Genomic DNA, 144,179 nt, shown 5'->3' with positions numbered 1-144,179 from the left:
GGGAAGATGCAAATAACGGTGACCGTTCATTACAGTCACCGTTATTGGCTTGGATGCCCCTTTGCGCCCTCGACTTTAACACCTGCTCAAAGCAGGCGTTAAGGGCGAAGGCGCAGAGGGAACTCGGAGTATGGCGGTAAGGGATTACCGCCACCGGTCTCGTTACCGGTGGCCGCTATCCCTTACCGCCATACTCGGAATGAGGCCCAGTGAATTGAAGTTTTCTTTCTAGAGTGTTGATTTCCTTGGGATCAATTGTGAGTGCGTTGCTGCATCATGGATATGTTTCTCTGCACTCTATGCAAGTACAGCTTCGCGTCCGCATGCCTACTGACCGTGCACATGCACTGTGTGAAGTGCACATATGTAGGACAGTTTACATAGCCATCTAATGGTCATAGCATGCACTAAGTACTTAATGTCCATTGCTGTTCCCGAAGTGTACATGTCCTGCCAATTATCCACCTCGTGCGTACGAAATAGGTATGCCATCTGCTCCATTTGCATTTTGCGTGTGTATTTTGCTCCACTCTCGGCACACAGGCTCGCAGTCCGAGCTTTTGCATTTCGCATGTGGCTTCTTTGTGGATGAGCAATCCAGTGCATTTTATACACAGACGTACACATACACATGAAGCTCCCATTTCTTTTTCCTGTTTTCATATTTGAATGCCTGCCACAGATTTTTTTATTCACATCGCCTTGTTCCTTAGACGTTCTATTATTTTCTTGACAGCCTGCTGCTGGACTTCTGGGCAGCTCATTTGTCTGTTGTTATGAATAGAAAGAACTGTTTCCACCCTAATGACTGTAATTGACAGTGTCCTTAATTGACCGTATGTATATTTTGAGAAACAGGAGCATATGGTTTCTCTCTGCCCTGGAGACAAGTGTCGAGAATGTTATATTTTTTTCCTGACTTGAATGTAGGTCGTGCTGATTTTTCTTTCTGAAAAAATTGTGAAAAGGATTTTGTCTAACCTTCACATATTGGTGCGCGTTTCGTTTGCTCTGTCTTCGAACATAGAATAGCCTTTTCATGCAAACTGATCATAGAAAGAACACTTCAATTCACTGTCTTTATTCTTAATTCGGCTCCGTCCACCAAATAGCACAATGTTTGATGTACTGCTTTTAAGTAACAGGGAAAGAATGAACATTTAAAGGGTTACAATGTGTATTAGTATCATTACAACTATGCCTGTCCGGAAACACCGGTGCCAGTAAACTTACCGGCACTGTTGTTTCTGGACTGGCATATTACAACTCTGCGGTAGGGTGCCGTCCTGCCCGACAGGTCAGACCTGGCGGGCGGAAATGCCACTCACCCGTAGAGTATTCACTGAAACACCGGCACCGTTATTAACGGTGCCGGTGCTTCCTTTGTCCCCACTGCCACAGATTCCTAAAGGACCATTTGCTGACGCCTGATTTCCTGGACCGTCAGGGTTATAATACCCCGGTGTTACCGGGTAGTTAGGTGCCAGTAAATCATTATGGGTCAGGCGGCAACCTGCAGGTAGCACCGACACAGTTACCGATGGACCCGTAATGAGGCCCAATGTGTTCTTTCTTTGCCAACATTCATTGTGATACATTGAATTTACTGCTGACATTTATTATCATATGTTCTATGACTATGAAAAGAGTCTGGAACAACATATTAAATGTCTTCCATAAACTAACTGCCATGGAGACACAGATAAGTCCAGGAAACATTGCAGGCATTAGGACCCAAAAAGGTTAGACACTGAGACGACCAGGGCCCAAGAGGACAACTTGTTAAGTGTATAGTGTGTAGCATATATATAAGCTACACCAAGGGAGACTGGGCCATGCTCAGACGCCTCTCAGACTGTTTATGATAGGGTTGCCGCATGGGCCTGGCTTAAAATCAGAACACATTGCATGGTCCTGTGACTATGTCTATGTCATGGGGAGAGGTGAGTGGGCTATTTGGTCTGTTCGCCGTTGAGGGACGTTTGAAAAAAAAACTCAAAATCTCAAAATGGGCAAATATATAAACACTTTCAGATAACCACGAGTGTGCCTTCTTCTGAAAAATATGATTCCCAAACATTGCCTTGGGTTAAACACATTTGGCAAAGGGAGACCTCATTCACTAGAAAATAATTGTGGAAGATGGACATTTTACAGATATTATTTTCTTATGTAATGGGACCGGGCTCATTTTATTTCCCTTGGAATGTGGAGTCCCCTATGACCTACCAGAATGTAAACCTTGGAGATGCGGTTCCTGCTCAGCCCTATCTCACTGACACTGACGTTTTGGAATGGGGAGGGGATGGGTGTTGTCAATAGGAACATGTACCTTGATTTATATTCCTGTCGAGCCCCTCAAGCCCCCCAACACGACCCACCTCTAGTCATTAATGGAACCCACCTCTGCGTATCAGCCACACAACATTTGGTGGAAGCACAGCAATGCCAGTAGACGGACACTCTAGAGAACACTGTGGATGCACCTGATCTTTAGTCACAGGCAGACAGGTAGGGAGGGATGCAAGGCAGTCGGAGATCATCTCTGTTGTTTGCAGGTATTGCTGGGCTGCAAGAACACAAGGGCTACATACTAGGGCAGGAAATAAGGAACTCCTGCTTGGCTAAAATGGAGTTGCTAGCAGAGCGAGAGGCAGGTGGGACTGGGCCCACAGCTGGTTTCTACAATGTAACAAACTACATGGTCCCTGTCGATGGATATTACAAAACTGGAACGTTTTGACTACATCTTAACAACTGCCAATTGATGTGAGCAACCCTTAAGACTATCGTTTTTCAGCCAGCCATGCCTTTACAGAGGGAAAAGACCATATGCAAATCAGGCTTGGTCCCACCCACAATGGGACAGTCCAGCCTGAACTGCTTTCCATGCCTGCCAAGATTTCAGTTTGCATATGTGTGTTATTTCTAGGTTTGCAATGCGTTTGTGTGTGCCATTTTCATATTTGACTATGAGTGGCACTTTATTGTTTGGCACAGCATTTAGGTGCAGATAATATTGTTATTGCCAGAAAATAACCACTTTTTACAATGTTATATAACACATTTTATTGCATTTTGTGCGATAATACAAAAACATACAATGGATCTGAGTTATAATGTCTGTTCCCATTTACCCCAGATTCTATCTGCTTTGCCCGGACTGCCTCTAGCTTGATAGACTTCGCGTTCCATTAGGATGATGGCGTCCACATCTGACATCCATTGGTCATATTTCGGGGTAACTTCTGAGCCACACAATTGCGCAATGTTCCTTTTGGCAATTCCTGTTGCTGACAAGAGAAGAAGCTTTTCAAAGCGAGACATGTATACTGCATCTTCAATACCCAAAAGGAGGAGTTTAGGGTCTGTTGGGATCGGACGGCACATTACTTTAGTGAGTCTTTCGCTACACTTATGCCAGAAGTGTTGTATACGTGTACATTGCCAGAGGACATGATAGAAGGTCCCTTCTTCCTGTTTGCAACGTTAGCATTTGGGGTCGGTCGTTTTGCCCCAGTTGCACAAAGCCACTCGGGGATAATATATCCTATGAAGAATCTTCAATTGAACGAGTCTGATTCATGCGGAGATGGCAGATTCTCTAGGATACATCAGAGTCGAGATCCAGTCTTCAGGTAATATTGGGCACACATCGCATTCCCATTTCATCTTCAGCAGCTCTTTTGTGGCAAATGAGGAGATAACGTTATACATAGTGGACGTGACCTTGTTGTGCACACTGTCTATGACTATATTCCGTTCCATAGGCGTACATTCCGGCATGTCCGCCATTTGGGCCCTATGTATGGTGAGGGCATGTTGTAATTGTCCATAGTGGAAGTGTTCAGTGTCCGGGAGACCATATGTTGCCACTAGCTCGGGGGAACTGTATAAACTGATCGTTCACAAATACCTGCTGAATGGTCAGTATGCCGGCTGTTACCCAGTTTGGCCATTTCGGGAGATTTCTGAGGCTCGAGAGGTGAGCATTGTTCCAGATGGACTGCGGTAAGTTTGTTGTCCCATCCTAAATGTTTGTGTACTTCCTTCCACCCAAGGGCTGTATGCACCACTATCATGCATTCAGGAGGGTGAGTCTGTTTACAGTAGAGGCTTTCAAGCGGGGACATGCCGTGTCGTGCAGCTAATTCAGCTTTTATGTGGGGAATGGACGGGTCTCCGTGCAATATATCATTGACTGTCGGCATCTTTGTCGCCCAGTAGTAGATCTGGATGTTTGGAAGTCCTATTCCCCCCTCCCAGACTGAGCGTTGGAGAGTTTTGAGGGCAATCCTCGGGTGTTTCCCACCCCAAAGGGGTTTACGTGTTGTTCCATCTATTCTACGGAACTCTTCGGTGGGGACATGTAGAGGGGCATTTTGAAGGATGTATTAGAACCGGGGTAGGGCCAGCATCTTATATAGCGCCGCCCTGCCTAGCAATGTCAGTGGCAGTGCTTGCCAGTGGACTACATCTTGCTCGTATCTCTTAACTAGTGGATGCAGGTTTTGTTTTACATAGCTATCCAGCCCATTGGTGATTAGAATGCCTAGGTAGGGGAACTGAGTGGTTTCTACTTGATATGGGAAGCACGATGCTGGTATGCAGTCTACCCCTTTTACCGGAAACAGCACAGATTTGGCCCAGTTTACTCTGAGTCCACTGAAGATTCAATAGTTAGTCAGTAGTTGCGTGACCACGGGGCAGGAGGTCGCTGGGTTGCCCAGATATACTAAAAGGTCATCCGCATAGAGGGATATCCTATCTTCCCAGTTCGGCCCCCATCTGAAGCCAGTCCACGTGGTGGTGTCCCGCAGAAGGACTGCCAGTGGTTCCATTATCAGTGCAAACACCATTGCCGAGAGCGAGCAACCTTGCCTGGTTCCTTTCCCTAATCGGATATTATGTGAGGGCCACCCATTTACTCTGACCTCCGCCGTTGGATTGTTGTAGAGGAGTTGCACCCATTTTATGAACGGTTCCCCAAATTGCATTTTGCGCATTATTGCCCATAAGGCCTCCCAGTAAACTGAATTGAATGCTTTTTCGAAATCTATGACCAACAATGCAAGTGATTGTTGCAAAGCAGGTGCTCTCTCCAGCGCCAGGTGCAGCCTGCGAATGTTCATTCTTGTGGACCTTTGAGGCATGAAGCCGCATTGGTCAGGATGGATCAGTGACGTAATGACCAGTTGCAGCCTGTTGGCTAGTATTTTGGCTAGTATTTTGGCTTCACTGTTAATTAGGGATATGGGTCGGTAGGAGGTGCATTCCTCCGGGGGTTTGCCCTTTTTGGGGATCACTACGATGTTGGCTTTACAGAGGTCTGGTGGGAGTTCGCCCTTGGCCAGGGAGTGTTCGAACATGTTGAGCAAGTGCGTGGGTATATCTAGATGGTTCAGCTTTTTCCACATGTCAAGTGGGAACCCATTGAGACCTGGGGTCTTGCCTGTTTGGAGTTGGGCAATGGCTGTTGATATTTCGTCAGCCGTAATTTTGTTGTCTAGAGTGGTAGTTTGTTCTGTGGTAAGTGTTGGGATGTCAATGTCGTTCAGTATGGTGCTGACTGCAGCATTGGTGGGGGGTTTGTAAAGGTCCTCGTAGAATTCTGCAAAGCGCTCTGCAATCTCAGCATCGGAGTAGACAAGATCTGTATTCAAGGTTCTGATGCACTTCACCTTCTGTTGTCCTTCGTCGCGCTTTTCCAGCCACGCAAGCATTTTGCCTGCTTTTTCTCCCGTCTCGTACAGCCGCGCTTTCATAGCAATGTGTGCCTTTTTGGCACAGTCCAAGGCTAAATTGTGGAGCATCTGCTGTGCCATTATAAGGGCTCTGTTTGTCTCCGGGGTGTCTCTGGCAATGTGATCTAATTCCTTGGACGTGATTTCGCTTTCGGCTTCGGTGATTCTCTCGCGTTGTACCTTCTTTTTTGCCGAGGTCCATGAGATGATTTCACCGTGTAAGACTGTTTTGTACGCTTCCCATAGTGTGTTGGGGTCATCAACCAAGCCTGCATTCAACTCAAAATAGTTGGAAGTAGCTGCCTCCATCTTTTCTTGAAGGTCCGGGAACCCCAAGTAGTAGGTGTTCAGCCTCCACAAGGGGGGCGGTCGTGGTCTTGCCGTTTCCAGTCGAGTACCAGTGGGCAGTGGTCAGAGATCCCCCGCGGGAGGAAGAATGCGCTGGATATTTTATGAATATTTTGGCATGGTAAGAAGAAATAGTCTATTCTGGACATCGAGGCGTGTGCCCCAGAATGAAAAGAGTACTGTCGAACCTCAGCATGCAGGTCTCTCCACGCGTCACACAGGCCCAGTGCTGACGCGAAGGAAGCCAATTAGGTGGTGGTGGCGGGATTCCTGGCTCTCAAGTGCGTGCGATTGAGGATATTGTTCATGACTTCATTGAAGTCCCCTCCTAACACCCATGTGTCTGCGGTGTTTGCTGCTAGGATGGGAGTAATTTCGGTTAGCAGGTCATTAAGCAGAAGTGGCGGGGAGTACACTGCCATGAGTGCCAGGGTTTGGCTCCATAGCGTTGCTTGGATGTGTACATAGCGGCCTCCTCTATCTTGTAGCATGTGCGTGATCACAAGTGGAAGCCTTTTGTGGATCAGTATGAGCACCCCTCTCGCACCCATGGAGAAACCAGCGTGCACTGCTGTGCGGTAGTTTGATCTTTGGAAGAATTTGCACACATTTCCTGCAAGGTGTGTTTCGGACAGAAAGACTATATCCGGTGAGTGTCTATTTAGGTGTTGCAGTACCAGTCTTCTTTTGATGCTGGATCCCAGCCCATTCATGTTCCATGACAGGAGTTTGAGCCTTCTCTGGGTTGAATTAGTCTCAGGTGCCATTGGCTGTTTGAAGCGTAGATTTGCACATGTGTTTCCTGGATTGTATACGCAGCAGTTGTACCGCGTTTGATCTGTACAGCGTACTCATCTTGCCCTTGGATGCTAAGCATTGAAAACAGAAAAAAATGTCATCTTAAACTCCCCCCACCCCATACTCCACCCCCAACTGAAGCATCTGTCGACCCAATATAAACATTCAACCAATTAAAACTAACTTTTGATTCATTGCCTTGATCGGGGGGTGGCTGTTCGGTCGGCCGCCAGCCTAGGTATGCCTTATGGTTCGATTTCCATTATGGATCGTGAGCTCCGTTGCGTTACTTGTGCGATGTTACAGGCATCTTCACTGGCTGTAATAGCTCCTTATGCGTTTTCTTGGTGCTGATTCTCAATTTGTTGTTGCTGTTGCAAGTCCATGTCGGGTGGGTGCTCAGGATGTTGTCTATTGCGTTCTCTTCTCCCCCCCCACCAGTGCCCCAGTCTCCATATATGTGCCTCTCGGCCCAACTCCACGCTTCCTTGGGATCTGTAAAATGCACCGATGTCCCCTTGTGGTAAAACTTGAGCTGGGCCGGAAAGATCAGTCCGTATTTGACACCCAGTGAGTGGAGGCGCCTCTTGAGCGGATCAAATGATTGGCGTGCCTTTTGCACCTCCTTGGTAAAGTCAGGGAAGAAGGCGATTTTTGATCCATTATACGTGATTGTCCCTTTCGATCTCGCCAACTGCAGCACTGTATCCCTATCTCTATAGTTTAGAAATCTTGCGTTAACTGTGCGCGGCGGTGTTCCCGGGGTGAACCTGCCCGTCGGAATGCGAAGGGCCTGTTCGATGGAGAACATTTTTGAGAAGGATTGCGCGGCGTATGCGTCCCCAAGCCATTCCTCGAGGAATAGTTCCATACAATCTCCCTCCGCCTTCTCGGGAAGGCCAAGTATGCGAACATTGTTTCACCTGGATCTGCCTTCGCTATCGTCCACTCTAGCCTCCAGGAGCTTGATGCGTGCCATCATGCCGGACACGTTGCGGTTTATCCCTCGTGGCGTGTCTTCGGTTTCCGAAATTCGTGCCTCCGCCTCCCCAGTGCGTGAGGTCAGTTTTTGCAGGTCATGTCTTAGTAGGGACACGTCCGCACCAATACTGTCCATCTTTTTTTCCATTGAAGTTCTGGAGCTGGCAATGGCACTCATTATATCTCTGAGGGAGATATTTTCTTCCACGCAGTCTAACTCAGATATTTGCGACCTCTCCGGGGAGCGGGTCACCGGCGTGGTAGCGTATTGTTCAATTCTTCTCTGCGTAGAGGTCTTCCTGGGTTTATCCTTCCCCATTGCCGGGTATCAGGGCGGAGCGAGAGGCGACAGTGGCGGGGCAAGAGGCTGGTAGTGCTGCTAGGCCAGGAATATTGTCGCCGAGTCCAGGCATCGCACGGGCGGAACACCCAGGGGCAGGGAACTGCGCCAGTTGTGATGTTGTTGGCCCAAGGATACTTTGTGATCAGTGCGCCCACCAGTCACTGGGTCTGTTGTGTCATGGTTCCTTTCACTGGGTGGGGCAGGGTCGGGGAAAGGATGTTAGTCAGGCAGTGGGTTCTTCCAGTCCCGGGCCCCTGTTCGCTTCGTAGATCCAGGGGGAACCCCAGGGCTTCAGCAGGGCTGTGGCAACAAGCAAAAAAGGGGGGGGTCGGGAGGGTCGACAGTGTCTTGAAGCTTGAGCCCCCGAATGATGCCGCCCCCCCTCTCCTTACCGCACATTTGTTCTTCAGAACGGAGCAGCAGGTGTCAGTGACTGCAGGGTGTAGATGACTCCGCAGGTGCTCTATGCGATGTGGAGCGCCCACGCTGTTGCAGGCAGTGTATCAGGTAGTGGCCAACCCGATGAGCAGGCCTCGACGCGTCTCAGTGTGTGATGGATGCTGTCGGGGGTGGGTAAGCGGCGCACAAATGTGTCTCCTCTGTCGCAGAAGTCGGATCAGCGCTGTGTCATCCCTCGTCTCGCAGAGCAGCCAGGGCACAGTTGGTCATGCAGTATCGCCTCAGGTGCGGGAGCGCTGGTACCACAGCACGTGCGCCGGTTCGCACAGGCCCGTCCCTCGTATTTACAGGCCCCAGGAGGTCCCCAAACACCAGGGCAGGCCTGTGTACACCTCACTGTGGCACGCCTTCAGCTGCCGCGTCTCAATCTCTCCGTCCACTGCTTACATCGGTCTCATGGCAGCCATCTTGGGAGCGCTGCCAGGCGCTGAAGCTGTGGCCACAAAACTACAATTCTACAGGATCTTACAGCACCTCCGCTCCAGTTTTCATCAGAGATCGATGCAGCATATAGTCACACAGCTGAAGGAGAATTTTAAGCCATCTGGGGTGGATAGATGCGCAGGATGGATGTATGATTCGGCTGGCGGCACAGGAGCGATGGAGGTTTACGTCTCCATCGTTCGGCAGTTAGCCACGTCCCGCCTTTTTACAATGCTGAACACCCAACATGCCTTAATATGTAAGATTTCGGTTCTACTCTTTTTTCTACTATTGTCACACCTTTCCAAGACTGCGTGTCACCATTATCCCATCTCCATCTGTCTAAAGCATTTTGTCACTTAGCTCTGGACCCTGTTGCCACTTCATCACCTTCAGATACACTCTATATCCATTGCCTTACAACTTTCTTTCTTTTGTATTATTTTCAGAGGCAGTTCTCCCTCCTTCAGCCTCTGTCTGATCTTTCTCAGGTCACTCACTCTCAGGCACACATACTTCTCTCCCCCAGGCACTAATTCCCCCTCACCCCACCTCTCATTCTTCTCTGCACCTTCATCCGTGTGTACTCCCTCGACCCTTCAGGAACTCACACCTCCTCCTACATTGTTTTTCCTTGGCTCGTTGGGTACTCTGTCTTCTCAGCCTTTGCTCTCTTTCCTGAGCCTCCTCAGGCACTCTCTTTCCTCATTCCTCTTAGGTACTCTAATCAAACCCATCAAACCCATCAAACACACTGTTTTATCCATTGCCGCTCACTCTCCCGATCCTTGATCCTTGTTCAGACACACCCTCACGCCTTCACCCCGAACCTCCTGCCCAGGCATGTTCCCTCATTGTTAACACATCTGATGCACATCCTTATGACACACTCTATCCCTTACCCTTTGGAATCGCTGATCCATCACTTTCAGATACTGTATCTCCTTTATGCAAATCGGGCACCCACAATCAACCCTCCCTCCCCAGACACTCATGACCGACTTCACCTTCATACTCTCTTAATGATCCACCACCTCCTTTGCGCTCACCCCCTCCCACACCCTCATTCATTCTTATTCAAACCCTTCATATCATTTTCATGCACATCACTTCACGTTTTGCTTTTGCTCAGGAACTGTTTATCCATACCATCCTTATTTTAGGGAATGTTTACTGCAGACGTGTCGTCATTCCATGCTGAATTCCATAGGTCACTTGATGTGCTAGTACAGCAATAGGCCAATGAGAATCCATTGCATATTTTTGAAGATGGCATAAAAACATATACATAGTATATGACGTTGTGCCAGTTTTGTAATGATTCCCACTAAAACCCCTTAGAAGCTGAATATTCCATAGTGGTTTTCACAACCGTTTGCTATGCAATGTTCTTAAACAAACCCACACATCTGAATGCCTTGTGTTTGAGGTTTTGGTTATCAGGGCTGAACTCTTCCAATACATTGCGCAAACATTTCATATGTAGTTGGGGCATAAGGTGCTAAATATATTTATTTATTTTTGAATGTATACAGCTTTGTATGTTATCTTCTGGCAACCTGAGAGCAGGGCTGTCACAAGGTGTGGTTAGGCCCAGGGCAAAAAATCTGGTGAGGCCACTTTACAATTTTTTGCACTGAGACAGCCGCGGCACCACCGCAAAGAGGAGCCGTAAGAAATCTCCCCTTGAGTTTGTTTGTGTGGAGGACCCAAATATGGTTAATTCCTATAACTGCAAATCAACTACAGCAAAGTTAGATTTCTCTGCTGTAGAAAGGTTTATGCCAGACTTACTTTTGTATCACATGCATAAATATATATAAGATGACATGACGGCATGTGGTGTGTGACGCCAGCATTAAGGAGTGCCCTGCCCCTGCATGCACATTAAAACACCCATCATACACAGTGACAGACGTGATGTGCAGTGGAGGCTGGTGAATTTACATACTGAAGAAGCTTAAATGTTTGCGCCAATTATGCAGATTGACAGAGAACAGTGAGGGAGCCCAAACCAAACAAAAGGTGGTTGAGGGGGTTTCTCACCACCAAGAACATGTTTGAAACATTGGGATAAAAAGATGCATTTTACAGCACTTTCTTTGCAAAATTGGGTAGAAAGTCATACAGTTTGCAATTGTTTTTCTATGCTAGCACATGAAAAAACCCAATAGTTGCAATCACCAACCGTGCATAGGAACATGTTCCAATACTGCTCACGCCGTCTTTGCTCACAACACATGCCAGTATAAAAATATATTCATGCTGGTTGTTCCCATGTTTGTCCATGCAAGCTGCACCAATATAAGGCAGTATTACCATATAAGGACTCCCAGCCAGTAAGAATGCCATGCCACAGAAAGTATGTCCACGCTGGCTGTGCACCATAAGTGTTATTACTGGCTAGACTGTCCTACATTCAATGTGGTCCAGTTTATCCACATAGTAACACTTATGTTTGCTTTAGCCTTGAAGCATAGTCCTGTGCATCAAGGGAAAAGCAAAACAAGCATTGGCAATGCTAACAGTTTGGGCTTTCGTGTAGGCATGGGAAAGGCACTGCTGTATTGGTATTAACTGGCCGTTGATGGTAACGAGTGCAAAATGGTTTGAGTACCTGAGCATCTAATAGCAGTGCCTGGCAAATGCCTAATACTTATGCACAAGCCAACACTGTTGGCTTGCCCAATGCTTATTTTTAACAGGACTTCAGTGCAAGACACACATGGTGCACACATTCATACACACACATTTAATTTAAACACACATGTATACACATGTAATTTAAAATGAAAAAAAACACCTTACCTCCATGCACCCTTCAAAAATACTGGCAGGAAGACCAGATGGCCCTTCCTTCACTCAGACACATAAACACGCTGCACAACTTGAACACACTGACTAATAGGAGAGGAGTCCTCTCTTGTCATTCAGCATGTCTACGCTGTCAGCTGAATAACGGGAGGCCAGAGAGCTCACTTCTGAGCCAGTGGTGAAGGCAGGTTTTGGGGCAAGAGAGGGCGGTAGGTTTCTTAGGGAGCACCGGGCAATGCCATTTCACTGCTTTGCGAAAATTGGGGACTGTACTCTGTATCGCACGTACTTGGCAGTGGGCATTATGTCTGTTTGTTGTAGCATCATATTTAGTGTGGAATAATAAATTAAACTATATGTTTTATTTTGCTTTTCTATTGTAGTAAAAACCTTTATGCTTGAAATCCAAGGGCAAACTGACAGGAAAAATCTTCAAATATATTTTTTCCATGTTACAAATTAAAATATTGTTATAAAAAAAATCAAAAGATTCACTCTGACAGACACTCCTCCCATTTAGCACTTACAACTCATTCACTTTTACTTATCACAGATTTTTTCACAATCCTCTGGTGAGGGCTGTTAATTCAACTAACCTAATGGTAGAACATTCTCACCCAAAAGGAAAAACTAGACTCTCCAATGGCAGCTGTAGCAGAGTAGTCAGGCTTAGGTTCAGAAGGGTGGACGGATGGCAGGGAGAAACAACTTTATTTTCCTGCACGACCAAACTTGGAATGACCCCCCCTATGGATTTTGAGCTCATGTACTCTATACAAAACATGACTTGTATGTGAATGCATACACAGACAAATTCATATAGTTAAATGGCAAACTGCATTTTTAACACCTTGTTTCCATTGTTGTTTATTTTAGGAGAAGTATGTTTTTCAGTGCTTTCGATTTAAATTTGCAAAACAGAAGAAGGGATCCGTTTGTGCGTTATGTAGAGAGCAGCTAAAACACCGGATTGAAGGAAAACATCATTCATTTTATAACTTGTTAAAAAACCCACACTCCTTCATTTAAATTAGAACATATTTTTTGCTAATGCCGTTTGTCCATCTGCATCCACTCTGTGTGGGTCCTGCAAAGGGCTAGCTGTCACAGTGCAGGGCCCTTACCAGAGGGGCGCAGTTGGAGAGATGAACAGATCGACAGAAAGAGAAGAGAAAAGAATTCGAAAAATTAGAGCACAAGAAGGTCCAGACTATACCATACCAGTACCAACCTCTTCCCAAAGTGGCATGCATTACTTTTTTATAGGAAATCTATGGTAGACCAGCAGGGTCATTTCTAAAGAAACGAAATCCTCATAACACACACCTTCAGTGCTTTATTTGTCTGACCCCTGGCCTAATATTCATCTAGAAAAGTCACCAGCTTTGTCTGCAGGAGACTGAGGTCCTTACGAGAAGAGGCTGCTACACTGTGTTAATGACGGCCCTGCCTGAGACTACATTTTTATTTTTCCAACAGCTAGCAGGACAGTTCACTCAGACATCAAAATGCTGTCACCATATCTAGGTATTCTAATTTTAGATGGAACTAGGGAGGACAAATGCTTCTTGAAAATCATGCCTGGTGTTAAGCTCTGGCTTGGAGCCCGTCTCTTCAGACATGCCTCTTCCCTTTTTATCCAACAACATTAACTCACAGCAGCACAATGTCAAGATTGGCCCCTGCACTGCGTGTTTTCTTTTGATGCCTGGTAGAACATGGGAGTGGGCTAAAGCTGGGACAGTGGGGGACAGAAAGAAGGACTCAAGCACTGTCCTATCTAAACCTGGACAGACAGTAGTTTGAGGCTGGAGAGACCCACAAGTAGGGATGTGCGAGTCTTAAAGTGATAGACTCGAACGCTGGCTTGAACGCTGCTGGCTTGAGCAATGCAAACATGGTTTGACTTTCCTCAAGCCACAGAAGCCTCCATAGTGATGGCTCATGAGTGGAATCGCGCAGAGTCAGTAAACGTACAATTCAAGTCATAAGTAGCTTGAGTTGGTTCAGTCCACTAAGAGCCAATAGGCCTCTATCGCATGAACTGGATTAAAGCTTTTAGCTTGAAACATGTAGCTTGAATGAGAAGAGTGAATAAAATGCTATTGAGTTTTAAATGAGATGAAAAATAAATTAACTGAAAGCAGAAAAATGCTGACTATGCACACTGTTATGAAATCAAATGTACTCTGCATGGAATAAAGGCACTGACGTGGTCAGCAGCTTGCTGACTGAGCACTGACTTAATGAACTAGGCTCTGATTTCTTTCTTTTATACTAAAATAAAGTAAAACCAAAAATAAGTCAAATTAAGCATTTTGTTTTCATAAAAGAAAAGGATTTAACGACAAATATAAAGTGAAGGTTGTCAACTAGATGGGGATTTTGCATAAGGTTGGTTTCAGAGGAAGCACATGAGGCCGAAATGTCTGCCTCTCTGTGGTCCCTTTAACAGAATGGATCCAGGTAGGAAAAAAGGACCCTATTGCATCATGTTCTAAGGTACCAGTATCCCAGAATTCAGTGTTACCGTAGTGCATTTTTCGAGCTGAGTTGAGCCAACACATGCTCATATCTATGCCATCGGCTTGAATCCCAGTTCCAATGTTTCAAGCCATATTGAGATTCAGATTGATATAGTTCAAATCATCAAGCGCATTCAAACTGTGATGGTTTGTATAGGCTGAATCTAATTAGAGCTGACTGGCCCATTTCTGCCTACAGAGCTGTGATACGTATTGCAGGAGACACTCCTAATGTGTTGCTATTTTTGTGACCAAGTAAGAAGCTGTTTGAATCGTTATGAACATTGTTATGATTTGAATTTACAGGCTTGTGATATCTTTGTGACATTGTACTTTAGAAGGCTGAAAATTAATTCTGAAATATTCTACTCCTCCTACCTCAAGACCCACATTTCATCCAATAGCACATCATGTGCATATATAAGGGCCTGCTCTAAAGGGGTGAAGGGTGCAGAGAGAGGAACAGGAAAAGAAAATTAGACTTTTACCAATGGTACCATGCAGCCATTACTTAATGAGGAAGCAAAGGATCAGGATGACAAGGTTGCCTAGCCAACAAAGGAAGGGTGACGCTTCAATGCTCTAAAACCTTGCTATGCAATCAATGGCCATACATGAGGCCCCATTCTTCTGTTCTGCCCCTACTAATCAAAAACCATAGACTTCTTTCAGGACATGAAGTATGCTTGTATAGCCTCCATATATCCCATGGCATCTAATTCCAAGGAGATCCCTTGATCTTTTCTATTTCCCCACCCAACTTTTTGAGAACACACAAACTATCCATGCCTCTGAAGCTATATCAGCTGCAGACAGGTGTAGAGGAGCAGACGTACACATTCACAGCAGATCCTACCCCACCACCTCCCCTGTATTGGAGACATGAGATTGTGCCTTGTCTAACACCAGATATTGTACCAAAACCGCAGTATTTGGAAGAAGGTATCCATTAAGACAATCATATCGAATGTACCCTTGAGTTGATGACAGCCTGCAGGAGGAGATTCATGAAGGAATATGAGAAAGACTGATGACGTCATAAGAAAGTGTGCACAAAGTCCTGAAATACTGAGTAAAGAAAATGTATGGGTCCTAGAGTAGAAATGACTAAGTAAAGAATCAAGTGAACCTTAAAAGTGTAAAAGAAGAAGATTACACATTAGAAAGTGATGCAGAAATCAGACGTTTACTGAAAGTACATACGCTGAAATGCAAGATAGATCAAGTCATTGTATAAACTACCTACAAGTAGTGAATAGAATGCAGGCGAAGCTGCACATTGATATCATGAAATAAGTAAGCCAAAGAACCATGGAGAAAATTAAAGGCTGTGTCGCAATAGAATAGCAGGTTTTTAAATTTATTTATTTTATTTATTTATTTATATAGCGCCGACCGCCCGCAGGCATTGGGGTGCTTACATGTAGACATGTACATAGCTCAAGATGGAGCCAGAATGAGGCGACGGGACAAAGACATAAAAATACCAGTTAACTGATTCAGTGGGGCCTAGACGGGAGGTTACTTGAAAAGCTCTGTATTGAGTTTTTTGCGGAAGACCAAAAGATTGGACTCCAATCTAAGGTGCTTTGGCAATTTGTTCCAGTTAGAGGCCGCTCGGCTAGGGAAGCCTCTGCCCTTGCTGAGTTCTTTCTTGTGTTTCAGGGGCGTTATGAGCCCATTCGCTTCTGATCTTAATGCCCTGGGCGGGTGGTAAAAAGTGAGTTTGGACTTCAAATAGGCTGGTGCCTTTCCATATAAGCAATTGTGAGTTAGGCACATAGACTTAAATTGTATGCGTTCCTCTATTCTCAGCCAATGAAGGTCCCGTCTAGCTTCACTGATGTGTTCACTTCTTGCTTTCTTTTGGACCATTCTGATCGCGTTATTTTGGACCAGTTGGAATTTTTGGATGCTTTGCTTACTAGCTCCTACCAGGAGGGCATTACCATAGTCCAGACGTGACAGGACGGTAGCTCTTGCTATTGTGGCACAGTTTTTCTCACTCAATAGTGGTCTGATGGCTTTAAGTAGCCGGATGTAATAGTTGCAGTTTTTACTAACATACGTAGCCTGGGCATCAGAGTTGAGGGATGCTTCCAACGTCATGCCTAATGTTTTAACCTTATCTGTCACTGGAATAAGGGTTTCTTTAATTTGGAAGACCTGATATTCAGCGGGGAGTTTGGCACGCGCCTGGATGGAGCCAAATACCATTAATTCGGTTTTATTGCCGTTTAGGGACATCCAGTTATTGTCCATCCAATCTTCGATGTTTCCGTAGAGTGTATTTAGTATCATACTATCCTTAGCGTAATCCCCACTCAGTTCCAGGATCAGCTGAGTATCGTCAGCATAATTGGTAAAGAATATCTGGAGTTGTTGAAGTAGCTCACATAGGAATTGGATGTACAAATTGAAGAGCAAAGGGGACAGACTAGCTCCCTGTGGTACCCCGTAAAAGATGTTAAATCCAGAGGACAATTTGTCACCCCAGTGTACTCTGGATATTCTGTTTTCTAAGAAGGATGATAACCAACTTATTGATTCCTTGGAACAATTAGCGACCTTCTCAAGTGCTTGCTGCAAGAGCTGGTGGTCAAGCAGGTCGAAGGCGGCGCTCAGATCTAACAAGATCAGTAAGCCAGCCTTTCCCTTGTCCATAATTTCCAACATTCTGGACTGTAAGTCCAGCATGGCGGTCTCTGTGGTATGAGCGGCTCTAAAGCCAGATTGTTGAGGATGTAAGATCTCATCGCTTTCCACATATTCTTGAAATTGGGCTGTTGCTATTTTGTCCAGTACTTTAAGCGTGAAATTATAGTGTGTAATAAGTCTTAAGTTGTTGGGGTCACGAGGGTCCAGGGTAGGTTTTTTTACTAGGGGTGTGATGGTAACCTTTTTTATATTGTTGGGCACTACTTGGTCCTGAAATGAGGTGTTGATGATTTTAGTAAAGAATGGTGCAAAAATTTCGGGATATTGTAGGATGATCTTGGGAGGGAGTAAGAGGATGGTTTCATAGATGCTAACGTTTTTAAAATAGTTTCTGGAGAGATGGATTGAAATTGAAACTTCTCCTTTCCAATTGTTGTTGGTTGTTCTTCAGGGAGGCTACGTTGAGGTTTGTTAGCTTGTGTTAGTGCAATATGTTCTCTGGCTTTAGATATTTTGTTCGCAAATGCTACCTGGGTGTTTTCGCATTCAGATTGTGATAGTACAATTTCAGGGGCCAACACCTTAGGTTTATCTAAGGATTTGAGAATGTCGAATAGCTTGCTGGCAGAATTGGATGATGCTTCGATTTGGCTGTTGAAATAGGTCTTTTTAGCCTCATTGATCTTAGTTTTGTAGGATTTTTCCAATGACTTCCAGCTTGTTTTGTGGTCCTTTGTTTGGTTTTTAAGCCATTCTACTTCATTACGTTTTTTTTCTTTCTTAAGAGAGATAAGTTCAGGTGTGAACCATTTTTGATGGTTAAGGTTGGGCCTAACAGTTTTTTCTCGATTAGGTGCTTCCTGGTTGATTAACGTAAGCATCTGCTGATCATATTTTTTGTTAATAGTGTCACATGAGTCTTTTTCGTTAATCTCAGCTAAAATGCTGTTGATGCAGAGTTGTAGGTCTGCTCTTTCAATATTTTTAAAGTTTCTGGAAAGAAATTTACTTGCCTTATTTGCTGTTTTTTTTTGCTGGAATGGGTAGGTGCATGTCAAAAACTATTTTATAATGGTCTGACCATATGCAAGGGGTGGTAACATAGTTATTGGTCTCTATGTTGTTGGTGATGACCCAAACCAATTGGTGGCCATTTGCCATGGTAGGATTGTGATTCATAACATTGAAGTGCATTTTTTTCAATGTTTTTTCAAGGGAAATGGCTTCCTTATCTTTTGGGTCTCCACGCCACCGATTTAAATCGCCAAGGATGATCGTGGATTTATTTAGGCCTGTAAGAGAATCAGCAAGGATAGCAAGTTCATCGTTGAACTCTGGTTGTTGGAGCTTTGTTGGGAGGCTGTCTGGCCTGAAGTCAAGAACAGAGAAGTCGAGGTCAACTATCTATGCTGAAGAGTAACATGTGTCCAGAGGATGAATCCTCTCACGTTAAGGTGCAAGAAGGAACACAAAGGATGCCAAGTCTTATTCATTTAAAACATTTAAAAGCTTGCAGAATCATGGTCTCTTGTCACATGAGTTGAGGCTGGTAATCGGGCTTCAACTTGGAGTTCCAGGCACTATAGCGAGTACCCTCATTCCCGTTGCATTCCGACAACAAGAATACTCTGCAAGGCAAAGTACAAAGAGAATTTCATTGCAGAAGGCATGGGTGATGAGAGATGTTGGGCTAATTGGTTGGTAGGACAGCTTCATGTCCTATCTACCTGCGCCTGGATCTTGGCTTACATGCTGCTAATTGAACCGAATGTTCCAGTCATGGCACAAGCATGCCAAAACAATTGTATTCGTCCATATAACAAAGGACCTTATAGCTTGAGAAACCAATGAAAAACTGTGTAACTGATTTTTCTTAAAAGTACATGTTTAAAGAGGTAGTCATGAGTTATCCAGCTGATATCGGACAGCCAATAACAAACCTAGCTCCTATATGATTGTATATCTAGATGTGTCCCTTAACCAATTCCGAACCTTTACAGGGTTTTCACTATTTCCATGTAGCGTGATGTAATTCTGATGCACTTAGAGAGCATATTATTGTTTTTCATGTGGAAATCGCTGAGAACGAGTGTACGTCTGTTGATGTTCATTGTAACTCCCTGTTTTAGATAATTGCTAATAAAACAGCAATTTGCCATCTTCTTGAGTTTGTCCAGGAATTTTTAATGGTAATTAATGGTAATCATTCTGGTGTAATCCCATCCAGTAACAGATGCACATTTGAAGGGCCATCAGCTCACAGGGCTAAGACTGCTAACTCAACTTCTACAAGTAACACTCAAGTCTCTTGTTCTAAATGGTACCTGCCACCTTCAAGACTATGTCATTGAAGAAGCATAAGGAAAGTGTAAACTCTGTACCCATTGGTATACTTTCTATCTAGTGTGGGACACAGAGGCAAGACGCCTGCATTTTTCCTCCATTCTGATGATTAGCTGACCCCACTGGTCTGGCATTCAAAATGCTACAGGAAACGAAAGGAAGAAGTCTCGATCTTGTGACTTACTAAAAGGGCCTCTAAAGTCGTGTGTGAGAGGTGGAAGACTGGTGAAGAGAAGCAAAGCTCAGTGCCACACAATCTTGCTGCCAAAAGTTGGAAGCTGGCAAAGCACTGCCAGAGGCCCAAAGTCCCAGGCTATGTCAGGCACCAAAAGCATCTCTGGCAGGAACAAGGGAAGGAGAAACTTCAACACCATCAGGAAGACGTGTCAGGAGCTCCCTGACAATAGACAAAGGTTGCCAGAAGAGAAGCAGAACCATGAGGAGCAGGCAAAAAAGATTCAAATGTTACCATTAGATGGGGAACATTTCAGAACGAAGTGGACTAAGAGGAGCAGAACTGGTGTAAGTGCTACACAAGCTCATAGGGGCAGCTTGCAGACCCTCAAATACCTACAGGGGAATGGAGACAGCGCAGATCCAATAGGAGGTTTTGAGATAAGATTAATTCTAAAACTTTCAGCTATCACCTTTTTGTTTTGCCGTAGTCACCCTTAATGTGATGGGTAATGCCCAGACATGGATCCGTGCCTGCTCGCCCTATAGACCCAAGCTACTCCTCGCTGATGAGTTCCAATGTGGTTGAAAACATGTTTCGAGGTGCTTGTGGTCTTGTGCAACAGGGATGTGACCAAGCAGTTCAGGCTGGACTGCCCCTTTTGGCGTGGGACCAGGCCTGACTTGCATATGGTCTTTCCCCTTTTGTAATGGCATGGTAGTCAAAGAACAATGGTCTGGATGGTTGCTCAGAGCAATGCCATAGGTTGGGATTCATTCTAAACCTTCCAGCCATCACTTCTTTTGTTTTTCTGTAGTCACCCTGAGTGGGACGGGTATGCCCAGAGGTGGGTCTCGTGCCTGCTTGGCCTAGAGACCTGAGCTACTCTGATATGGCTCAACAAGGCCGAAACCTGTTTGTGGATGCTTGTGGTCTCGTGCAGAAGTGATATGACCAAGCAGCTCAGGCTGGAATGCCCCTTTTGGGATGGGACCAAGCCCGATTTGCATATGGTCTTTCCCCTTCTCTAATGGCTTGGCAGGTGAAGAATGATAGTCTGGATGGTTGTCCAGAGCAATGCCAGGGGTTAAGATTAATTCTAAACATTCTAGCCATCGCCTCTTTTTATTTTGCTGTAGTCTGAGGAGATGCTACATGCTGACAAAGTTTATTTGACAGATGAATTAATCAGCCAACATAACATTTGGTGAGTTACCATCCAATTCATAATTTATTGTTTGAGCCGTTTTTTAATAGCTCCAAACATGGGACCACAGGGAGATTTTGTAACGTTGAAGGCATGATTATAAATTTGGTGGCGGCTTTGAAGACCATAGGTAGTGCTGAGGGACAAAGGAATTGCCTGTGTTTGGATGACTGCACAGCACCCGTTCAATCATCTTCTTTTACTGCATACCAAGAGATACTTGGAATGATTGCTGTAAGAGTTACGGCTGCTGTGATAGCTTCTGGACAGAATGGCATTAGAGCAAGGCTGCACTATCATTTCAAAAATTATAAAAAATACTTTTTTTGAAGCAATTTAAGGGTAGGGATAACATGGTCAAATTAATCCTGACTTGTCTTCAGGTGTGTAGTGTCTTGTTGTAATGGTTTTATGAGTGGCCAGGTGCATGCAGGAACGCCGACACAAAGAGAATTGCATCCTTCTAGGTAAGAGAGAACTAACGCTTGCACAGCTGTTTTGAAGTCAGACTAGGATGAATAGCTTGATTTTGAGAAAGAGAGGTATCTGGCACCAGCCTGTCTGCATTATGTCATTGGGCCTCATTATGAGGTTGGAGGTAGCCCCAAACTCGCATCCGGTACATGCACCCACAAATGGGCAATTGCTAGGGTTTTCTGGCCCCGCCGGTCCAGGTAATTGCCCTTTTGCGGGTGCCGGATCTGGTACATCCCCATTCCCATTTGAGCCCCTTAGGGCTCAAATGGGAATGGGGATGACGGATGCACCAGCACCGTTTACAACGGTGCCGGTGCATCTGACCTGCTGGGCTCACGGGTGCCGCTCTGCCCACCAGGTCAGACCTGGCGGGCTGACAGGCACCCACGAGCACAGCTCGTATTATGGCGGTATGGTAGCAAGGGTGCTGGTAGCACTACCAGCAATACTGTTACCTTACCGCCATACTTATAATGAGGCCCATTGTGTGCCTTTACGGACAGGTCACTGTTGTGAATTACAGAGATTTCAAACAAGGTGTCAGTCAGTGTGAGAATCCCTCAAGTCCCTTTTCTGACAGCTATTGCAGCATTATGACCAGCTTGGTGGAGGTTCCCAGCATGCTGAACACAGCTTTAATTGGGTTCAGCTTCAGAGAGGCACTCAAAGTCAATATCAAGGACTCCACACAGCTCTTACTACTAGGTGACTTCAATCTGGGCTTTAATGATGCAGAGGGCAAAAAAGCTTGATCCATTGAATCCATCTTAGTTGAACATGGCCTGACCCAAAAAGTCCTTGCTCCCACGCACATAAAAGGGCACACACTAGACTGGGTAGCTAATCTAAACTTCTCCATCACCATCTCAAAAATAAGCCCTCAAGATTGGACTGTACACCATCTCATTAGCTTCTCGTCCACTGTTGAGCTCCGAAAGCTGACAAACCTTGAAACAGTACCTCCACTCCCAACCAGAAGTAAAAAAGAAATTACGGTTGAAAAATGACTTCCTCTCCTCTTACCAGCCCTGTCAGTCAACACCAACTTCTCGGACCCTAACGCGCTAGTTGAGACCTTCAACAACACCATGTCCATGGCCTTGGATGTCATTGCCCCAATCAAACTGCGCAAAAGTAAACAAAAGTCCCATCTCAATACGTGGTTCACTCCCCACCTCAAAGAACTACATCTACAAAAAAGGAAACTCCAAGCTATCTGGCGACACTCACCCATGGATGATAATAAAACATTCCTATCTAATCTCGCCAACAAATACAAGAAAGAAATAATCCAGACCAAAAAGAACTCATTTAATGACAGAATCACTAAGGCCAATTCCAAATGGAAAATCCGACTGTACCATCAGATAATGTCTGAAAGATCAACAATGGTGTACAAGCATCCAAAAGGCCTTACCAATAAAATAGTTACTCTGCAGACTAAAATAGCAAACAAAAAAATGTCCTTGCGCCTCACAGAGACGCCCACTACCCCCTTGCTCAATATACAACGTACCGACAAACCCTTTAGATTCACTAATATCTCCATACTGGAAACAGAAAAGGTTATCCTATCTCTGAAACCTTCCAACTGCCAGGGTGACAGCTGCCCCGCACAAATTATAAAGGACGCAGCTAGAGACCTAGCACCCTTTATCTCAAAGCTTATTAATGCTTCCTTTAAATCGAGTACGGTCCCTATGATATGAACCTCAAAGAATCCTGGGTGCTACCACTCCTCAAAAAAACAGACTTTACACCCAGCTATACCCACTAACTATAAACCCATCACTACAGTCCCATTCCTCCTCAAAATTATCGACAGAGTAGCCTATCTCTAAATCCAAAAGCATTTGGAGGCAAACCAACTTCTGGGATCTCGCCAATCCGGTTTCAGACCACAACACGGCACTGAAACAGCTTTAATTGACCTCAAAACACAAATCGACGAGTTGAAGGATAAAGGTAAAACAGCTATTCTACTCCTCCTTGACCTATCAGCAGTTTTTGACCTGGTGGACCATGCAGTATTATGCAAACACCTAGCATCAGCTGCCTATTTCTCAAGTGAAGCTATAGCCTGGGTTCAATCCTTCCTAGCGAACCGTACGATGAGGGTGTTCTCCTCCTCAGCCTCAGCAGACCCTATCCATATCACCTGTGGAGTTCCACAAGGCTCCTGTGTTTCTCCAACCATGTATAACATTTTTACTAAGCCACTCTTCGACAAACTTGATAGGCTAGGTGTCACATTTACAAATTACGCTGATGACACCCAGATCCTTATACCCCTTTCGGGCAACTTTGTTGAGGACACAGCCCTAGCAAATAAGATATACCTCCTCATTCAGGCATGGATGGCCTCACAAGGTCTCTGCCTAAATGACGACAAAACGGAGATCCTGATCCTGGGTTCTGACTCCAACATCAAAAAACTCAGCCCCAGCTACGCTGCCTTTAACATTGATGGTAATGTTATCAAAGTAGTCACTGAGTAAAAACAAGTCAGCTCCATGGCCTCCCCTACAGCTTATACCTGTAAATTGATTTGGGCCTGCAGACTCTTTTTATCCAAAACTAATTGTATTATGCTTGCTAATGCACTTATAATTTCTAAGCTCGATTACTGTAACGCCCTCTATGCAGGCGCTAACAATAATATCTTAAATACAATGCAAATACTGCAAAACAATGCCCTAAGAGCAGCTCTCAACATACCCCACCGAGAGCATATCTCCAATATCAGGAAAGATAACCACTGGCTAAAAATCAGTGACAGAATATTCCTTAAAACAGTATCCCTTACATTCAAAGGACTTAACAATGCTGTGCCTCCCTATATCATTGCCAGATTTACCAAAAGAACATCTACTCACTACACTGGAGCCTCTAACGACCTATGCCTAGAAGTCCCCAGTTTCAAACTGTCCAAAGCTGGAGGAGCAAGCTTCCTGGTCAAAGCTGCTATCGTCTGGAATGCACTTCCCATGGCCTTGAGAGAGGACAGCTATCGAATTAATGAGCCAAGGGATGTTACTAACAGGTGACAGTTATGCAGGGCAGACACTGCCCCAAATTCTTTGTTGGGGATATGCCTCTTGCATTAGTTTGGCAATACAATCATTTGAGTGTTCCCTTCACATATTCTCTGTCATGACATGCAAAGCTAATGAATGTCCCCAAGAAATAACCCAATTTTGAGGACAAATATAGAGATTTGCCAAAACACAGAGTGAAAAGAATGCATATTTTACCTTAATATGCTATATCAGTGCATGCAGACCTCGCCTATTGGTTTCTCTGGCTCGCAATCATTAGTATTTAGAAGAAAATTCAAGCAAAGTTCTTGGAATAAATTCTAGAGCTCTCAAAAATGGCAGACCCCAAATTTCTGTATTAGGAATTGAATCTTGATAACATCCATGTTCTTTGTAAAGTAGATCCATTAGTCCACTGGTTTTCTGCGTGGTCAAAGATATTCCGTCACATTGCTCAGCAAAATATATATATTTTCTAACATAGACACATTTCTAGGGCACGTGAACCCTGTAAAAAATCACATATTAAATCAGAAAAGGATAACTGCAACGTTTTCTTTTCTTCTGGAAAACCAATGTTTATTATAGAAACCCATTCATATCACTCTCTTAGATCTTTCAATAGCCCTAATTTGTTTTTTTTTATGGTTAAAAGAAAATTCAACCTTTCAATATAAAACAGACAGTTCATTTCCAATTTGTTTACACATAAAAAGGAAAGATTTAAGGAAAACATACAATCAATCTTAACAATTCATGTTCTACATTTTATAGAACATAACATATCTCATCGTCATCATATATTGATATTTTCAATTCAGCATCTAAACTTAGTGCCAATCTACTTAAATCCAATACAAAAGTAAATTGCTTTCTTTCTTTCAGAGTGTTCATGTTTCTTAATCCTTACATTCTGGATCCTCTTCCTGATTCAGCTCAGTTATAAAACTTACTATCGCATTTTGCACCATCAGATATTTAGAGTGATACAATTTCTGACATAGCGATTCCACTGTTAGTGTCCTGTAATCTTTAAAATATGGCCATAAAAATCTAATTTGCATCTTTTCAGCCCATTGCATTCTATTAATGAATGAGATATAGTACTCTAACATTGATTTAAGCAATACCTACAAAAACAGCTTTTTTTGAGATTTCACCACTTTTTACTCAGATCTCTCTAGTATGACATTTAAGTCCACCTCAGGCAGGCATGTACCTTACTACAGTGAAGAAGTTCAGCTCCTGCCAAATGATCTGGAATAGACTTTGTTTTCATGCCACCCCCTTAGCAGATTCCCCAAAATATTTATTGAGCAGGGATTGATGGGTGCCTGTTTAGAAAACAGTTTCACTCAACAATGCTCTTGGTGTGATACTATTGCATTCTAAAGGTAAGGTTTGTATTGCTCCAGATTAAGAGGTTCTCCTTTTGTACCACACTTCCCCTATGACTTCCCTTAAAAATGTCTGTGTAAACTTGAATGTATGGTGTCAATTAAAAAAAAGTGTGCATATGCCATAGAATGTCTTCTTGGTGCCTTAGACAATTAGACCAGGCAGCCAAAAAGTACTTAGGAACAAGCAGATGAGAAAAGCCAACTCATCAAAGAGAAGTGGAAGGAGAAGTATGTATGTATGGCCCACACAGATGGAGATATCACATTTGAAAGAATCGGTGCTTCTCCTTTCTAGCAGGACAGAAATGGGGAACTGCCCCCAAGCATTTCACCAACTTTCTAAAGGAGCAACTTCAGTGATTCAAGTGCTAGTATAGAAATCTGCAACCTCTTCCATAGAAACGGCTATGAACCTAAACTGAACGTGTGGTTTAACAGGAAGCCAGTGATGTGAGAACATTGAGAAAAGAAGTCATGCAATCCTAGATAGACTGACTTGTCATAAAGCAAATGAGCCTGGACAAGGTCATCTGTTTCAGGAGAGGCACCTGAAAAAAAGCACAACTAGAAAACATTATTGATATGGGGAATGATAGTGAGGTTCTGGTCTAATATAAACCCATATATCTTAACATTTGTGACAGGTGATGGGCAAAGTCCCATAGAAGAGTGCCGGAAATTGGGCCCACAGAGCTCAGTCCTGTCACCCATCAGCGCATGCAGTCATTCTTATTGCTGTTCAATGTAAGGTTGTTGAAAAACATCCAGCCAGAAATTGCTGATCAACCTTATCCAGGTCCTATAAAAATGTATGAGGATGTCATCTGTCATGTGTTCATAAAATCTGGAGGAATACCTAGAGGGGCCAAAAATTAAGTTTGTAAAGAAGGGGAGACAAAGAGAAGATCTTGGTAATGCAACAGAGAAGACGGTGTGGCTTTGAATTGTATAGTTAAGAAAGAGGTGATCAAGGCTAATTCTGTAGCGCAAATGTGTGCAGACAATTGACAAGGAAAGCATGGTCAATGGGGTCAAAGGTGGCAGAATTATCTAACATCACCAAAGCTCCAAGACAGCTGACATCAGCCACCCAATGAAGATTATTAACAGTTGACCCGAGCAAAGACTCAGTGCCCCAGTCAGTATAGAATCTGGTTTCAGAGGATGAAACAAAGAGCTATGCTCAACAAAGTTGCAGAGATGATATTACATGGGCTTCACACATATTGTGCTTAAGATTTACATAGAGAACTATGGTGAAATTTAGCAGACGGGTCTATTGAGTGTTTGTTCAGAAAATTATTCGGTTTTTCAGATTTGAAGGGTACTTGGACTTTGCCATAGAGAGGGAAGTGTTGAGGAGTTGAAAAAGAACAGTGCATGCAGCATCAGGACAGAGCTTTAACTTCCAGAGGAGAACAAGATTTAGTCAACAAAGGGAGTTAAGACATTTTGTGTAGTTTGATAAGATGAACATTACAAAGAAAATAGGTTTCACGTGGTTGCATAGTGGAAGGCAAGTTGAAAGCAGGCATTGTGAATACCTTGAAGTATACTATTGAAAAAGCATGAAAACTGGTTAGGGAGGCCCCGAAATGCAGAAACGCATGAAGCAGCTGCTGCAGGGAAAGAAATGTCCTTCAGAATAATGACAAGCTATTTTTGTTTGTTAGACATAGCACTATACAGAAGGAGACATATTTATGTTATTCTTCCAACAGGGAATGGGTCCCAGCATGGTACAGAAAGCAACAATTCCTGATCATGTAAGCAACAGATTTTGGTGGAAGGATTAAGCCCACTCCAGATAAGTACCAGTCTTATTAAAGTAAAACAGTAATGGGCACTGCCGACACACCTGCTATCTTTTGGGGGCTGATTTCTGGGACCTTCTTAGAGGGACACACTAGCATCAAAAACCTGCAGACTAATTTTCCTGGGAAACAAGGAGACACATGATAATCTAGAGCATACAGGCTATATGGGAAGGTATACTTCAAGAAGTGGTGAAAGATCATCCCTTTCTGACTGCTCCTTCATTGAAGCTTTGTAAATTACAAGGTACATCACACTGTATCAATGTAAAGTGCCCTGTATTCTGGGAAAATAGGTTTAGGGAATAACACCACGGATGAAGAAATGAGGACCCTGTGAGGGATGTATGATTATGTCACAAATCAGAGATCGGAAGAAAAAAAAAAGAATGTTTTGTTGCTCACTGTTTCCCAGAACAGCCTTACTTGTAGAGGAAGCCCCAGATAAAAATCCCTGGATGGATGAGCAAGGCGCAGGCCACATATCCCCAAGAGCAATAAGCCCTAGAAGGAGACTAGACCAGGGTAGACGTTCAAACCGGGGCAACACCGGATGTCAAGTGGCTGCTCTAAAGAAGCTACCTGACTTTCAGAAGGAGAGGGTGACATCAGAATGGAGCAGAAGTATAGCTTCCAGAAAATGTCTGCCACCGACCCAAGACCATGGATGACTAGAGATTCCATGGAGTACGTGCGTTAACATGGGATTCAGGGACACGTATCTCAGGTCGGCCAACATTTGGGTGAATAGTTAGGAGTAGGTGGATGTGACCAAATGAGGAGGTTCTCGAATGTCTGATCATGGGGCCAATAAGAAGGATGCTGCCTTTACCTACGTAGAAGTAGGATTTTTAAGTAAGAAGCTGTCGACAGCAATGACATTCCAATGCTGAGATCGGAGGTGAACCGAAAGGTAAATCGCATGCAGAACCTGTCAGCTCTGAGGGGAGGAGAGATGAGGTGAGAGGAGAGGTTGTAGAGTGGTTGAAGAAAGGGGGGTAGAGGCTTTGCTGGCAAAGGCAGAATAATGATGACAGTGGCACAGAAAGATGAGAGGTGAAAAAGGAAGAGAGATGAGGTGAGAGGAAAGAATAGTGAGTGCCCAAATAAAGGGAGGAAAGAAGACCTGAATGGGAATCCTGGGTCACTGACAAGAGAGAGCCAGAGGTGGAGGTGGAAAGAGAAGATGCAACAGGGGAGTGTCAGAGCCAAAAGTTGTGAAGTTAGTAAAATAGTTGGTAAAATAGTTGCAAGAGACAAAACATGGGGTCGGAAATGGAGGAGGAGGATTAGGAGCAGGAGAATTGTGGAGGGAAAAGAAGGATAAGAAGAGGCCTAGAATGCAAAAGAGAAAGGAAGATGCTGTGTCACATAGTGCTGCAAAGAGTTTTGGCAAAGATCAATAGGAGAGAATGAATTGACCAGAGGTGAGGAGGGAAAGGAAAAACCTGGGGGAAACATCATAAGTGATGAAGAGAGAAATCCCAGGATGGTTGAGGCCATGGGAAGAAAAGCAGAAATACAAAAAAGAAGCAAAGGCAAAAAGAAGATAGTGTGAACTGAGGAGAGAAGAGTGGGATATCAACCAAAAGCAATGAAGGGGAAGAAGAGAAGAAAGAAATGAGTAAAACAAGACTGGGAAGTTTAAGGGAGAAAGAGTTCCAAATGGAGGTATACAAGAGAAATTTGTGAGCAAGGGGGTGGCAAGAAAAGAAGCAAGCCGACACTGGTGACCAGGAATGACCCTTTGAGAGGCAAAAAACAAACAGAATATAGAAGTTGGAGAAGAAGATCCTGGGAACTTAAGAACAGGGAGGGGCCCTGAAGAGGAACCAACTAGAAACACAGGAAATCTAAAAAAGGCATAAAGGGGCAAAGAGCAGGTAAGGAGACCAAAGAATTAGAAACAGTTTGCCCTAAGAACCTTGCCCTGCATTCATTGAAAGGCAGGGGATCTTGAACTTAGTAGAAAGGTTGAAAAGCCTTCGTCATCAGGCAAGAGAACCATAAAGAGGTTACTTAAAGTTACTTTCATTTCTAACGGATGGTGGCCCTAGACAAGAGAAAGGGATTCAGGCATTCAATTCAAAGCCATTGCCAGAATTGTTGCCTCAGTCCCTGATGTGTGGTCTCTATTTAAAATAGAGACAGATGATGGAAGACATCTAATGAAGGCGATTCCTACAGTCATTGCATCAGTACACCCAGTAGGGCAAGGGCACCAGGCTCCAGGTGGGCTCATACAATACAAAGCACTTACTACAGTGGGACCTTCACTATGCCAAGGAGGGCATTTGCAACCAGTGCCACAAAGGATGCACACTTCTATGTTTCACCAGCAGCAAGAGGGGATCAACAGCCACAAAGTAATAATAATTCTTGGGCCAAAGAGCGGTCCCTCACTCTCTCTCGTCTTATTTGGCACCTTCTGTCTTAACCAGGTTAGTATCAAAAATTGCCCAAGATTTCTTTTTTTCTTCGGGGCAATGCGGAAAACACTGATTTCAGTGAAGTGCCATGTGCCTCTGTGTAGTTCCATTGTTACTGCCAGAGGGAAGCCTACAGCAGATACGGTCTACTGATTAGACTGCCATTAAAATATTAGAAGGCCAGAAGGGGGCATGGTCTGATTAGCTCTCTGCCTGTCTCTGTGGAGAGAGGGGCGCTGATACACCTCACTCCAGTCAGGAACTGTAAAATCCCACTTTGTGTTGAACACATGTCTGCGAAAACCTGTCCCCATATAAGCGGCTGGAAAGATGTGTTGCTCTTGTAACCTCCTGGATCATATTGCCTTGCTGACACCTCCTGGATCATATCTCTTTGCTGACACATCCTGGATTGTCTTGCTGTCACTTGTGCCCAGCCCTGCACACTCAGACCAGCATACCTTTTAAGGCAAGTTCAGGCTATGTCGGCATGCCGCACAGATGGGTGGGTGTCATTTTTTGGTTTTGGCACACTTGAAGATGCCAGTTCAGTGGGTTAGCAGCCTGCTACGGGTCTCTCCAGTAGCCACTGGCCTTGTGACTATTATTTGTTTTATTTAGTCAACAATGTGCGCCTGGTTACTGAGCAAATAGGAGAGGTGGCACACTGGGTATTTGCTTCTTCTAATGGGTACAGAGAATGTGACTTGAAGACGAGATCTTGCAGGGGAAGGTACTGGGACTGAATTTGAAGGACAAAGTTAGTGGCATGCTTTTTCTAAGTTTAGGTAGTGTTCTTTTGTAATTGTTCCAAGAGGCTGCTCTGGCATTGAGCAATACACTGCCAAATCAAGACTAATGAAGATTATGCGCGGGAGCACAAGATTTTAGACTGAGTAACAACTTCATCAGTAAATGGAAAGACTTCAAGCTGAATCGCTGAGAATGTGTCTTCAAAAACCTACCTAAGGATAAATGAGCCACCCAAAATTTAAAAGTGGGCTGTGCCAAATGTTCCTTATGGAAACACTGACGTGTTTTAAACAAAAGCTTGACGAGGAAAAGGATGTGCCACATGAATTTGCACGCACCTTAGTGCAGGCTAGAACCAGCATGCACTAGGCAGATAGTCCAATTGGTAAACCTTTCCACAGATGGGTGCCAGCAGCCACGACGTTGCCCAAGTCCACCTAAATGTACGATAAACACCTTCCTGAGGTTCATATGGCAGACATTGGCCACATCACAGAGTTAGTCCAGGTGATGTAAACATTTCAATCACTGTCGATAATACCAGAGACGCATGGTTATCCAGAAGTGGTAGCCGTCTTCACTTTTTGTGAGCCAAAAAGTGGATTGGGGCTCCGTACTATAATGGGAGATTTTAAGGTGGTTGAAACTTGCAATTCAGTTGAATTCAGTTAAGTTGTAGCTTTACTCCAGAAAGTCCTGAGCAAGTTGGGGAAGGATTGGAGTGATTCTGCAAGTTATATAAAAAGTTATGTGATGATCTATCTAAGGGAAATGCCGATTTCAAGGCCTTCCCCAGGCAAGTCCCTTGGCATTTACTTGATAGAGTTTTGAAAACAGCTTTAAAGTCCTCAGATTTGATTAGGAATGCAGTTGACTTTGTGGTCCATTGTGGAGCACTATTTAGATTTCCACATGAACTGAAATGCATATACCTAACATTTTGCACTATGTGTGGCATCAAAGAAAAGGTTATTTGACTGTCTCCTTTAGCCGGTGGTTCTCTGTATTAGAGGCTGTGAACGCCATACTATTGATGTGGGGACCTTTTACTGATTTTCTCCTTAGTAATGAAGCATCAGGCAAGAAATGTGAGGCTCTGATAGTGAGGTGAGGAAAAGTACAGTGTATTGTGTTCTTAGATTTTTGCGAGAGAACATGATGGCTGTAGTTGATATAATGAAGAGGATGGAATCTGTAAACACATAATAATAATAATAATAATAATAATAATAATAATAATAATAATAATAATAATAATAATAATAATAATTTAGCATTTATATAGTGCTACAAACCCCCAGGCATCTGAGCGCTGCTTATTATTACCCATAGTGTGTGGTGCTCATTTATTGACTTTGGAAGGATGAAAGGCTGAGTTTGGCCATGCCAAGATTCAGACCTACGTCAGCAGGCTCAGCACAGACGTCAAAGCAAGCGCTTTACTCGCTGTGCTGTCGGAACGGCTTATATTTGCCAAGTGTACAATGCTGTTGGTGTGCAGGTCAAATTATTATTTGAAAGGCATCTGGGTGACATTTTCAGTGATTTTGGCCCTGCAACATGTGCACTACTGGAATGTGTGGCGTTTGGCAAACAAAGCACTGTTGAAGAGATGTTTTGTATATTCTACTCCACAATTCATGACAAATGGCAAGCAATGCTGTGTAGAAACATCCCATCAGCCCCCATGACATTCTAAGTGAGTGAAGCCTCTTTGTGGTATGCCGTGCAAGTACTTGATCCCTTCTGCAAAAAATAATTTTGTCCAGACTTTGAAAGGTATGTGTTTATTTTTCACCATTTTAATGACTGTGTGTACTCAGGTCAATGCCTATTTGACAGAGCCTGTACCATAGAAGCTGAATCTCCAGATACATGAGTATTGGGTGGGCAAGCGCCAACAGTGGGCAGATTTACCAGTATGTGTATTGCATATATTGGCCTTGCCTGTATACAGTGCCAATGTGGAAACATCATTTTCACAAAGCATAGTCTTCATGGGAAGAAAAGAAAGGGCAAGTATATGATATGATAGGTTATAGTATGGGCAAAGAGTCCCTGAAAAAGTATTGCATGATTTACTACAAACATTTTGACTTGTAGAAATGTTAAATATTACTGGATTAACACATTCATCTTTATTGTCCAGAAAGTGTGCATACCACCTTGCTGTGAGTGATATTACCGTACTTATGCACACAATTTAACAATAAAAGAATATTTGTGTGTTTACACTGGAAAACACAGATATCTGCAATTTTTTTGAAGGTGGCAAATGGGAAAACATTGATAAACACAGATCCTAAACATTTATGAAAACACTGGAAAAACAACACTGGAAGTGAAAAAATAAACAATGAAAACAGGAAACCCTATATATACAGCAGGTGGACTCTGACTGCCTTGTACTTGGATTCAGTCCCCCTTCTATCATGCTCAGTCGTACCTCTCTCTTCTTCTGCTCTTCCTTCCCTCTACCCACTTCTCCTTCCTCCTCCCGCCAATCTTCTCTCCCTCTGATGTTGTCTACTCTTTCTAAGTGTTAAGGATTTCAATCAAACGACACGCACACCTTGGTCTCGGCCTAGTATGTAGCGCCTAACTGAGGTGCTTTTCTCCTTATTTATAAAGATTCCATTTTGGGATGATACACCACTCATATCACTCCCACTTTTCAAATACCACAGGCCACAATGGACCATGAACCAGATTGGTTGGTCAAATGCAAGATGTATTAATTTATTTAAAATTTAAAAGAAATCACAGACTTTTTATATAGGGCAGCAAACGCCAATGGAGTGATAGTTACAATTAGAATGTGAGCAATGCACTGGGTTTGACTTTTCAGTGGAGCATATACACAGCACAGCAGAATAGGAGCACTTCTGATTTAGGACAGATAGCACCCAAGTTAGAATTTCCCCATGCAATGTTCCCTCAACCCACCAATAATCAATTCTGAGTATATACAAAGAGGCAGTAGGTACTCAGGAATAAGAAACTGAAAACGGAATCTAAATCTGACCTTGCGTCCCCAAATAAGAGAGAAAACGTATATTAAACCCCTTGTAATGTGGCGAAATGACACTCAGAAATGGATAAATCAATAATGAATGTGCGTTAAAAACCTTCAAGTAAATACGATTCTTTACTAAAGCAACAATGCAAAGATCCTAACTATCACAAAGAATGGATTGCCAAAAGCATACAGTTCAGAAATGAGTGGAAAGTTTAAAACAGATTACAGTCAAATAACACGTTTAAGATTTACACTTTTGCAATTCCTGCCTAGAATTACCCAAACAGCTTCTTTTTTTTTCCAACACTGTTTTTATTGTTTTGGTAAAACAAGTCATACAGATTCTTTGAGTGTTACATACTTTGCAAACTTGTTAAAACATTTAATGGAAGATAACGGTTCTTTATATGGCTAAGACTTAGTGAAACATGCGTTCTCTTCAAAAATAAAACTGTTAAATCATAACTGAAGAGGGGGGATGGAGATGGGGGACAAGGAGCTGTGCACACATTAGGGGTAGAAGACTGTCTGTTTTCAACAAAGGAATAGTTCAAGGGTTCGGTGCGTCTCTTTGACTGGGTTTAGGATGAGGTCCTCGACACAGGTCCTTCAAGGTTGGGGAGCTTGTCCTGGTGGTTCCTGACGGCACAGGAGCGAAGAGGAGCCCCGTCGCTTTTCTGGCCTGGTTCCTGCTTAGTTCTTTTCAGTTTTGAGTTTCCAACCAGCGTAGGGATGGGGGCTGCCTCGCCACTCCGGGGAATCGCTGCACATAGTCCAAAAAGGGGGCCCATATGCGATCGGATTTGGGTTTATTGCCTAGTCTGATGGCTGTAACTTTTTCGGTTGCAACAATGTCCCAGCATTTGGACCACCACATCTGCGTGGACGGACCCTCTGGATTTTTCCAGAGTCTGGCGATGGTAATTTTGGCGGCTGTAAGGAGATGGGAGCAGAGGTCCGCCAGACAACCTGCTAGGGGGAATTGGCTGTCTCCTGTCGCCCCCAGCAGCGCAATACCTTGGTCCCAGGGGATGGTGAGTCCAGCGATTCCATTAATTTGTTCCAAGATATTCTTCCAGAATAGGGAGGCTTTCGGCCAGACCAGAACAGGTGGAACAGGGTTCCTCGGTCTGAGCACCCCCTCCAGCATTGAGCAGGGATCGCTGAGTTACATTTATTTAGGATTGCAGGAGTTATATACCATCTGTAGCAAACTTTAAACGCACTTTCTTTGTTCGTTACGCATTTTGAGCTTTTCTGGGCGCGGGACCAGATGTGGTGCCATTCCTCTGGTTCAATCTGTCTTCCGATGTCTTCTTCCCATTCAGCATATATGGTTCTTTTTGGGCGGGGTCTGTTCTGTCCAGGATCTTGTACAGTGCAGAGATTTTCCCTCTCGGAGGGTTTGCTGAGAGGGTAAGTTCTAATGCCGTTAGCTCTCTGCTGCCCTGTTTTCTGACCTGTGGATTTGACAGCCAGTGTCTCAGTTGCGCGTAGCGAAACCTTTCAGTTTCCGGGATCTTAAATTTACACTCCTCGAAGTTTAAGCGGAGGCCGTTTTCGAAGAAATCTGATATGGTTTCCAAGCCCCCGGCCCTCCACTCCATGAACTGGTTTGGTGAGACTCTGGGGGAAAAGTCGGGGTTGTCCCAAACTGGCGTGAGGGGACCCATTGCGCCTCTGCAATTCCACCGGCGGGCCACCATTTTCCAGCTGGCGACCGTGTTTCTTGTTGCTGCTAGGGGGCCCGGGTCTTGGATTCTTTTGGGCTCTTTGGAGTGAGGCAGAGATTCAAGTGGGGTCTTGCTCCAATCTTCCTCCAGTTTTAACCACCGGGGACGGTTGGCACTGAGCTTCCAGGCGAAGGCCGGGACTAGCTGGGCTGCGAGACAGTACCTTGCAACATCTGGGACCCCTGGGCCACCCAGAGCGGTGCTTCGGAGCATGATGCGTTTCGGGATACAGGACTTCTTTCCTTCCCAGACCAGGTTCAAGATCTCTCTTTGCAGCTTTCTTAGGGCTTTCTCCTGAATCCTCACTGGCAGAGCTTGAGCGTAGTATAGCAGCCGTGGAGTTAGGTTCATTTTTATCGCAGTAATCCGGCCGAACCAGGAGTTTTCTTGTTTTTTCCATCGGTTGATGTCGTTTTTCAGGTCCCTGAAGAGTGCCGGAAAAGTTGTTTTATACAGCTTTTCAGTTTTGTTGGGTATCTGAACTCCCAGATAGCTGATGTCATCTCTTGCCCAGGGGATCCGGAACTCCGCTTCGAGGTTGGCTTTGGACTTTCCTGGGATATTGATGCCCAGTGCTACTGATTTGGAGATATTTATTGTGAACCCTGAGCCTGTGCGGAATTCTTCAAGCGTTTACCATAGTGCTCTTATTGATTCTGCTGGCCGGGTGAGTGTAAGGCGCACATCATCCGCGTATAGGGTGATTTTGTAGGATTCTTTTTTGATCGTGAGGCCATGTATTGATGGATTTCGGCAGATCCTGCCCGCGAATGGTTCCACTGGTAGGGCAAAGATAAGTGGGGAGAGTGGGCAGCCTTGCCTCGTGCCTCTGGTTATGTTTATCTTACTGGATTTGGCCCCGTTGAGGCGCAGTTTTGTGGAGGGGCTTTAGTAGATGGCTAGGATCCATTTTACGAAATTCGGGCCGAAGCCAAAGTGTCTAAGGAGTTCCTCCACATAGCCCCAGTCGAGCATATCGAAAGCCTTATGCACATCTAAGGAGAGGACTGCTAGCTTTGAGCCCAACCTGTTCGGTTAATCAATGATGTTGATGGTTCTGCGGATGTTGTCTTATGATGCGCATTGCGTTCGGTCTTTCCCTGGTTTAGGGATCAGTACTGTTATCAACTCATTCATGGATGCGGTTGTGGAGCCGGTGGAGAGGAATGAATTGAATAGGTTTGCCAGTTGTGGTGCTAGCGGGTGGGCAAACTTTTTGTAAAATTTTGAGGAAAACCCGTCTGGCCCGGGCGTTTTTCAGGTGGCGGATTGTTTCGCTGACTTCCTCCGCTGAGATCGGAGCCTCCAGGTCAGATAGTGACGGATTTGGCTTTGTTTTTGGGATTGGGGCCAAAAATTGGGTGATAGCTGGCGTTAATGTCGGAGGTCCTGCCATGATTTCCTTGTGGTGCTGCACCATTATCTCAAGTTTTTCGGGGTCCAGATGGTGCAAGGAGCCGTTTTTGCCCACCAAGGCTTGGATTTGGTTCCTGGTTTGGAGCTTTTTCAGTTTGTGTGCTAGGAGCCGGTTCGCTTTGTTACTGTTCAGGTAGTAATACTGTTTAGTATAGATTAGTGCTTTGGTGGCTCGGTCTGCTAGGTGGATTTCAAACTCTATTTTAGCTCCTTTTAGTTCACAGTGCCTTGTTTTCGTGTAACAGTGTTTGAGCTTATTTTCTAGTTCTGTGAGTCTTTCCTCAAGCTTTTGTTGCTTCAGCAGGTTTTGGCGCTTGAGTCTAGCTGTTGAGTCCATCGCCACCCCTCGGATCACTGGTTTCATGGCGTCTCATACTGTTGCCATTGAGGAGTCTGGGGTTGTGTTCTCCGTGAAGTAATTCTGAATCGCCTCTGTGAGGTCAGAGCTGGCCGCTAAATCAGTAAGGATATAATCTTGCAGCTTCCATTGCCTCTGGCTGGGTTCCGGGACTCCATGGAGAAGCAGCGTCATCGTGACTGGCGCCTGATCCGAGATTGCGATAGGTTCGATTTGGATGTTATCCATGCAGTGGGCCAAGTTGTTGGCGGTTAACAAGAGGTCAATACGCGTGTAGCCTCTGTGTACATGTGAGAAGAAGGTGTAGTCCCTTTCTCCCTGGTTGCGTAGTCTCCATATGTCGATCGTCTCGGTTTCCCGCAGGAATTCTGCCAGGGCCAGGGATTTGCCAAAGTCTTCCCTCAAGGCTGGGAGCGACTTATCCACCTTCGGATCTGGGGGGATGTTGAAGTCTCCGCCGATTAGCAAGTGGCCTACAGAGAAGGCCGTGATGGTTGGGAGGAGATTATGGAGGAATTGGTCTTGCTCTTTGTTTGGTGCGTAGATGGCCACCAGAGTGATCGGTAGTTCGACTAGGAGGGCCTTCAGGAGTAGGAATCTGCCCTGCGGATCTTTTTTGGTGGTGATCTGCGTTAGTGGGAGGTCTTGACCTAGCAATTAAGCGACTCCTCTCTTTTTCTGTGTAGCAGAAGCGAAGTAGCATTTCGGGTAGTGTCGAAACCGAAGTCGTTTTTCGTCTTCCGTGATCAGGTGGGTTTCCTGCATGAAGACAATGTCCGTGGCTAATTGGTCCAGTTTGTACCCGACTGACTTCCGCTTTCTTGGTGCATTAAGCCCCTGCACATTCCAGGTCGTGATAGTTAGGGTTTTGTCTAGTGAACCCATCCTTTGAGTTCTAAGTGGGTCGGATCGGAGTCTTCCTTGAAGATTTCTTGTTCCTTGTCTTCCAGTGCTGAGTTCATCCTTCTTCCCTAATTGTGAGGTTCTCCTCTCCTTCTCGTGCACCCCTACCTCCCCTCCCCCCCAAACAACAACAAGGTTTCCGGACCAGCCTTCGACCAACGGGGCATACGGCCGGACCGGTGTGGTAACTCTGCTTGGAGGCAAACATTGCCTCTTCTGTTGGCCAGTAAACATTCAGGTTGAGGTTAGAGAGTCCATTTCATAGGTACCAGTTGAGACTCTTCGGTGCCCCCTCACGGGCGGTGAGCAATCAGGCCAGGGGACCCAGGAGGTCTGGGCCGCCCATTCAGCGGTTTTTGTCCCGTTTTGGCTTGCCCGGAGTGCCTCGGGGTCTGCGGCGCCCGATATCTTGGTCCAGGCTCTGGTGGGGTCTCCATGGGATCTCTTCGGGGCCTCCGTGGCTTTGGGGAGGGACCTCTCTTCACTCCCCGGGTTCATGAATCGCTCGGCGTCTCTGGGGGAAGGGATTGCCCAGGACTTGCCCTCCCAATTGAAGATTAGAGAAGTGGGGAAGCCCCAATGATAGGCTGTTTTCCTCTCACGCAACTATTCGGCGAGCGGCTTGAGGTCCGCCATCCACCCTCGCATTGGCGTCCCGGAAGCTAATACGGGCCGAGCTTCTAGCTTCTTGCATAATTTCTTCCTTGACTTTGTAGAAGTGAATTCTTGCTAGAACATCTGGTGTAACATTTGCGTTTTGTCTGGCTCTAACCCTATCCAGTTCCAGGGGGGCTCCGTCTGGGGGCGTTAGAATGAAGCGAAATAGGTCGTTGACATAGGGGTTGAGTTCTTCGTTAGGGACAGAGCACGGAATTGCCCTCAGGCGGATATTGTTGCACCTGGACCTGTTTTCAGCTTCTTCTTGTTTGTTCTCGAGGGCTTCACACCTGGCCTACAGCGCGGAGAGTCTATCAGCCCCTTCTCCAATCTCGGAATTTTGCTCGAACAGGGTGTTTTCAATTTCTTCTGTTCTGGTTTCGACTTCCCCCACCCTCTTGTCCAGGGAGGAGATTTTGCCCTTTAGCTCTTCTGTCCCTTTTTGGTACTCCTTGGTTATGGCAGAAAGGAGCTCTAGGGTCGCAATCTCGGTTTGTTTGGATGATTTCCGGTTTCTGGACATTACGCTTGTGCCTTGAGCGGGAACTTGGCCACCCCCCACCCGGGATGGGTTGTTGTGAGACGCCTGGGACCTCTTTTTGACCACGTTTCCCTGACTGGGCAGATCCGTGTGGAGTATTTGCTATGGCGTGGGCCAAGTAGTCGCCTGCTGTGTTCTCCCAGTGTCTTGGGGTTCCGGCGGTGGCTGTGGTGGTGTTGGTGGTGGTGGAGGACAATAGGGCTCTGGGCCGCCCACACGAGCGTCTCCTCTCTGGAGGCCGAGCAGTGCCTCTGGGGGAAAGACCCCCGGGGTACTGGGACTCAGTGCTGGAGGAGGGATCCGGGCTCCCCCTCCAGTTTGTATCTATGTTGTCCACCCGGAGGAGTCCTTGTCTGGGTGGCCACCTCGCCACTCGCCAGGGAGCCGGAACGGGGAAGGGGAGCTACGGGCCCAGGGAGCGCTTATATGATGCGGCAGGTGCCGCCCTACCTTCCTTCCGGACTTTCGGGTGTCGCTGGTGGCAGCCTGTTGCGGAGTGGGCCCTCACACCCCCAGCACCAGCCGATATGCCGGAGGCCCCCGGCCACCCGCGGTCTCCGTAGCTGCAGGGGCTGGAAAGCTGGTGGAGCCGGTGAAGGGGGAGGGTAGAGCCCCACGCCACACTTCCCCGTGGCAGGGCCCACCTCACTGCTGCTGCCGGCCCCCTCACGCCCGTGTGGGAAGGGGGTGGGTCTCCGAGCTCTGTCGGGGGAACTGTGGTGCTTGCTGTGCACCCTCTGACGGGACTGCTGCTTTCCCACAGGCAGCAGTGGGAGGGAGGTCTGTGAGTCCGGGGCGGCAGGCTTTTCTTTTTTTTATTTTTTTTCCCCTCAAAGCGTCGCTGCAGGTAGCTGGCGGATTTGGCGGGCCTTATCATGAGGCAGTGCCCCCTAGTTTCGGAGACGGGCACTGCTATTGCCTGAGCTGCGGACACGGCAGCCGTTGCTTGTGCTCCCCCAGGCTGCGGGCGGTAAAGAGGTCTTGAGCTCGAGGAGGGCGGGAGGAGCACACTTGCGCTGCCGCCCTGCGTAGCGGGCTTCGCCCCGTTGCCACTGCTGGCTTTCAGTCTCGTGCCTCAGCCCTCCCACCCCGAGACAGGGGGGATTCCCAGGCCTCCGTCTGGGAGAGGGGCCCATTCCCTTCGAAATCGGATGCTGCACCATGTGCGTCTCGAGTCGGAGATGCAGGAGGGCTCCGGAGCTTGCTGCCTCAGGGCATCAGATCAGGATCGGCTCTGCGTTGGACTTCCAATGTTCCCGCACGGCTCGGACGCTGGTAAGGAGGGTGGGTTACTCCGTTCTGCTGACCGCCATCTTGGGTTGCCCCTCTCCCGCAGGGGGGATTGCAGCTCAAACTCAGTCCCCCTCGGATTCAGTGCGGCGAGGACGAGGCATGGGCAGCCCCAGCCTTACGGCTCTGCGATGTGCTGATTTTGTTCACGAAAACCTTTGTTTACTGGGGAATTACTGGTAAAAACACGGTCACGGCCGGGAGCTCTCACCGGACCTGACTGTTCACCATGGCGCCAAGCCACGCCCCCACCCAAACAGCTTTTAATAAAAACGGGTGAAATACACTGATTTATTATGTTGGGGGATAGATATATATCACAAGTTCAAAATGGAATTGAAAGTAAGTCTCCAGCCGGTAAATTGAAAGAGTTATGCAATATAGAAGGAGGCGCGCTTTCAGTAAAATGAAGGGTGAAATTGGAAAGGAAATCAGTTTGGGAAAAGAACAGTTTTACTTTAAACTAGATTTCATGACTAAGAAAAGAGGAACACCACCCATGAATTCTCTAAGCTACGCTGCAGATGTAACCCTTCACGCAGTGTACCCCTTTTCTTTAAGGAAAATTACTTTATTTAATCAAAATATCGCTAATGACATATGATCTATGCAAGACAGAAATGAAGAGAAAAGAAGTGTTGATGCTTGGAGATTAATGACAAAATGCACAGAGAATTCTGACAGTGGGACAAGTTATCAGGATAAGGATAGGATGATTTATAGAGTGGGATGAAGACATTGCAAGACAGGTATACCAGGGATTTCTATGGGGTGATGAAATACTCACAATCCACTTTTTAGTTTTGGGCTTTTTGGACAGTCAACCGGGTCTGGTCACTACATGGCAGTGCACCTGGAAGATCTGTGCGGTTCTGGTCACCGGCTGGCAAGGACTGGACAGGCAATTCTGGTCACTGGATACTACAGGTCATCAGGATAGCAGGATGGCAGCAGCATGCAATTAGTGGCAGCAAGCCAGGCTGGATCAGAATGCAAAAGGTACCACAACTTTCTGCTTGTTAATGGGAAATTTAGTGGGTTTTTAGATTTGAGGCCTTGCTGGGAATGGGATCAGCACTGCTTCGGTTTTGCAGTGAGCCCCGGAGTAGGGTCAGCATTGCTTGGCCTTGTAGTTGGAGTCTGGATCTGGAAGATGACGGGAACAGGAACGCAGCACAGGACATCAGGAAGAGTGTGTGTGTCTAGAGTCTTGTCAGGGACCCTTATTTATAATGCATAATGACATCATCAAAGTATAGGAGGGCAGGGTTAACTAAGCACGCCTCTAAACTACTTGGATTGGACAAGGGTGCTAGTCTCCGCCTTGCTCTCAACTGGTTGGATTTCCAAGGGAATGATGTCAGATTTATAAGGTGAGTTTTATAATGTCCAAAAACTCCCACAATTACTTTACTTAAAATCCGATTTTGCCAAAAACATACATTTATACAATTGCAATCTCTTAGCAAATTATATACACCGATTACATATTTTGTGCAGCACATTCAGTCCAATCCTCCAGTCTGTGGGACCTTGATTTGCCCTTCTGATACATTTTGGTAATTTTGAGCATGAAAGATTCAGCCTAAAATTCCATAACTTTATACACAGATGCGAATTATCGTAAGGGATGTATGCACAAAAATGCATGTTTGCAACATTGATACTTTTCTATTTATCCTCAATACTTTGCCCTTTCTGTCCCCAAGGTGTCAGTGAATTCTACCATGTCTCAAAAGAAAGCACAAAAATCACTTTTAAACTGCAAATGTTCACATTTATTCAAAGTCTTGCTGCAAGGATAGAAGTCTTAAAAGTTTATTCCTGAAATAATCTTTGGGAACAAATGGCAGTCCCTTTGTCCCTAGGTCCGTTTTTTTCTTTCCTTCAACTGCTGCCAACTGTCATTTCCTTCAGAGCATGGTTTCTCCCTTGATTGAAGTTGTATTGCCCCTTCACACTTCAGACTTCCTTCCCTGGGAGCTTCATTGTCAGGGTCCCAGCAGAGACGAAAGTCTGTTCAACCCCGTAATTATCGGGGGGTTGTCAGTATCTGCCGAGCGAGCCCTCAGCAGAGGACCCTTGACCCCTGATGACATCACAGGAAGTGATGTCATTTGACCCCACCCCGAAGTGTTATCGCGGGAAGCAATGGGACACAACTTTTCACGTGTCTACAAAACAGGAAGTGGCATCATATAGCACTGTACACTATGAAAAATATGGTTACAACATCACTATAATGTGATGTACATTTCATACAAGAATGGATCGTCACATGTATCGTTAAGATCAACGTGTATAGGCCCAAATTACTGTGAATGCAAGCAGACATCCATAACCAAATGATAATGATGTGTTATTATATGGCACTTACGCTTAAGAGCTTTATATAGAAAAAAATATATACCCAATATCACCCAACCTGTGTTGGCACTCATTTATCATCGACCTCAGAAGGATGAAAGGCTGTGTTGAGGAGTTTAAGAACAGACTTATTCAGTGACTCACCCCCTGAAGTGTGCCTGAAATAAACGTTTAATGAGTCTAGCAATTATTGCATGGAATTCCAGAAAGACACATTATTTGGTATTCCTATTCTTTCTTATTTAGGGGTCAGTGCTGAAAGTGTTAGACTTGTGCACTCCTGTTCTTATTTTTCTTCTTTATTTAAGGGGCCTGAACAAGAAAGCCAGCCACTCCAGATGTAAAGGGCCAAATGGTGCTGGCCACAGCCCAGGAGCTTGCATTACAAAAAATAATTAAAAAAATAATAATCTTTCTGTTTTCCCCGTTTATTTTAGAAGTCGCAAGGGAAATCACAGAGGACACAATTGGCTTCCATTTTGTGTGTCTTCGATTCCATCTTTGGACCAGGCCTCACTTCGATAGTACGAAAAGGCTACTCCCCCCTTTGCAGCGCCGCGCACAGCGCGCTCACAGGCCCCACAGTTTCTCCTCTGTCTGAGAGCTTCACAAATCCCTTTCTCACGGATGCACCGGGGATATTTGAAACAAATTACAGAATGTATCATATCACCCTTCCTCTGTGATCACTGTCCTGTGTGTGAACCGGCTCGAACCATGCCTTGTAGCTCATCCATCTCCACAAACCTGCCCCTGCTCCCTTTCCCCCAGTGTTGGAAAATGACTGCCAATGTAACCCTGTGCCCTCCTAAGGTATTCTCTTGATGTACCAGAAGTGTGACCCTGCTGTGCGGCCCACCCCACAGTGCCCCCAATAAACCCAGACCTCTGTCACAGTATATTGTGCCCTAAAAACTAACATATGTCATTACACTCCCCACTTGCCTTGAGGTGCTAAGAACCACCCAATGGCCCAGGTTATCACAGAGAACAAGCCCTCTATGTCATGTACCCCATAAAAGTCACAATGAAGGATGGTGTAATCGCATGCATGCAATTTATAGGTTTTCTAGATTTATTCAAGGATATGCTATTGATTGTTGTTTATTATCGATCGAATGCTAGTGTCTCATGCCAGCTTAGTTAGTGTCAATTCTATCTCTCCGTGACCTAACCCGCACCCCTCCCAGACACATGCAGCTGGACCTTGTGACGCTCACCCTCCCGCCAACTGGGCAGCCTATCCAGGAGAAGCAGCGCCTACAACGATATATGTGCCTCCACCTTCTAGCCATCCTGCACTGTTGTAGTACCCTTTGTTAGTTATGTCATTTATGATGCTGTTTTCCTTTATAATTCTTTGTAACTGTATTGTTTGCTAGAGCGCTCTCGAGGCAGCAGAATTCTCTGGATGCCAAATTTATATAAACGTACTAAATCTTGCAACCTGTTCTCCTAGTCTCATTCCCCACTGCAGTGTATTGCATTTTATTATTCTGCATTGGTAAAACGGGGAGTGAGCCTTTACAAGTTCCTTGTTGATTTTTTTTTTAGAGTTGGTTTAACAGGGATTGTCAATTCAGAATCATGCCTGGTTTTCTTGAGGCACATTGAGACACACCGGGCTTGGTAGGGCTTATTAATTACAGTGGCTTTAAGGAACAGAGGGAATTAGTGTCAAAGCTGCATTTTTTAAACGTGAAAAAGGGTTTCTTTTCAATGGAGACTTTGCCTTTTGTGCCACAGAAATGCTGCTTTTTCCACTTTCTTCCTTTTGTTTATGTCGGAACACACTGGCAATCTCCTTCAATGTGCCCCATGGTTCCAGCCTGCCTGATGTGTGCTTGTCAGGACGGTGCAGCCATTTATGTTGTTTTTGCAAAACGCAGTTTTGAGCCATGGGACTCACAGGAGCTAGCGCAACCATGTTGTGGTTTCTGCGCAACTGCAGCTTGGTGATGTGGGGAAATGCTGTTGAGTGGGTCAATATATCCCACATAAGTCTTGTCTCTACCCTTTGATGTTACTCCTTCATCTACTACTACTCACCTCCACACTACTACTCTCTCTACCACTCTACTACTCCACTCTTTCACTCAATACCATACACTTCACAGTTACTCCTTACACTGTCTACCCTAAACCCACTTGTCACACTAGAAAACACATAAACATTCACACTCCACGTGGACTCACTACCCAATAACTTACATTCCCCAGAAGTTGCATCCACAATCTGCTGTTCCTTCCTTCATCCTGCTGGTCTCTTGGTCAAAACACCTCCATCTGCTCTGACATCACCCAAACAACTTGCACATCCTGCTTCATGTGGACTCCTTTCATACCCCTTCCCCTTTCTTGGTTGACTCCCTGTCTCTGGGGTGTTATGTCATCATTTTGCCTTTTGTTGGACGCCCAACCTAAAGACATTGTTTTTCAGCCAATTTTAGGCAGCCTACAAAAAGTTAAAAACAACATTCCCTCGCAATCCCACCCCCCAGCCACACCAGCACCACCCTGACCCCAACCAGCCCCCTTCTCAGGCACGATTCATTCAAAACCAAGGGGCTGTTTCTGCCGCAAACCCCATCTTCCTCAGCCCCCCAGCCTCCCTCCCCACCAAAATCTCTCCCAACCGAAACATACAACATACACACAAAAACACACTTACCCTGTCACCCTCGATGGTGCTTCCGGGTCCTGGTATGGAATTTCCTCTCAAAAAAAGTTCTCTTGACCTAATACTCTCTGGCCAATCTGTCCATGTCTTCCGCACCCAGGGTGAGTTGTATGCCTCCAAGATTACAAATAGGGGGCTAAGCCCTGCTCACTTCTTCCTTGTGGGTCGGCCGTTGAACAACAATGGAGGCCTGAAAGGCTAGGTTTTCGAGTACATGTTTTTGGGCATTAGACATGCTACCCAACAGAATACCTACAAGTGATGATTGTGAAATGAAAATCTGCATTTCATTCTCCTGATATCACAGGTTGACTTCCGCCATGTGCAGCGCAGCAGGACAGTTGCACATATGAATGCAACTCTTTCTGAGGAATGGGTGTAGGATTAGAATGAGAGTTATGCCTGTGGCAACACCTAGATGCACACAGGCATATGTGATCAAAGGTCCCCATCCATCAGAACTGAAGGGCCCACTGAAACAAATGACCTTCCAGCCTTTACAACAAAACCTTCACAATGGAAATCGGCCTTTTAAGCATGGCTGTGGGGTTTCTCCACATTTAAGGACATGTGGCCTAAATTGTCAATGTGCATGTAAGATGGGCAGTGTACGTAAGGTTGCCCACTGTGTCAATGATTAAAACACAAAACAAGTGACGAAGGCAAAGGGACTCACAAAAACTCACAAATGAAAAAAGGGTTCTTGGAACACACAAACAGTGGGAAAGGTGACACAGCAACGGGGGACAGGTAAAGAAAGGTATTAGGTTTTAAAACATGTTGGTGTAACACAAAGGGGAAAAGCAGCAGCGAAAAGCACAAGAGAGGCTTTTTTTAAACATAGGAATACGTTTAAAAAGGGATGATTAAAGAAGGGACCTAAAAACACACACAGGAAACAGAGAAACGGGTACGCGGCGAGGATCAAGAAACAGCAACATCAACACAAATACAAATAGACAAAGAGGGTTAAAATAGGAATTCGCAAGCACCACCAACAGCACAAACGAATGAACTGCTCCAAAACTTATCAAAAGCATGCCAAATCTCCAAAACCACGAATTTGAACTTCTCCTGTAAACTCCTATCTAGACAGTCAAGCAAAACCAACAATCGAAGCAGGAAGCAAGCTGGGCCTTTTAACGGCCCTCAAACCTGGTTTAAAAATGCCACAGGTCCCCTGATTGGCTGGCCAAAAACCTCTCGAGTCTGGAGCCTACAAATCGGACGTGCATATTTTGTGAAGTTTAATCACGTGAAAGCACCAAGCCATCACTTATGTGGGCATTCAGAAGTATTTTCAGATTCATTGCACACCTTTATCTGCACTGGTGGATTTATGTGCTTTGGTCGACCCCCAACTGGTCGATTTATTTTCTAATTTATTTTACTGTTTCTCTCCACCGGAAGGTAGATGGCAGGTTGGGGTCCGGCAATATTGAGTGGTTTGGCGGGGGGTAGAAACAGGAGGAGGGGGCAAAGAGTTTCCTCAGCATTTGGTGGTAAAACATGTGTTTTTTTTTTATATAATGTGCCCATCTAAACTTCCATCAAAACACGTAGATCGGCACTACTAACTTAAAAAAAACACCAATGCATTTCCCACTGGCAGCATGAGTGCAGGTTGTGGCAACAGTCACGAGAAGCGTGGCCACAACCATGAAGAAAAGGGGATGCAAAAGGTGGAACTTTTCACATCTTTTTGACAGAGCCATAGATTCTGTTTGTGTCGCTTATAGTGCGTCCAAGTGCATTACATTGTTTCGGCACATATATATTTCCCTTTTGAATGCTGACATTGGGGGTCATTAAAAGTTGGGCGGTAAGGGATACCGGGTACCGGTAAGGAGACAGGTGCAGGGAATCCCTTACCGCCCAATTCCGAGGTCCCTTAGCGGGAACCGGAAAGGACGTGTGGTCTGACCACAAGTCCTTTACGGGTCCCGCTTAGGGACCAGGGCGCTAATAACGGACCTGCTATTCGCGAGCCCGTTACTAGCGACCTCCCCATTCCCATTGAGCCCTACGGGGGCTTAAATGGGAATGGGGAATGGTTGGTTCAATGGGGACTTCTGGTTCCTTCAGGGTCGGAATGCACCGGTAAGTCCCCACTGAACCAGACCGGTGCCGGACCCGGTATTGGAGGCAGCCATAGCGCAAATAGCGCAATGGCTACCTCCAATCTCGGAATGAGGCCCATTGACACAAGTGATATCATGCCAAAATGATGCTTACTTCAGACCTGTTTTCGATACCATGTCCTTTTGTAATTCACAACCACTTCATGGCCTAGTTTAAGCATGCTAGACTTCACATTTGTGAATCGACACCTACATATTGTATCGTGGGTATGCACTGTACCCATCCTTAACACACAGCAAAACCTTTTTGGCAAAAGTTAAATATGAAAAAACACACTTGTGAAAGGCTGGGACAAATTGTAACCCCTCTGACAAAATGGGAAGATGTATAACGGGGCTCTTTCCTCCTTCATCACTGTGCACTTTAGGTTCGTTTCAGCATAAACCCATGGACCACAACCCTAACGTCAAACACTACACAGCAACGCATTCATCCCTGTATTCATTAAACGGGCGCTGCAGAGGTCATTGCCTCGTGTATACGCATTTCATCCGGTTTCCTTGGTGTGCTGGCAGCGCCCATTGGCCACGTGGCCTAAAAGTAGGTCCTTTTCAACCCTGCTTTCTTCCTTTACCTGCTCCCCTTTCTGCCATACTCGGAATCTGTGCAAACGACACACATTTTGTGCTCAGGTCCACAAATCAACACGTTGGCATTGTGTCAGAAATGCGCTGCTTGCATCTGTCCCTTCTGATAGGCTTTTGAGGGGCGCATTTGCCTTCACACTGGAACACGTCTGCCCACGACAGCTGCACTCCACTGGGTAGCTAGAACCTGGCCAGAATGAAATAATAAAAAGAAGTGTAGGCAGGCATCTGAGGCTAGAGGGTGCTGCGACGGGGGCTGTTTTTTTTCTTCCTTCAGTCTGGGCTGCATTCTCTTTCAAAGAATTACTTCTGCCTCCCGCAGCAGGTGAGAAGCAGGAATGTGAAGCGGGGCGATCATATTTCCCCAGTAAAAGTAGGTAAGTGTTAGAAAGAGCTCTTACATTAATCCTTTTGTTCTGATGCATTTTATTTGAAGTCAGCAGGTGGTCAGAGAGTGGCCAATTGGTGAAAAACTGGGTAATCTGCTCTTTCCCTTAGTGGGCCTCCAGCAGGGTACCCACACTAAGCCTCGCCAAGGCAATACACAACGTCCACTTCAGGAACAGTTTATATGTTAAGGTTTTGCAAAAAATCAAGGCACCGTGTTGTATAAATGTAGCTCTAAAGATTGTGGAAACACATCTTGCAAGACAAAATATGGCCAGCAGCCCGATAGCGAGGAAAACACCCAGGGGAGACGAAATACAACCATACCCAGGTGTGCCATACACCCCAAAGCACTGCTGGGAATCAGACCGTGTTTATTATTAATAGTGACAATTAGGATAAACAGAGTTCCTTATACAGGAGATATATCAAATTAGAGTAATAGGGAGGAAAGGGCATCATCACACACAGTTAAAACAAACCATTCAATGTGCTCTCCCCTAATTAGCGCACAGTTTACGTTAAAGACCACTTCTCGGCCAATTAGAATGCTCGGGAATGCAGTCTATAATCTCTGGTATAGACCTTGTTCTAAACACACTGATTTGAGCAGTAGCCTGACAAGCAGAACAGGAGCAATTGCTCAACCACGCAAATGCAAAGTCCCTCAAACAAACCATAATGAAACACTTGTTTGTTACTCGTGTGTGCTCATTTGTTTTTACCACAAAATAAAAACACTTTTCTTTTTAGTTGCACTTCTTCGTGGGTTAATAGCTTTATAGACCTGGCAAGGGTTGACCCACCGCTGACATATAACCCTCAGCTTTGCCTCAAGCAATCACTAGGGTGGGTCATTGCCCCTTCGATCATGACCCCTCCCTTCGTCTGGCATATGTGCCAGAGTTGCTATATAAGAATACACTAATGTTTGCTCTGGCTCTTCCAATATATGTCAGTATCCCCACATTATAACATACCCATTTTGGCTTTGCCTTTAAAAATGCAATGCAACAATAAGAAAACATGTACAAACTGGCTGCACAATGTAGTCCAGTCTAGACATGTAACAATCATGTTTGCTTTATCCTCAATGCTGAGTAAAAAATACCATGCCACAGTAAGAAATAGCTAAACTGGTTGCAACGACATGCTAGTCTAGCCATTTGATAATACTTTTCATACTTACTTTATCACAGATGCCCAGAATAAAATGCCATGCCCCTTAGGAAATAGCGAGACTGGCTCCACCAAAATGCCAGTCTACCCACATAATAATACGTAGAATGCGTGCTTTATGATAGATGCCCAGAATAAAATACAATGCCACAGTAAAAAAGGGCTAGACTGGCTGCCCCAAACTACCAGTCTAGCCACATAATAACACATACCATGCTTGGTTTATCATAGATGCCCAGTAATATGCCACAGTAAGAAATGGCTAGACTGGCTACACCAAAATGCCAGTTTAGTCACGCAATATTACATATCATGCTTGGTTTATTAGAAATGCCCAGTAAAAAAAATGTCATGCTACAGTAAGAAAGTGCTGGACTGGCTAACCAAAAGGCCAGCCCAGACATATAATAACATTTAACATGCTTGCTTTATTATAGATATGTAGTAAAAATGTCGTGCCACAACAAGAAATGGCTAGACTGGCTGCCCAAAAGGTGCCGCAACCACGGTTTCCTGCCCCAGCCCTAGTGCACCAGTATCAAGGTAGACACACAATCAAGGGGTTCCAAAATACTCTTAATAAGAGGCAGGCAGACATGGGTTAATGGGATTCTTCTATACACACTCAATGGCAGCCATTTCCTGCTACCATTTTTGGCCCCTTTAGTATGGAAGCATCGGATTTCTGCAGGCCAGTCTTTTGGGGTGTGGCTGGTTGTGACTATTTAAAGCCCCACCCAAGCCCAGATCCTTGGTTTGCGTCATTCTGCGCTCCTGAAAGAAGAACAGAACAGCTGACGAGATGCTACACGAACCATGGACCCTGCATCCCCAGCAACACTCACCTGATCTTTGCGTTCAGCGTTCGGTTCTTCACGACAGTAGCTTCCAGGAACCTCCATCTCCACGCGGCTTCACTCCGCCAGACAGCTGACTCCAGGCATCTGCACATCGCATTCCTCCACTTCGACCGCATAACTCCGCTACTCAAGTGGTCCAAAAGAGAGGTTCAACGTTAGGATTAATAGGGGTACTACCCTCCACTTATTTAGCTTATCAAGACATCTTTCAGAAGGAAATGGCAGAAACACTACCTCCGCACAGAGCATGTGATTGTCAAATTGACCTCATTCCACATGCCCAAATTCCTTGCAGCGTATTTATGCGTTAACTGAACAGGAAAACAAGCACCTAAAAAAATACCTCGACCAATATTTGGCAAATGGATTAATCCGGCCATCTAAATCTCCAGCTGCCTCGCCCCTCTTGTTTATCCCTAAGAAGGAGGGGGACCATAGAGCCTGCATTGATTACAGGTCCTAGAACCAGATAAGGCAACGTTTCCCAGGTGAATGGAGAAAAGCTAGCCTGCCTTCATGGTCCAATCACTGCTCTTGAACTGTCATGACCACTGTGAGGGGGCACAAGTTGTGCCCCAAGCAGGCTCCCACGAGAACCCTGAGGTCCTTAAAACCACTGCAAAGGGGCTCCTGGTGCCAGTCCTGGCACCTTTGGCACCAGGCTTATATGTAGGAAGGAAGGGCTGTTCAAACTAGGTCCCATTTATGTACATGGGTCTTTAAACCCAACATGGAAGCACCCACACCGTCTAGTTCTAAGAGCCAAGCCATGCTGTCTAGTGTTTTGGGTGTGGCAGGCCTGGAACTACTTTCCCTGGTACTACTTTACCTGGGCTATATAAACCACACCCTGACTGCAGAACACGCTTCGTGTTATTCTGCAACCAGCAGCATGACGCTCACCGTGTCCAGCTCCTGGTCTTCAGCATCTTCCTGTAATCCTGCAAGAACAAGAACACAATTATTCTGTCTTACCTGAGAAAACACCATCCAGCACTCAGCATCTCAACTGGGCTGCAATCAGTGGAAACCGAGAGAAGAAGAAACATCACTCACCTGTGAGTACTAGCGTAAGGACTTCCGGTGAACCGCTCCCACAGCTGCTGGTCGAACATTGCGACCTGCAATAACGAGAAAGCGAAAAACAATATTAGAACACGCGCTTCCAAAACGTCGAATTTTATCAGTCTTACCTGAATTCCATCGCGCTATGCCACACTTCCATCCGGAGCACCACAGCAACATCTGCAAAGGAAAAGAGTCATATTCAGGTTCACTTTCAATATTAAAGAACTGCACAGCGCTGTACTTACCTTAACGGATTCCGAGGGCCTGTTTTTCATTGCTCTCTCATCCACTCGCAGCACCACAGCGGCCTCTGAGGAGAAGAAGAAGAAAACACAGGTTAGCTTTAAAAGCCAATAAAGTCTCTGCGCTGCGCGCTTTTTCTCACCTAGAAACATGCCTCTCCATCTGGCATGCCAGCATCAAGACCTTCGCACCTGGAAAGAAGGAGATAAAGACATTAACGAATTTCCACCATAAACAGAACAAAGACTTACAATTAACAAACCTACCTGCCTACCAGCAGATTTGGGGTCACAGCAGGCCTGGGCCCAAGGAAGGCATACTGCACCAGTGAAGCAACCCGGGCATCTCGCCAACAAACGTCAAGCGTCAAGCGCCCCTGCACAAGAAACACAGGACGGATAGCTCACCCTACAAATAACTAAGGTGAGAAAAGAACCCAGTGGGAAGGGAATCGGTCAGAGGGAGGCGGGAGATTCACCCATTAGAGACAGTTATCACAAATCCTCCCTTCTGTAATTGCAGATTAATTATTCAGCACTGGGCAACTACGCATCCAGGGTTCCAGATCTCAGAGCCTTCCAGACGCCCCCGGGGATATCAGGTGAGCGTAACATGAACGGAGTGGACTTTGCCCTTCTGATGTCGAACCCAAAGTGATTTGCTGTAGAGGAAGTGAAGTGCACAGGAAAGGGAAAGAGGAACAGAGAGAAACAAAATGGTGGAAGTCTCCTTCTATTGACCAGATCACTCCTGCCTACTCTAATCCCGCACCCTCACCTTCTCACTAAAAACAAAGGTCTTTAGATATGAAGCACACTGGTGTGAGGCTACTCCTTTTGAATGGATGTGCCCCTTTGATGCTGGGCCCAGGACAGCTGCCTCCTGCCCGGCTGCCTCTGGCGCAGTGTGTTACCTGCCCTCACAAAGAGATCAAAGAAATGGCCCGGTCCTCCAGGTTCCCGTCCTGCCATTTGGCAGTCTTCAACTGACTGAGCAGAACACACATCACCGTCCACACCAGATCTGGCTCATAGGAGCTGACACATGTGCAATATCAATTGGGATGTGGTGGCCATGATCATAAGTAGAGCTGTGCACTATACCTATCAGATATGACAAGAAGTGGTGAGGTTCTTACAATGGGGTGAGTTTGATAGACATTCTGACCATGTTGTGGAGGGGAGAAAATAGAAAAGTTATTGGGGACAATACATAAGTGAACATCCATAAATGAAGGACACCAAACATTGGACATTTTTAAATGCAGCTGTTCATGGCACTTTACGTTCATAGGTATGAATCTGTGTTGACCTCATAAAGATTGGGTTCAGCTTTAAAAACATGCACGTTGAAGTTCTTGTGCGACAAATGTACATCCGCCCTGCAGGAATACAAGGATGAGCAGAGACTAAAGCACCTACTTGTTAAGGATTTCAATCAGGCACACACCCAGGTCTCACCTAGCATGTAGTGTGCAATGAAATACTTATTTATTTGTGTCTATAAGTTCAATATCCTGAATGATATACCACTCATATCACATCCGTCTCAAAATACCCCCAGGTTACAGTGGACCAGGAATCAGGCTAGTTTGTACTAGTTTGTAAAGGTATATATATATATATATATTCATATGAGAACAGCAGATATGCCAATGTAGTGCTCTGCCTACATGTAGCTGGTGCTAGGGAAAGAAATCGTGGCCAGATTTCTAAATATACAAAAAACACATGTGTTTAGGTAGGTTGTAGCAGTTAAAAAAAAAAACAACAACAACATGTAACACAAAATCCCTGCACACACGACCAAACCACTTTCTCAAAAAAGCATTTTATTCAATTAGAAAAAATCTTGTGCAACCAACACTGCCTAATGGCTTAAAAAGGGTATGCATCTCTCCCACGCCTCCCTTATTGGCATACAGGTTATAAAAACACTCACCCCACCAGGGTGGAAACCGCCACGCGTTCCGCTTATATTCCAAGCTTCCTCAGGCTTTTTTTCTCTCCATATACGTGAAAACACCTTCATTTTATTCAAACAGGAAGAGAACCGGCATCGGTATAGGCTCCTCCCCTTACCTCTCATATTTTCTGATCATGTGATCGCGAGTGGCTGCTCAAGCTAACGTGCGAAACAGCAGCCATCAATGAATGATTTCATATTACAATGGATCAAAGTCAATACTATCCCCTCCACTGCTCAATTCAGTGTCGGATGGATTTATGAGGCACCGGGGAGAAGCTACCTACTTCATGCAGGATCCTACGACCTCTCACCATATTTAAAATAAATCATGTGTTTGTGTGCGCAAGTGCGCAAAATTCATTAAATATTTCGGTTTCATCCTACATGATGAAACAACAAACCATTTCACCCCATGGCTCGGAGTGCTTTAGAAAAGCCAGGGTTAAGCGCAGCACACCTCCCTTGGAATACAAGCGGAACGCGTGGCGGTTTCCACCCTGGTGGGGTGAGTGTTTTTATAAGTAAAGCAATTGAATACACTTATAATAATGCAGAATGTAAAACACAAGGAAAAATAACAGTTTTGGTTTGTGAACAGATAGCGCTTTGGTTAATATTTCCCCAGCAAAGTTCTTAAGGTACAAATGAGCAATCCTACACAGATGTAATTATTCAGCAGGTATTCAGGAATAAAAGACAATGGGCCTCATCACGACTTGGGCGGTAACGCCGGTGGTATTACCCTACCGCCGAACTAATAGCACCGGATCACGAGTTTGGCGGTAAAGTAAATCCCCATTCCCCATTGAGCCCATTCGGGAATGCCCCATTCCCCTTTGGGCTCAATGGGGAAAATTTGCGCTCTTTCCGCTGGCGGATTTCCCGCCAGCGGTAATAGCGTGGATTTTCGGCGGATTTCCTCCTAGCTCAGAGCTGGGGCGAAATCCGCCGAAGTCCTGATTTGGCGGACCCTTAAATCCGACGGTAATAGCGCTACCGCCGGATTTAAGGGTTACCGCCAAAGTCGTGATGAGGCCCAATGTCTAGAGTTTAAATGCAATTTTCCCTCCCCAAACAAGAGAGAAAACCATTTTTGGAAATTGACACTTTTAAAATGACAGGTGAAAATGGCTTTGTAAAACAATGCAAAGTGAGCAAAAATGCTTAAATGGATAAAATTCTTAGGAAAGCAACACTAAGGTCCTAACACACATGAGCTACTATATAAACAACAGTACACATTTTAGATCAGGATGGGAGAGAAGAAACCCTTTGAATGGTAAAAAGACATGTGTAAACTTTTGAAAACTGCAAATTTGTGGCAAAATTTCACTATGTGATTTCTGATAAAAACAGGTCAAATTCACTGTTCCGGTTTTTGATTGTGGAGGTAGCAAAGGGTCTTAGGTATCAGTGAGAGTTGAAAATTCGTTTCTATCTATAAAATTGAAGAAGTTATCAAGGTTTTAGTGAGAGGCGTTTTTGAAAAACAGGCGCGAAAATGAAAACAGAAACTCTGTTTTAAAAATGACAGATTGGTTTGATTACACTATTTTTATGACTATGAAAAAGAGAATGCCATCCGGGAATCTTCACAGTTAAGTGGCCACTGTAACCCTTCACGTGGTGGTTACTCTATTTCTTTCTGGGATTTACTTTAGTTACTCAAAATCATTAATGACTTATGGTTTTGTAAAACAAAGGAGAAAATCAGCGCAAGAATGGTTCTGACAATACTAGGGTTCTGAAGTTAAAGATGGGATGGGTTGAGATTGGGATATGACAATGCAAATATACTGTGGGTCACTGTTCTTCCTATTGATACTTACAGTCCCTTGTACTTAAAAGTGGACCGTCAGAGTTCTGGTCATTGGATCGGGTCAGGTCTACCGGCAGCAGGGTACCTCTGGAGGGATTGGATCATCAGTGCGGTTCTGGTCAATTGTGGACTGCACCTCAGACTGGATTTGGATGGGCCTTTCTGGTCACTGGACACGATAGATAGCAGGATGCAAGTTTCAGCAGGCAAGCCTTAATGGCAGCAAGCCAGACTGAATCAGAATTAAATTCCCTCCGGTTTGGGATGGTTGAATTTGGATCTAGCTAGAAAGAGTTCTGCAATGCTAAAGTCTGGATTTTGCAAGAAATCTGGAGTCAGCTGCAAGATCAAGAGTTCTGGAACAATGTGAAGAAGTCAGGAACAAAGCGCGGTGCGGAAATCTGGATGTGTTCAGAAAGCAGAGTGTGCTATGTGTGGTGAAGTTCCTATATTTATCATACCAAGTGACATCACACAGTTTTATGGTGTGGGAAGAATTCCAAAACACACCCTCACGGCTGTGAGTGGCCACAGGCACTTGGCTTGTTCTGGTTGACAGTTAGAAAAGAGCTGTCATCTTTATGATGGGATTTAGGAACTCCCACATTAATTTTTACCAAAACTTAACTTTTGCACAAATGAACATTTCTAAAATTATGACCCCTAATAAAATCGGCACATACATTGTATATTTGATGGGCTATGTTCTCATGCAATACTCGTTTCTTTGAGAGTTGTATTTGTCATTCTATAGAATGTTATCAATTTTAATCATAACAGTCTGGACTAATAATTCCTAATTCAGTACAGATCTGGGCGATTATCACTGGAACAAGAATATACAATCTTAGACTTGTAGCATCAATAATAGTTTTGCTACAATTAGGTTTTTCCTGTAACTTTGGTTCCTTAGGTGTTAGAGGGTTCATTATTGTCTTCAAAGCAAAAGCCTAAAATTAGGTTAACTTCTACCAATTTTTAGATGTATCCACCTTCAGGTTGCACAGTTAAAGAGTTTCCAATTTAATCACAAATACAGATTTAAACATCAAAAAGTTCCAGCAGTTTTTTTCCCTTTGTAACTCCCCTTCATAGGCAACAGCTATCACAGTCCTTTGATCAGGGAGGTGTGTCTTCTTCCTGGAAGGGAAGCTTCCCTGTAGAGATTGGTAGGCAGCTTCCCATTGTTCTTGGCTCAGCCAAAGACAAATTTCTAATGAGTCCATTGTGCTCCTTGTGGTCAATATGCGGGAACCATTAAGGCTTCCTGAAGCAAGAGAGTGTCAATTTTGAAGTTTCAATCTTTCCCAGGCTGCCACTGTCAGGTCAGAATTAAGTATTTACTTAACTCCAATACTGGGTTGCTTTAAATTCACTTTACAGTCTTTTCATTTCACACATATAAAATTAAGCACAGTTTACAAGGGATTTGACCATTTAAAAGAATTAAACCCTTCACAAACATGATTTAAATAGGCGAATTTTGCAATTTCTTCAGGGAAAAAAACATATTTAAACTAGGTTTTTGCTGGATTAGTGTTTCAGAAAAAGTCACTTCTTAACTGCTGTAGTCAGTGAGGCCCGATTTTCTCTGAGCCACCTGGAGAATCTGTGATTTCAGCCCACTTTTCCTTTCAATAGTTCATTGGGACAATGACTGAGTTTAGCACCAAAACAGCACTTTGAAGGTTGCAATTGATTAGGAAAGCTGTATTCTAAAGGCATTTTCGTATTTTAGCCCTTCTGTGGCCTTGCTTCATGTGACAGGTGACAGCACCCACTGACATTCAGAGAGTCCTGTTTTTCCACCAACTTTGACTGTGTGTGGCAGGTGTGCAGCCTTTTGTGATTTATGACCCATGCCCAGTTTTGCAGATTTGGAGTGCACAGGGTTTAGCACATCCATTTTTTGCTGTTTTCTTTCCCCCATTGGCAAAGGGGTGTAGGGCGGCATGCACTGGCATGGGTAAAAATATCCCACACATCCCCCCTGACTTCAGCGTGACTTCCAGTCATGGAGGAGTCGGGCACGTGGGATTTGTTTTCCCTTCGGTCCATGGGAAGAAATCTGGTTGCTTCTCCCATAAGCGATGGATGCGACACACTCTCTTTGCTGGTTCTGGTTGGAAGTGTGGAGCAACACTCCGGATCTCTTGGGTTTTTCCTCCCGGTGCCCGAGGAGGTCCTCCTTGGTGATTAGGTGGATTTAGTTCCAATACTAGAAAACAGAACATAGCACGGTTATGGAAATTCTTCTCACTACTGTTCCCCTGGGAACTTCAGTAGTGGGACAGATGCATGCATTTAATAACAATTGACAATATTCCCACATATATTCTATGATAATTTAATAATTTTTCAGATATCCGGATTTTTCCCCTCTGGGTTTCCGGTAGGCTCTTTTATTTGCTGCAAAGTATGCCTGGGATGGCAACTCTTTGGCTGGTTTATGTGGACCCACTTGTCTTCCCCTTCTGTCAATTTTCCCTTTGGGATGCAGATTCTGTAGGTGACTGGTGAGATTTTGTCCACAATTTCAAAAGGACCCCGCCAACTTTGGAGAAATTTGCGCTCCTTGGCTTGGTTCCTTTGGAAATTGTAGAAGTAAACCCTTTTTCCTACTTGATATTCCTTTTTAGTTGTCTTAAGGTCATCGTGGGTCTTCATACTGTCTGCAGATCTTTCTAGATTCCACTGAGCATACGCAAAAGCATGTTGAGGGTGTTTTCTCAGATTCTCAACATACTCATGAGTTGTGGAGGCATTTATCAAGGTCAGCTCTTGGGTTCTGTAGAGCAGAGGCTGGGGTAGCACCATCCTTCATCCAGTCATCAGCTCAAGTGGAGACATTTTTGTAGCAGAAGAAGGGGTAGATCTGATGGCCATCAGGACAAGGGGTAGTCGAATATCGCAACTTGGCCCAGAGTCTGCCACAAACCTTTTTAATATGCTCATAAAAGTTTTATTGAACCTCTCACTCACCACTAGAGGACTGGCAGTATGCAATGTGTAATTTCCTTTGTACCCCAAGTATCTCCCACATCTTTGTCATCACTTCCCTGGTGAAGTGACTACCTCGGTCTGACTCAATACTTTGGGGTAGTCCAAATGCAAGAAGATGTGACTGATCATCAGGGCAGCTGATGTTTCTGCCTTGCAATTTGGGGCCAGGAGACATTCCACCCATTTAGTAAACAAGCATGTTCCCCCTAGAGGAGTGAATCATGGGCCTGATGAAATCGACTTGCAAATCTGACCAAGGCAGTGTCATCCCCCTTTTTTGGAGGGGAGCACGGTGTGTGAGTGATGTTGGCTGAAATTGTGCACACACAAGACACCCATTCAAGTATTGGTCGCGGTCCAGCCCCATGTGTGGCCAGTATGCAACCTCTTGCAAGATATCTAATGTCATATGAAACCCCCGATGACTGGCTGTGGCCGCATCAAGGGCGTGACTTAGCATCACAGCCAGATATGAATCTCCTCACCAACAAAACGTCTTGGATTCAGAATATTTTTGAACATTTCATCAACACTCTGAGGTCCTCTTTCCCAATGCAATCAGTGTCCATCAGGGGAAAGTTCTCAAGGTCCTCAATGTGTTGATAAAACTTACCAAATATTGGATCCCCTTTTTGAGCCATAATCAAATCAGCATCTGGGGTCTCCTTACTCTACTGGGCAGTTGAGAGTTCATTGTGAGCATTTGTCTGGGACCTAGTGATAGCAGTGACCTGGATTTCCCCCAACAGGGACTCGATCTCAAGTAGATCCCCTTGGATGGCTCTGGTTTTGGCCAGCTGACCAGCTAAGTCATTTCCAGTTTTGTCTGGTCTCTCTACTTTAGAATGACCCTTGATCTTTTTCCAGTAGATGGTCATCCCACTCGAGGTGACCAGATCATCAATATTTTGTATTAATTTTCCATGTTTTAGTGGGTTATTGTTAGCAAATAGCATGCGTCTGGTTTTCAATTAACCAGGTGCTCTACGAACCCGTTCCGGACATAATCTGAATCAGTGATTATGACCAGTTGGTAGAGTTGGTGTTGGACAGCAGTGAGGATGGCTTGATGCACAGCCATCAGCTCTGCCACTTGACTACTACGGGACCGATTTTGTACCCAGCAGAGGGTTCTGGGGCATCATTCACCCAGGCATTCCCCCACGCCGGCCACTAGTTCCTTTACCACGATGTTGTCAACATGGTAAGAGCACCCGTCCACATAGACGGTGGGCATTCCCTCACACTTGTCTTCTTCATAGACTTTGTGTGGGGAATTAAGGTACGACTCCATGTTGTCCTTGATTTTAAGACTTTCATCCTCGAGACAGTTTTCTTTGGCACAATCATGCAAGTCAGCCAGACCTTGCGCAAGGCGACTCTTCTTGTTTTGGCCATATCTGACCTCCACAGGAAAGCCTTGCATTGACAGAATCCAGGAAGTAATTTGGGAATTACTCATATTTCCAGCCCGGATTCTGTCACTTTGAAGATATTGTAGAGGCTGGTGTGGAGTCTCCACTATGATGTGTTCCCCCTGATGAACGGGAGGTAATTCTTCAATGCCCATACCGTTGCCAGGAGTGCCTTTTCACAATCGTTGAATTTTTCCTCCACAGAGGATAAAGTCTTACTCGCATAGGAGATAACTTTATTGACCTTGTCATGCTTTTGGTATAATTCTGCAGTCAAGCATGTATTTGAGAACCCTGTCTCCAAGAAGAACTCCTTGTTTCTGAAAGGGTAAGCTAGGCAAGACGCTTGTGAGAGGCTTCTTTTGAGTTGCCTCGGCTTGTTTTGGACCCCACTCCCACTTGACCCCACCCTTCAACAGATGGATCAGGTGTCTTGTGATCTCTGCGTAATCCTCAATAAACTTTCTACTGTAATTATTCAGTCCAAGGAGGCTCCTTAGCTCACACAGAGTTGTGGGGTCTTTTAATTTCTGGAGTGCTTCTACTTTCTTTTCCTGGGGACAGAGACCCTCAGGAGTTATCTCATGCCCCAAGAAATTGACACAGGTTCTTCACCACTGTGCCTTTTGAAAAGATAGTTTTGCTCTGGCAGCCCCCAACTGTGTCAGAACATAACGGATCTCCGCTATGTGTTCCTCCACAGTTGAGCTTTTGCTCAGAACATCATCTACATAGGCCAGGTTTCCCCTTTCATCCAAGTCGGGTATGGCCTTATGCAAGAAGATATTAAATTAATTGCCGAAGTTGATGTCTCCAAACGGAGTCCGGGTCCATGTGTACTGCTGCCCCCCGAAGGTAAAGGCCAGCTTGTATTGGTCCTACCTACTGACAGGTACGGTCCAGTACCCATTAGTCAGGTCAATGACAGTGTAAACCTTTGACCCCTTGGTCAATGTAGGGAAGAGGCCATCGGGAAGTGTGGACCCGTTTGTTTAGCTCTCTCAGGTCAGCACAGAGTCTCTACTGGCCGTTTGGTTTCAAAATCCCCAGCACCGGATTATTGAAGGTGCTGCGGACTGGACGCAGTATCCCACTGGACTCAAGGTTTTTAATTATTTCTGTGAGGGACTCCATGGATGCCAGAGGAAAGCAGCATTTCTTCACGAACACTGGAGTCATACCAGGGTCCGTGGGAATTGTTGCATGGATTTCGGTGCGACCAGAGTCATATGAGTCCACCCCAAAGAGATCTTGAAAATCTAAGAAAACTTGTTTCAATTTTTGATTTTGCTCCACAGTCTCACAGGCATCAGCTAGGTTGACTCTCTCTTTAACCATATGCCTGAAGCCCGGAAAGACTTCTGGTTTGGCTATCTCAGTGGCCTCCTCCAGCTGGGTGGAGATATCCCTGGTTAAAGTATTGACTTGGACTGATGGCTTCTGTCGGGGTGATTATCCCGGGGGCCGTCAGAGCCGTCTGCGGACCTCCGGGCTGGGGAGGCCCCAACTCCTCCCGCGTTCCAGAAGGAGTATGACACACGCACAGTACGAGCAAGACAATGACTGCTGTTCATTAGAGTAACGGCAGGGATACGCTTAGTCTGTATGCATCCGGAGAAGCTCCCATCGTTAGTGGGGCTCGCAGGCCCTTTTTACAGCAGTATGACGCGCTACTTGCGTCACCTGGGAAAAATCATCACAAAACCTATCGCCACTTCGGATTGGTTCCCTGAGTGGTAGGGTTAGTATATGTCCCCTATAGGGAGAGATATTAGTGGTGGAGGACAGGTCAGGTGGTATACTTGGGCTGTCCCTAACAGTTCCCAGCCCGCAGTGTACCTGACATTAGCAACAATGTGCAACTATGTGTTAGTGCGGACAATGGACATGTCTGCTTATGGGCTGGTGAGCAGATCTTTCCCATCGCTCTAGGTGTCCATCTTTGCCGCTTTGTTGTTGCAACCTGTGTCCCAGACGTGGGACCCTGGCGGCTTCTCGTCTCGTAAGCTTGGCATCTTGTCAGTTCGGCTTTGTCACGTGTGGGGAGACCGTAGCTGGAGCAGAATTATGAGCATTAGATTTTGTATTCTGTCTCAGAGGGCTTGGCACCTGCAGGTGTAACCTTGGCGCTGGACGTGTGGTGTGCAGGTTGCAACATCGTAGCCTTGGCTGTGGGCTCCCGTTAGGACTCTTTCTGCATGGTCAGCACTTGTTTTTCACTCTGGGAGGGTTTTCGTTTGCGAGGCTCCTGCCTGGGGACTCTTGCTTGCGGCCTACTTGGGCCTAATTCCTGGGTGGCGGTACATAATCCATAGTATGGAGGTCGCGGGGCGACAGAGTGTCACAGGCAGCGTTAGATATACATGGTGGTGTCCTCATAGGGATGGGTGGCGAGAAAAGCGTCAGCAAGCATGTACATAAGCTCTTCAGGCATCTTGCGTTTCTGCGGTGCTGTAGAAGGCCTATGTGAAAAATAACAATGATGCATGTCTGTGGGTGTGACAGTCCGCTGTGTCGTAGCACTGAGTATGTTCTTCGTGTGGGTTGGTGTGTGAGTGACCAGTGTGCATGGTGGCATGTGTGTTCTTGTCTGTTGGCTATGTCGTCATGGCATCTCTAACGATGTGAATACTCATGGCTGTTGTTTTAGTCGAGCTGATCCATGTCGCAGGCGTTGGTTTGAGCATGGCGTGCTGGTGGGCATAGTCCTCGTATGTGTAGGTTTTTGAACCAGGGTACTTTGACATCTGGTAAGTAGATGAACTCCCCTCGTGGGGGATGTCTGGGCTGTGATCCCCTAGGCCATGGTCTGGATGAGATTGGGAGCAGGGCGTTATCCCATTCTCCCACTTCAGTCCCCCCTCTGGTCGACTTGTTGACCACAAAATCATCCTTTTCCTTATCTCCTTTCACTCTCCATACTTTAGTTATTCTGGTCAGGTGCCCATAGTGGTTGACATGATCTTCAAATGACCAGTACATGTTAACGCAGCCGCCACCAGGTTTGCACTATACCCATCTTCGAACATAGCTTCTTGGGTTCCTTGGGTTCTCCACCTTCACGGATGGCAGATCTATGTGATTATCAAGTATCTGTTTGCGCAACCTGTCCTTTTCCTGTATGATCATGCCTGTGTGCTTGTCATCAACAGCTGGCAGTAAGGCGTGCATGCCGACCATCTCCATCATTTCGTCCATTGTACGAGTTCTTCTTCCTTTCTATAATCTCACCCCAATCAATGTAGCCACTGGCAATATAATGCATCCTTCTATTAACTTCAGGCCATCTGATAGCCATGAAGGCATCCATGACCACAAAAGAGAAAGCCAGCTACCGCCTCCCTTTACTCCTGTACTTTCGTCAACCATTTTCGAGTGCATCAGGGCAAGTTTTGAAACTGCTTCTGTAAGTGTTCCATTGTCAGCTTCATTGGCAGGGCTAAATGTGCAACTTGATTGTCCAATTTTCGCAAAAACTCCTCCTTCCATCGCCGCGAGAAGGTCCAGCACATACCTGTTTTGTAGTACCACCATTCTTACTGCCCTCAATTCTTCTTTTATTGCATTGAATCCATTGACGGTTGAATTAATTGTCATCATTAGCTCTCAGCGGGTAATCTGGAGCCATTTTGCATTTGCATATGCCTGCAGTCCTGGGTGTATTATTGATGAGAAGAACATTGCTGCTCTGCTAAATAGTCTGCTGAATAGTCTGTGTTCTGGTGGGATGAAAGTGAGCGCTGTTTCCGATCTTCCCCATAGGTAATTTCCGGTCAGAGGCTCTCCTTGTTTTTTCACTCTCGACGGAATGGTTTTGCCGTGCTCCTCGTCACCTTCTTCAACTTGCACAGATCTTTTCCTCCTTTTATTACCTTCGTCCATCTTGGGGAAGTTGTCCATGTTGACATGTCTCTGAGGCACAACCAGAGATGGTACATTAATGTGTACCATAGTGCATATCCCATTCCATGATGGAGGTAACATGTGATATGCCTTATCGCCTCAGGGATCAATATTATACTTCTGCAGTTGTGGTTATTTCCAACATCAACATCGCCAATGTGTTGATAGCACAGTGTGGGTGCAGTTAGCGGTAGTATAGTTATTGGGTCTTCGTCTTTCTCCAGCCATGTTAACAGCGGTACATTTTTTACCCACTCCATCCAACACTTATGGTCTGTGTCGTTGATTGAGTGCGCATTTTCGTTTGTCACCATGTTGCTCCCCACCACTCCATCTGTCCATCCTATATTAGTGTATATCTTCTCATATATGACAATGAGTGCTCTTGCCCAACAAGCTTGTTCACCTCTAATTTCACTTGCATACCAGTCACATGGCAGGTATTCTAATGTTACTTTATTTGTTCCTCCTTTATCAGGGCCATCTGTTATGTATCTAAATCCTTCTGTGTGTAGGTGGTAGCTATTGTACATCCTAAGCATTTTTATGAAGTTATTTTCATATGGGTATGAGTCTCTTGTCTTCCATTGTAATGCTACCACTGTCCCTTTGAATCGTCCTCTTGTTTGGAAGAGGCCCATATATATCAGGCACTCTACTGTACTCGCTGTTACTTCAGTAGCTACAAACCTCCTCGATGCGCTCATGGCGTATGGGATCAACGAGCACACATAGAAGTTGTCCTTAGTTGTCTGCTTACCAATTTTGGACATGTTCAGATACCACATGTCATTTGTGACATGTGCTGAATCTGTTATATATGTGTCAATCCCATCATTATCTCCATATTTACTACGTTTCACACTATTCCCATCACCTCTTGTGTTACTTGTACCACCTGACACGTACCTGTTGCAACAGAGGGAGGGGGTATGTTAATTTTGGGTGCAGCCACAATTCGAGAAGCATAGCGTGACTGCCAGACAGAGGCAGCAATTAGACCAGTGATGACCAACAATCCTACTATCTTTATTACAATACCTAATATCACTGGCACTTTGTTCTTACCTTTGCTGCGGTCCTGCAGCTTATTCTTTATGAAGTTAAAGATGCCCGCCTAAAAATTCTGAAAACATGCGTTAATTTGTTAGTTTTCTTTAATCAAGCTCTCCCTATCAGATAGTCATTTAGTGCCCGGGCGAAAAGCTGTTCCCATGCTAATCTCAGTGACCTATCTCTCAGAGCTGGTAAGTGCATGTGGAGATGTGGGAATGAATGTTCTATGGCCAAAATGAACGTGTTGTAATACGGACGTACCCTTATCTTTTTTAAATATTTTGGTCTCTTTATATGTTATACAAATTGTGACAGCGCCTCGGGGTATTGTCATCTGATCTGTGGGTAGCATTTACCCCTGGGAAAAACACGACATTAGTAACTTCACTTCCTTTACAACACAGTAATATGTGGTACCTGCATGTGTGAGACAAAAAAGAGAAAGAGAACATGCATGTGTTTATATGTGTGGTGCAGTATTCATTTTTGTTAGACAATGTTCTTTATTGGGTAGTGGCAGGGACGGGGCTGGGCGGGGCAGCGGTTTATTTGCTCTCAGATCGTGTGACCATGGGGTGGGCTATTAGTGATTGTCCAAAGTCTATCGGTGTGTCTGTGGCTGCGGAGGGGTCAGGGGCAGTGTCACATTTGTCTTTTGTTGTAGATGCTGCGTTTTTTCCTGTTGTTGGTGTTGCTGATGCTGTTGTTGTTGCGGTGGCCCTGTCGTTAACGCGAGGGCGGGTCTGACCTTTCTAGGGCTTGACGTCATGCAGGTGATGCCATATCTTTTTATTGCTCAGTTTTACTGCTCTGGGAGATACTGCTTCCACCAGGTGGGGCCCTGTAAAGCAAGGGCTGTTTCACCGGAGAATGAGGTTGCGGAGGAGAATGTGGTCTCCTTCCGCTATTGTCCAGTTTTTTTGTTGTACTTGTTCCTCGTTTGTTCCTTCTTGCTCAGTAGTCTTCGACCCGCCCCGCGTGCGCTCGAGCTGTTGAGAGATAAAGGCGACACTAGTAATCAAGGAAGACACATATTCATATATCTCGTCACCAAAAGCATTTGCAGAACTTTCATAATCGGTCATTGCTCTTGAGGGTGGAGTTAGCGGAAGGTTCGTCTGACGTCCAGTCACCACCTCATGAGGAGTGTGGTGGTGATCAGACCCTAGCCTATTTCTTAACTCAAATAGTGCCAAGTTTGCATGTGCAAACATGCACATGCTAACTTGTGTTTGATGCCAAGCATTGCAGTTATGTGATTGAACATCTCATTTGCAAAGTGTGGGCCATTGTCTGACCGCAGCACTTCGCAAACTCCCCACCTTGGGAAGACTTCCCTCACCAGAAATTCTGCGGCTCTGAATGAGTCCGCATGAGACCAGGGCCCCGCCTCAACCCATCTTGAAAATGGACATACTACTACAATCATGTATCTTTATCCTTGACATACATTTATCATGTCAATGTAGTCAATGTGTAGGTTCAGAAATGGTCCTTCTGGCCGGGGTATAGTACCTTTTATCACTTGCAGCGTGTGACAATTTAACTCGGGGCAGAACCAGTCCTCTTTTATACATGCTGCAATCACTTCCTTTCCTGTATGTGTTGGATGGTGTAGCTGAGTCAGTGCTGTTTTCAATAGAGCCAGGGGCATCACTACCTTTCCTGTATTATTCTGACGCCACAATGCATCTGTTGGTGACATTGTGCATCCCCTTTTGACCCATAGCTCTGTTTCTGCCATAGGTGCTGCTGCCTGTATTTCCATTATCTGTGTGTCAGGGATGTGTGTGTACCCATCCTTGATCAGCATTTGTCTTGCTCCCATCCTCCCCCTATCTTTCCCTTTTTCTGGGGGTGTCCAAACTTCTCCAAAGTATGCAGCATGCTTGGCATGTGCATCTGCTGTTTTGTTACCTTTCGAGATAGGGTCATCTCCGTTGGTGTGGGCCTGACATTTTACCAGTACTATTTCCCTTGGGTCATCAATTACTTCAATTAGTTCTGCAAGTAGTAGGGCATTTTGTACTGGGGTACCATCTGCTCTTCTGAACCCGCTCCTTTGCCATTTTATTAATCCTGAGTGTACCGTTGATGTTACATATGCACTGTCGGAATATATTGTTACTCTTTTATCATAGCTCTCTTTTAATGCCAAAATTAGGGCCACTAGTTCTGCCTGAGCCGAGTAATGTTGTGGCAGTTGGACACATTTCACTGGGACATACATCCAATCTTTTGTTAGTTTTACCACTGCTGCTCCTGTCCTTCTTACCCCATCGCTCTGGTCAATTGTTGAGGACCCATCAATGTACATTATCCCCCCTCCAGGGCATTTTCCTCAACCTTTCTCGCGCTGGAGTATAGTTCAATGGCCTGTGTGCAATCATGAGCGTAGTCACCATCTTCGACCACCTCTGCTATGAACCTCGCTGGGTTTACATTGCTGCATCTTACAATTGTCAATTCTGGTCTGGAAAGTATTATCTCATATCCTGACGCCCTCTGTATGGTCAATGTGGATTTGTGTTTGTTCAAAATGGCAAAGAGTGCATGTTCCACGAATAGTGTGGTAGGGCACCCCATTGTTATTCATGTTGACTTCTCCACCGCGAATGCTGCGGCGGCGAGGCTCTGTTCACAAGGGAAGTGACCCAACATTACAGGATACCAGTGCCCGCTGTAAAAAGCTACTGGTTTCTGTCCCATGCTCATTTTCTGAGTCAGTTCTGCCTTCATTACTGCTGAGTTGCAATGTGAAAAGATAAAACATTGATGTTCATAGTTTGGAGTGGCCAATACTGGTGCTGTTGAGATGGCATGTTTTAATTCTTCAAATGCCTCTTTCATTTCCCTTGTCCACCCCAACTTTTTGTCCCCCTTCTGTGCTTCTCTGAGGGCCTCAAGTTGGGGTCCTATGTATGAGCTATAGTCAAAAACCCACGCCCTGCAGTAGTTGCATAGGCCCAGAAATTGCTGTAGTTCTCTCACTGTTTGTGGGTGTGGTGTGTTTGTTATGGCCTGTGCCCTTTGTGGTGCAATGTTCCTTCCATGCTGTGAAATGAGCTGACCAATGTAGAGCACCTGTTCCTGATAGTACTGCAGTTTTTCCTTATCCACTTTGTACCCCTTCTCAGCCAACACGGTGAGCATTTTTACTGAGTCCTTCCTTCACCTTTCTTCGGTGGTGCTGCAAATGATCATGTCATTGACATATTGCAGCACCATACTCTCCATCTCAATGTTTCCCAAATCCATTTGTATCACTCTGTTGAAGATGGATGGGGACTCACAGTACCCGTGGGGCAACCTTGTGTGCTTCCATTTTGTGTTGCGGTATGTGAAGCTAGTTAGATCTTGTGAGTCAGCGTGCAGAGGTATCGAGAAGAATGAGTTTTTGAGGTCAATCATGGTGAACGGTGATGCTTCTGTTGGCATTCCACATAGTATGGTGGCTGGGTTAGCGGCTATGGGGTACTCTGCCTCTACAATGTAATTTAAGGGCCAAAGGTCCTGGATGAAACGCCAAGATCCTCCTTTTGCTTTGCGTACAGGGTACACAGCAGTGTTGCAAGGTGATTCGGATGGAACTAGTATACCATTGTTCATCAGGGCCGTTATTGTTTCATATATGCCCTCATCCGCCTCTTTTGATAGCGGGTATTGTTTCACCCTCGGTAGTATGGCTCCTTTTTTCAATTTTATTTTCACTCCTCCAATGCTTTTGATGCAGCCAACATCATATTGACTGGTAGTCCACAGAGATGCTGGTACTGCTACCATGTCTTCCTCATAAAATGGTACAGGTGTAGGTGCAGGTGACTCTAGTGCCATTGCCATTTTTAGTGCCACTTGCTTGTATGTTACCATCAGCCAAATGTTAATGCTCATCCCAAACACCATCTCTCCCTCTCCATTATCATCTGAGAAGAGCTCCTCATCAGATACCTGTGTAAGCCTGCACCCCTCTGCCAGTGCTATTACAGATCTCCAGGCCCTCCCCTCCCTATCCTGGGCATGTACATGTAATCTGCAGTTGCCATAATGCTCTCAATGCTTACTGAAATCATTTTCCCTTCGTTTTCATTTGCTGGTGTTTCAGGTCTGAATAGGTAATCTGCTGGCCTTCTCCAAATGTTCCCCTCAATTCCAGGCAACCATGCTATTGCCATGTCTGTCCCATATTGGAAGAGGTCCCTGTCAATTGGCTCAGCCTGGGCCATTGTTTGGCCGCAGTAAGCCTGCAGTATTTGTCGTGCTGTGAGCATGTTGATGCCTGGTGTGGAGCAAATTATGCCCTTCTCCGTGAAGGAGATGGTCATATTCAGTCTGCTCATTATATCCCTTCCAAGTATGTTTACTGGTGACCGTTTCGAGCACAGAAGTGGAAGAGACATGTCGTGATCTCCTACAGATAAGGAGATTGTATCAGTAAAGGGAACCAACCCTCGAGCCCCAGAGAATCCTTGAGTGTGCATGGCTTCGCCTGACAGTTAAAAATTACCCTCCCTTATGCATAATTTAGTGGCCCCTGTGTCAACCAGGAAGGAAAAATCTTTGTCACCTATCGCTACCTGTATGCGTGGTTCCTCCACACTATTAGGTGTTACCGATAGGATGGGACACATCAAAGACATCTGTGGGCTGTCCTATTGTGGCTATAGTGACTGACCGCTTCCTGTGTAAGGGTTGTAACCCAATATCGTCACCTTCCCCAGCTGTGTATGTTGTAGTTGTTCATTGGTTGTTGATACTGCATTGTCCTGTACTTGTGTGAGTTGTTGGACCGGTTGCACTTGATGGTGTTGTGTTGCAATTGTCTGTTGCTGTGGTGGTGTTTGCTGTAATGGTGCTTGATGTTGTGGTAGGCATTGCTGTATTCCCTGTTGTTGTTTGCAAATCTGTTGTTCTCCCATAAGTCCTTGTTCCCCCCAGGCTGGTTGGGCGGGCCACATCCTACATGTTTCCCACCATCCCACAGATCCAACATATTGTTGGTTCTCTAGCCTGCCATGGAAAACTCCCTGTACTGAACCCTCCCCCTTGCTGCTGTACAGGTTGGCCATATCCTCTCCCTCTCATCATGCCGCCCCCCACCATGTAGTTGTTATAGTATCCATTTCCCACTGACATGTATCCTCCTTCTGCTGGAGCCGTCTATGGTGGGGGTGGTGGCATCTGCTGTGTTATAATTTGGGTTGGCTGCTGGAATTGTGCTACTTGTGGTTGTGTTGAGTCCTGTGCAACTGCTACTTGTGTGGGGGTTGGTGCTGCAACCACAGGCGTTGTTATGAGTGCTCCTTGTGTATTTAGATAGCTTTTTCTGCACCAATCTTGCTTCCTCTGCCTTTCTATCGTCTTCCTTTTGTTTCATCTTTTCTTGCCACATCCTGCAGTGGTGTATTATTGTTAGTTGTATTTCCAGCCATGCCTTAGCTTGCATACCCACTATTTTCTTCATCTGCCTTTGTACTGGTTCTGGGAGCCCTTGCACAAGTATGTGGTAAAAAATTGCTGGTGTTTTATCCTACTGCTCCCGAGTTTCCAGGCGCCACTTCTCCTTAATCTCCTGGATGTAATCAACTGGATCTTCATTCTCACGCATCTTGCGTGACGTAATTGCTCCTATGTCTGACATGTCTGGGTACTGAACCCTCAATGCCTGCCACAGTGCATGTCTGCAGTTAGAAAATGGTGCTCCATCATGTGACGTGTCTGTTATTGTAACCACTGGGAAGCCCGCCCTCTTCCAAATGTCATCTGCAGCATCCCCCAATATTGATATTAAGAGTCCTTTCATGTCCCCCACCGCTAGTTTTTGCCCCACAGTGTGCTTCTCCATCTCATATATCCACTTCCCTGCTCCTCCACTTAGTGATGGGAGTCTACATTTTATGTTCTCTTCGTCGGCATGTTTCCAGGGGACATATTGTGGTCTGGCCCCTCCCCTTTCCAACAGTGGCATTAAATTTTAACCCCTCATTTCCCCCAGTGCCCGTGGGGTAATGTCAGTGTATTTGTCCTCTTCCTCTGTGTCAGGTAATTCTGTTATCATATCAAGGTTACAGTGGTTTGTCCTATCTTTTCCAGTATCCTTCCGCCCTCGCCTACTTCCCTCTTGCTTCACCGCGGGCGTGTTTGCCCTCTCTTCCGGCCTACGTACCGGAAGGTCTCTGAGTCTGACATATGGTGTGTGCGCAGGGGTTGGTGTTAGTGGGCGATGTGGGCTTGGTGTTGGTGTTATTGTTTGTGGCGTTCCCCTTCCTTCTTCACTTACCTGCTCTGCACCTTCCTTATCTTCGTCCCTTTTCCTGCACGACCATGGTGACTCGCGATTAGTGCGTGTTATGCACATTTTGTCTAAGCTCTCCCTTCTTTCATCTATCCCACTTTTCCCCAAACATTCTTTTTCCTCACTGCAAAATCCATCAAGAAAAGACAAACCCCACTCTGTGCATTTTCCACCCACTGTCACCGTCCTTAAATCTATTAAGTCCGCTTCCCGGTGCTCTTATTCTTTTGCAGTTGCCCCTTTAGTTGACGTTGTGGCCGCCTCCGGGTCCTGGCATGTGTATGTTCTTACCCCATGTTCCACCCTCCTATCTCCACTCTCTTCATCCTTTTCCCCCATTATTTCACCACCTATTTCCGCTCTCTTCCTCTTCAATTCTTCCATCACCTCACTACTTACCTTTGCTAATATTCTTCGTTCCTCCTCCTTCCTTTCCCATTTTTTCCTTTCCCTTTTTAATATGCTCTCTATTACTTTACCTTCTTCGTATTTCCTGGCGCTTTCAGATAGTATTTTCTTTTTCCACAGTTCCATTTCCCTTTCTTTCTCTTCCTCCCTCCGTTTCATGTTTAATTGCTCTGCACGGGATACCCTCTCTGCTATTGCCTTCATCCTTTCTGCTTCCCTCTCCCTATCTTCCATTCGCTCCTTCATCCTTTCCTGCTCGTCCCTATTCTCCTTTCTCTCCTTCTTCCTTCCCCATGTTTCTTGCTCGAGCTGTCTGATCAGTGCACTTTGCGCATTCCTTAATTCAACCAACCTTTCCTCCAGCATTTCTTCCTCTACCAGTAACAGTTGGCCTTCTCTTGTGTTACTCACCTCGGTCCCTGTCTGTATGTTACCCATGTCTTCCTTAGTGATCCTCCTTACTGTGTCCTCTTCTTCCCCTGTTAATGTCCCTAGCAATTTCAGGAGCACCTGGGCTGCTATCCATTCGTCTTGTCCTATGTTTGCAATTAGTTCCTCACTTTTCTTCCCTCCTTTCACACCTGCCCACGTTATGCTTGAACCTACAGTGCTCGTTACCTCCTCCCCCCTCTGGCAGCTATCTGTAGCGGCATATGGTGTAGGGCTGTATGCAGGGTTTGAGTACCCCTCAGCAGCCGTCAGTTGTTGTCTGGCAGCTTCTCTTACCCACCTTCCTCTTTCCTCACTACTTTTGCCAGAGGCATGTCTTCTGACCCTTCCTTGTTCACCTTCTCGTCTGATATTGTACCTGATCCCTCTTCCTCCTTCTTGCCCGCTTCTGTGCATAGTTCATCACTGCTTACTGTGCCCATGCCCTCTTCGTTGTCTTTCTCCTCTTTCACTCCCTTTGTTTCTTTGCTCCCTTTCTCTTCTGCCGCTCCTCCCATGTTAAACATCCCCATTGCTACTGGCTTGGTTCCCTGAAATATCTTCCAAAAGTTAAACATCTCTATATGATGAGCTAATTCCTTTCCCTTGTACGTGTTGTGTATGTATGTCAATAGCGAGTGTTGGGTGTATGGATCAAAGCTACCGTTAGGCGGCCATGGTGTCAGTATTTTGTTGTCTGTTCCTTGTGTCCAGTCGATACTATACTTGATCATTTTCTCCTTGTATGGTGAAAGTGTCGTGCAAATGTGTTGGAGGGGTGTAGTTAAAGCGTTTTCCCACACCCCAGACCCTGACCCGTAAGATGTGGCCATGTTACACTTTACTTTTCTCCAATAGTAACGTTCTTTACCTGGCCCCGTAAATGGGGGACTTCTGACCGCCCGCTGAAAAGTAATACAATTGCAAATGTACAGTCCTTTTCCTGTATTATGTGTCTCCCTTGATGTCACTAGTATGGCCCCCTACGGCCGCAGCGCACGATGCCCCCTGCGGCTGCGTGCCCTGTGTGACGTGCTTGTACAGCTGGCCCACCTTTCCCTCTTTTTTTTTCCAAACCTCTCCCTCCCCTTTTCAACCACCTTGCTCAAGGTGACCAGCGTTCTGCGTGTGTGGTCACCTCTCCCCTTCTCGCCCCTCCCTTATTGAGAGTTGCCGGCGTTTTCCGTGCGCGGCCTTCTCACCTCTTCTATGCCGCCCTTTCCATACTTCCTATCCCCCCGGCCACCCCTTTATCAACACGAGATGGCCGCGGTGTCCTATAGAATCCCTACGGGTGACGTCACCAACTTCTTCTTCAAACTACTACCGGTAAGAACCTTTATAAGATGAAAGAGCGCGCAATATGTTTTAACTCTTTTGTCCCTCGTAAACCCCACAGCTGTCCTCTCGCTACAACTGGAGCAAGGAAAACCACAATAAACTCTTATAATCAGACTGCGCACGCTGCGTCGCCTCGCTTGTGATACGCCCCTCACCAGGGGGGCTTAACCAGCCAACTATCTTCCGCACTTGGAAACAAACTAGCTACCTCCTGCGGGGAAACTTCATCTACATAACGAGCTTCAACACTCAATTAGTAGGGATCCTCATCTACTCATTAATCTAAAACGCCAATTCATAGGAAAGCCACACTCCTTCCCTACAGGTGCCCGCGATCTGAACAAATCAGTGCCTTCTAACAACCACACGTGGTGCCTCTCAGCTCCACTCAATTCACTCCGTGACGCGGTAGAAGATGGCCCTCGTGCCTGTCCTGCCACCACTCACTTGTCTATCGTCACTTATTTATCAAATCTTTTAAAACACACTGTAAACAGCTCCTGCCACCCTTTTCACAACTCCTCCCCTCTCCCGCACAATATAACGTTGCTTGTTGGGTGTGTCATACTCACCAAGATCTCTTGAGGCGGGCCGCTCGGCTGCGTGCACCCTTCCAAAGCGGCTCACCACCTCCCCTCATCTGGACCACGTCTGGACACTCGCCAACCGTGAGCGTGATACTTCTCAAGCAGCTTCCGAGGGCCAATATCCAGATTGCGCTGTCTGGTCTCCTGTAGTCCTCAAAAGGGGGCAACGGCAGAGGGGGCCGCATTGCCGGGTCACCTCGTAGCAAGAGGCCTTGCAATAATGCTCTCAGGGAAACAGACCTCAAAAAGATGTCAGCAGTGCCTCCAACTTGTCGGGGTGATTATCCCGGGGCCGGCAAAGCCGTCCGCGGACCTCCGGGCTGGGGAGGCCCCAACTCCTCCCGCATCCCAGTAGGAGTATGACACACGCACCCAAGGAGCAAGGCAATGACTGCTGTTTATTAGAGTAACGGCAGGGATACGCTTAGTCCGTATGCATCCGGGGAAGCTCTCATCGTTAGTGGGGCTCGCAGGCCCTTTTTACAGCAGTATGACGTGCTACTTGCATCACCTGGGAAAAATCATCACAAAACCTATCGGCACTTCGGATTGGTTCCCCGAGTGGTAGGGTTAGTATATGTCCCCTATAGGGAGAGATATTAGTGGTGAAGGACAGGTCAGGTGGTATACTTGGGTTGTCCCTAACAGTTGCTACTTTGGAATTGTTACAAGGGGACCCTTGGTGATTGGCTAGGAGTAATGGCATCAGTAACAAGCCCCCTGTATTCTGATTGGGTCTCCCGCGAGCCCCCAAGCGTGGGACCATCGCTGTTCCCAGCCCGCGGTGTACCTGACATTAGCAACAATGTGCAACTATGTGTTAGGGCGGACAATGGACAGGTCTGCTTATGGGCTGGTTAGCAGGTCTTTCCCATCGCTGTAGGTGTCCATCTTTGCCTCTTCGTTGTTGAAACCTGTGTCCCAGACGTGGGACCCTGGCGGCTTCTCGTCTTGTAAGCTTGGCATCTTGTCAGTTTGGCTTGGTCACGTGTGGGGAGACCGTAGCTGGAGTAGAATTATGGGCATTAGATTTTGTATTCTGTCTCAGAGGGCCTGGCATCTGCAGGTGTAACCTTGGCACTGGTCGCGCGGCGTGCGGGTTGCAACATCGTGGCCTTGTCTGTGGGCTCTCCTTAGGGCTCGTTCTGCATGGTCAGCACTTGTATTTCGCTCTGGGAGCGTTTTCGGTTGCGAGGCTCCTGCCTGGGGACTCTTGCTTGCGGCCTACTTAGGCCTAGTTCCTGGGTGGCGGTACATAATCCATAGTATGGAGGTCGCGGGGCGACAGAGTGTCACAGGCAGTGTTAGGTATACATGGTGGTGTCCTCATAGGGACGGGTGGCGAGAAAAGCGTCAGCAAGCATGTACACAAGCTCTTCAGGCATCTTGCGTTTCTGCGGTGCTGTAGAAGGCCTATGTGAAAAATAACAACCATGCATGTCTGTGGGTGTGACAGTCCGCTGCGTCATAGCACTGAGTATGTTCTTCGTGTGGGTTGTTGTTTGAGTGACCAGTGTGCATGGTGGCACGTGTGTTCTTGTCTATTGGCTATGTCGCCATGGCATCTCTAACGATGTGAATACTCATGGCTGTTGTTTTAGTCGAGCTGATCCATGTCGCACGCGTTGGTTTGAGCATGGCGTGCTGGTGGTCATAGTCCTCATATGTGTAGGTTTTTGAACCAGGGTACTTTGTCATCTGGTAAGTAGATGAACTCCGCTCGTGTCTGGGCCGTGATCCCCTAGGCCATGGTCTGGATGAGATTTGGGGGAGGGTGTTATCCCATTCGCCCACTTCACTTCAGGTGGGGGAAGGCAGTCCTGGTGGACTTGAAAGATCACCTCATCCCTCCTGAATTCACAGGTCACCTCTTCCTTATCATAAGGGCAGGAAGAGTACACCAGAAAATTCCCCCCGTGCCGGGTGAAGATCCTGTCTGGTGTTGTTTCATTGTCGCTATCACTGTCAAAACAGTAATTGGGGATTGGTCCTATCAGTTCATTACCTAAATTTATGGAAAAATGTCGGTCATCACCCGCCATTCCAATAATGGTGCCTGCGACCAGAGTAATACTCCTAAGGTCGCTGTTCACCACCATTATTGGAATGGTGTTGTGTTCTGTATTGACTAGTGGTGTTGAATTTAACCCCTACCCTTGCTGTTGGAAATGGGCATTGAGGTGACCATATGCATGAGGATTTTGCAGTTTCTGTCCTCTTTTAATTTTTACTTCAAGTGGGAATTGTCGGGTCCATTCTGGGATGGTGACTTCCTCTCCACTTTGAACTTCAACTGCATATGGCAGCAGTTGAGCTGACCGAAATGCTTACTCTGGATCATCAAAGTCCAGGGGATTACCCGCTAATCGGGACCAGGCTTTGAAGTTTATTAGGTCCAAACAAATGGCAAAGCGATTGAGAATGTCACTACCAAAATAAAATGCAGCAGGGCCATCTTGCCCGACCCAACAGTTATGGACTATGCACTTGTTGCCTATGGAAATTTTGAGCATACACCTGCAAGGCAGGAGATGTTTGGAATTGGGAGTTTCCAGGTCCATTTCCCATTTATCTATCAATTTAAAGGTGGCAATGGCTGGATTTTTGGGAGTTTTCGGAACATCGCTTCGGTGATGACGCTCTTATCGTTCATGCACACTCGGGCGAGAACAGAGTCCTTCCCCTCATTTAACTGAATAGGGATGAACAAATGTTCTCCAATCTTCTGAGTGTCAGCCAAGCTTTGAGCTGATTTATCATCATTTTGGACTATGGAAGTGGGATTTTCTGATTGTGAATTGCTATAGAATTTCCTTCCAGTGTGGAATGGGACTTTAGAGTGGAAGGAAGGTTGATTTTCAGAAATAGAGAGGACTTCCCATCACTCGTTTGTTATCCTACTGCAATTACTGTCACGTCAGGGATTTTGTTGTTTTGAAAATGGAATTCAATGTGATCCTGTTTTTGTTCAACCATGTGGCATGTGCCATTTAGACTAACATGGTTGACGCTATGTTTTAATTGTATTGGTCGGTTAGTCTGGGTCCAGAGGACCTTGTTTACACAATCTATTAGCGGAGACAATCTATGCAGGATGTCATTCCCCAGTAAACATGGTGTGCCCTCTGGAGTCACAACTATGACCGGGTGTTTCACCTTTTGTCGCCCAATTTTAATTTCCAAATCCGCAGTCCCCTCGACAGGAATTTCATTCCCATTGAAGTTCTGAAGTTGTCCATGAAGAGGGGTGAGAGGGATCTGGTATCTCTCCCCCCTTCCTGTATTCAGCTGATCAAAGCCTATTTTTGACAGACGGGTGGCTTGGGATCCAGTGTCCACTAGTGCCAAAAATGTACATTGCCCTTGTATTTGGACCGGGGCATAAAATCTTCCCTCCTTTTCCTCAAGGGGCAAAGATAATATGCATTTTGGGCCAGCTGGTGGGTTAATCTCTTGACTCTTGATTCTGACACAGGGGTATTTTGGGCAGGATTCGGAATCTGTAAGAAAAATGTGGCAGTTGGATATTGGGGGAGGTTCAGGCTCCCCTGGTTCTGATTCTGGGCCGCCCCGCCCCCCTTTTTGGAGGCAGTTTCCAGAATATGTTTAGGCAGGTTGGCTTTCTGGCTTGTCATTCTGGGATTCAATGATGGGCGGTTTTAACTCAGTCACCACATTTACCCAGTCTTGATTAGGATCTCTTGGGACCCATATTTCTTTGGGAGGTGTTCCCCCATCCATGAAGGAGAAGATCGTTTTCCCAGAGTCCTCTGCAGATACATCGTCTTCAAATTGGAAGACACTAACCTCCTCGACAAAATGGGTCTTTTTAGGCCCTTTATTTCTCCTACCCGCCCTCTGTTCCTTGGGTTGCAGACTTTCGGGGGCAGGAGATTCTGGTTCTGGTTCCTGGGTTTCCAGGGGCTTCTCACATGTGGGGAAGGAGGCTTCCTCTAAGACTTCACACCCCCCTTGCCCCTGTGCCTCCTCCTTTGGAACCAGTGGGTTATCAGGGTTCTCTCTGCGTCATCGCTCTGGAGTAGCAGGCCCGTGGTTGGTGGAGTTCTGAACCGTCATTTTCACCTGAGGATTCTGCTGAGCCCTCAACATGCGACCCAGATCCTGTGACAAGTTTGGACCTGGTGCTCCAGTTGGGACACCCGCTCTGGCTGGTATGGGGGTCTCTGGTCCATCCTAGGTGGATCACGGGAAGCGTAACTGTCCCTTCTCCCATAATACCCTTGGTTGGGATAATTCTGGTAACCCTCCACCCTGGAAGGTTGGGAACGAAAGGAGGGTTGTTTTGTGGGTTGAAGTTTGGCTGGTACCGGGAAAAGAAGCTCAACTCAGCATTTGGGGGATTACTGCCCTCCTGGGGAAAGTTAGGAGGGAAGTTTCCTGGGTTGGTAGCTACCTGGTTGGATCCCCCCCGTGGGCTGGGGGAGTCCACAGATACCCCAGGATGGGTTTGTTGCCCTTGTAACGGGGGCTGATATAATCAGGGGGGTTAAGGGGCCCATTTGTTGGATTACCTCCCTCGCTACCTGTTTGGGATATGCCCGAGGGCCTTCTGATTCTTTGGTTAGAAGATGGATTATGTACAGGAATATTTTTAGGCTCCCCCCATCTCCAGATCTAAAATGGGAGCAACCTTCACCTCTGCCACCTTAGCAGCAGCAGGGATGTTGGCTGGTTTGGGGTTTTTATTTGTATTTTTATTCTCCACCGGTTTCTGCACTTCATAAATACGGGTCGCCTGTTCAATCACCCAGTCTAGTGATCTCTTCTCGTGAAAGTCCCTCACCAGCTGGGTCATGATGTATTTAGGGAGTGCATGAAAGAAGGTATTAATGAACTCCCTACTGTCGGTGCGCACCCTCCTCGCGGTCTGCGAAAAGGCACGTTTTAGTTCTTGCAAAAATTCTTGTGGGGCCTGGTCTTCCCCACACTGCATATTGTAGGCCGCCTTGCGGGAATCTTGGGGGTTCCTATGCACAGAATCTTTTTTTAAGATGGCCGCCCTGTAGGTGGACCATCTTGAGTGGTTCTGATCCTCCAGCCCCGCAAAGAAGCTGGAGTACTCTGGGGAAAATGTCCATTTGACATATTGGATGCAACTCTGGCTATCTTTCAGATGGAAAGTATCCATCATTTGCTCGTATAACTCAAGGTGCTCCCAGACTGAATACTTGGCATTTTTGTGATAGGGAGTTATGCCTCTCCTAATGGCCTTGATCTGGTTCAGGGGATCTTTTAATAGAGCCCTCTTAATTCTTTTGGCCTTTTTAGTCTTACTCACCCGAGTCCACTCATCCTCTGACTCAGAGGCACTGCTACAGGAGGTGGCTATCTGATCCTCTAGGCTCTCCCTGATTCTGCGAGCTTGAGAATGGCTGGCAGAATGTGGGGGCCTAGTTTCCTGATGCCTGTGGTGCTCAGAAGAGTCTTCTGACTCTCCCCTGCTCCCGGGATCGGCTGAGTACTCCCCCCCCACTGCCCTAGCTGGGAAGAGGTCTTTAAGATACTCGTTGTGGGCCCGCTTTCATGGAGTTCCCCATCAAATTTGCTAGACTGCTCCTTTGGTAGTTGGTATTTTTGAGGATCCAATTCCCTGATTCTCCCCTCACAGGAGAATCAGGGGCCTAGCTTCTGTCTCTGATTCTTGGCTCTTCTGGAGCCTTTGCTCTGCAGAGTCCAGATTAGTTTGGATTTTCTGTAGTGTTTCCACTTGCTTCTTTGTCAGGACTATGTTTTCTGCATGCTTTTCCTGTATTATTCCTATGTGGAGGTACAGGTAGGCTGCTATTTTGGCAATTTTACACTGCTCCTCTTTCACTTTTGGGGCCATGTACAGTTCACTAAGCGCTTGGTGCAATGGGCCCTTGTCCTGCCATATATCTAGGTCTATGGCAGTGACCTGTTCTATGATTTCTTGTAGCCAGAACTGCTCATTCTGTTCTGGCCACTCACCCCTGACGAACAGTTTGTGCAGGAGATATTCCCTAGCAATATTAATTTCTACTGGAATCACCATTTTTGAAATATCAATTTCCTTCTGACTTATTTCAGGGTTAATTTATTTTTACAAACATGACCGATTTTTGAGAGGTGCTTGTACAGTGTAGCACAGTACACCAACCCAGCAAGGTGTCTGTACCCTGCAGGCTAGTATGCTGTGTTAGACTGTCACGGGTTGTATCTCAAATTCAGAATCATGGCACGAGCCCCCAAAATCTGTTAAGGATTTCAATCAGGCACACACCCAGGTCTTGCCTAGTATGTAGTGCGCAACAAAATACTTATTATTTGTGTCTGGCATTTTCGGATTTTAGCCCTTCTGTGGCCTAGCTTCATGTGACAGGTGACAGCACCCACTGACATTCAGAGAGTCCTGTTTTTCCACCAACTTTGACTGTGTGTGCAGGGTGTGCAGCCTATTGTGATTTATGAACCATGCGCAGTTTTGCAGATTTGGCACGCGCAGGGTTTAGCACATCCATTTGTGGCTGTTTTCTTTCCCCCATTGGCAAAGGGGTGTAGTGGGGCGCGCACTGGCATGGGTAAAAATATCCCACATAGTGTTAGGGAGAATTCTCCAGAATGGCTAATTACCCTTACCTACTGAGTTCCTAAGCAGCTTTGCTGGATTTCTAGGGTTAATTTTATTCACCTGCTAAGAGTGTGAGCCTTTTTTCCCACTCTTAAATGAGTTTTCCTGTGTGTTTTACATGTTTGTGTCCATAGACTGTGGAGTCTCTCCTACTCCATAGGTATCATCTTTTTACTGTGTGTCACACAGCACCTTTAGTGCAGTGACACAGGGTTATCCTTTTCAGACCTCCCACTTTAAACTCCATTTTCTGGGACTGACTACTGTCTCCCAGAACATGTAAAGTTGCCATTGACTTTATTAGTCTTTTTAAATTCACAGACCCAGTACAAACTATCTTCCATAGAGTACTGGAAAGGGTTAACAGTTAACCCTTTTTGTCTTTCTCTCATCGAACATTGTTTCGTTCCCCTATCTTTAAGATTTGGCTGGTGGCAGTGATATCTACCATTTTTTACGTTCTGCGGACCATGAAAATAGACTTGGTACTGTTTTAGGCTATGTTAGTAGCCTCAAACTTTAATCCGCTGGACCCCTTTTAATTGTATTTGGTTCTGGCTGGGTTTATTCACCATTTCTTTTTGTGAAGGTCTTTCTCGTGTTTTACTCTGCATGTCAAACCAGGTTTGGTTCCTTTGTTCGCCGTCCTTTGGCGGGCTTCTGCACAGAAGCCCTCCATAGGCGCCTGAGAGTCTAGGTAGACAGGATGTGAGGGAGGGGTTTTAGGCCCCCTGCATAGGGTCTCCTTGGAGACCCAAGTCATACTGTTGTTTGATTGGCTAGGTGACTGTCCTGCCAGGACAGTCGCCCTGCTGTGTGATTGACAGCCAGGCAGTGTGAATGGGAGCAAACTGCATAAAAAGCAGGCCTCTGGGACTTGGAAGGCAGAGTCGCCACTGGATCGAGAGAACCGAAGAGAAGTTGAAGTAAGAGGACTACTGCAACTACTGAACCTCCCGGTGAAGCCCTGCTGTGGATCCGAATCTCCTAAATTTCGATGACAGAGAAGATCTAAAAGGAATCTTCTTCCCTTGAGCTGGTGGTACCAACCAGTTTGCCAAACACCAAGCAAGGCCTCCCTCCCCTGGTAGAATTTGTTATGCACCGCTACAGTGAACCGGATAGCCAGGAGGACCGGACCCTGTTTGGGTTTTAAGGAGCACACCTTTTATTTGTCGCTTTGCTCTGCTGCTGGTTTCTTCCATGGGCAGTGCAGGAGCCTCCAGTCTTCCTCCTTCTTGTCACTCCGACAGTCGCTTCAGGAACCGTGAGCCTGCAGGACCTGCCAGGAACTTCTGCCTCAGCCACAGCATTCTTCTTCTACTGAGGCACTGCTCAAATCCGGTCGTTCGTTCCGTCCGACCGCGGTGAAAGTGTTTGAAATCTTTTGCTAAACTGAGGGCTTGTCCTTCTCTACTCTTTTAAGTAACTTTTCTTCAAACCAACTTCGTTTCGAACTCTTGGCAAAGACTTAACCGCGAACTACTCTGAAATGTGTGATCCTCTGCAAAGACTCTGAACCATTAACATTGGCCCAGGCCTATTGATTTGAATCCTAGTTGTAGCAAGCCTTTTCTAGATTGCCCTGCCTTGTTACTTGGTGCTGCTTGATTTTGAATAACCTTGTCTTTCCCTCCCTTTTTAAATTGCTGGAGTGCCATTTTGCTCACACTTCATTTTAAGCTTAACTGTCCAGAATTCATTGGGTGGTGTGTAGTGTATCAAGATTGTGATTTCCTGCTGCTTTATATTACTGAACTGTTTTACAACTGATGGTGTAAATAAATGTATATTCTATAAACCTTGAGTCAGTGTTTGTTTGAATCATAGCAATTGCTGTCCTTTGTGTAGCTTCTGATACTGCTCACTTTACTCTTCAGATAAGACTGGCTGCTCAGCCATTGCTACCACTTTATTGTGTAGTATAGGCTTGTACCAAAGGTGAATTTGTACTTACACTTGTAGTCTTAATTGTGTGTGGTGTTCCCAAGGGGTACTGCATATGATTCTGCCTAACACCTACTCAGCCCGCAAACCTCTACAAACCAAGAGCCAAACAAATCATAGAGATAAAACAGGCACAGTTAAGAGATAATGCATACATTTTCAGCATCCTCCAGAATCTCTAGAAAAATTGACAAATTGAAATAATTTCAACTGTTTTTTAAATAACTATACAATTGAAGGTTTTAATCAAACGAGTGGAGTCAAAAAAATGTAGTCAAAAGCGATGCATCCAGGTAACACTACTTTGATATATTTCCCTTACCGCATCTTGGTTTGGGCTCCAGTTAATCAGTAGCTCTGCATCTTTTTACCCGTAGGCTTAATAATTAAGGTATGGAGCACATTTCTTGGCAATTGACAAACACTATATAAGTGATTATGGATTTATTATTTTTGTAATGACCACCATCAAAAGTTCATCCTGGAATTCTGTTTTTTCTATGTTTCTTTATATCCGACTCAATGAAAATTGGTGTGTATGTATTAATTTACTTTCTTATCATGTAACTTTCATGTACAATTTATTGCTCAGCCCTGAAGATGGAGCTAGGCTTCGAAATGCATTGGCTATGGGCCGCATTCCGCTAAGGAAGCTGTCTGTCCTTACAATTTTCTATGTTTTTGACTCAACTTTTTTGACTCAACTGGTTTGATTAAAACCTTCAATTGTATAATTATTTAAAAACAGTGGACATTATTTCAATTTGTCAATTCTTCTACACATTGTGGAGAATGCTGAACATATGTGCAATACATTTTGAAACTAATGTTTGAAGATATACTGCAGCTTTTGACTTGAAAAGCAGTTTGTGAGCATCTGGCATTACTGGGTAGTTTCACCTGGTTTTTCGTTTGTCAATATCTCTGGATCCCGGTCTCATAGGATCAGTTTATTCCAGATAGCTCCTGCAAATTAAACAAAGGATTATTACAATAGGAAATGATTTGAACTTAATAAAGTAATGAGGTGCCTGCCTTTTCCCATTGCAAACAGTTAAGAGCTATACCTCTGTTGCCTTTTGTGGCAATGTGGGCCAAGGGAAGGCTAATTTCTCAAGAGGGGTGTGAATGTTGTTCACTAACAACCCAAACAGCAAAGTACAATCGTTCAAAATAAAGGAATGTCCATTCAATTTTCTACAAAAATATAGACAACACTACAGAAACCCCTCCCTGTTGAAAGAACACAGAGTATTCAAGATATCAAGTTGCAGCACTCTGTGTAATGAAACAGGGGGAGAAAAGGCAATAAAAAACACAATGCTCAAAAATGCCATGTGATTGAGTTTCAAAAGGTATCAATGTGACCTACCCAGTATCTAGGGCCCAAAATGGTGCAGAGGATACAGCTAGCAGGCAGTAATATCTTTTGCAGTGTTGTAGAAGTTCGCCAATGCCGAACTAGGCTTCTTAGCACTGTTAGGTAGTCTGAGTCAGTTTTAGATGTAGCAGTCCTGGTCGTCCAACGGCAAGCAGATGTCGAGAACGGTTGAACTGAAGCAGGCTGCCATTCCAAGCGTTACTCCAGCACTGTGGATTGTGGAGGTCACCAGGTTTGGTTTGGCAGTCGAGGTTCGATGGAAGTCGAGCAGATGACAGGCTGTCTTGGCTCTCAGGAGCTATGAGTCCCATTCCAGGGTCTCAAGGACAAGATGAGTCATTTTTTCAGGCTCCCAAACAGGGGAGAGGCTAGCACACACCTTCAGGGGTCCTGCAGCACTGTGAGGTTCTGGGCAGTAGTGAGGTGGCAGTGATGCAGGTCTTGATCCAGCGGTATATTCACCCCCAATGGTCCCTGGGGATGGTTAGGGGACAGAGGTTGCCTTTGACTTGCAACACCCACCTTCACCACACAAATGGTTCACTTTGGAAAGGACTGCTCTCCCAACAGGGTCCTAAAAAACCTCCTTGAAGGCTTGAAGTCCAGAAATAATTCAAAGAAGTTGTGGTAGACCCTGTCTTTTAAAGGCAAAAATCCACAGGTGATTGGTCAAAAGAAAGCCTGCCTTAAGGTTCCACTCCCTGTCCTTGGAACAAGTGGACTTTGCCTTCTGACATCACATCAAAGTGCTGTGTGCTACAGGAAGCAGAGGGGACAGGAAGGAAAAAAGGAGGAAGAGAGAAACAAGATGGTGGAACCTTACCCCAGCCGTAAAGATATCCCTCTGTCTGCACTAACCCTGCCCCTTCCCTTCTCAATAGACTCAAAGGGCCCTTTGGTATGCAGCACTCTGGTGGGAGGCTACTCCTTTTGTGAATGGGTGTGCCCTTTGATTCCTCTTCTTGGGGCAGTTTGCTCTGGAGTATCTGTCTCTCTGGGGAGGGTGTTACCTGCCCTCGCAAAAGAACAAAGAGAGGAAACCCACAGGGCTACAGACTTGTTAGGGTCATCAAGGATGATCCTGTCTGGGGAAATATCCACATAACCCTTCCACAGCTGAACTAGGCTTACAGGGCTGATACATGTGTGATATAAAATTGATGTGGCTTACATAACTATGAGAGATGTAGCTACTATACGCTAAATTAAGTATGGCTTATATGTACATCTTAGTGTGCCACCGGGACATCCTTTTCATAGTTATGCAGTTTTTGGAACAGAGGTGCATATCTTAATGGAGCCCCTGCGCTGCAGAGACATGGCTGTCACTGCAGCTATCAAGAGGGCACCTGCAAAAACCCTGAACCTGCTCTCTGTCACTAGTAGAGTATGCACTGCAGACCAGCCTACTCTTACAGCAAGGCACATGTGAACACTATGCTTTTGGCATGCAGCTTTGGAAAATGGGCTTCCACAACCATGCCAGATGACAATTCCACACAGCTGGTCATAATATAACAATTATTAGTGGAAGCATGGACACGCTGAGTTGCATGGCAGACTTTGATATGAGTGGATGTCTATTTTATGCTTGTTGGAAGAGGAGCACTATCATTGGTGGAGAGGTTGAGGTGTGGCCCAGTTTAAGAACTTCCTGCAGCTTTGTGTGAGTTAAGTGTGGACAAGTGCAGTTGTGTGGTAGACTTTGATACGAGCTGACATCTATTGAATTCTTTTTGGAAAAGGAACACTATCATTGGGCGAGAGAGGCAGTATGGCCTGGTTTAAAACTGCGTGCAGTTTTGCGCCGCCAAAGCATGGAGAAGCGCAGTTGTGTGGCAGGTGAGGTGCAGGAGAAGGCAGTGGTGCAGCGGAATACTGGCCTTGACATGAGTGAGTGTTCTTTTTGACTTTTGGCATCATGTATAACCTAAGAATAAGGAGGGCCCGTGTATACGGGCCTAGTGGCATCTGGAGAAGACCTTTCAGCTCGGAAATTGAACGTCTTTGTGCGCCACATGACCAGCTGCCTCCTGCTCGATCATTCTCCTCTTTATGTACTACTACCTCTACCCCCACTATTATTGGTTGTAATTCTCCTGCTCCCGCTACGTCGGGCTTCCCTCAGCTTGATTATACGCTCACTTCCAACAACATCAAAAAGAAAATGATTAACTTTTTTCCACATGGGCGTAGTTTGAGTGAGGGAAATGTTTTCCAGGCGGTCCACTCAGGCTCGCACATTCTGCCTGAAAGAAGGAGTATTGCTGGGAACTTTGCCCCACCCTCTTTGTTAAATTCGAAGATCATCTCTGCAAAGGCTCCCCTCCCACTAGCTGTTGTTGAACACCCATCGCCGGATGCCCCTTCACCTCCTATGTCTTGACAGTCGCAGACAGCTACCCCCGATTTGTTCACAATGGCCAATGATGATAAGAAAAAAACATCTGATTCCTCGTAAAGTTCCAGTTCTACTGAATATACGCAACATCCTTCATCTGATCAGCCGACCATTACATTTTGTTTTAAACTTTCTGGACAGGGTCTTTGAATTATTAAGAAACGAAGTTAAAGGCCACACAGTACAACTGATGCAACTGCTTAATAATCTCTCCCTGATGGCAATGCAAAGTGCGGATTTGATTGATATTTCATTGAAGTTGTCAGATATCAAGACCTTATTGACTTCAATGACTTTCAAAGGCAGGGGATAAGAGATGACTTTAAACAACTTGCAGACATAAAGACAAATTTGACATGCATCATATGGCAAAGTCAGGGCCGTCAATTATTGTCTGCCAACATGCTTAGCCCATAAGTGACAGATCAACCCAAGGCGCCCCCGTGTCTGATTCCTTACTCTATATTGATATGCCACCTTCATTGCTTTTTCTCGAAGAATTTGAGTGGTCAGGTGCAACTGAATGTGCCAGGGACATCTCCGCTCAATCTATAAGTTGTAACACTGGCACAGAAGATGAAGCTACCTCCTTTTTACACTTAGCCACTAATTCAAAGGAGACTGAGTTGCTAATCCCTTCTAGTTTGGAATAGGATAGCTAACAGGGGTTGGGTGTAATAAGGTGTCGTACAAACGCCCATAGTGGGCTCACATCGCTCCCAAAACTAATTGAAGAACCAAAGATTAAGCAAAAAGAGGCAAGGTTCCTCTCAGAAATGTTTGTGCTCAATTGCTGTCGTAGGCAATCTGGAAAAAGATTCAGTCACCAATATTCCCGTTAGGAAGATACTTCTTGCCCCATTTATTTTTCGAAATGGCTCACCTCAATGCAAAAAATCCTGTCACTCAATATTTGTAAATGGATCAATGTAACGCCTTAGTAATCGAAGTTGAAGATTCTGTTAGTGGTACCTTGGGTTTGATTCCGATCATGACAACACAAGCTTCTCAGATGGATCTTTGACGAGAGAAATACAGTGCCTTAGGAGGGGGTCTTCTTCATAACTCCCTATCAGGAAGTGATCACGATAGATGCCAGAAAGATCTTTCTCCTGGGAGCATTATTCTTCGCTGGAATTAAATAAAAAAAACGAGTACCTGTTTGCCTATTGATCAAAGAAAAGACGAGACCTCGTTGGAACTTAAAGAAGATCTAATGTGTTACATCCTAGAGGAGATGTTTCCGATGGAGGACAATATCTGTTTAAATCGTCACACTATATTGTCTGTATTTCGCAATATTCCCTCGTTAAACATTTCAAATTCGAGCGACATTCCCCTACTAGATTTTTTCAATGATACAAAGGAAGATATAGTGGCCTTGACTATTTGGTCATGGCTGGTTAGAGAGTTGGTTCTAGCCTCAGTAGATGATCCTAGATTGTGAAGATTTGTTTTATATGCAAAAAATGCATACTGAAACGGACTAAGAGTCTATGTCCATTGACTATCTCCTGTTCTACAGCGCATAATGTCTCTAGAACCGTTTCCATTCCCACTACTGTAAATAAGGTGTCTCCTAATTCTGAAGATTGGTCCTCGTTGGCTGGGAGTTTAGCTGATCACGGCACGACATTAGGCTTAAAACAACCTGGATTTTAGCATTTGCTTGGCGAATTTGCTCAAGCTTTAAATCATATATTCAGTGATAAGTGGATCTGGGCCTCATTGAGTGAACATAATGTAATTCTTTTACAGGAAACCTTTCTCTTAGATGGTTTCATTTGATTATGAGCCCTGTTTAATGTCGCTCGATTGGAGTGACCTTGGGCTTTCCCAATGAATGTTGTTGTTTCTAATGGCAAAAATAAGCTATCATGGGGCTCTATAATGACATGGGCGGTGTCCCGGAACTAAGTGCGTCAGGATACTGCCAACGCAATTTGCATCACTGCAACTCAGTCCAGCGCAATTTGGGTTGGATCCCGAGTTGCAGGGCAACAGTAAATCCCCATTCCCCATTGGGTCTGCAGGACCCAATGGGTTTGGTGGCGATATTACCACCAGCGGTAATTTGCGCCGTCGGTAATACAGCCGAAAACAGACGAAAATGGCCGGTAAGTGGACATTTCTACCTCCAGCAAAAACCTGGAGGTAAAACTCCAACTTGCCGCCCAACTTGTGATTGGGCCAACCCTTAAATGCAACAGTAATAGTGTTACCACTGTATTTAAGGGCTGAAGCGCAACTCATGATGAGGCCCATGGTGTTTAAACACATCAAGAAATGTAATTTTTCTATTCTAAATTTGATCGATCCATTTGAGGAAAATCTCATGTTAGAGCTTTGTACGCCTGCAGTGTTCCCGAAATGTATAAAAGATCATTTGTAGTCCAAAATTCTCAGTGGGAAAAGTAAGACCTCTAAAACGCTGTGCTTTTAGCTATGATACTCAGGAGTCAAAAAAAGTTTACACACGTAGATGCAGAAAATGTTAAACGCCGAAGAAATGAGGCTCAACGTATACGTCGGACAAATATGACTGAACAACAAAGGGGAAGTCAATGTGAAAACAATAATGCAAGCAAGTGAAAAAATAGGGCCAAGATGACAGCTCGGGAAACAGCTCTCCATGAGACATGCAATGAACACATTTTTAGGCTCACTGGCTTTTGCACTCGTTATGGTTATTTTTCCAATATCTTGGAAGTTATGGATGGATTTATATCAGTTTTGTACAGTTTTTAATTGTAGTTTAATTTTATTGATCATTTCTGGTGCTATAGCTATTGATAATTATGGATACTTATCTTTTTGGATTTCAGCATTGTTGTCATTTTATCTGTATTCATGAAATCATGGAATTGTATGTCTAAATGTCTGCAGTAGTTGGTTTTGTCCAAGGTTTCATTTTGCAAACTAAATGCACAATGAACATTTTAAAAAATAAAAATGATTTGTTGAGCTTTTGTAGTAACCAGAGAAGATAGCTGGCTGCCCAAGCACAGAGCAATTGTGAGCCTCTAAGTTAAAACAAAAGTCCTGGTCCTTTCATTATACATCTGTGTACAATAATGATATGGGCTCCAGTTACCTTTAAGCTATATACAGGAGAGATCGCTCATCAGCCATCCACATACCGTCCTGCTCAGATCGCCACGTGGCACATTCAGAACACTCACACTAGGAGCAATCATCAACATTCTCCTAAACTGTTAGTCACATAAATGCACCTGCATTCTATTAGAATTCATAGCTGGCCAGCAGGACACAACAACATTCAGCCAGGAACAACTGCAGTCAGCCTCTTTTAGCTGATTAAATACTTCTGACATTTTAAATAAGCAGTTGCAGCATGAAGCCTACAGCTTACACAGTCAGCTATGAAGGCCAATTAAATGTGTTAAGCTCTGTATCACCCACCATGATAACATCAATGTAACAACACACCTTTATGGCCAAATTACATGCATGTAAACAATGTACAACAGAACAATGTATCCCTAACTACCCATTTGCAACAGTATCAAAATATCGGCCTGTACAACTCAGAAAGCAAATAGAGCCAGGCATGATACATGAGGCCATGTGTAGGAAGGCATCTAATGTGTCATTGTTTTTGGCATGATGAGAATATTATACTGCACAAAGGGCCAGCACCAGTTTACCATGCACCTTCCAGGTGGGAGTAATATGTGATTAGCCCATTTCATGTGGTGAGGCCAGACCACAATCGCTTGACAGAACAGTGTGAGGAATTGGAATCTGGAATGGATGTAGATGCCCTGTTTTTTATTTTTATTAATTAATACGATGATGTGAGCAATTCTATTTCATAAATGGTGGTCTGCCAACCAGACCCCCCTTTCCAGAAGCTCCATGTAAAAGCATAGCGACTCATTTGCCCTGCTTTATCAGTCTCTGGATCTGCCACCCCTGCTCTACAGTGGAATAGAGCTGGTTCAAAGTTTACAACCAAGTAATTTCAGCACACAGGCTGCATTTAGAAATCGACACCTCTGTTTCAAAACTACATAATTATGATGAACCATCACACTGGTGGCAGTTTAATCTCTAAACATAAACTATACCCGAGTAGGGGTATGGCAGCTGGTAATTCAAATAATAATGAAGACCACATTTGATCTGTATGATATATATGTCAACTCTGTAAACCCAGACCAGCCATGGATAGGCTGGGTATATTCTCTTTAGATTGGCTATCTCTGCTGCCTGTCTTTTGACCTTTTGTGAGGTTGGGTAAAACCTTTCTCAAGCAGGACAGCTCTTAGAAGGACCTGTCCTGGGAAACAGGAATCAAAGGGCACACCTTAAACAAAAGGACACATCGCTTGAATGCTGCGTTCGTACTGCTCTGAACTACCGCTTCAAACCTACTTGATGCCTGCTCACCGCTTGACTCTACATGACTTGCCGCATATGAACCTGGTTTGACCCACTCATACAACGATAAGTATCCTATTTTGATGCTGTCAAACTGCCAAGAACTGAATAAAGTACTCTTGCAAGGCTGGTGTACTTGTTGGGATGCTAGAGACTGGTTAATCCCCATTTTGCACCTTTTCTCTATGAGACATATCCTTTTTGAATTTTTTGTTAAATCTTTTGCCTGTTATTTCTCCCTGCTAAGAATCCAGATTGCCTGAATTATTACAGTGTGCATTTCCCTGTCTTCTTTTAACGGGGTGGATTTTGTGCAATTATAGTACAGATTTGTATTGAACCTTGATTGAAGCGTCAGGTGAGTTCTCATGGTAATGAATCAGCCTCCATGAGCCCAGGTGTTGCGTAAGTGCAGGATCCAATCCGTGAGTAGCGTGGACCACGGTGTCTTCTGGTATACCCTGTAATCTTTGAGTATGGGTGGTGATTTATTTTGGGGCTTGCTGTGGAATTTGAGTGCGGATTTGTGTTTGACTGGGCATTAGAGTAAATGCCTGACTCTTGATGTAATGATTTCGCACCCATGGGCCCAAGTCACATGGTGAGCCTAGGATCCTATCCTTTAGTAGTGCAGCCACCGGTGTCTTCGGGTGTGCACTGCAGTGTTTCAGTGTGGTTTTGTCGCCGACCAACGGGGTTGAGAAGTATTTGATTCAACCCCCTCAGGTTCTGGCCACGTTGTCAGACCAGGATCTCCCATGCCATTAGCAGTAAATTGGTAGCCTTTTGCACATAATGTATTGGTAGCTCACCCTAACCAATAAAAATAGTCTGTGGAAAACTAATAATGCAAACACATTTTTTGGTACATTCTGGTCAATAAGAAGACATGTGAAGTGTAAACCGATTGGTAGCAAGAAAGGCACAAATTGGCATAGAGACCCCGCCTGTATAATATGACCCTGCGACGAAGAAAAGAAGCAGGAAGCCGTTTGCTATATTCTAATCAACATATTACAGACACCACCTTTGACGTGGAAGTGTGGTATCAGAAGAGACTTACCTCAAGAGTAAAGTGAGCAGTAGAACAAGTTACACAAAGGGCCAACAACTACAGTGATTCAAACAAACACTTAAGGTTTCTTGGTAAAAGAATATACATTTAGTTACACAGTCAGTTTGAAAACATTACACTAGCAAGAGCAGCTCAATATCACACAATAATAAACCACAATTACACAACCGGTAAGTAAATGAACAAGTTCAGCTCCCCTGAAGTGGGAGCAAAATGGCACTTGAGATACTTTAAAAAGGGGTAAATAGACAAAGTTATAAGAATAGACAGCACAAATACTTGCATACACAGGGCAAAGGGTTTCAGTAAACTACAATCAGCAATTCAGTTCTTAGGCCTGGGCCAAAGTCAATGGTTCAGATTCTTTGTATAGGATAGCCCAGTTCTGGTAGTAAACAGTTAATTCTTTGCCACAGAGTTTAGAAGGATTTGGCTAGGTGAAAAGTTTGACAAATGTTTAGGGAAGGACAAGCCTTCGGAGTTGAGAAAGTTTCTATGAACTTTTGCGATGGCCGAAAAGATTTCCAGGCCGCGGTTGCACAGTACCTTTGTATTGAAGAAGAGCTGTAGCTGAGGCAGTTGTTCCTGGCAGTTCGAGCAGATCTCGCTGTTCCTGAGCTTCAATTGTGAGGACAAGAAGGAGGACGTTGGGAGGTTCCTGCACTGCTCAGGGAAAGACGTCGGTATAAGGTGTGAGTGCCTTAAAATCCACAAGCTGGTTTCCTTCCCTCTGGCTATCCGGTTTTCAACAGCACTCTGATGAAAATTCGACCAGATGAGGACGGTGTCCAGGTGGCTTGAGAATTGGTTGTTCCCACCAAACTTAAGGGAAGAAGTTAACCTTGAAGGGCTTCTCTGTCGATGGAGTTTCAGGCAATTCGGACCTGCAGCAGGGCTTCACCATTCGCCAGGGGTTGCAGCAGTCCTCTTCCTTCAGCTCATGTTCGGTTCTTTCTTTCCATTGGTCGACTATGCTTTCCAAGTTCCAGAGACCTGCTTTTAAAAAGTTTTCCCCCATTCATTCCAGCCTGGCTGTCACTCACACAGCAGGGTGGCGGTCCTTGCCGGACAGCCAGCCGGCCAGTCACGCCAGAGCGCCTTCAGGTCTCCTAGGAGACTAAGCACCGTGAGTTTTGGGCACCTCCCTCACATCCTGCCCACCCCAGACACTCAGGCGCCAGAGGAGGGCTTCAGCACTGAAGCCTGCCAAAGGCCAACGAACAAACGGACCACACCTGGTTTGGCACGCAGAGACAAACACAAGAAGGATCTTTCCTAAAAGAAATGGCGAAAATAGTTGACCGGAGTCGGTTTTTACAGATAGGTTTGGGGTGCCATATTGAAAAACATGGCCGACCCGATTTTTAGCTACCATTGTTCACGTCGGGAAAAATCACAGTAGTTTGATCTAAACCACTGCCACCAGCCATTTAAAGTAGGAAAGGGTAACATTTCACTGTTACATGAGTGTTGTGACTCAGGGGAAGCTAGGCAACCCCTCCAGTACTCTATAGGAAGATAGTGTGGGCTGGTCTAGTAAATAAATTTAACTTTACATGCTCTGGGAGAAGTAGTCATTCCAGAGAAGGTATTTAAACCTTGGGAAGTCGGAAAGACATCCCTGTGCCACTGCACTGAAGGTGCTATGTGAAACACAGAAAAAGATGATGCCCCATAAAGCAAAAGAGCTGGAGGGCTCTAAGGTAGAGGGAATTTAGCACTTGTGTGAGAACTCTCCCTGACAGGGAGCAAACAGGAAAATAAATATAGGGTTGATGGAGAAAGGGGGCACCCTGAGTAGGCAGCACCTCCAGACGAAAAATGTCATGAAATCCACAAACATTATTGTCAATGACAGGCAAGTGGAACATGTGCCAAGGAACATGGAAAGTGAGATTCCTGCTGTCCGACTGACTTTAAGAAGACGTGCCATGCATGGCAAATTGGCAGCCCCAGAGAAAGGCTTGCATTGCAACACTGTATGCCAGGGCAAGGGCAAGCAGGTACATGTAAAGGTGAAGGACGCATGCATAGGTGCAGTAGTTGAGTCATCGGTCATTAGATGCATGCTGTTGGGAGAAGGCGGGTCAGGTGGCATGTTCGTAGGAGTGACAGAATTTGTTGGACACAAACAATTTGTAAAAGGATCATGCGTAGAAAATAGCCATGGGTAAAGTAACAGCAGCAAACATTTGTAGATTAGAAGAAGACATGTCACGTGGGACACATTGATCAGCTAAGAGAATAGCAAGCATTTCTAAACCACCCTCGCCAAGTAGCAAACAGGTAAACTTGATGTCGAAGGAGCCATAGGGCAACTCATGTTCACTAAAGTCACCCACTGGAAAGGGGTCCTGAAGCCCAAATGCATAAACAGCCAGTGAATGGAATGCTTTGGCCTATTTCAAGATGGTTTTGTAATGTTGTAATCAGAGAACAGTAAGGAAACCTATAACTCATGAGTGAAGTGCTAGTCTCATACATGGTGTCAGCCTGCACTTTGAAAGTCCGAATTCTATAGCAGGGCCTGCTGATCCCTTCATACATTGAGTACCCTGACATTTGGTAATAAGAAGATCTTTCCTTGCAGAGCTTAGACGTTGGAGGAATTTGGACCGAAGCACTATTTAAGTGCACACATTATTAATGTTATTATTTTCTATTTGATCCATTTCGTATCATGCTGAAATGAGCAGACTGGTTAGAGAGAGAAGGAGGCAGTGAGAGAGGGGGGAGAGAGAGAAAGAGAGAGAGGGAGGGAGAGAGAGAGAGAGAGAGAAAGATAGAGAGAGAGAAAGAGAGAGAGAGAGAGACAGAGAGAGAGACAGTTGGAGCCATCCTGCATTTGGCCCCCAGGTGCACATTTATCGCAGCTCCAGGAAGAATCAGGGCACGCATGCGCACTGAGTGCACCCATATCCTGGCTTCAGCCTCAGACAAACTCATATCCTGCGGACTGTCACAGAGCCACTGTGCATGCTTAGAGTAATGGCTGCTGCCCTGCATATGAAACATCGGCAAGACATACTATAGTACCATGGAGTGTACAGGTGAGAGACCTACAATGGGGTCAGGTATAATGTTGAACCGGGACAGCAGACCCAGCCCTTTAAGACGAGGTAGCAATACTTTGAGATGAATGGGGATGCAGAAGATACTCAAACATCAATAATCAAAACGACTCAGAAAGTTGGCAAAGATTACTGTTTTAATGTCAATTATCTAAAACAGGGAGTACAACGGACATCAACGGACGTCTCAGAGCATGATCTCAACGAAGTTCATAAAAAACATGAGTTATATAGTAAAAACTTGTAATTACCGACGTCAACCTACGTGTTTGCCAATGTCATCCTATGTGGCAAACTACAAAAAACGAATGGCAAATGTAATAGGCTTAAAAGGAACATCTAGGTATACGTTCAATCCTAGTCTAGGAAAGTGATAGGGTCTCTAGCATCAGGTGGGGCAACTAAACCCTCCCCTCAAACAGCTCACTATGAACGTCACTAAATACACAACGTCCCATTGGTTATACAAACTGTAGGGCTCTTAACTACGCGGCCCCTATAACCATAGCTTCCCACCAATTTGCATATCATCTATCCTTACCTCAGTGGTCTGCACGTCAATTAAGGCTTTTCACTTGGCCTTGGAAATGTTCTTTGCTCTGGAGAATATGAGGGAGTGGATGCACGCTCTGTCTCCTTGCGTAGGTGTGGTACGTCATGATTGTCAATTTTAATGCCTCCACATGACTGAAGACCACAAATTTGAGCTCTGGTTCATTTAAAATACTATTATTTAATGAACCTCTGACGTTTTCCTTGTTTTCGTGCATGTCTTCTGAACAGGAGTGTTGTTCTTTCACACAATTGTAACTAATGTCTGTTCATCCCAGCCTGACACTGCCTTGGCTTCTTGGGGATGGTCCACCCTCGCCCTTCTGAGATTCACTCTTGTAATTCAATTGCTTTCTCAACTGCGACAGACTGGGAAAGGCCATCCTTTTCCTAGTCCAGCTCTGCTATAATGTGTAATGGAATCGTCCATAGTTCACTCACTCCTATAGACATACATTGGTGCTTGTGGCAATCTATTCACTACATAGCTAGCCTCAAGAATACTTAATCTGCTTGTGTTTCTTTGCATATTTACTTGTGTAAAATAACTTGATATCTTCATCATTTTTGCAGCATAAGCCTCTTTATCCCGAGCACGGGATGTCACTTATCTTTCATACTTTCTTGATGCCTCTTCTGGGTGTGTCAGTCTTACTTCATGTGAAGTCACCAATCTGCTCTTTTGCTCATTTCTGACTCTTCTTATGGGATTTCATTCAAATGACCATCAAACTGTCTTGTATGCAGGTATGGCTTTCTTAATGGGAACCTTGCTTCCAGGATTCTCCTTCGTATGATATGATAGTTCATTAAAATAGCACCTATACACAATGTGTTTCACATATTCACAATGTGGAATTGGTATTGTCATTGGTACTGCACATACTTCACACTCTGTTCCCAACATAAAGGCAATATGGGCGAGATGCTTGAGGTGGGGGTACTTGGTTCGTTCTCTACACTCCCCCCTCTGGGAGATTCATGGACCACTCTGCCATCATTCTTCACATCTAGACATCCTGGTCTGAAGAAATGCTTTTTCGGGACCCATATCTTGATTACTCCTTTCAGACATCCAGCTGATTTCACATGCTTATTCCAAGCCATGAGCATGCACTGTCCACTTGGACTACAATAGATCCATTTCCCACGTACTTCTTATGGTTCTTTGGATACAGGAAATGTGTTCCCTCAGGTGCAAGGATCCTGGCTTTCAGTTACCTCTTTGGTTTTGCATCCTGATTCAACATCAATCAAGATCTTCATCCCTATGGCTTTCTTGCATTGTGAGATGGCTAATCTGATTACACAGAATCCAAGCAAGATCATCACCACAGAGCTCCAAGGAATTTGAAGAGATCTGCCATCCATTGTGGAACCCATGAAAAGAGTGATCCAAACAACTGTCATCAGCAATGTCTTCCACTTCGTCCACCATCTAGACCTGTAGCTTAGTCAACATCTCTATGCCCTCTGTCAATATGCCATTCTCGTTGTTATGAGAAGGTATAAATGTGCAACATGATTCTCCAATTTTGGCAGGAACACCCCCATCTATAGCTGTAATCATGTCTAGGACATATCAATTCTGAAGAGTCATCAGTCGTATGGCTCTCAGCTCTTCCCTGATAGTATTGAATCCCTTTATGGTAGTGGTGATTGTCTACAACAACTCCCATGTGGTTATCTGTAACCACTTAGTATTTGCTGCTTGTCCTGGGCATAAAGATTATTGTGAATATCGATGAAGTCTGATTCAACAGTCTGTGCTCATATGGGGTGGAGTCAAAAGCTTCTATTGGCTGAGAAATAATTCACTCTCTTCATTCGATTTATCAGCTCCACAGATCTCTTCTTCCTCAAATGAGAATCTGCTTTTGGAAAGCTTCCAATGTTCAAATCACTTTTAGGAATCACCAACCCTGGAACATGAACGTTTACTATGGAACATCATCCTCCCCAGTCCTTGGGCAGCTTCATGTAAGCTCTGGATCCACCAGCCAGTAGTGATCCATTATCACTGCTGTTCCAATATTCATTCCTGGTACATCAAAGATTCAACCACAATTCTGGTTCTCTCCAATTTTTCTTGTGCCATTATTTCTGAAGCACATCTTTGCACTTTCCAAAGGCACTATCTGCAAAGGTCCTCCTTTATCTTCGACCCATGTCAGTAGTTTAACAAGTCTCGGCCATAAAGGTTTGCATCCATTTTGTCACGTGGACGACACCCAGATTCTGATCCGTTTAGATATGGGTCAGGCTGAGGTGTCGTTGTTCCTGTGGCAGTGCCTGGCAGCCGTTGGAGAGTGGATGGACCAGAATTGGCTCAAACTGAATGGCGACAAAACAGGGGTTATGGTGGTAGGCTGTCCCACTAATCCAACACTCTGGGTGTCCTCCTTTTGGCCTTCTTCATTAGGCCCCCTCCCCACTCCGGTGGATAAGGTGAAAAATCTGGGGATAGTGCTGTCTGACTCCCTGTCTATGGAGAATCAAGTTACGGCTGTGTGCCAAGCTGGTCATTTCCATCTGAAAACATTAAAGAAGGTGATGCCGATGATCCCTGCTCATTTAAGCCCCCCTGTGGTGACAGCCATGGTGATTTTGCGGGTCGTCTATTGTAACTCCCTTTACTTGACGCAACTTAAGGGAGTGACTCGCCGGCTCCAACGCCTCCAGAACCTGGCCGCTCGTGTGGCCACTGGTTTCCCTTATGGAGCCCATATATCTCCTGTTCATGCTCAGATTGGAGGGCGAGCCTTTTCGGTGGCAGCTGCAGAGTTGTGGATTAAACTCCCTCTGACCATCAAGAACATTTCTAATCATCAACCTTTTAGAAAAGCTGTCAAAACCTTTATTTTTTAGACTTCTGGCCTTGAGTATGTCCTCCGCCTTCTAGCGCCATGATGCCCTCGGGTGACCGTGCGCTCTATAAGTGTACCTAACATAACATAACAAACATTCTGTACAATGTCAATGGTTGGCTGATAGAAACCAATGACAACTCATGCTCTGCAAAAGACCACTCCTTCTTCCCATCCATCTGGCGAAAGCACTGATCCCCAAATCTGCATCTGGCCTCTTTTCTTCCATCTGCATATTTTCCTGGACTTTCAAGCCTTCTGTTTACTTCCCATTTGATTTCAGCTCCTTTTACTCCAGGCTTTTCATATCTGATAACGTGATTCTTGGTATGAGCTCATAGCCTTGTCTTTGTATCTTGGACATAATCATCTTCATCTGGATCTGTCCATTCAGTTGCCCATTTGAGGTAGGATGTTAGCCAAATGAACTTACCGTTTCTACGGCAGAGTGCTATGTGAGATAGACAATGTGCTGTCTGGACATCTATTTCAATAGCTATGAAGAACTTAGACTTCCCCATGCTATGAGGCAGGAGGGCACATACAAAGCATTCCTCCTTTGAGGTACTCCTTCCCACTTCTTTCATAAGATGATACCATATGTTATTTCCCAAATGTGCTGTACTATCCAGGTAATCGTTCAACTCCTGATCATTCTCCCCAGTACTTCTCTTAGGTCTCCTTATTTTCTCATGAGCTTCTATAATCATCTCATGAAGTATGTCAGCATAATTCCTCCTTTCTGGGCCAATAATAACAACATTTGTCAGTGGAAATGTTGTTTTTACATGTGCTACTTGTGTAGGAGAAAGCTCTAGAAGCCTCATCCCACTGACATAATATGAAGGTATCAGAGAGTCCCGTATAACTTCCATATGTGACATGCCGCCAAAAGGAAGCCTAGATTTATCTATAATAGGACTAGGTGCCTTTGAATGTATCTCTGGAGTAGGGACAATCACATAACGTTCAGCTGCCTTGTAGTTGCCAAGTCTGTACCCTCCTTCTACATAGGAAGATACACAGGTACCTTTACTTTATTTGGATCCAGATAGTAGGCAGTATGTACTGTAAGTGGGAGAAGGATCATAATAAACAAGTTGCATGTATAGATAACATATATTTAGGCCCGTTTGACGCATCAGTAACTCCTTGCTCATCATGGTGGCCTCTTGTTGTTAGCAACATTTTTGTTGCTATCTATGTTACCCATTCTCAATCTTAATTAAGGAAGAAAAAAAGCAAATTTTATTTGGGTAACATCATGCAATACTCTAGCAGCATCTGGATCTGCTCCAAAAGCTCTTCAAACAGCTGGCTGATTGCAGGACGACTAACAGGATTCCTAATGTACACAAAAGAGTCATCCTTTCGCTAGACAAAATGCGGGTGCGTATCCAGCAAGAAGTAAAAGACTACAGACAATACATTCTGGATCTCTTCCATTGAAAGTCTCATTCAGGACGTTCTCAGTGTTCTCTCAGAATATAGATGGACCTGTTTGATGATCTCACATAACAATTTGTTAAGTGCCGCTGTGTTCCTTAGATCTCAGAGGAAAGCATGAACATCAGTTTGTCTTCCAACAAGATGCAAGCATTCCTCAATCAGGTAGTGAAAGACCATGCTAACTAGTCGATGAGCGTTATCATCAGATAGGGGCATTTGTGTTCTCCAAACTGTACTCAGGAAGCTGGAGTACTTGCTCTATTATAGCTGCGAGCAATCTCCTCACAATTGGACAATTTCTAGGATCTTGTAGGAACAGATGAATGCTAGTAGTTCTCCCCACAAGTGCAGGGTTGCACAAAGAATGAAGAGAAAAATAGTAAGAACGATCCGGCAAATGTGACCATTAGACACTACCATGGGTGCCTCAAAAAAAATAACTCAGTGAGAAAGGAATCGGGGAACTGTTCCCTTTTCCAGTCGTCGAAAAGTAACTCCAGATCTGGCATCTTTCCTTCTCGAGTAAGACTTAAATGTGTCTCAATCCAATGTTGATAAGCTCCTGTGGCTCAAGAACAAATAAGTTTCTTTTGCTTCTTTTTTAGCAGTTAAAAAGAGTGTCCCGAAAGAACCACAGTCCAATGTACTCTATCTGTCTATTTTGACAGTCTATGCATCCTTGTTCCTCGTCATGGATCTAGACTGCATATGCTGAGGTTCTTCCCTGATGCTTGCTTCCGACTGGGGTGGGAGTGAAGGGGATTCTCCAGCGTAGATTTTCACATTTCCGAGAAATATCCACATGCGTCTTCCTAGCAGATTCACGGTTGACGGCATTACATCCGCCATTAAAATGGACCGTTAAATCGTGACTCGTGCCACTTTCTCGTAAAGTTCCTAATTAGGATCTCATCTCCGGGAAAAAGTTTGGGAAGACATAATTCTTCAAATCCAGTTGTGGTATGGTCTCCATCTATGTTCTGAGCACCGCACCCCTTCCGCTAGAGCTGATTTGAAATGACAGAGATACTTGAAGTCATACATGTTAAGTAAGCATGTAACTCCTTTCATAACAATTCTTCTGTTGTATGGGCATCACTTCTAGTTGTAGATGGAGGAGTAAGGGGCGTCCTCATTTGCCTTCCTATCACTATTCCATGGGGCATAAGATGATGGTCAGAGCCTGGTTGATATCTCAATGCATATAATGCCAGTGGCAGGCAATGTAACCATACTTTCTCCAAGGCAACCTTCAATTTGGCTATCCTTTCTTTAAGCAGGCCATTGAGTCTCTCACAGATTCCAATCGTCTGCGGGTGATAAGCAGATGAAAACTTGTGCTTTATACTAAGCAACAAGGTTATTTGCTCAAAGACTTCATTGACAAAATGAGGGCCACTATCAGATCTCAATACTTCACATATTCCCCATCTAGGAAACACTTCTCATACTAAAATATTTGCTGTGTAGGTGGAATCCGGATGTGTACATGGCCCAGCTTCAATCCACCTAGAAAAGGGACATACCACCACTATCATATATCTGTATCCATTACAGACCTGCAGCATATCGACATAGTCAATGCGTAAACACTGAAATGGACCATTAGGTCTCAGGATTACTCTTCTAACTGTGCGCAGTGTGTGCGCAGCTGTACATTTTTGACATACAATGCAGTTTACTACATAAAATGCAACATGTTCTAAAAGATTCTGAACAAACCAGTCCTCTGCAATAGCTGCTGCGAGGCTTTGTCTAGTGACATGCGCAGGGTAGTGCAGCTGTTCCAACGCTACCCTTAAAAAGGCTATAGACATCACCTGTGTACCAGTGCTTTCCTGTCGCCACAATGCTTCAGCAGGGGATAAAGAACACCCCCTCCGCGTCCACAGGTCTTTCTCATCCTGCAGTGATTCCCCTTCAATTTCCATTAGCTGAGTCTTAGGCAAACAATTAAACTATCAGGCACACTCATCATCACCACCATGTTTTCATTCACATCATGTGTATCCAAACGCATTATAATTTCAGAACATGCAACTTGTTTCGCTTCCTCACCCGTGGCTTGATTTCCGTGTGAGATAAAGTCTGCTCTCTTAGTATGAGCTGTGCATTTAGCGACTGCGATGGCTACTGAGAGTTGAAGTGCTCTAATAAGTCTGTCCAATAAGGCAGAATGTTGCACTGGAATGCCGTCCGGCCGGAGGTAGCCCCTCCTTCTCCAATGTGCTAACCCTGCATGTACTCTCGACGTCACATAGGCAGAGTCACTGTACATGGTTACTTCCTGGTCTTCATATTTTGTCAAGCGCGACAATCAGCACCACTAGCTCTGCAGCCTATGCTGAAAATTGGGACATAGTCGTGCACTTACCAATACTTCAAACTCCCCATTAGCCCTGTGTTTTATCACAGCGGCACCTGTATACCTTTGTCCATCATTCTGATCAATTCTAGACGAACCGTCAATAAAAAGAATTTCCCCAGCTGCCAAGGCATTTTCCTTCACCCTCGGGATCTCATCATAGAACTCCTCATAATTTGAGCAATCATCTACATGCTCGTCTTCTGTGTTCCGCTACAAACATGGCATACCCCTAGGTTTTTCCAAAATGGCAAACTAAGTATGTTCAACACATAACGTCATGCAACATCCCATTACTTTTTTTTTTTTACTATGCTGGCAGCCTTCTCAATGGCGAACATGGCGGCTCTCAAAGAAAATTCGAAAGGAAAGTTACCTCTCATTACTGGGTCCAGAATCCCACTATAATATGCTAGAGGCTTGTACCCCAATGTAGTTGTCTGTGTGAGTACTGCTATCATAACTGCTATCATAACTGTGACATTTGTGTGTGAAAATAAGAATTCCTCAACATAATTGGAAATTCCTAGAACTGGAAATGTGCAAATTGCTTTTTTCAGCTCGTCAAACCTTTCCTCCATTTCCTCAGTCCAGGCAATGTTTTCCTGTGTTGCCTTTGCCTTTTTCAGAGCCTGCAACAAGGGCTTATATATGAACTATAATCGAAGACCCATGCTCTAACATAATTGCATAGCCCCAAAAACCTTTGCATGTGCTTTATTGTGTGTGGCTTTGCTGTTTTCAAAATAGCCTCAGCCCTTTCAGGAGTAACTTTCTTTCCCTCATGCGAGATTAACTGACCTATGTATAACATCTCTTCTTGGCAATACTGCAATTTTTCCTTGTCCACTTTATATCCTTTCTCTGCGAGGATAATCATTAGCTGAACTGAGTCGCATCTGCACTCTTCCTCTGAGGTACTACAGACTAATATGTTGTATACGTATTGCAACACAGCACTCTGTAAATCCGGATTGCTCAAGTCCATCTGCAGGACTGTAATGGAAATCGATGGAGGCTCACAGTGCCCATGGGGTAATCTTGTGCTTTTTAACTTAGTCTTTCTGAGCGTAAATGACGTCAATCACAGTGAAATATCGCGCCTCAACAGGGATACTACATAAGATCGTTGACTCATTAGGAACTAGAGGAAACCCGGCCTCTACAATCTGACTAATTGGCCTCATATCTTGCACTAAACGCCACGACCCCCCCTGCACTTTTTTCACAGGGTACACTGCGGTATTACATGGTGACTCTGAAGTCACTAAGCTATCTTGCTCCATCATGGAGGATATCATTTTGAAAAAACCTTCATCTGCCCTTGAGACATGGGATACTTTCGTACTCTAGGCAAAATTGCTCCTGGTTTCAGTTTAATCTTAACTTCTCCAACCCCCTTTAATAGGCCTATTCTATAGGGGCCTGATGTCCATAATGAAACTGGCACTTTCGCCATGTCGTCATCGAAAAATTCAGGACGCTTCCGTGATAACATTTTCTGTGGAGCCTCATGTCTTATTGCTCTCACCCAATAAGTAATACTCATTTCAAATACTACTTCGTCATCTGACGGATGGTCTCTAAACATATCCTCGTCAGTGACATCTGTCAATCTATAACCCTCTCCAATGTCAATTACTGTACACCATCGTCTGCCTTCATAATCAACTCCGTCAAGCATAGCTAACTCTCCTCACACTATAGCTGCTTTTAATTCCAAGGGAAAGACTTGTCCTTCTTCATCCATAGGTATCCTTGGCCTAAATAAAAACTCATCAGGTATCCTCACAGTCTTGCCCACTAATCCTGGTAGCCATGTTAACAAAATGTGTACCCCATAGTGAAAGACCTCTGGTTCTAACGGTACTCCTCGTATGGCCTTTTGCCCTGTAAATGCCATGATAAATTCACTCACGCATTCATGGCATTCCCAGATAATGTAATGTAAATTTCGCCTCTCGTAGACACAAGCCTGTTCCCACCGTGTCTACTAAAAAAGAAAAAGATTTGCCCCCTATAGTGACGTCAACCCTCGGTTCCTCTTGAGGATTGGGAGTCACCGATAGTACTGAACACAACAAGTCTCCGAGTGATCTGTCTTATTGTGGGTACATACTTATTCCTGTGCCTGCGAAAGGATTTGCTCCCTCGATAGTGACACTCCCTATCCTAGGAGTCATTAACTGTCCTGTGCTTGGGCCTTGCTGTATCCGACTGCCCTTGTGGTGGATTCATTGTCATCTGCTGCACTGTCTTGGTGCTTGTGTCTGCTGCATTGTCTGATTTTGGGCAAACCCCTCTCCACATTGTTGAGTGTATGCAGGCAGTTTTGTGGTCCCCCCTCTTGAGAACTGCCCATTATGCACAAATCCTTGGCTTCCACACATGCGTATGATGTGTCCTGTCATACCACATGTCCAACATATAGGAGGTCTTCTAATTTGTCCTCCCTTGACTATCAGCTGTCCAGTCATTTGGTCGAAAAACATTTGGTCGAAAGCCAAATGGTCGACGGAATTTGGTCAAAAGCCAAATGGTCGAATTTTTATTTTTATTTATATATATATTTTTTAGGTTTCGTTTAGGGAAAAAAAGGTTTTTTTTAGAAAAAAAGGGGGTGGGGGGAACCCCCCCAAAAAAACAAAAAAAAAAGTGAAAATACAAAAAAAAATTATTCAACCATTTGTCTTTCGACCAAATGGTGTCGACCATTTGTCCTGTCGACCTTTTTTTTCGACCAAATGACTGGTAACCGACTATCATTCTTTGTGTTTTGAAACCCACTCTGATTATTCTGGAAATGTCCCTGATTATTCTGGAAGTCTCTACCTCGGAAGCCTCCCCTACCACTGTGGTATGAATCCATTATTGCCTTGGTCAAACTGCCTTGGGTTATTCACCTCTGGCATGCTTGCAGGTTTCTGCGAACCTGACCCTTCTCCGTTAGTCAACATGGCCCCTTCTATGGTGTATTTTGACAATTTCTTTTGCACTCCTTTTGCTACCCTTCCTAACCTCATCTTTCTTTCAATTCTTTTCCTACAATAGTGTGCAATAATGCGCACTGGTCAGCTGTATTTCTGACCATGGTGTCGCCTTCATACCCGCCAGTTTCTTGAGCTGCTTCTGCACTGGGTCTGACAACCCCTGACATAATATATGGTAGAACACAGGTATAGATTTTCCCCACGGCTCGTGTGTTTCCAAAGACCACTGTTATTGGAAATGTTTAATGTAAACAAGACGATCCTCCCCTTCCGGCATCTTCCTTGCCCTTATAGCTCCTAAATCTGACGTGTCTGGATACTGCACCCGCAGCGCTTTTCAGACTGCCCCTCTACAGTTATTAAACATCACTCTGTAATGAGTGGTGCCTGCGCAGTGACACTTGAGTATCCTGCTCTCATCTGCTCTCATCCCAAGAATAGCGGCTAGAAGACTCTTAATGTCTCCTATAGCTAACGTGTTTCCTCATGTCATTTTGAATAATTCATGTATCCATTTCCCAGCGCCAGAAGTTAAACTCTGAAGTTTACACCTTAAATTGTCCTTATTCATTTGTGGCCATGGTATATACTGTGGTCTGGCTCCTCCTTTCTCTAACAAAATAAACTGTGAGAACTCACATTCATCCCCCATCGTCTGTCTGTCCATAGCAGGTACAATGGTGCTGCACGGCCTTCTTCCTGGTAGCGCCTTAACCTATTTATAAGGGAGCGAGTCCCCCAAAAGGGATCGCCTTTTGGGTTGATCTTGTCACGCCAGAGATTCTGATGTCCGTGATTTGGGTAGATTTAGATCTGACCATCTAACTTCTGTGTCCATCGGAGAGCATCCTTCAGGACCACATGCCTCAACTCCCTCCTCTCCACGGAAGGTTTCTCAGTCCTCATCTGACATGTCCTGCCCCAACTTGTATGGCTTCCCTCTTTTTCGCCTCTTTTCCTAGTTAGCCTGTCTAAAGGCAACTCTTTATGCTCGAAATTATATGAGCCTTTCTCTTTGTCGTACAACTGCATACTTTCGAGTCGATTGTTTTTACCCTTTCCTTTCGGTTCTTTCTTAGTCCTCATATCGTGATAGACCTTATCGATCGCGTCCCCAATGCTTCTAGAGTCAGACTCATCCTTTAGATTTACTCTAGACGAACCTAGCATTGGTTCATGTATCAGGAAGAATTCTTGTATGTCCTCCCATGATACTACTGGATTAGGTTCCATTGTAGCATGCTCTCTGCCTTCTCTTACGTTCTATTTCATCGTTATCTCTCTTTGCTTTCTTGCTTCTTCTCTCATCATTTCCTCTTCATGTATTTTCATCTCTCTTTTCTCATTTGCCGTAAGTGTTAATTCATCTCTTCGGCTTTGTATTCTTTTATCCCTTAATTTCTCTGCTTCCTCGTCCTCTCTCTTTCTTTCTAGTTTGTCTCGTTCTTCAATTCTCCCGCCTGTTATTATGCTTTCTTTGCCCTTCTGCCCTTTCTTGCTTTTTTAGCTGCTCATCTTGATACAGCTGTTTTCGTCTCTGTCTATCCTTCCTTCTAGCCCCATCTCCTTTCAGTTGTTCCTCTCGTTGTCTATCTTTTTTATCTGGTTAGTCTTGATCTTCCCTTTGCCTGACTTCCTCAATGCTCTTTTCATCAAGTTTGAGCAAAATCTGACCACCCACCCATTTGTTCTGTATCAGCGCTACCTCATCAGATTTATCTTTCTCTCCTTCCATCTCTTTATTTCTCGTCCTATATCTAAGGATGTACTTGGTCAATCACTTCTCTCCTTATCTCATGAGATTTTAGAGATCACATATTTTTCTGGAGTCTTCGCTGGACTCTCGTTGCTGCTATGCACAGGCAACTCACATGCCGGATTGTCATACCCTATTGCTGATTTAAGTTCTCATAATGGTTACACTCCGTCATCCTTCGTACTATCGCCTTTCATTTCAGGCGCGGCTGGGGAGGAAAAGGCTCCTCATCCCCCTCTTAGCATGTTTTAGGTATCCAGTCTTCTGGCGGGGGCTCTTCCCTTTCCTCCTGGTACATTTTCCAGAGCTCTAAACTTGCTAGCCTTTTGTCTAACTTTTTTCCTGTGTATGCAAGTATGTTGTCATATGTTGCAAAACTGCCTATGATAGTGATCCACTTGTGGCCATGGCATGAACATCTTATCTGCTGTGCCATTAACCCATTCCACACTGTACTGCTTAAGCTTGGGTGCATGTTTTGGCAATAGATGTATAAGCAGAGTAATATCCTCCATTTTGATTAGTCACTCTTGACTGCCAATACTCACCTTTACGCTTTACACTTTATAAATATGTTTCAGAAAAGTAACACAATATGAGCATGCGCTAATCATCGCAGCTCCAAGCCTATTATATCACGTTTCAGTTTCAATCTACATATTCACTGAGCATCATCAGTTCAATTAAATAAACAAATAATCAAATTTCAAAATTCCATGCTTTCCTTTTTACGTCTTTTAAATTATTTTATATTTTTTCACCACATATTCATGTTCAACACATAAAACAAACAGACAAATTGACAGACTTAACCAGCCCACACATATCACAGTCTATGCTCCTCAAGACTATTCCTTTATTCACGTTCTTTGTGACAATCCTTGCCCCTAAAAAAATACTCCTACAGAGTTTGAGTCATTCCCTTTAGACAGTCTTTAAATGTGTCTGTAGTCTATGTCATCTGCTATTGGGACTCTGTATATGTCACCTTCTGATACGTGCTATGACGCAGGACACTGGGTTTAATCTACTGTGACGCTCTTTGTCTCACAGTGTTCTCAATTGCTTGATGATCCTCGTCTCAAGTAAATTACTTAATAACTCCTTAATGATCATCGTCTCGAGTTGTTTTACCCAAACCTCCCTCTGTTACTTATTTCCGCTTATCACTCTCTCCACTTGCTTCCCATTCACAGTTTGCCACCTCACTCAGTTCTACTCACCATTTGCTTTTTTGACTTCCGGCTCTCGGGATCGTCGCCTCTTCAACCAGCCTTTTTAACCTTCCGTCCGTACAGCTTCCTGTAGAAATCGGGAGGGGATTCTGCTGGGACAAACAAGGGACTCGTCTCACCTGCGCTTGCAAGCTTTGTTTTTTAAGGTATTTTCTGGTATCTACAGGGAGCTTCACTTCCTTTCAGCTGAATGGCAGAGGATATCCAATATTGCCGGGACCCCAAAGCTTACTATGTCGACAGTTCTTTAACCATCATCTCTCTGCTACCACGTGAACTGGGACAGCCGAACTAGATCTTTAAGACGAGGTAGCAATACTTTGAGATGAAAGGGGATGCAAAGATACTCAAACATCAATAATCAAAACGACTCTGAAATTTGGCAAAGTTTACTGTTTTAATGTCAATTATCTAAAACAGGGTGTACAACGGACATCAACGGACATCACAGAACAGGATCTCAACGAAGTTCATAAAAAACATTAGTTATATAGTAAAAATTTGTCATTACAAACATCAACCTATGTGATTGCTAACGTCATCCTACGTGGCAAACTACAAAAACCTAGTGGCAAATGTGATAGGCTTAGAGGGAACCTCTAAGTATATGTTCCATACTAGTCTAGGAAAGTGATAGGTACTCTAGCATCAGGCGGGCCAACTAAACCCTCCCCTCGAACAAGTCACTACAAACATCACTAAATACATTTGTTACACAAACCATAGGGCTCTTAACTACGTGGCCCCCTATAACTGGTTGGCACTCTTACATCCATCAGTACTTTTCCACCTAGGCTAGCAGCACTCAGGCTGGTCTCCAGGTGCTGGTGGGCGGGTCATAACTATAGCTTCCCACCAAATAGCATATCATCTATTATCGCCTCAGTGGTCTGCTCATCAATTAAGGCCTTGAACTTGGCCTTGGAAATGTTCTTTGTTCTGAAAAATATGAGGGAGTGGAGGCACGCTCTGTCTCCTTGCGTAGGTGTGGTTCGTCATGATTGTCCATTCTCACCCCTCCATATGACTGAAGACCACAAATTTAAGCTCTGTTGCATTTAAAATACTATTATTTAATGAACCTCTGACGTCTTCCTTGTTTTCGTGCATGTCTTCTGAACAGGAGTTTTGTTCTTTCACACAGTTGTAACTAATGTCTGTTCATCCAAGCGTGGCATTCCTTGGCTTCTTGGGGCTGGTTCAGCCTCGCCCTTCTGAAATTCACTCTTGTAAATCAATTGGTTTCTGAACTGCGACACACTGGAAATGGCCTTCCTTTTCCTAGTCCAGCTCTGCTATAATGCGCAGTGGAATCATCCATAGTTCACTCACTCCTATATATATATAGGTTGGCGCTTGCCACAATCTATTCACTACATGGCTAGACTCAAGAATACTTCATCTGCTTGCGTTTCTTTGCATCTGTACACATGTAAAATAACTTGATATCTTCATCATTTCTGCAGCATAAGCCTCTTCATATCGAGCCCTAGATGACACTTATCTTTGATACTTTCTTGATGCCTATAGTATGTCTATGTTGTCTTGTCTCTGCATCTCTACTGGGTGTGTCAGTCTTACCAATTTGCTCTTTTTCTGGGATTTTATTCAAATGACCATCATACTGTCTTGTATGCAGGTATGGCTTTCTTAATGGGACCTTGCTTCCAGGATTCTCCTTGGTATTGGTATTTTCACTGGTACTGCACGTACTTCACACTCTGGTTCCCAACATATAGGCAATATGGGAGAGACCCTTGAGGTGGGGGTACTTGACTCCTTCTCTACACTGTGTATCAATGATTTTCTTGCTTTCAGAAAACATCATGGGTGCTAGTACCTTCTTTACAAATAACCATATGCGCAACTCCCCACCCCACATTCAAAACAAAACTACAGTCAAACACATTTGACATCATTCCCTGCGATAAAGAAACCTACACTGGCAAAGCTCACCTCTCTACACATATGTTCCAACTACATTAAGCCAGTGCTTCATTCGTAAGAAAATAAGTGGCAGGGCCCAAACATTTTCAAGCACTGCGGGCATGCCGTACCAGACCATTGCTGCCACAACCCACAGCTGCTTCCCACAGTGTTGACACGTTTAGGGTTAAACTGCAGCTCGCACCTGCTCATTGGGGTAGATGGATGCTCTGGATATCAACACTTCATAATCAATCTGAGCCTGAGACAATAAGTGCCAGGGCTTAGCCCTGGCAAACAAGTCCACAAATGAAGCACTGTATAAGCATGATCCCGTTATACTCAGCTGAAGTGCAAACATACACTGACATGCCCAGCACGCTGGCGAGCTTCTGGAAGGAAGGCGGTAGGTATCCTGAGGATGGCGGAAGGTATGGACACACACTGTGCGGTTCACATCTGGTACCACGTGTGGGTGGACAGGCAGTTGCTGTTTAGGTAACTCCACAACCAGAGAAAGTAATCATAGTGGCACAATTACCAGATTAGCAGCACAACAGCCATCAGCAGAGAATCCTTGGTTCATGGCAAGTATCTCTAATGTATCCCTCATGCAATGCCTTCCAGCACATGGGCACAGACTGTCCACAGGATTTATGTGTCATTAATGTCTCATTATTTGTTATAATGGCCCTTTAACCCTTAATTGCTAAGGACGAGTATGCTCGTCCCTTTTGCATAGACTTGATTAAAGCTCAGCAGTTAAGACACACTTTGTAGTTACCAAAATGGAAGCTATATATTGTTTTATTTGAAACTCTGATCTGAAAAAAAGGTTGGTGATATACGTTGCTCCTAAATATCGGGTCTTGAGCAGAAACTGTTACAGTGCTGGGCAGTCCTGCGGTCACCTGCCTTGCATAAGATTTCAGAAGGAATGCATAGCAGTGGTCTGCAACCTTTGGTTCTACAGGCGTTTTGGACTACAACACCCATGATCCCTCTTCATTGACAGTGCTGTGTAGGGCTGATGGGAATTGTAGTCTAAAACATCTAAAGAGACAAAGGTTGCAGAAAACTTGCATAGTGGGTACCTGACGAGGAAGTGCTGAGGTTCGAGCATTAGGCAGACTGGGAAGTACAGATTATATACTCTGATGTTCTGAGAAAGATGATTGTGGGGTGGGGGGTGACAGTAAGTGCAGTAATAAGCAGATGTTGTCCAAACGATAATCACTATCTCGCAGGGTCGGACTGGGCCATAAAATTGTCTTGGGCATCAATGAAAAAGTGGCCCACAGTTGCAAATGGATACTCATTCCTTCTAGGACACTGTTTGAGTAGTACGCAAGGGGGGAGTTTTTTGATAACATGTGATGTATATTGTACATTTTAATTAATATTTATTCAGCAACACTGGTCAAAACTACTCGCCGCATAGTGAAGTTACTCATCAAACTGGCCCACCTTGGCCAGAAAAGTGGCCCACTTTGACCCACAAAACTGGGCCATACCATCTTTTTGCGTTTTTGGTTCGCCCATGGTCCTAATGCCCTATTGGCCAGTCAGAGCCTGCTAACTAGTCTATGTTTGTGCACGTGATGCAGTGGAGTAGCTTTGCTGAAAATGTTGGGGGGACATGACTTCTGAAGAAAAGGTGCCCCAGCCAAATGAATGGGGACAAAATGGTGCCATGAAAGTTGGGGGGGACAAACACCCCTGCCCCCTCCCCATAAAATTACACCCATGACGTGATGGAACTTCTGTTCCTATCCAGGCAGCTCTATAAGCGGGATGGATACTTACTTGTATTTCCCAGGAGTGGGTTCTGAGAGAAGACTGCAACGCCAAGGATACTTTGAAGGATCTCTGAGGATGCCTCTGTGCAGTCCCCGTGACCAGAGTGTTGTGGACGCTTTGCCACAGCAAGAATCAATGCATTATCAGATTCTAACTCCCCCCCACCCCCTTCAAACCCCCCAAGACACCCCTCAGCCTTACAGGTGGATTCCTTAGAGAATGGTCCTGAGAGACGGCTCCGTTCTAATGAGTCAGTAATCACAAAAGGCGTTCCTCGGGCTTGAACGGGTTCACTTCAACCCCTTCCATGCATTCCCAAACAACGTGCCGTCCCAGGGGCTGCAAGGAGCTGCGTAAGTATTCGGATTTGTGCTTGAAAGAGTTCCTGCTCTTCCAGATCTGATTCTTCTAGGATGAAGTACTATTCCCCACAGAGCCCAGCCATGTCATGGCTGGAGGAATCCCAGCTCAGCCTGCCAGTTGCCCAGGATCAAACCGCTTGTCTTTGTGCCAGAAGCTGTAGATTCATGATACTCATCTCCCACTGCGTCCAGCTAAGTGAGTCCAAATTGGCAAAGAAAATATCTCTTATCAAATCACCAAGGACCGCAACATTTTTCCGAAACCGCGCGTTCTCCTAGACGTAGGTTCACAGACAGGGCTGCTTTACTGATGAGACACATGACTTTTTGTTCTTTTCTGACCTTCATGTGGGACACAAGGATACACGTTTTCTAAAGGAAAAGAAAGCAATGGTTGTCTTTTAAAAGGACACTGCAAAATTGCATGTCCATTACTGCACGTGTTCAAAGGTGTTGTGGTTGCTATATTGCTCTGCTTAAGCTGCCTTAACAAGTACATCAGGGGACCCCTCCACTGCCCCCCAGTTGCCTGCCTCCTTCCACATTGTGGGTGTCCAGTAGCATCATGGTCTCAGATGTCAGGGCCGTTGGGGGATTACATCTACTGATGTGTCTTGTCTTGCTGACCGAGAGTGAATGCAGCAATACATGTTCAGGTGAGTGGAATGTTGTGTGTCTGCTAGGAAAGAGTGCTCTGTGTGCGATGGCGGGGCCTGTAGCTGTGTGATAGGAGGACAGCTTATGGGTGTCTTCGTGTAACATCTGTTTTGAGTAAATGCTACTGCAACTGATAAATAAAGGAGCCATATCCTTTTGTTTTATTTTATTAATGTATGTGCATGGAGGAAGCATGCTCTTCTCATCACCAAAGAACGTATTGAGACATAACCTAGACCACTCGTCCACCTACCTTGAACTGGTTTAGCTACAACTCCCAGAGTTTTCCCTGTCACTATACTAGGGTGGTATTCCCTACATCTGTCCACCAGGCCAGAGTATAGAAAATCAGTAGTAACTGCTGGTGAGACCAAAGAGGATGCTGACACAGCAGTCCAGTTCAGAGAAGACAGGAATGGTTAAGAGATGCTTGGCAGTGTTTAAAGAAAGGAGGTGACTGATTTCATAATATTAAGAAGGTTGAGACGAGTCACCCTTGCAGTTTTGGAGATCAAAGTACACAAGGTGTGAGGAGGGTCATAGATGATGCTGAGGTTTCTAGCAGAAGAAGAGTAGAGGAGAATGTCAGGTGGGAACTGGATTGTGAGGGTAAGAGATGAGAGAAAGTATTTGGCAGAGAAGAAGAGCACCTGAGTTTTGGTACAGTGTAACATCAGAGAGTGCAAAGCCATCCAATATTTAATGGCAGAGAGATTGATGAGAGTGCAGGAAAAGAGAGAAAGATTTGAGTGCCCTCAATGAAGAGTTGGTACGAAAACCCAAAGGTGGAGGTTAGTACCCAAAAGCAGAGGTGTAGAGTGTAAAGAGGAGCAGACCCAAGACAGAGCCTTGTGGAACACCAAAAGTTAGAGGAGTGAGTTGAGAGGTGTTGTTACTCCATTAGACAGAGAATTGGCGAGGTGTCAAGAAGGATACAATCAGGGCAAGGGCTTGGTCATGAATTCCAAGATGAAATACAGTATTAAGGAGATCAGCGTGATTGACAGTGTCAAAGGCAGTGGACAGTTCAAGGAGAAGTAGGATAGGTGATAGGTTGGAGTGCTTAGCGGGGGCGATGAAGTGGGAGACATTCATGAGACCAGTTTCCATGGAGTGACAGCAGCGGAAACCTGCTTGTAGGGGGTCTCAAAGGTTGCAGATGTCTAAGAAATTGATAAGACGGATTAACAAACCCTTTCAAGCATGTTAGAGTAGTGCGGAAGGAGAGACACTGGGAGAATCTTAACCAGTAAATCCGGGTCAATCCCTTTTTAGGAGAGGGATGACCAGGCCATTTTGAAAATAGAAGGAAAGCAATCAGAGGCCAAGGACAGATTGATGCATTCAGTAAGGTGAGTGGTCACTAAAGGGGAAATCAGCTTGACTAGCTGAGGAGCAAGAGTGTCTGGTGAGGCACAAGCGGGGTTAGCCTTCATCAGTAGTGGTGCATGTGTGGTCTATGACACAGACCAACATTGGCAATAGCCATAGCAATGAGTTCTCAAAGAACCTGCACATGCTGTATTGGGGGGAGTAACAAAGAAGAGGAAACACCCTGTGCTCCCAACAGACCCATAATAAAGGTAACTGCTGTGTGGATACATTGTGCGCTGTCTATTTCTGTCTCAGGTTCAGAAATCAGATGACCAGGTCTGCCTAGGATTCTCCAAAAGGAATGTCATTGTCTCACGCTGTGGTTCACAAAGCCAATCAATCCCATAAATCATTCCACTCGAAGGGGGTCATCAGGTTTTTGCCAGTAAAATATGCACAGATATCAGATGCTTGATCAAACAAAGGGAGATTCAGGGATATCAACCACAAGCATACCCTTGAGTTAAAGGGATTAACCCTTAATACTTTGAAACACAAAGCTTGTGATTAGAAAATGCTACCTTATATAGGTGAATTCTATTCAAAGACCTTATTCACCTATGGTACTAAATGAAACATTGCATAACAGCAAGTTTATAGAAAAATATACATATTTTCTCTCTCAAATGCATGCAAATATTAAAAACTCACAATGTTAAAGTGCCTATTCTATCTTCTACAAAGGAAATAAAGAAGACACGTTCACTAACATCTATGCATGTGCTACCACCTTTCAACAGGTAAGTATGTTAATTTGAATCCTTGTCCATTAAATTGTCTTGTGCCGTGCTAATATTCACACTGTGCCATACCTCATTAAACACAACTCACTCAGTCTCATTCCATTCATTCTTTCTCCATTCACTTTTATCATCTCATTTCACAACCACAAAATGTGCCCGACATGTTTCTTTCCACTCTTGGTGTCTCGTATCTAATACCCGGAAATTCTTCAGGGGCTTGTGTTAGGGGATTAGTTTAGACATGCATCACATATCAGTACAATTCAATATCTAAAACAGAAAAGGTTTTCCAATAAGGATCATTTCCTTTACAGAGTTCTTGTGGGAGTTGCAGTAGTTTTCTTACTCCACAGGGTTTTTTATTTCCCTTTAGGTCATCCGACCCGGAAAAAGAATCTCCACCGTTTAGTATAACGGTGATCAAGTGCTTCGTGTGAGCAGGATCTCTGTGTTGTATCACGGTGATCAGAGATGAGAAAAACTGTTTTGCATCTCACAGGGAAGGAAATCCCTGTTGGCCGATCGTTTGCACTTGTTTCCAAACGACTGACACAACAGCGTCACTTTCCACTTTCTTTAATCTTGGGATCTCGTTTTTCTCTTGCCAGGTCTTAATTAGAGCCCATGAGTCCATTTCTAATTCTGTCTCTTGTCATACCCGGCATGGGCAGATGATTCTGTGACTCAGATGGACGGACCGCGTCAGGTGTTTAGACGAGTTCCCACTAGTTCTAAAAGTGCCTGTCCTGCTGCTCCCGGTTGTAGAAAACACTGGAGTGCTCTCTCGTTCGTGTGGGGATCACGGCTCCACTTCCTACTGTTGTCTAGCTGCTCTCGCTCCTTTCAGCACGAATCACTTCCCGGGTGTCCTCGGATATCAGATGCGCCAGCTATGGTTATCACATTGGGACATTGGAGGCACAGCCCGTGATTCACCCTTTACTGGCATGTATGAGTGTGTTAACAGTAATAACTGCATGCAATAAATCAAGTTTACCTTGCAAGCATAACAGAAAAACATCACAGAATATAGAAATACTGTAACTGTATGTGGAAATATGCTTTATAGACGTAGTCAGTGTTTCGTACAGGGAGTTATGGGCCCTGAAGGCTGAGTTAAAAGCCTGAGCCCAGTGAGGGCTTTTAACAAGGTTTTCAGTGTCCATAATTTCCCATACGGCCCAAGTGCATGGTCTGTAAAGCTATTGCGTCCTGGTTTAAAGGCGGGTAAAAAATAAAAAACAAGAAAAAAGGGAAATCTGCCCGAATGTGTTGCTGGGAACTGGCTAGATCCCAGCATCTATGTATGATGTAATGAGGGAGGAAGGGGAGGGCCTTAAATCCCAGCCAGGTTGGTGTGGTCTTGCAAGGCAAGCTAGTGGCAGGAAAATAAGAAGCCTGCCGCATCTACCAGATGCGGCCCGGCAAAGCTTAAGGGGGTGGATGACTCTGCCCCCTGTTGGATTACGGTAAAGAGTGGGTAGTGGGTCAGAGGATTCAGAGTGTCCCGTTCGCATCTGCCAGGTGCAGCATGAGCAATGTGAGGAGCACGGCACCAGCGCCATGACACTCGCTCAGAGAGTCATGCAGCATGGGCAGCAGGGCTCTTGGTGTGGCACTACCTCTCATCAATGGATCACCGTAGTGTCAGCCATGTCGCTGCTCTAGCTGCAGGAATCTCTGCACAGTGCTCCCTCTCATCATGGATGCACCGTGCCACAAGCCCGGCAGCCAGCCCAGCGACACTTGGGTAATGACATGGTTTCCACATAATTGACCAATTTCCGGCCATATGACATTTTTGAGCCATACGAGCTTGTATGGCCTGGAAATTGGCCATGGGGCAGTGCCACTCAACTCTCCCAGGACATAATGTGGAATATAATCCATGCTGTATCACTGCTCTGGACTGCCATCTGACAAAAACGACAACCAATCACGAAGCTGTGGACAATGTTGGTGAACCAAAGAATAACGTATAATGCACACCCTATTATGATCTAGAAAAGTTTGGTTCAAAGAAGAAACTCAAATGAAACATTAAGTATGGTTATATATCTTAAGGTGCACGGAGAGAAGACCCACTCTGACACATGAGTATGTAGTACCAGAATAAAGAAAATAGTTCCCAAAAGATAGGGAACTCGCACCCCCTGCACAGTATCACAAGCCGTGTGTAATACAGCTAAACATTTGAATCATAATGTAATTAATCTAATGTGTTTAATCTTGTTACAATTTTATACATCGATTTATCTGAAAAGTCTAGATGACAAAATAATTGCACAAATTGTAACCAAATAGTAGTGGAACATAACATATCTTTAATCATGTGACCCAACGCGTTTCGAGAATGTTTCTCTTCATCAGGGGCAATGTTTTCAATAGTTTCTAAAACATAATAAAAAATACGGAAATAACTACGTGTACATTTCTCCAAGTAGTAAGACATATCGTTAGTATTAAATTAATCTCAATAAGTTATACGTTTAAATGAGAATACCTTCTATGTCCAGGATTGGACATATGTCTAAAGCTGTGGAGTTCCATTCAGGCACTACTAATAATAGAATCTCTTTTCCAAAATTAGATTCTGTGCTAAAAACAAATAATCAACTAAGAGGCTGAAGTCTCACAAAAACGAAACATTTGAAACCAAATCACAATAGATGTCCAGTAAAGTCAATTCTACGTAAGCATAACAACTCACCCAACTTGGAGACGTTCTAAAATAGCCAAAGGGGCAAACATGCTGTCTATGTGAATGCTCGTGGCGTGGTACCCTTTGTGCCTAAGAATAAGATGAGAACACAATCTATATAATTTGATCCTCAGTGATCATATAGAAGAAGCCTAAAAAAAAGATTTGCTTTCCTCTAACTTCATGGTAGGGACACTCACCTATATGTGCTCTTCTGATGATATATAAGCACGTCAGGAAAAGGGGTTATGATTAGAGAGCCACTCTGTTAGATACAACATGAAGCGTCCACTTCTAGGCAAGAATAATACCAATTAGGGGAAACCCCAGGGGAGACTATAAAGTACTGATGGGAACCAGTTCCTGATTTACAGCATGGCATTACCAGAAAACACGTATCGTTTGATCTAGGAATGTTCGAGCATGTTCAGTAGTGCCACAAAGCAGCCGCAAAATGGCCACTATAAGTAATGGCGTCCTGTATTGATGTGATGACATCATCGTGTAATGAGGCCAATTGAGTCATAATGTAAATAAACAAACAGGAGAGCTTGTGTGCGGCAAGGATCCTCCCGAGGTGCAGAGTGGGTACCGTTCTGTAATATATATCTAAATGTCAAAAACTAGCTCCGTTAGCTAAAAAATAAATTATGGCAATTAGCATGTCAACAATAATCAATATAAACAATGTAAGATCTGATCAGACCGAAATACGGTCTAATGTTTGTAACAACCTATGTTCTGAATGGCCAAGAGAGAAAGTAAGAACAACGGACACCGCTCAACATGGCTAATCAGTTCTGAATCATGAAGAACACTAACCTATTACCATATGTAGCTCCAGAGAGTACTCAGTCTGTTGCACCTGCCAAGGAGTATATCATTAAGTAGAACACTGTTATCACGTCATCTGAATGGGCAGACATTCTACTGATGTGTACTTTCCTATCAAAACTGTCTCAAGAGAGTTCACAATCTAAAGATAAGTGACCATTATCCTCAAAAATGGACAGTGTCATCTGTCAGGCTAGTAAGCATATGGACTATGAGCATGCGATGATGCATTTTAAGACATTAATATATACGGGGTAATTCATAGATTTCAGCGCAGAGGCAGCGCATGCGAGCAGCGCAGAGAGGTAGCGTGCGCCAGTGTGTGCCAGCCGTGTGCGCTAAACAGCATTCTGGCGCACCGCGTATTCATGGAATATCAAAGCCATTTTGAGCGCTGGCGCAGAGAACATCCTGCAGCGCCAGTTACGCCCCCAAGAACGCCGCTTGTGCAAGGATAAGGCATTGAAATCCCCAATGCAGCGCAAACGGCTGCGCTAACTCTGCACCAGTTCACAGGGTCGGTACAGTGTATTTGGGGGGTGCGCGGGAAGTTGTACATGCGATAGGCCATGTGCGAGCGGGGTACGTGTATCTTGGGGGTGCGCCGGAAGTTGAACACGCGATAGGCCTCGTGCGAGCAGGGTACGTGTATCTTGTGGGTGTGCGCGGGAAGTTCAACACGCGATAGGCCTTGGGCGAGTGGGGTAAATGTATCTTGGGGGTGCACGGGAAGTTCAACACGCGATAGGCCTTGTGCGAGCGGGGTACATGTATCTTGTGGGTGTGCGGGACGTTTCACAGACGATAGGCCTTGTGCGAGCGGGGTACGTGTATTCAGAGGGGTGCACGGGGAGTATCACATGCGATAGGCCTTGGCCGAGCGGGGTGCGTGTATATTGAGGGGTGTGCGGGGAGTTTCACATGCGATTTCGCTGGGCGAACGGGGTACGTGTATTCCTGGGGTGCAGCAATGCAAATTGGCAGTGTGTGTCCTCCCAGGTGTGCCCTCTCCCCCCTCCCCAGGCCCTGCAGGCAGCCCACAACACAGGGGACTACCCTGCACCCCTGTCCATGCCCCCCAGCCAGCCCACATGTCACCATGCACAAGTGAGCACTGACACATATTCCCCTGCACACCCACCCACCCAGCAGTGACAGGCACCTGCCAGCAGGTCCCGACTCATGTCCCCCCACCCACTCACCCAGCCAGCAGTGATGGGCACCTGCCAGCAGGCCCCGACTCATGTCCCCCCACTCACTCACCCACCCAGCAGTGACAGGCACCTGCCAGCAGGCCCGACTCATGTCCCCCCACCCACTTACCCACCCAGCAGTGACAGGCACCTGCCAGCAGGCCCGACTCATGTCCACCCACCCACTCACCCACCCAGCAGTGATGGGCACCTGCCAGCAGGCCCTGACTCATGTCCCCCCTCCCACTCACCCACCCAGCAGTGATGGGCACCTGCCAGCAGGCCCTGACTCATGTCCCTCCACCCACTCACTCACCCAGTAGTGTCAGGCACGTGCCAGCAGGCCCCGACTCAGGTCCCCCCACCCACTCACCCACCCATCAGTGATGGGCACCTGCCAGCAGACCCCGACTCATGCCCCCCCCAACACGTCATCATGATCCACACTCATGGCCCTCAAGGCCACCCAAATTCCACCCCACGCCACCCCAGTCCAAACACCCAAACAAGTATTCCATCCACTCCACATTGAAATCACCATGTGATGATAGAGCCCAAATAAGAAGTATACACATCAATACATGTCCGTCAGACGCACACAATGGGGGCAAGTGAATGTGAAAACCCACATCGGGACATGCACAAAACAAATGAGAGAATACCACACAAATGAAGTATGAAATCAAAATGTATTAAATACAAAATCAACGGAATGAAAGAAAATCACACAAGAAAAAATGTAAATTAAAAAAAGGCTGGATGTCCAAAATGAATAAAAAAATATGAATGCAGAATCCAAATCAATCCAAATGAAAATGGCTCCAAAGGGTACGTCCATCAAACCAAATCCAAAGGTAAAAAAAAATAAAAAACATTGCTCCATGGTCGGGTGAAGACCCAGCACATGGAGGAAACCAATGCTGGTGACCTGTCCCAGTAGGTTGAGGCGGTCAATGAGGATTTCGAAATGACTTGCATTCTCCTCACGAGAAGCTTGCAAGTCATCCCGTAATCCACGTTGACGTAACGCCACCCCAGCTAGGACAGGCTCAACCCGGTCATGGATTGCCACGTCCGCAGGGAGAGGAAGGCCAGTTGTTGTTTGCGGATCCCCTCCTTGAGAACGGGTCTGGACGTAGGCATCCCTGGTGGTGCGGGATGATGCAGTCACAGGATTGGGGACAGGATTACACACAGGCACCTCCGCGGTGGCCTGTGCTGCCTCCTGTCCCTGCCCCTGGACTGCACCACTAGCACCACTGGAATCCCCACCTCCAGGCCCAGTGCATGGGCCTTCCATGGCCTCCTCCTCAACCAAACCATCCACCAACCTGGATGACTGACTGCCATCTACCTCCATAGCCCCCTGGGGCGACTCAGCTGCCCCTTCTGCTGCTGAGGAGTCCACCTCCGACCTCCCCCTCTTGAACCTCCCCTTGGCAGCTGCGGCCGCAGATGCAGCACCAGACTCCTCACTCTCCACAGAGATGACAACCTGGGAGGGAGCTGGGCCTTGCGTTTCTGGCTGGCGGTGGGATCCCTGCCGCTTTGCTCCACAGCACCGCCTCCGCCCTCTTCATCAGTTGATGCTGCAGACAGGGAGAGACAAAACACAGGCATCAGGGCACTGTACAATGGTCCGATACACAAATGACATTTGCACATGTGTGGCAGTGTCAAACTACACAGATGGCATCACACTCACCAACACACATCATTTCAACCCACACATATGCGCAAATTAACAGGACTGTTGCATCTGGCAGCAGCATCCATACACATACAACAGCGTGAGCATCCAAAGGTTAACCTGACGTCACATGCAACACGGGGAGTGCCAAACACATGCACAAACGCTACCAGACATACATGCATATGTACATCTCCGCCACCTGTCGCAGTGAAATCATTGCCATCCATGTCACATCTGCCAATCAGCCTCCTACATGTCGGTGTCACATGCATCCATGGTGTATCACAGTGGCAGACATGTCAAATACACACACACGCACATGTACATTGTGCACATATATGAAGGTGGAACCAGCTTCCATGTGTTACACGACAACCATGCCACAGTGCATACACATAATTCAAAGCATGTGTGTACCAACACATGTATTTGGCCACCATGCATTTCAACAAATGCACCATTGATGTGCCTCACACATGACTGGACTCACATGCGGCAGGCACATGTCCCTGTACATACACATCCATACATGGCCCTTCCAAGACGTATGTCCAACCTGCACACTCCTGCCACACCTCAACATGCACTGCGTCCAATCAGTACACATGTACGCTTACCGCTCGACTCGGGACGAGTCTGCTTCTGAAGGATCTGGCAGTGGAGCGCTGGGTGTATGCGTTCCAGGACCATCATCTGGATGTTGCTCAGGCGGACCCGGCACCCCTCTGTTTTCAAGAGACGCCGGGCCTTGCTGAGGGTCTTGGACCTGAAATCCTCCCAGCGCTTCCGGATGTGTTGCATGTCGCGGGCTGCCACCCCCTCCACATTGATGGCAGCCACAATGTCCTTCCAGATCCCCTTCCGTCCTTCATAGTCGGCACATGAATTTCCAAAGAAGGCATCATATTGCCCCAGGACTTTCTCCACCAGGATGTCAACTTCTTTGGCACTGAAGCTGGAAGCCCTCTGCCTCTCGAGGCAGGTGTGGGTGGGCAACTGGGTCCTGGGGCTGGGCTGTGGAGCGATGGTTTACCAGTCGGGAGTCTTCTGTTCCAGCAGAGGTGGTCACAGCAACTGGACCCCTGCAGATGGCTGACGTGCAGGCACCAGATAGCAGGGCACGTGGCCAGCAGGCAGGCAGCAGCAGATGGCAGGTGGGAGTGTGCTCGGGGGGGCAGGAAAATGGCCTTCAGGGTAGGAGCATGTCTTCCGTGTGTTGTCACGTGGCCAGCTTGATACGGAGTGACTTGCCACGTGAAAAGAGTGCACGTCAGCGTGTTTTTGGAGGAAAGGCCCTTAGCGTGTAAGTGCATTTGTGACATTACGCGCGCAGGCGTTTCCCTCATGACGGGTGCATAGTGAATCAGCACGTGAAGAAACAGCACGTACGCGTCTTAATGCATGTAATTAAGGAAAGTCCCTTAGCGCGTACACGCGTATGTGATGTTGCACGTGTGGGCTGTTTTAAAAGGTACGCGTAGGACGCCATTTTCTTGTACGTGCTTTTTGTGGAGAGTGAGCGGGTGATTCTTGTACCTCTTGTCGGTTCACACGCGATTACTTCACAACGGTTCCAGTTCGTACTCCTTGTATACTCAGACAGAGTTCTATTCTTCTTTTGGCGGGGGTGTTGCCAACGCACACACGCACGCATTTTTCACGTTCTTTTTCCAGGCAGACGGTGAGTCGCGCTCTTATTTTCCAACTGTGGTTGCCCCTGTGTGTCGCATACCCATTCAGAGGTAATTGTTGCCTGTGTGTACCACGTGTACACTTAATTTTGGGTTTCTGGGTGCCACAGCATAGTGCGGGTTCTTTATTCCACACACGTGGTCTACCAGGGGTCGCCAGCACGTTAAATTTTGTTTTTGCGGTGCCTGTGCATTGCGTGACCCGTCATCTTCCCCCAGGGGTCACAGACAGCCTTGCTAGGGCACTAGGGTACGTATTCCATCTAGTACCCTACCCCTTTCACCCCAATTGCCTAGGACAATTGTTTACTGCAACTCCCATTCGCACAACAACATCAGTGCCATGGTTGGGAGGCAACCAAGTGGTAAGGGAGGCAAAGCTGGCCGACCTGCAAGAGGTGCACGTGGTAGGGGACGTGGCCAGGATGTGCAGGGTGGTCCACATTGGTGGAGGACCAATCAGGGACACCTATGCCCCCCAATGGGTCAGGGAGATGCAGCTGACACCATCCCAGCTCAGGCCTTGTTATCCCCCCTCCCCATATTGTCAACTGAACCGGCACAGGATGATTCCCAGGCTGACTTCTGTGTCACCAAGTCAAAGCCACGTGTGGTGGTGAAAGTTGCTGTCAACAGGCCCCGTGGATCTGGGGCAGCAATGTCATCTGCTGCCCCAAGTGGGCAGGGTGAGGAGGCTGCAGGGGCAGCTGCAGCTCAATCCAACCCAGCTCCGAGTCTCCCAGCCCGGACAGTGTTCGTCCAAGTCCATCACACCGAGGTTGGTCCTGCCCACATCACCCAGAAGCCAATGCCTGCAGTGAGACCTTTGGTCATCGTGCCTTTGGCTCCTTCCAGTGCCCAGTCCACCTGCGCTTCAGCCCCTACCAACCAGAGTTGCGTAAGCCACTCAGGGTCCGCACCACCTTCCAAGAGGAAGAAGGGTGCTCTTGCGGTAGAGGCTGGGACCCCAGACATGGCTACCCACTCCGGCACATCAAGGAAGCCTAGTTTCAATGATGCAGAACTAGACGCACTTGTGGGCTACGTGTCGGCCAATGGCCGCGAAATGGTGGTGACTGCAGGGTGCAAGACTACGCCTGCTCAACGTAGGGCCCACTGACAGACCATCGCGGACCACATTAGTTCCCTTGGAATTGTGAGGGGTACAGCTGATGATTGCTCTAAGCGGTGGAATGACCTGAAATGCAGAGCAAAGAACAAGCTGGCTTACAATCATGCCTCTACTGTGGTGACTGGTGGTGGGTATCCACCAGAGGAGGGACAACTCACTGCACATGAGTCTATCGCTGGAGCCTTCATCACAGAGGATCACATCTAAGGCGTGGGAGACCTATCAAATCTTGAAGCAATGTCCGGTGAGTGCCCATGAATGTGTGTGCAATCCATGTGTATGTTGCTTGGGTGATGTGTTCTGATTGAGTGCCAGGTGAGGCTGTGTAGTCATGACTGCTATGGGTCACCCATATGGTCCCTCCAAACCATTCTACGGCCTTGGGTTTGGCTTTCAATATATCCCTTCTGACCGCAGTTGACAATTTGCACCTGATTACTGTCATCTTGACACAACATTGTTCATACTGTTTTCCTGTTCATTCTGTCTGATTGATGAAATCCTTAGCATTTTTACCACACATTTTTGTGCCATACTGCCCCAAATGTAACATATGTCAGTCATAGATTACACCCCACAATGGGCCACATTTCTTACCTTATTATGGGAATGATTTCACCAATCAGGCTGATTGAGTAATAGGCACCTACACACGGCCTGCACACAATCATTTTGAGGCCCTATTTGAATTTTGATCATGACAATTGTCTTCTGTCATGTCGAAGTGAACAACCATTGATGTATCCATGTGCCTGACATCACTGCATCAGTGAACACTGGCTTTGTTGCAGCGTGTGGTACATGCGTGTTTTGTCACAATATTTTTCATGTTTTATTTCATGATGTCCATCTCACGTGTATGGGTGGCAGTACTGATTTGCTACCATCAGGGTGTCCTTGTGAAATCTGCCATGGCTATGCTACATGCCATCTGTGTGCTGGCATGTGTCATGTATGTGTATTGGCCATGCCACTCACAGGCTAATGTGTGCTGCCAGTGCTATCCAGCATGCAGCACATGTGTTGGTTTTCCATATTGGTGTCCTCAGTGTCTGCTTTTTGCCTCCCCTTCCAACTCATGGACAGTGCATGCATGCCAGAGTTATTGTCATGTGTGACATGTGTCATTTATGTACTGGATGTCTGCCTATGTGTGTGTGCTATGGTGCTCCCCAGCTTAGAACTGGGAGTAAATGCTGCCAGAATCGTAATTGGGAGGGCCCTTAAATGCGGCAGTAATAGCAATACCGCCGCATTTAAGGGCTACCGCCAAACTCGTGATGAGGCCCATATAATTCCAAAAGTTCAACTACTTGTGGATACGCCGCCCTCAAGGGCAGAAATAGTGCAAGTGATTCTATCAATGGGTATGTCTCTCCTAGATAGGCTGACTAACCAAAGGCCTTTATAGCTAAGGTACTAGATATCACTCCTCGTTCATCCTCATTCATTTCAAAGTCTGTTTCAATATGTTCACTGCTTTGGCCATTTTTATCACATTTTTAGTAACTTTTAGCTGCTTAGTTTTAGATAACTTTATTTGATCGTAATAGTATTTAATGAACTGATTTAAGCCGAATTATTAGTTGTGCAGCAATTTCGTTTATGTGCCAGAACTTTTCAATAAACTGTTCATAAATTGCCCAAGTAATTGTACAGACATCCTGCTAACCTTTCCGGGCTCATGATTTCTGCCTATTCCTCACACATCAGAATCAAAAACCTCCAGATTCCATTTGGAGTGGGGAATGCCTCTACGCTCGGGAACTACAATTCCCGGCGCGTTTGTAGTTCTAAGACCTTTCTCTTATAGGCCAGGTGCGTCAGCACATCTGCGCAAGCCAGTGTGTGCCGGGTAAATATCTCAGCTCTGCTCCTCCACTTGATTGCCTTTTGAGAGTCTGTTTGAATATTTTGACTGATTCTGCCATTTTTATCACATTTTTACCAACTTTTAGCTGCTTAGTTTTAGATAGCTTGATTTGATCATAATAGTATTTAATTGACTGATTTTAGCCGAGTTATTAGTTGTGCGGCAACTGTGTTTACGTACCAGAACTTTTCAATGAACTGTTGATAAGTGGCCCACATAATTGTACAGATGCCCTGCTAACCTTCCGGGCTCTTGATTTCTGCCTATTCCTCACGCATCGAAATCGAAAACTTGCAGATTCCATTTGGAGTGGGGACTGCCTGTACTCTGAAGAACTACAATTCACAGCACTTTTGAAGTTCTAAGACCTTTTTCTTATAGGTCGGACACGTCTGCGCAATGGGTGCCCGCAGTGCAAATATCCTTCATTGCTATATGTCTGAGGCCATGCCGGTATGACAGAGAGCAGCCCGGCAATGTTAGGAGCTCTGACGGAGGAATGGGATGTCAGCCCGAAGGCTGCTATTAAATCGGACAGGCACACATCGATTACAGCATCGCCTGCATCTCTGAAAATGAGAGGAGACTATCCAGAGGTAAAGGCAGGTTTAGGGGGTCAGAAAAATAAAGTGTTTGTAGAAATTCCTCTTGCTAATAATACGGATATGTCAAAGAAAGGGACAGTGGGCAATGAGGGGGGGTGTCGCAGACAGATACACCTGGCATCCTCCAACTGGCCAATAAGAATGTGGCATCAAAGTCAATAATGTTATTGGTCTAAACATAGTGCTCCTGAACACCAGGTCAATGTTAAAACATGCCTTGGAGATAGCTAAATATATTATTGAGCACGATGTGAATATCTGTGCAGTTACCGAAACATGGTGCCATGAGGCAGCAGGGCCAACTTTGGAACTTGCCATCCCGGTGGGATATAATATGTTACGTCAAGATAGAACCCATGGGAAAGGAGGTGGGAATGCCTTCATTTTCGAGGTATCGGTATTGGTTTAAGGGGAATCTCTAAGTATACTTTCTATACTGGGGCGGGTTGTGATAGGACATCTACTGTCAGGTGGACAGCTTAAGCCTGCCTCTAGTGCAAGTCATCCTCAACACTTATTAAGTGCACAGAACACTATTTCTTAAACTATAAGGCCCTTCATTATATGGCCCTTTACAATTGGTTGGCACACTCGTGCCATGTCTGAAAAATTCGGCTCCTTAGCAGCACGTAACCTCATACGCAGGTGCCGGGAGGTGGACCTGACTTTGCTTCCCACCCAATTAGCCCCACATCTCTCATTGCTCATGCCCTCTGCCATCCAGTCTGCATGCCCAACTCCTATTTCCATTTTTGGCTCACGTGACAGGAGACCACAATTCGGACCATTTTATAGCATTTAATTGTCTTGAATTAATAAACTTGGCATTCATGGTGTTCCTTTCCTGCACCTTAACGAGGAACAATTCTGCTTCTCATGTTCACTGTTCTTCATGGACAGATAACTGGCCTTGTCTTGCTCCAGCTTTGATACCAAGCCAAACAGCCCTTCTCGCTTCAAGTCTGCGATCTCCAGCTAATTCTTTGCTGTGACAGACACAGCTCTCGATCGTTCTGTCTCCATGGGTTTAAACTTACTAAAATGTATGGCACCGATGTCCAGACACTATACAATGGTGGTTTTGCCTGCAGTCTATTCACTAAGTATATACAGGTTCTATAATCATTTAGTCTAGTTGTGTTGCTGCGTGTATACATTTAATGAACCACTTGCCTTTTCTGTAGTGTGTCACACACACATGCAATCTTCCTTTCTTCATAAGGACGTTCAGTCGATTACTTATTTCATCATCAGTTTCTATAAGGTCCATACATCATCTTCTTCTTATCTTCTTAGTGCGTCACTCTCACTTCTTGTGATGTCACCAGCTTCTATTTCTCTTGTTTTCATATTCCTTCAGGGATCTCTTCCAAGTGGCTTTCATATCTTCGTGCATACTTTTGGTATGGCTTTCTTAATGGAAAACTTTTCTCGAACACTCGTCGCGTCATGGTCACAACTATTGGTGTCAAGCACAGTGTAGCTTCTGGCTTCCAACTACAGCTAGTAGGGGTTCGGGACTTCCTGCAGAGGCATTTGGCTGCTCCTCTACACTAAATGGGTGGAACTAGGAGATTTCAAATATTGGCTGGGCTGTACTAATGACCCCTCAGCGAGCGCCTTTGAGGATTCACTAAATGACTTGGGTTTTGAGCAGTTGGTTAGAACGCCTACTCCTATTAAAGGGCATATGTTAGATTCGGTGGCTACACATAATACAATCACCATGGATCTAATTGTCTCACCTTGTCCATGGTCAGATCACTCTTTCGTTCACTTTACCATAGTCCTTGAAAAACCCATAAGGAACAGGGTGAAGGAAAAAAAGGAGTATCAGAGTTAGAAATATAAAAAAGCTCAATATACAAACCCCAGAACCTTGGCTAAGGCCTATGGGACAGGAGATTACTAACTCAGAAACAGCAGAAGATATGGCTAACATTTACATGTAATCCATAAAGGAAGCTACACATACTCTCACACCTTTTAAAACGAAACAGGTCACTGAAAAAAAGAGGAATGACTGGTTTACCCCTGAATTAAAAGATCTGTAAAAGATCAAAACGAAATCCTTTTAGCATGGAGATCATCACAAGATATCTCTAGTAAGGAAGCCTATAAAATGGCTCTGCTAAAGATTTTAAAACAGCCCTCATAGCAGCCAAATAAAGTTTGTTTAATGTAAGGATAGCCAATTCGAAATTGGAGCCTAAAGAACTTTTTAAAATAAAAAAAGTGCCAAGAACGAGTATGCTTGTCCTTTTTGCATAGATGTGCATAATAGCCTGGCACGTAAGGGGTTAAGAGAATTAGAAACCCCATATCTAAATAATTCAGATACGTTGACAAAGGATTCTGCATGATGCACCAAGATTCAAGATGCTATGTGTGAAAAGTTGAATCAGGTAAAAAAGGACATTGAGGTTAAGAAGACCAACACTGGTCCAGCTGCTAATAACCATTAAGTAGTATTACTTCTACAAAAGCCATTAGATATACTTTTCAACTTCAAGGATGTTTCCAAAGCCAAACTGGCGAATATTGTGGATCATCTTAAACCAACTAGCTGCAAAGGGGATTCCTGCCTGGCAATGATCATTAAGGCCTGCTCCCCTATGCTGATTACGGCTTTATTTAAATTTGTGAATGCATCCTTTGCAGAAAATCACGTCCCCATTGGTATTAAAAGTGCTTGGATAACTCTGTTACTTAAAAAGCCTGGCATTTGACCAAACTATGCAGCTAATTCTAGGCCCATTACCAATACTCCCTTTCTTTTAAAATGTTTAGATCGTGTGGCAAACATTCAAATTTCAGCACATTTGAATGAACACATGATTTTAAACAAGTGGCAGTCTGGTTTTAGACAGGGGCATGAAACCGAAATGGCACTGCTCGATTTGAAATCAAGACTGTTACATTTCATAGACAATGGACAAGTGGCAATATCTTGCGGATCCTACACTGTTGGTCACTAGGCTGAAAGAGGTGGCCTACCTTTCTGATAATGCTGCACTTTGGATCACTTCATTTTTGAGCAACAGATGGTGCAGATTTTGCAGCATGGATACAGAGGCTCCACCTGCACTCCTTGCTTATGGAGTTCCACAGGGGGCTTGTCTATCACCTTCTCTATGTGTTCACTGTTCCCTTCTTTAACCAATTAGAAAAAAATCACGTTGCCATTACAAATTACGCAAATGACACACAATATGTAATCCTGCTATCTGTAATACATAGTGAGGATGAAAGACGCCTCAACAAAATACATAGGGCCTCATCACGAGTCTGGCGGTAACCCTTAAATGCAGCGGTAGCGCTATTACCGCCGCATTTAAGGGTCCGCCAGATCATGGCTTTGGCGGATTTACCCCCAGCTCTAAGCTGGGGGGAAATCCGTGGCAAAATTGCAGATTTTCGGCGCAATTACTGCTGGCGGGAAATCCACCAGCGGTAATAGTGTGAATTTTCCCCATTGGGCCCAATGGGGAATGAGGAATTCCCGAATGGGCCCAATAGGGAATGGGCAATAACCCTTCCGCCAAACTTGTGATCCGGCGCTAATAGCGCCGGGGGGTTTGGCGGTAGGGCCGTTGGCACCGGCGCTAATAGCGCCAGCGTTACCGCACAACTCGTGATGAGGCCAATAATCTGATACAAACTTGGATGATTTGCAATGGTTTAGCACTTAACAAAGCAAAAACAGAGTTAATGGTTATAGGAACTAATAATAAAATAAGAAAATTTGGACTAGACTACAACGGCTTTTCACTAGCAGGGTGTGATTTTCTGACTAAGAAAAAAGTAAAAACACTAGAATAGTTTTGGACCAGAATCTGAACATGCAAGCTCACGTAAGTAACCTGGTTTCATACTCGACCTATTACATAAAACTTTTAGCTTAACTTAGGCCATATATTTCTCAAGCCAACACAGAAATGATAGCAAGGGCCATAGTTGGGTCATAAGTAGAGTATTGCAGTGGTCTTCTAGTGGGCGTCTCCAAATCAGAATGTAATCGTCTTCAAGTTATTCAAAACAGTGATGTAAGAGTTGTCACAGGAATCAAACATAGGGATCATGTCTCAGGCGCCAGGGGTAACATGCACCAGCTTCCAGTTGACGCAAGGATTCATTATCGCCTCCATTTGATTACCTATGAATGTATAATGGGATCAATACCAGTCTATCTGAGTGAGGTGCACTTACAAATCCAGTGTAAGGACTCTTAGGTCCAATAAGACCAAACAGTTTAAGATACCAGCTTGTAAATCTAGCAAGGCCATGCACTGTCCATTTACCTCAGCTGCTCGTAGGGCATGGAATGCCTTACCACCTGACCTCAGAGAACTGAGCTCCACTCCATTGGTTAAAAAAATGCTGAAACCCCTTTTATTCAGATAATGGCCCTCATTACAACACCGGCCGTAACCAATGGCGCTATTAGTACCATGGTTGCTGCCGGTATTGCAACGAGTCCGCCAATGGTAAATGGGGAAATACCGCCCCATTCCAAGGTTGGCAGGGCAGTAATTCCCCATTTACCATTGGCCCTTCCCCATTCCCATTTTTGCCCCATAGGGCTCAATGGGACTGGGGAAGGCAGTACTTACGGTACTGCAAATTGCATTACCGTAATTACCTTGGAAGTCCCTTTGCGGGTCCCTACTTTAACGGCTGGTCCAGACCAGCCGTTAAGGTCGGGAGCCGCAAAGGGACCTCGTAATCAGGCGTTAAGATTTAAGGGCGCCGACACCTTTTACGGCGCCGTTAAACCCTTAATGCCAGGGTCGTAATGACCCCCAAAGTCTCCTCTTGCCGGTGCCCCCCTGCTCTTTTAACATTTTAAGATTCATTCATATTTGTGCTTTTTTTGTCTTGTTGTTGATATGATCCTGTGTTTTTTTGTGCGCCATGGTCTGTGTTATAAATGGTTTAAAGTAAAGTAAACAGGGTTATGGAATCCAATAAAAATATCCTGTGCAGTTCCCTCTGTGCCAACCTTTTAGCAAGATCTCCTCTCGAGAAGGCGGTGTACAACATCTAGGATTACACATCTCATTTGAGCAGTTGTGTGTCTATTGTCCCGAATGGGCCTATAAACAGGCAATTTAATGTTTGCTGTTCTGAGGCTAGACTTGTGTTCCGGCCGTCTCTCTTTGGACTTCCGTGTGGTCTGTCCTATGTAATATTTGCTGCATGTTGGTGAAGTATGCCAGAGGAATCCTAAATTCAGTGAACAGGAGCTGACTGTCCTCAATGAGGAAGTAGCCAAGGAGGGGTCCAGCCTTGTGGGGTACCTCATGGCCAAAACCTCAGTAAGCAAGCACAACCCGCTGCGGGACACGGTGAGGGACGGTGTGGCGGTGGTGTCTGTACACCATAGGACTACAAAACAAGTACAAACAGATGGGATGCTGTAGTATACACATCACTTATTGCAGTGTCTTTCCTATTACTGGAATACTATGTTTATAATGCAATCTGGAGGTGATGCAGGTTCTAGGGCAGACGGCCGAAAGGCCGAAAGGACTTTTACAGGAGAGAAACAAGCTTGATGGCTGCGAACAGTACAGCTCTCCTATTTGCTACCTTTATCTTAATAAAATAAGTGTCCTTGTATACTTCACGCCTCCTGCCTCATCCTTACCTCCAGAGCAACTTTCCTGAATGATGATGATGCTTCAGATGCCCTCCTATGCTGTGTCCATAACCCAATAGCACCGCACAGGCAGGAAAGCACCACTGCAGACAGCGCCACTGTTTCAGATCCCTTCATGCAACTTTGGGAATCATAGACATCCTGCATCAGTAACATCATGGGCATGTCTGACCGCGCGAATGCAGAGGTCGGAGCAGGATCCCAGATTGCCAAAAGTTGACTACATCAAAAACAATAAACTGTCCTGTAGTGTAAACTAATACAAGCACATGTGTCATCGGGTTTTTCAGTTTAAGTGTGGAATGCATATAAAATCACATATTGCCACCCAAACATGTGTACTCAAAGCCATGTGAGTGGATAATGTGCCAAGCATGAGCGATTAACACAGCATACATCAGAAGTGCATGTGCCCCCTACAACATGTGCTCAAACATAAACCAAATCCGTTCAGTCCAGAACAATGGAGGGAAATTGCATGTTAAAGTACAACAGGCATGTACGCACCAACAACCCTATGAGTGAGGCATGTCCGTCAGAAGGTTGTCACTCAAACACAATTCTGCCACATAGAGAAGAGTATTTACACACCGCAGCTGACACTACATGACTCCGAATGCTGCAGCCTAAGGTGTGCTTAGCAAAGCACCCATTCTACATGCTACTGGAAATGTGCATCGTAACCAGCCACCACAACACCAGCATCAGTATTCACATGCAAAGGTCGAGACTCCAACCCCCCACACGGCACCTCACACAGGCAGTCCGTCCCAAGGAACCATGTATGCCAGGCATCTGTTTACCGTCTATGAACTACAATTATGCACAATGCCCCCAGCTCGAGCTGTTTCTGAGCATGCCCAAAGCAAATGCCAGTCAGTGATGCCAGCACTAACCAGGGAAGTTGAGGCTTTTTTCCACAACAGTCAGCAGTCCCTGAGTAGCGATATATATCACTACAGCCCCCTAGAGAATGCCCATAGCAACAAACATGTGTCTGTATCCCCATTTTAAAACAAAACAATTGCTGTTCATTGGCAGAGCATGCATGGTCCCTCTGCCTAACAGAGACCTCCAGTGAGCCACAGCCTCATCCCAACTCCAGGACACCACCAGGCCATCGGCAGTCACCAGCTTTACCACCACCACTACCACCACTACCAAGCCATCTGCGGGCACCACCAGTACTGCCACCATGACCACAGGGTATGACGTTGTTACATCGGCAGGTATTTTTTCACTGGGTTTTTTTGCCAAAACATTTCAGACAGAAAAAACTGCGAAAAAAATGGAGTGTTGGGCGGGGGTGTGGGGGTAAGGGGATATAAGAGGTCGAGGGTATGGGGAATACGTACCAGATAATAGTGAAAGGTGGGCTTGGGGGAACCCCTCAAATATATTTTTAAAAGATTACATTCGTTTTTTCGGCCAAAGATTTTCAGCAAAAAACTGCCTCTCCCATATGACCTGCCCTGGCACAGGAGGAGAAGAAAGCAACGAGGAAAACAACAACCCGGTCGGTTGAAGGCCCTGTTACAGTTGCTTCAAAGTGTCTGTATGAAGGTGTGGGGGTTTGCTCCCTTTACAACCTGGGATACCGGAGCAGATAATCGTAATCCTTGAACAAAAATGTGTCTCAGGTTCACAAATTAAACACAAGAGTTTAAAGAGAAAGAAAACATATTCTTTATATTATAAACACAATTATAGAAACTTCCCATAAACAGTAACTTCATACATGTGGAATGCAGTGCATATAAACAATGTTGGTCACAAGATATCAAGGGCAATTTGTAAATGCCACATACTTCCCTTGTTCGAACACAGGGAAGCACAGCACAATGGCATTAAAGAATATACAATAAAGAATCTGGTCCCATAGGGTCCGGAAACGCAATAGTACTCAAACAACTTGGTAGCTTCTACAATTGTTAGTCCACAGCATTGATGCATAGACAGTAGATTTTCGAGTATATCATACAGAAACAGCAGTCTACTAGATGAGACAAATTCAATGTTTGTCTTCAATTGTGAGCTCTGACAGGGTCCTCGGATTGGTAAATCCTGCACTAGTTTCAACCTTATCCCTGAAAGGGGATGGTTTTCATCAGGACTGGATGTGTGGTATTCAATATGATCCCAGAAATGTATTCTTGTCCTGTGAGGACTCCCAATGGTCTAGTCCAAGGCTGTTCAATTTGAATCTTGCCTTGATGGGAATTGGAGGTGCAGTAAAGTGGAACAGGGACTGCTGCCATTCCTGAAATGGTGGCTGGCAAGAACAACTGCCCCAGGAGGTCATGAAATGGTACCTGGAGATCCCCAGTGGAGCGGATTACTCTTGGTTCAAGGCCGCAGGCAGAGTCGTGCCTGGCCGTGTCTGTGTCTGCTGCAGGCCAGTGGCTTTAAAGACCACAATCCCAGAACCACAGAATGTCTCTGAGCAAGTATGCCATACGTTTCCACCACTGGACGTACTGAACAATTCAAATCAGACAATAAAGCTGCAGACACTGACCTGAGCACCCGGGACAGCCCAACTGTGTGCAAGGGCCTTCTCACTGGATGATGGTCATCACCATCATGGTTGCACTGAAATTGATGATGACTATCTTCCACTGTGGAACACTGGGAGGGCTGCTGATGCTGTGGGGCCAAGATCCAGCCCAGCACGGGTCACGGGCACTGGGCATGTTAACCACATGTCGTACACAAGGACATTAATATTATTTCACAATGAAATGTCATCCCTAGGGGACTAAGGGAAATTGACTGAGGTGGCAGCAGGGTTGTGCACGGCCATCATTGTGGACTTGGACATCCACTTTGGAATAACAGAGGGCACGTGAGACAACAGAGACAACCTCAAATGGGTTCCAGGGATACTCTAGTTTCCTTGAAAGCTAGACCCACTACTGGTTCATCTGCAGAAAGTGATGACAAGGGTGGCAGGCCCAGCCACAAATCACAACCCCAGGCGAGGGAACCTTGACCAAAAGCCCATCATGGCTGTCTGCAAGACTGTGCCACTGGCCACCCCCAAGCCGATATGGATGGGGCAAAAGAGCAGGCCATCAGTCAATGTTCCATGCACATAGTGTTGGAGTTGATGAAAGGGCTATAGGATGTAGTGGTGTATTTGAGAGGAGGCAGAAGGTAGGGGTTTGAGGTGTGTCGCGATTGACGCCGGGATTCGAGCACAGAGGGGCTGTACCATCTGTTCACAAGTTACAAAATAAAATGGCATTAAGAAACAGGCCAGTCATGAGCTTGCTTTTGTAGGCCGCAAACTAGTGTGTTGCAACATGTCATGATTTTAGGGCATTCATGGAGTCCATGGCAATCCGTGCGCAGGGTCAGCCCAGCTAGATGGATTGGGTGAGGACCGCTCTGCATCATCCCGAACAGCGTAGATGGCAACTGCACCATATTGTATAACGGCTGCAGGAAGAACCAACAGGTCAGAGCAATTCTTTCCCACACAGCCAAATCCCTGTTACAGAAACTGGCCTCTATCCTACATATATGTGCCACTGGCATGTGCCACTTTGTAGACACGTTGCATTATATGTTTCATTCAACATCCTCATGTGCAAGTGCCCAGGCATTTCAAGTCCTTCATCTGCATATTTGCATGCTTGAGAACATGTAGCACTCCCTAGCACACAGGATACCAGAAAGCCTTCACGGAATGTTTTGGTGAAATGGCAACATTTCTAAATGCCATATTTGTGTTAACCTGCACACATGCCCCATTCTTGCAGCCCCATGCGGTGGGCCAGGTTACATATCAGAGAGACAACAACGCAATGTCTGGATGACCAGTGGTGTCTCATATCTAATAACCATCTCTGTCAGCTCTATATGGGTAGCCATGTAGGCTGCCAGGGTGCTGATGCAGAGTGTCTTGGCATCATGTGAGGAGCTAGGAAACCAGACACAGCATCACAACTTGCTCATTCTCATCAGGTGCAGAGTCAGCAGTAACCGAACAGCGCCACAAGGGCCTTAGCAGGGGTGTTGGTAGGTATGGAAAAGATCTGGGGCTACGCTAATGCGGGACTGTCGGGACTGGGGGCTAGCTAGCCTTTTGGTTTTAGCTCCTGAGCGTCTATCCAGGGCTACAACCAAAAGTTCCGGGGCTACAGTCTCCTCAGCCCCCATCCCTAGCAACGCCTCTGTTCCTTAGTATCCATGCCTTCAGGTACAGCACTGAATCCTACAGCTGCCATGGGGAAAGAAGGCTAGGGTAGGTCTTGTACTGCATAGGTAGGGGTGTACTATGGAAACTGGAAGGATGGTGAGGGATAAATAGTGGATAGGTAGGGTGATTTCTGTGCATACGACCTGGTATAAAAAAATCGAAGCCCATAATACCTAACAAGGGGAGCGTGGGTTACACGGGTGTCCCCCAATCCCCTAGTTTAGTATTAGGGGATGCGGGGTGGCAGGGATGACCCCACATACATTACATGGCCAGCAGGGGAAAACAAAAATCCCAAAACCTCGAATTTCAAAATGCGAACAAGTGGGCTTCGACATTTTGTAATTCGGGTTTTTGGGATTCGATTTTATAAGGTAGAACCAATTTCAGGGTAGGCTTTGATCTTCGACTCCTTCTGCTTCTGGTCATAAAAACACGTGCACTCTGTTGTCCAACATCGCTCATACCCCGCTGGGCTTGCATTCAGGCACACGTTTTCTATTAGCTTCATATATTAGTCATGGAGTCATTTCCAGTGACTCTACATTCTAGTATGCAAATTAGTATCAACTATCATTCTACATATCACATGCATTAGGCGTTATATCCTTTAATCCAGAACGTTCTTTAAGAAGGTCTATAGAAAATTGTGCATCTCCTCTGCTGATTGGAACATTGTCTATCACCGAAATGAAAAGGTACATGTCAGTAAATTGTTCATTTACATAGTATTCTCTACACACTCTCACATGGAAGTGTCTGAGGACTCTGATCCGGCCCTAAAACAGTGATTGAATAAGTCTCATGTTCCAGGGGCCCCTCCCTCGAAAAACATTCACTCAGAGGCTTCACTGCGGCTCCACAGGGCTGCCAATGGCATGGTCGGCCCCCGCCAGCAGGCCCTAGAAGATCAGGGCCTCAGGAACAGGAGCAGGCTCGAGAGAAGTGTTGCAGCAGTGCCTTGGCTCTGGAAAAGTCTCAAGTGGGAGGATGGGAATGGGAGCAGCCCAAGATGATGCCCCCCTAGGACCCACATCAGGGTTAGAGAAAATGAGATGATCATGCTCTCATGGGAACTGTAGTTTTCATTCAATAGTAGAGCAAAACTCTAACCCATACCGAGCGGTTCTACGCAAGTCGCTGATATGTGCTCTTCCTTAACAGTAATGTGACATGGGCTCCTTTATACTGATTTTGTCAATACTTGTACCAATGCCAAGTGTTTATCTTTAGTAACCACTTGACCCTTATGTTTTTGCGAGCTTTGTGGGCGAGGTCTGCATCACAGGTTATCTGGACATTGCGGGCCGAATTAGTTGATTTTTTAGTGCGATGCAATGTGACTTTACACTGCCAACAAACACCCTGATTCACAGAGTGGTGCACAGTGTATTTTTTGTGTGCAAATTGGCAATGTAAAATCACTTTGCACTGTGAATTAGGCCCATTTAGCACAATGCAAAGAGTACCTTTGCAGTGCACTATAAAAATACACTTTGCACCACATTGTGAATCAGTATGTGTCAGTGTGAAGTCACTTTGTACCAGTGCAAAGTCGCTTTGAACCGCACTAAGAATTCCATGAATTAGGCCCTTAATGCCCGATTCATGGAAAAGTCGTAATTTCTCCCGAGAACCACACTGCACGAGCCTGCGCGCATAATAAAAAATATGCGCCTTGTGTATTCATGGAATTAACTGCGCAAAGTAATCGTATTCACAAGTCGCGGCCGGAACACCCCTGACATGTCCCGACACAAACAGCCAGATTAGCTACCGTGCTCCCCATGTGCAAATACACGCACCCTTCAAGCGGTGCGTGGGGTCCCCCGCAAGCATTATACATGGAAATAACTCTGTGACTCTGCGCCAATTTATTTTTGTTGATTTTGTTGTATTTTATTAAGTCAAAATTAATTCTAAACGCCCTGTATGATAACACGTGTTTTGGCTCAATAGAGCCTTTCTCAAATCTGGGCTACTTGAATGCACTCTGTTCGTATAGCAATCAAAAAAATGTATTTCATCAAAAATTCAAATAATTAAAAAAAATGTAAAAATCAATCAAAACATTCCCCAATTAATAATCCCCCACATAAATCAATTGGTAAACCAAATATATATATATTGATCATAAATCCACATATGTTATTGTATGTTAGGGATGGGTAGTGGGGAGGATTGTATAGGTCATGAAACGAAAATATTTTTTAAAATAAAATATGCAAAACATGAGGGAGAGGGAAGGTAGGTAAACAAGGAATGAAACAAACAGGAACATAAACGATTCTAATATACATGAAACAAAACAAATAAAATGGAGAAAAATATAGAGGCCGATTCATGGAATTAATGTGCACTGAAAATTCCTGCGCAAGCGTGCGAATCGCAGCGCAAGTGCGAAAATCGCACCAAAACCCGCGCACAGCGATTCATGGAAGTCCGTGCGCGTGTAAATCCATGGATGTGTGCTAAAATCCTGAATGGCGCACGCTGGCGCACACGTCTTCAAACAGCGTGCGCTACGCACACAGCGAAAGCGCACATAGCGAAGTGCACACAACAAAAGTAACACGCGGAATGGGGAACAACGCGTGAAAATGTGGGCGTCACGGGGGAAGTACAGGAGGCAAATGCGCGGAATGCCCACACGCGCGCCTACAACATGTATTCATGGAATCGAACAGTGCTAACGCGTGCACCAAAAAAGACGCGCTACTCCGGAAACACGTTCGCCAGCAGGAAGCAGGCGTACGTGGAACTGCGCAGCATAAAAGTGCGCGCAAACAACAAACAAGCTCAGGCGCCAAGATGAATATACCCTTCCTCGCAGCAGTGGTCATTGGATACCGCAGGAGGAGGAGGATAGTCAGGCCCAGAATTTTTACACCCAGAACCAGCCTTTTTGGGATGCCTGATGACCAGGTGTATGGGAGGTACAGGTTTCCACCTCACATAATACTCGACATGGTGAGTGAGTGGGAGGCTGACCTCACATCACACACCCTGTGCTCCCAAGCACTGAGCCCCTTGGAAAAGGTGCTCAATGTACTGCACTTCTTGGCCACTGGTTCATTTAAGCGGACTTCTGCCATAGTGGGGGGGTCTCAGAGGCCACGCAGTCACGCTGCCTGCACCAGGTGTTGGCCATCATGACTGCATGCCCATCAGTCCGCAGGCACATATACCTGCCCAGAACACCTGCAGAAAGGCAGGCTGTCGTCCAGGATTTTTACGGGGTGACACACTTCCCCAATTTGCTAGGTGCCATTGACTGCACCCATGTGGCTCTACGTCCTCCCAGGGCAACTGATCACATCTACAGAAACCGCAAGCACTGGCATTCCATCAACGTGCAGGTAGTATGTGATGCCAAGGGAATCATCACCTCAGTATATGCCAACTATCCAGGGTCCACCCATGACAGTTTCATTTACAGAACGTCAACCCTAAACCGGGACCTAGAAGCTGGGCGGCATGGCGATACATGGCTGCTTGGTGAGTATAAATGACCCTGCACATGCAGATACTGAGTAATGTCACAACCCCACTAATGATACCCATCATCACCTGCCCAGGGGACAGTGCCTACCCACTGAGCACCCACATGATGACGCCAATTCGGAACCCCACCACACCACCCGAGGTAAGATACAACACAGCCTATATTGCAACCCGGGGCATAGTGGAGCGCACATTCGGTGTGCTCAAGTCACGCTTTCGCTCCCTTGACCGCTCTGGTGGGCAGCTGTTATACGCGCCCCCAGTAGTGTGCAGGATCATAATGGCAGCATGTATCCTGCATAACATTGCAACACGCCGGGGCCTGCCCGTGGACATGGTGGTGCCCCCACATCCCCAACCACAAGTACGGCCACTGCGCATGGGAGGGGAAAGGGTATGTGGTGAGGCAACCCGTACGCAGCTGGCAGCTAATTACTTCACCTAAAATCACACCCCTGTGGAGTGCACACAGCCCTGGCACACACCAGCTGACAATCAATGATGATGACATAAGGGACAGTCAACTGTCACAACCATACCAGCCTGAGATTGGTCACCTGGAATTGTTAAATCGTGTGCATCCCTACCTGCCGAAAGACAACCAATGCTCTGTCACAAAAAAAACACACATTTATGCTGCATGAATTACTACCCCCTCGCAAAATACAACATGACAATAGCGCCATGTCACCCAACCCCTCCCCAGCTCCGCCACCCAACACACCATGGCATGTCATGCAATGTGAAAGCAAACAAAGCAATGCACAAGACCTGACACAAGTGTCACAAAGTGCACTGTCCCAAATGGAAACTGCCCACAGACAATATGCTCCCAGTAATCAATAACAAACAGCACACATGAACAAATACTTACCACCAACACAATACAGCAACACACCATGAAACATTGCAAAAACATGACAGTACTAAGTCAAAGTAGTGGTAGTTTTACAACCTGAATAAGCCAGCACATCGACCCCTTCCAACTGTAGAGTGTTGCTGCCACGCAAATGTGTCAGTGTACTGCATACAACATGAACTCCATCTGCAAAGGAGACGGCCTTGTGAAGACATGAGCAAGGAACCTGCATATTAGGAGGAAGACATGGATGCACAAGCACATATCAATACACCATGCAGTGTACAATACAACAACAATACCCACTAGGGAGGTACACACAGTATTGACTACAGACTGCCCACACAGCTCATGGGAGCCCAATGTCACTGTGTAAGTCACTGTCACTTGGTCACACCCTTTGCAAGCCCATGGAAACGGGAAGCAGGAGTTGTGTGTGTGTCACGAACCCAAGCATCTAACCCAAACTCAGGACCAGCCTGCATGTGCCCAGCTGAAATATAGTGGATGCCCACGGGAGCAACACAAGGCAACTCACTGTAAAACAATAAATAAACAAAAATGACCATTTCGGGGTCAGGGGGGGAGGAGGCCACCCAGGAGGTTCGAGGACAGGGTGCACACCAACACCCAACTGCGTGGATGTTGCAAAAAATAAATACCTCCATGCGCTCATGGCCTACACGGCTACGCCATTGTGAGAGAACTGCTGTTACTCTCTTCACCCTCTGCTGCTGCATCAGGAGGTGGTGGCACTATGGGAGGCAGCCCACGCAAAGCCCTGGTATGGTCCTCCATGGCAGCAAGCATGCGGGTCTGGAAGGTCTGATTCTGGAGGATTAAAGTGTGGCGATCCCCATGCAGCACGTCGCGGGTTGCATGCACTTCTGCACGCATGGCCTCGCGGGATGCCCGGATCTCCTCACTGTTGCCTGCAGCTTAGGTGAGAGCGAACATGTGAGCTGCTCCAGCTGCTGTTCTGCCCTAACATTTCGGGAAGCCTCAAGTTCAAGCAGACTCTGCCTGAGGTTATGGAGTTCCACCCTCAGGGCTTCCCTGTGGCCCTGTGACTCTATTGATATGGATTCGCACAGAGTCTCCAGTGCCACCCGTCGGTCCCTGTTGGACGCCAACATGTCATCCCTGTGTGATTGGCAAATGGAGTCTGTTGCCTGCTGTTGTTGCTCAATCTGCCTTTCAGGGGGGATAATGGAAGTGGCCACCCTCTCCATTGCCAGAGCCATCATTTCTACTGATGCTGCCTGTTTGGTTGCCATCCCGTACTTGGAGTTTTCCCATACAGTATTGCCTGGTGGCGCACGGCCACTGCGTCTGCAGGCACCACACCTGTTTTGGGCAAGGCGATCTGCACTTTGCTGTGCTGGCACTGCCTGAGGCTGCAGGACTGCATTCCCCCTCTGATCTGCTGGCCCAGGAACAGGATCAGATGCTGTGGAGTGTGACCCTGCATCCGTAACCGCCAAAGGAGGACCTACCAACACTGACATCCCCATAGAGGGTTCTACCCCTGGTCCAGGAGGGTTGGACAGAACAGAATCCCTGCCAGAAGCTCTGACCTGCGACAGCACATAAGTCTCATCATCCGACTCAGCACCTGAATAGAGGTCTGGGGAGCTGCACCCAGAGGCACCCCTCGACAGTATGGTCTGCAGTACCAAAGTGTTTTCACCCACCACCACACCACGTCCCCCACTGGTGCCTGGTCGTGGCTGAGAATCCTCCTGGGTCTGCACCATCTCCTGAACCTCATGAGCACCATAGCACACACATAGGCCTGATAAGACAGAGATCCTGTACATGGTTAACACATGCCCCACATGACTATAACCCTGGCATGCATGCACTGTCAATGATTCTGAAGGGGAATCAAAAAGGCAGACAACGAGGACATCAAGATGGAAAAGCAACACATTCACAGCATGTCGTGTAGCACTGGCATCACACATCAGCCTGTGAGTGGCATGTCCAATACACATACATGACACATGCCAGCACACAGATGTCAGGTAGCATAGCCATGGTAAATTAGACAACTACAGCGATATGTCAGGGAATGAGTACTGTCACGCATCCATGTCACATGGACATGATGAGAAGATTAATGCAGAATAGTGTTGCAAAATATGCATGTGCCGCACACTGCAACACATCCAGTGTACAATTAGACAGTGATTGTAGGCAGATGTACACATCAATGGTTGGTCACTTCAACATGACAGGAAACAACTATCATGTTCCACATGCAAACAGGCCCTAACAATAAATTTCAGCAGGCCAATACTCCCTCACCCTGAATGGTTTAAACATTCACATAACCAGGTAACTAAAGTGGCACAATGTGGGGTGTAAACAATGACAGAAGCATGTCACATATGTGGCATTAGGGATGAAAAAAGCATATGAAAAATGGGATAATCTAAACAATCAGCCTGAATGAACACAGAAAAAATCAGAATAATGTTGTTGCAAGATGATAGCTCAAGTGCAACAGCAGTAATGTGTGGCTAATCGGCTACTGCGGGCAGAAGGGATACTGTCAAACCCAAATCAAAGGCACATGAATGGATTGGAGGAAGCACATGGGTGACCCATTACACTCAGGAGTACACACCCTCACCTGGTTCTCAATCAGAACCCGTCACCCAAACAACATACACATGGATTACACACACATGCATGGGCACTCACCGGATAATGCCTCGTAATCAGGTCGTTCTCCCACGCCTTGGATCTGTTCCTCTGTGACGAAGGTCCCAGCAACAGACTCATGTTCAGTGAGTTTGTTGTCCTCTGGTGGAGACCCACCGCCAGTCACCAGAGTAGCGGCATGATTTGAGGCCAGCTTGTTCTTTGCTCTGCGTT

This window comes from Ambystoma mexicanum, chromosome 7q (assembly GCF_040938575.1).
Source record: "Ambystoma mexicanum isolate Mex_15411 chromosome 7q, UKY_AmexF1_1, whole genome shotgun sequence".
NCBI lineage: Eukaryota > Metazoa > Chordata > Amphibia > Caudata > Ambystomatidae > Ambystoma > Ambystoma mexicanum.
Note: the sequence above shows the minus strand (reverse complement) of the source record.